The sequence below is a fragment of the Macrotis lagotis genome, chromosome 7 (assembly GCF_037893015.1).
Source record: "Macrotis lagotis isolate mMagLag1 chromosome 7, bilby.v1.9.chrom.fasta, whole genome shotgun sequence".
In the NCBI taxonomy this organism is placed as follows: domain Eukaryota; kingdom Metazoa; phylum Chordata; class Mammalia; order Peramelemorphia; family Peramelidae; genus Macrotis; species Macrotis lagotis.
Window position 1 is genome coordinate 137128197 of NC_133664.1, and position 144179 is coordinate 137272375.

General features: G+C 35.1%; 1 protein-coding gene, 1 long non-coding RNA gene, 1 other non-coding gene and 1 pseudogene across 3 annotated transcripts in view; 2 read left to right on the forward strand and 2 right to left on the reverse strand.

Annotated features, from left to right (window-relative positions):
• Positions 1-29177: 29177 nt before the first annotated feature.
• On the reverse strand, positions 29178-102672 carry LOC141493847 (uncharacterized). Its single transcript, XR_012470335.1, has 3 exons — positions 102581-102672; positions 31883-31965; positions 29178-30255 (listed from the first exon to the last, which is right to left on the reverse strand). It is a non-coding gene; the product is annotated as an uncharacterized LOC141493847 (long non-coding RNA).
• Positions 64684-65025, reverse strand: LOC141493846 (large ribosomal subunit protein eL30 pseudogene; annotated as a pseudogene).
• Positions 101432-101538, forward strand: LOC141494629 (U6 spliceosomal RNA). Its single transcript, XR_012470521.1, has one exon. It is a non-coding gene; the product is annotated as a U6 spliceosomal RNA (small nuclear RNA).
• A 21015-nt stretch (positions 102673-123687) lies between the features above and the next one.
• Positions 123688-144179, forward strand: part of LOC141494160 (cortactin-binding protein 2-like) — a 122121-nt gene continuing 101629 nt past the window's right edge. Inside the window, exons 1-2 of the mRNA XM_074195285.1 lie at positions 123688-123799; positions 141151-141258. Coding sequence (XP_074051386.1) covers positions 123719-123799; positions 141151-141258 — 189 coding nt within the window. The 5' untranslated portion in view covers positions 123688-123718. The remainder of the gene's footprint in view (positions 123800-141150; positions 141259-144179) is intronic.

Consider the following 144179-nt stretch of genomic DNA (forward strand, 5'->3'; position numbering starts at 1 on the left):
AAATTTGTAAAACTCAAAATAAATAAAATCTTTCTTAAAAAAAGGTCAAAAACAACAATACAAGTCTATTGAATTTTAGCAATAATGCTCACCTTTCTAGAGAGTAAGGGAAGAAAGAGAATGTTTATTTGCAAGTACAGTAGGAGACTACTTCATCTTGACTCAGGCCCAAATTTTAACTTAAAGTCTTGAGATCTTATTGCATCTATTGATTTTCATAGAGGTTAATACATATATCATTGGCATCTGTATCTGTTTAGTTTTCAGTATCTAGGAAAATTCATTTCAAATTATAATGATATCTTATCAATGTCTTCTGATTTGCTACAGAGTTCTTGGCACCATGGTGATAAATGGGATAATTGACTTGGATGACACATTCTACTGGATGAAATTGTAAGAAAAAATAGGGTTGCAAATATTAACTATAATTGCTATTCAGTTAAAAGTTTAGTGGTGGGGCAGTTAGGTGGCACAGTAGATAGAGAACTAGCCCTGGAGTCAGGAGTACCTGAGCTCAAATCTGACCTCAGACACTTAATAATTGCCTAGCTATGTGACCTTGGACAAGTCACCTAACCCCTTTGCCTTGCAAAAAACTAAAAAAAAATAATTTTAGTATTTCTACTCACATATATAGACTCTTGAACCTTCTATTCCTATGAATGTACGAACGACTAAGGTATTAATTAAGCACTTCTTATATGCAAAACACTGTCTAAATCTGTGCCAAAAGAAAACTAAAACAGATTCTGATCCCAAGGAGTTCACATTCTAAAAGGAGAAACAACATATGTGAAAGTAAGCTGAAAAGGTCTCATAGTCTTTAGGGGACAATGGCAAAACAGATGTGAATATTCCTTATTTAATGTCATTACTTATTGTTACCACCCCCAGAATCCTATTGGGTTCAGGGTCCTAGACTATCAGGGTATAAGGGGAAATGTAGTTAAGATAGTGATATGACTAGCCTGGCACATACTACTGCTTATTTCTTCCTCAGGAAGTCTTGCTGCCAGAGCCTGGCTGTCTTGCCTGCCCTGTGGGTGCTTGGCAGTTAGTCCAGATGATGACTGGGAGGACTGGACTGGAAGCCAGGATGATGGCTGGAGGGAGAAATCATTGCTGCTCCTATGACACTTTGCCTGTTGTTGGTATTTGGTCAATGGTAGTTATTGTGGGTAATAAGGAAGGGGGGGGGGCTTTTTTCTACAAAGATTTCTCCCTTCAAATATTTTCTACACAGGCATTGAAGTATTGAAGGAAAAGTACAGCATCATGTTGGACACGTAGATAATTAGATGAGTGTTCAATTAAAAGTGACTATTATGGATCATATAGCAATGTACTATGCATTAGGAAAGAAACTATATAGAAATATTTTTCCCACTTTAATTGTTTGGTTGTTTCACTGAATCATAGAATTCTAGTCAGAATAGAGAAACTGGGACACCTGGAATTTTCTCCACCCATCCTATTTTTTCTCTTTCTTTCTATTTATCCCTTCAATATGCAATAAATGCTTACCAAATGTCTATTAAATTCAAGATACTAGAAAAAGAATTAAGAGATAAACAATGTTTTTGTTTTTTCTTTCTCCTAATTTTTCCCTTTTGTTCTGATTCTCATTTACAACAAGATTAATGTGGAAATATGTTTAACCTGGTTACACATGTATAACCTATATCAGATTACTTGTAGTCATGGGGAAGTGTTAAGGAAGGGAGGAGGAAGAAAAAATGGAACTCAAAATATTGTAAAAATGAGTTAAAAATTATCTTTTCATGCAACTGGGAAAATAAAATACTATTAAGTGAGGAAAAAGAGATATGCAAAAATATATTAGATATATTCCTACCATATAATTTGAAATATTGAATACATTTTTAAAATAACAATACAGAGGAAATTATATTGATGTGAGAAAGGTGCTATTAGAATCAAAAGATGCTGATGAGTGAGGAGATGGGAAGGAAAGATTCAGAGAAGGTTTCCTTGGCCTGGACATCGAATAGATGATTGAATAGATGAAATTTCTACTTTCATGTATATTTTGTCATTTATAAAATCAAAATTAGCACATGTATACATATAGGTATATATATTTACACACACACACACACACACACACACACACACATAATCTAACTCTCTCATTTTTGTGATAAGGAAACAGAGTGCAGCCATTTAGTAGCAGAGTTGGGCCTAGAATCCAAGTGCCTGCTGTGCCTCAAATATTTCTTTATGTGAGAAATGTTGACACTAGCCAGGAGCTCTCCTCAGATGAATCTCATATAGACACATTGCAAGACTTCAAAGGATGCCAGTATTCCTACCATATTTAGGGTGACAAATCATGTATAAGCTCTAAAGACCAGCACAACTGCTAGAACACAAACTTTCTGTGAACTTTTATGGAACTTCAGAAGATATTTTTCTGCTTTTAGAGCTCATCATTGTCTCATTATTGACCTACCCTTCCATTCCCATTCATCTAGTTCCTCTGCTTAATATCTTGTGCTTGCTGTTTTGGTAAATTACCCTTATATTCTGAACAAATCTACAATAAACATTTTTGAACACTCAGCATATGCCAGAAATTGGCACTTTTCTAAGTGCTGAAGATAGAAATAGAAGCAAAAAAAAAACTAAGTCCTCATACTGATGGTGAAAGTCAGCACATAAAAGGAAGTGAAAATGGAGGAAGGGTATGTAAACATGAAGTTTGGAAAAGCAGGAGCAGGACCTAAGAGGAATAAAAGAAGGAACACACCTTGCTTGGGGGGGGGGTCCTTCCTTAAAATGAAGGTCCTCAGGGAAAGAAGAAAAACACCAATCAGAGGAAGGAGTTATATGTCCAAGTTAAGAGAAACCTCTTCTCTGTTCTTACTTTTTCCTTTTTTAAGGTAAGAGATACTTCATCCTTCTTCTCCCCCCTTCCCCAAGAACAGAGAATTAAGGGAAAATGGAAAAAATATAGTGATTTGTGCTCAAAGAGAGCAAGAAGAATAATGACTATATGGTATAATAGAGATTCCAATATCATTTTTAAAGTAAAAGGCAAGTTATGTTCATTAGAATGATCTATAAAAACACGAGAGAAATAAATTTTTTTAGAAACCCAGAGAAAAATCAACCAAAAAACTAGTTAAAATAATTATTTAGCAAAGTTGTAGAATATATAATAATTCCACATAAATCACCAGCATATATATGTATACATATATATATGTGTATACATATATATATGTATACATATATATATATATATATATAACCAACAATACTAGCAGGAAGAAATGGAAAGAGAAATTCCATTTAAAATAACTGCAAGGAGAATAAAATACTTGGGAGTCTATCTGCCAAGTTATACACAGGAACCATATGAGTCAATTTCAAAACATTTTTTCATATAAATAAAGATAATCTAAACAATCAGAGAAATATTAGTTGTTTATGGTAGTCTGAGTCAACATAATAAAAATGATAATAATAATTAAGTTAATTTACCATTTCCATGCCAATCAACTATCAAAGAATCATTTTAGAGCCAGAAAAAACAATAATAAAATTCATCTGGAAGAATAAAAGGTCAATAATAGTAAGAGAAGCAATTTTTTTAAAAAAACTGAAGATAGGATTTCAGTACCAGATTTCAAATTGTATTATAAATTGTTAACCAGGAAAACAATCTATTACTGGATAAGAAATTGAGTGACTGATAAATAGATTAGATTAGGCATACAGTATACAGAAGTGAATTACCTGGTGTTTGATAAACTCAAAGAACAAGCTATTGGGGTGAGAACTCATCTTTTAACAAAAACTTCTGGGAACACTAGAAAACAGTTTCATAGAAATTCAATATTGTGTAACATCTAGTCATTTGCTGTTTCCCTCTCCAGTTCAATCCTCATAGATGAGAAAACAGCAAACAGAATTAAATGACTTGCCTATTATCACACAACTAATAAGAGTCTGAGAGTCTGGATGTAAATTCAGGTCCTCCTCACTGCAGGACCAATGCTCTATTCACTATACTATCTCGCTGTTTTGAAGATAGAAGCAATAATAGAAAAACTTTCATCCTTCAGTTTTCATCCTAAAATACATGTTAATTAAATTAATTCATTTTGTATTTTCGAAGATCTATTTTCAATTAGTCCCCATTTTATCTTTTAGAAGCTCAGCATTTTACTGATTTAATTCAGAATCCATTTGATATTCCCTTATTAATTACAAATATATATTTGTTGATCTACTAGTTTCATCTAGTTGTGTTGCTAACTCGGCTAGCATAGTTGTTTTAGAAATATAATGCAATCTTCTGGGGGTTGATTCCACTGATTTACATACTGATCTGCATTAACCTGCATTTCATGCATGATCAGCCATTTCCCTGTCCTAATTGAAAACTAGCTAATTATCCTATTTATAATTAGTTCATTTGTTAAGAGTCTGTAATATAAGCATAAAAGATTTTCCACCCAGCAAGAAAGGTGGACATCTGATTTATACATATAATTTTAATACCTTCTCATCTGAGTAAGTCTCCTCTTAACTCGTGGCTTTGCAAGTTTGCATGCAATGGTATTGCTGTTAAATTCTAAATATATCCTATTAAATGACTTGTCTTCTAATTTTAAATGGGTATACAAATCTTTGCTTTTAAGTCAGGCCCTTCATTCTATGTGTCAATGTAGAAAAAAACGATTCCCTTGATCATACATCCCCAAGCTTCCCTACAGAGAAATATTTACATAAATTGAAATAACAATAAGTAATGTTGCATGGAATTCCCCCAGTTGAAAAAAGTAAATTATCTTTACAGAAATGTTACATGAAAATCTTCAGGACAAATATATAATGATTTAATATATTTTGAATATAGGAAGGGAGTCTTCATCAAACCACAAAACAAAACCTTTCATCCTTGACCTCAGATGAAATGGACCATTTCTGCTTCCTGTTTCACTTCTAAGGGCTGCCCTCCTATATTGTTGGGCTTGCTTTATTGGCATTTACTGAACACTCAGATTTGCTGAGGAATGTGCTAGGTAAACACTGGAATTTGGATAGGAAAAAGGAAGGGAATAGTAAAAAAAGAAATAGAATACATTGTCCTCTGAGATGGATCATAGTCATTTTATGATTGCAGTTCTAACAAGTAGAAGTCCAGTTTTCTGTATCTGATGGATCCTCAAGATCCTGAAGAAAAAGGATGACTCTAGCCAAGAGATTATTTTCTATACTAGATTTCAAGTGGTCTATAAACTCTGTTGGGAGGGAAAACCCTTATTTTTACTAACCTTTCATTCCCTTTGTAATTTTCTGTATTGATTTCATGGATTATTTATCTTATTTTTCTTATTTATTTATTCATTCATTTGTTTGTTCCCCTGATTGATGCAATAAAAGAATTATCATAACAAATATTCATAGACTTTACCAGATTTCCAAAAGGGTTCTTGACTCACAAAATAAGTTAAGAACCCTTGCCCTGACTAAAGACTGGAACTTCCCTCCCTCAACAATAACAATGATAGCTTTCTGTTGGGTCCTCTAATTCAGCCAGCATGGCTGAATCAGCTGAATGCAAAGGAGTTCACTTAGTGTAGTGAAGGGGAGGACAGACATAATTCCAGAATAAAGATGATGAAGTTTCAAGAAGTAGCTAGAGCTTGGAAAAAACCAAAACAATTACCTTACCATATCCTCTGAATTTTGATTTCTGAGTGGTTCCATGGTAATAGTGAAAAAAAGTGCTATATATATATATATATATATTTGGAGTCAGAATCTGAATTTAAATACTGTCTGTGATATTATTCACTGCCTATCTGACTTAGGGCAAGTGATTTCAGCCTCTCTGGGCCTCAGTTTTGATATCTGTAAAAGGATGGAGTTGAACTTGGTGACCTCTAATGTTTCTTTTAGTCCTCAGTTGATCATCCTGTGACCTTCCTTGGCTTTTAAACTCTGTAAGCAGCAACTCAATGATCTCTTTGGACATATACCAATGGTGTCATTAGATTTCAGTCTAGATTTCAGCTTGTCTTTCTGATTGTTTCTGCTCTTGTCTCTTCTCCAGCTAACCTCTTTGCCTCCCTGATAACATTGCCTTGAAGATTATTCTTTAATCTAGCTAAGGATTTTTCTTAATTATGTTCAACTATGAATTCTACTTTAGGCAGTGCATGATAAGGGACCACATATACAGAATTTGGAGTGACAAAGCATTTTCATGTATTAACTCACTTCATCCTCACTGCAGGCTATCCTGGTAGGGTATAGAGTGTATGCTAAAAGAAAGTTGAACTCAGAGTAACTAAAAAAAATTATCCCCAATTGATAAATGGTCAAATAATATCTACAGACAGTTTTCAAATAAAGAAATTAAAGCTATATATAATCATATAAAAATGCTACTAATCAGCACTGATTAGAGAAATGAAGATTAAAACAACAATGAGGTATCACCTCACACCTATCAGATTGGTCAAGATGAGAAAAGGGAAAATGATCAATGTTGGAGAGGTTGTAGGAGGATTGGGACATTGATGAACTGCTGGTGGAGTTGTGAAAGGATTCAACCTTTCTGGAGAACAATATGGAGCTATGCCCAAAGAGAAATAAAACTGTTAATACCCCTTGACCCAGTAATTCCAATTCTAGGTCTATATCTAGAAGAAATTATTAAAAAAATGGAAAAGTCCTACATGTTCCAAAATACTCAAAACAGCCCTTTTTTGTAGTAGCAAAGAATTGGATATTGAGGGGATGCCCATCAATTGTGGAATGGCTAAACAATTTATGGTATATGAATACTATGGAATAGCATCGTTCTATTAGAAACCATAAATGGTCAGACTCTAGAGAAGCATGTAATGAATTATGGGATCTGATGCTGATTGAAGGAAGTAGAACCAAGAGAACAATGTACACATCAACAACACTGTGAGATGAACACACTTGATGCAAGCTGCTCCTTTCAGCAATTCAGAGAGCTAGGACAACGTATTAGACCAGCTATGGACTATGTTATCCCCATCCAGAGGAAGAACAAAACAAAACAAAATACACAAAAAATAACCCTTCAAAATCTGATTAATACTTTATAAAAATTATCTTTTATAAAGAGTATCTCTTTCCCTTAATCCTTATTCCTTATACTGAAAATAACTAATCTGTAAACATGTTTATCAAAATATGTATGTATAATGTTAACCTGACTGTTCGACACTGAAGGGAGGGAGGTGGGAAGGGAGGGTGGAAGGAAATTTTGTAATTTAAAAATATGCATGCACATATGGATGAAAATAAATAAATACATTTTAAAAAAATTCATCCTAGGGTGGCTAGGTGGTGTAGTGGATAAAGCACAGGCCTTGGAGTCAGGAGTACCTGGGTTCAAATCTGGTCTCAGACACTTAATAATTACCTAGCTGTGTGGCCTTGGGCAAGCCACTTAACCCCATTTGCCTTGCAAAAACCTAAAAAAAAATTTCATCCTAGGGAACAAGTATATATGTTACAATATAATATAAAAAAGGAATTTTATATATATATATATATATATATATATATGTATATATATGTACATATATATATAGGTTCAATTCTATGAAGGAAAGGAAGTGGGAAAGGGAGAGTAAATGGGAGGATTGGCAGTATATCCATATATAATTAGTGTGACAAAAAAATTGGAGTGGGGGGTGGGGTTGAGGGGAAGTTATTGGATATTACTTCCATCAAAATTGGTTCAGAGTAGGTATAACATATTTGGTATAGAAATCTGTCTTAACCTAGGGGAAAGGAGGGCAAGGGGGAGGGGAAGGGAGAAAGGGGTAGGGGAAGTGATAGAAGGGAGGAAAGATTGTGGGGGGGGGCAGACCCAAAACACTTTTGAGAAGGGACAAGGTGATAGGAAAGAGAGAATAGAATAAATGGGGATGGGGCAATAAGATGGAGGAAAATAATAGTAATAGTAACCATGGGAAAAATATTTAAACAAGTTTCTCTGATAAAGATTTCATATCTGGGGGCGGCTAGGTGGCGCAATGGATAGAGCACTGGTCCTGGAGTCAGGAGTACCTGAATTCAAATCTGGCCTCAGACACATAATAATTACCGAACTGTGTGGCCTTGGGCAAGCCACTTAACCCCATTACCTTGCAAAAAAAACCCTAATAAAAAAATTTTTCATTTCTCAAGCATAGAATACTGAGTAAAATTTATTTAAAAAAAATAAGAGCCCTTCCCTAATTGATCGATTATCAAAAGTTAATGAGAATTTTTCAGAAGTTATCAGTGCTATCTATGATCATATTAAAAATGTGCTAACAATATTAATTGGAGAAATGCAAATTAGAATAATTCTGAGGTGTCTATTCTTATACCTTGTGGACTGGCTAACAGTACAGAAAGAGAAAATGAAAAATGTTGGCAGAAATATAGGGGAAATGAGACATTAATGCACTATTAGAGGATTTGTGAAATATGACCAAAGGAAAACATTACTACCCTGTAACTTAGTAATGCTATAACCAGATATATATTCTAGAAGAGATGAAAAACAGAAAAGAAAAGGTTCTATATGTATAAAGAGATATACACACACAAACACATATATATATATATATATATATAAACAGAAAAGAAAAAGTTCTATATGTGTATCTCCTTATGCATATAGAACCTTTTCTGTTTTTCATCTCTTCATATATATATATATATGTATATATATATATATGTATATGTGTGTGTGCATGTATGTAGCAACTCTTTTCTTGTAGCAAGGACATGGAAATTGAGGGGATTCCTATCAGTTTGGGGAATGGCTGAGAAAATTGTGATATGCAATTATAATGAAATACTACTGTTCTATAAGGAAATCATGAGCAGGCTGCTCTCAGTAAAACTTGGAAATATAAGAGCTGATGCAATAGGAAATACTATATACAAAGTAACAGCAGTATTGTAAGATTATGATTTATGAATGACTTGACTTTTCTCAGCAGACCTACGATCCAAGAGAACTCTGAAGGACTTATGATAGAGAATATTACCCAATCCCCAAAGAAAGAGATATGATGTCTGAATTCAGATTGAAGCATATTTTTTTCTTTATTTTTCTTGAGTTTCCTCTTTTTTTGGGGGGGTGAGGAGGGTATATTTAGTTTCACATAACTATTATGGTAATTTTTTGCATGACCACACTTTTTTAACCTTTCTCTATGAGGGGAAGTGGGGTGGGAAGAAGGGTGAGAATTCCAAACTCCAAGTTTTAGAAATGAGTGTTAAAATCTGTTTTTACATGTAACTTGGGGGAAATAAAAATAAAATAGAGTAAAATACAAAAAAATGTAAAAACTAAAAAACTAATGAATAGATAGACAGATGACTTTCTTGTGTTAGGCTGTGTTATTATTATCCCTCTTTTAAAATTCAATAATCTAAGACTCAGAGAAGTTAACCAACTGAATGAAAGAAATATTAGTAGTGGAGAGAGTCCTTGAAGTTTTCTTTTGCTCTACTAAGACAAATGCTTTTCATAACTAATAGCATTAAAGAGAATGCAATCTTATTAGGTTCTTTATCACTCCATTAGATAAGTAAAGCTATGATTTGGAGTGAAAAATGTTCAAAAGAATCCTTATGTAGCTTGCTTTTCCACACATGGACCATGTGTGCATTTCTTTTGCTTCATTATGCTTATTTGTTATAAGGGAAGAATTTGGGGAAATCAGGAGGGAAACTAGAGTTAATGATGTGAAAAGAAAGGGAAAAAATCAGTGAAACATTTAAAAATACATAGAAAAGAACAGAAGGGAGAAACAGAAATAGGATAGCTTTGGAAGTAATATATTGGATTCATTCTCTACTTTTATACAAGCTATATGTGAAAGATTCACTGTCTTATTTACAATCCCCTATGGAAATATTTAAAACAATAGCTATATAAATAGTCAATCATCAATATTCACAAATTCTGTATTTATAAATTCACTTATGCTAACATTTATTTATAACTCAGAAATAATGTTCCCAACGTTTTCATGATCATATGGCCAAGTTGGTGAAAAATTTGAGTCATTCAATGCACACTCCCAGCTGAGGTTGAACAAGGTGACATTCTGCCTTGTTTCAGTTCTCCTACTATAAACAAGGGTCTTTTTCATGGCCTATTTAGTGACATTTTTTCTCATTTTTGTGCCTTTTGTTATTAATTTTGCTGTTTAAATGGCTCCCAACTGTATTGCTTAAGTGCTGTCTAGTGTTCCTAAGGATAAGAAGGCTGTGATGTGTCTTATGGAGAAAATACATGTATTAACTAAGCTTTATTCAAACATGTTGTCTATGAGTTCAATGTTAATGAACAACACTATAGATCCAGAAAAAGGAAAAGGAAACTTGCTAGTTTGTACATGAGAATTATCAGGAAAGTGCTGAAGAGAAAGTGATCAGAGACTCCCAGGACTCTAATCCCAAATTTCCCCTAGGAATAATGGTGCAGTATTTTATAATTCAGTGTTGCAACAGTTTTAAAAAACATAACTACCACAAATGAAAAGGATATACCATGCCAGTAGAACAGTAAAGCACTTTACAACTAACATTCCATTTTATCCTCATAACAATTCTGAGAGGTAGAAGCTATTATTATCCTCATTTTACCTATCAGGAAACCAAGGCAGACAGAGATTAAAGTCTAGGCTTGATTTGAACTTCAAATCTTCCTAGGTCTAGGTCCATATTCTACTCATGTTTGCCAGTTTCAAAATAATAAAAAAGAGTTACTGCTTGTTTTTTCATATCTTTAATAAAGGATATGTACATTCTCATAAAGTATATAGAAATGAGAAAATATTTATGTAAGTAAATAGTTGCTAATCTTTTTCCATATTTTAAAATTTTCCATTCCATTCTACTATTCCAGGAATATTGTACCTTCAAAATCATGTCATCTGCAGCATAGATTTTCTCTGTATTTGTTATATATGGACTGTCTCATCTCCTTCACTTTATCTTTAAGTGTCATTTCTATTCCATAATATAGTTAGTTACAGAGATGTTTGCCTGCAGTAGTAGATTCACTGTCATCAGTGATGAAAATAAATGACTAGAGATGCTTGGTGATCTAATTCATTTCACAGAAAAATAATATTAGCTTGTATTTATAGAACTGATTTTGTGGGTTGTCTTCCTTTATAGTTTTATTTACAAATATTTAACAACTTTTTGTCTTCTTGTATGAGGGTGAAATCTACTACTGCTCTAGTTTCCCTCTCCCTCTAATTGCTGTTTCCCCATCTGCCCCTGGTCAACATATGGACCAAGTCTGAAGAGCTTTTTTCTCTCAGCACCATTTATCCCTTGAAGTCTTTGCTCTCTTCTCCACCTGTAATTCCTTGGCTTAATATTTCCATAGGCTGCAAGTTCTCTTGCTCAAACTCTGCAGGGTTGCAATCAGAACTAACACAAAGGACCATGCAATTACTTCCTGGCAATTTGCAAAAGGGGATACAAATTCTAGTTTGATTATCTGGCTTGTATTGATCTTAGAACAGCAGTTATCAGTATGCTTTCTACTGTTTATTTGTTGTTTTGTGAGGCATAATTTGTGAGACTTTTCTTCAATCATCTTTCCCTGTAATGTTCTGCAAATAACCTGGTATTCTAAATCACTGTTATACTTCTCTACCATGTTTCTCCACTCAGTAGGATCAAATGTTTTATGACTGATGTAGTTCAGGACTCTTTTTGTCATCATCTTTGCTTTTATCCATTTCTTAATTTTTTTTTGAAATTTTCTTAAATAGGTCAGGTTAGAGCGATTGGAATTGCACACGGTGTCCCTTATAAATCATTCTAACATTGTTAATTTTCATCTTTCTCCTTATCCATCAATGATCTGACTGCACATGGAGTTCATTCTAAATTTGCTTGAATAAAACTTCAATCAATATGCCTGATACTTCATTTACTAGATAAATACTAATTTGTAGCTTCTTGTTTATAAATGAATCAATTTCATTTTTTCTTCAGGTGTGGGGGGATATTATTTGCTGTTTCCCTCTTTCAGTCTTTTTATAATTGATTTCTAAGCATTAAAAAATATTAATGCTGAATGAAAGAACAGTATGTATAAAATTTAGGATTATTCTAGGATCAGTCTTTTTCTTACCTTAGTGTCTCAGAGTTGCTAACTGTTATCTTAGGAGTTTGGATGGGGAAAATATATGCCAATATATTTGTGCTCCTTTCTTAGTACTCTCCATTAATGCAAGTGGAGGAGAGACTAAAAGAGGTAAAAACAATCTCTGCTTTCCCATGGGATGCTGTAAATGGGCAAAGATTTAGTGCCAATATAAATTTCCATTCATGCATAACCATTTAATGGATAGCCCTGGGATCATTGCCCTGATTTTCTGAAAACTCTGCCTTCCCTTGCCCCAGTCATGGTCCCTTCTGTGGCTTTACATTCTTACTATGGGGAGTGGAGAAGGAACAAGTATTTATTAAGTGCTTGCTATGGGACAGACATTGTCACATCACTGTGGGTTATCATTGCATCTGAGAAGTTGCAACATCCTCTTATCTTCTTAAAGATAACATAAGGATGAGTTGTGATGGAAGGTATAACTAGAAGGCTTTAAGTAAAGAGGAGAAGACCTGTTCTGAACACTACCCTGAAGGGAAGATGTAAGGGACAAAGGAAACCCACAAAACAGACCTTATTCAACCCCAAAGTTTCCCTTTGGACACAGTAAGTATTTTCCTATGTTTGAAAGAAGAGACTCTGGCCTAAATGAGTGTAAATTTAATAATTAAAATAAAAACTTAATATATGGCTAAATAAAGAAATTTTGGTTTGTCTGGATCTCCTGGATACCCTTTAAATCATACTAACTAGGCAATGGCCATACATCGTTCCAGAAAACTAATGATGCTTCATATCTTAGGATAAATGATAGATTGAAGGCACAGAATAGAAAATAAATTTTTAGACAAGTAAAATGTAGGAATTTATTTTACTTGATTATGCATATTTGTAAACTTTTTTCTTTTAAATTAATAGAGAGTATGGAAAGGAGAGAAAATAAATGCTTGTCAATTGAAAAATAAACAAAAGTATGAAAATTTACACATCAGTAGTCACCATATCACCTAAACGTAAGGCTGAATCAATATATTGGGAGGAACAAGGGTGAGGGAAAAAAACCCAGATAATCCCATTGATTCCACTGCCATTTTTTCCTGACCTTTGAATTGGAGTTAAGACCTTATCCCCATCAAATTTTTGACTTTGGACCAGAAGGTGAATGGAAGTTATAGTTTTACTTCATAAAAGAAGGTAAATCAATCAACAAGACCTTCTTTAATTAAAGCTTCCCAGAGTATTCTATTTTATTCATTAAGACTCAGAACAACTATCAGCTCAATTCATATTATCTCATTTCAGCACATATAGTGAAGCACTAGATTAATTATCAGAATATGATGATTTATATCCTTTATTCTTGAAGAAAACCATGACATCAGGGAGGTGATGCCATTGACAAGCAAGTGAATTGGATTTGAGTGAGGGGGGTTCACTTCACTGTCTTCTCCAAAGCTATCTGGATCTAATGGCCAGATAAGTATGAATCAAGACAACTGGAGCTGCATGGCAATCAGGGTTAAGTAACTTGCCCAAGGTCACACAGCTAGTGAGTGTCTGAGGTCAAATTTGAACTCAGGCCCTTCTGTTTTCAGGGCCAGTGCTCTACGCACTAATCTATCAGAATATTAAAAACAAAATAAAAATAGAAACTGCCCTCTGAGAGGTACTATCTGGGGTTGGGGGTGGAAATGGGATTCAACATGTAATTCCCTACATATAAATAAGGAAAAAATGAGGAGGGAAAGCTTTTATTTGTGCCATAGGCCCCACTGACAGGCTGATAAAACCTATGAAGTCTTTCTCAAAATAATGTACTTAAATGTATAAACTAAAGTTAATAATTTGTCAAAGGAAATAATTGCATTAAAAAAGTTATTAAAATATTTTTAAATAAAAATAAATTACTAAACTTCTTATCTTATGCACATATCCAATATCATTTTGAAGTATATTCATTTTGTGCTTGTGTCATTAATCCCTCACTAGATTTTTGGTTTCAGCAGGGAAGAGAACTAACTTATTTAATATTTGAATGATTCCCTATAATCCAGCAGAGTCTTTTGCAAATAGTAGCTGCTTAATAGATGTTTGTTGAGGATGACACTAGTAAAGGATGAAAGCTCTCAAAAACCTCAGAGAAAAAAATAATAGAACCGAAGGACAAAACTTTTTCACTCCTGAAGTTTTTTTGCAGTGTCTCTGTGACAGATTCCAAGTCTAACCTGGATAAATTTTAACCCCATTGCAATGTGAACTCTTTTTAAACTTGACATTCTTTAGAACAGAGGTTATGGTTTTCCAGGCTAAAGAGCTCATGCCAGGCAGCTTGTTAATAAAGAGAAATGACCCTTAGTTATTTGACAGTATGTGACAAACCATTGGATTGTACCCAAGAACAGAAGGTCATATCAGCTGCATATTTTCCTTGTCTTGCTGGTTGCCTGTCTCTGAATAAAACCAAGTCAGGCCTCCTATTTCTAAAAAAAAAGAAAAAAAGAAAAACTATCAAAGTTGTTTGAAACTAGGTTACAGCTCACATTCTATTTTTTTCCTTCTGTGAAACCTATTTCTATAATTTGACCAACTAACCTAACAAAACCAGTGACAGCAATGACAAGGTTTAACCTTGAAAAAGTATGAAAAAGTTATTACTGGATATAATTGGTAAATGGTGTTGGTTTTCTGCCTTCAGATTTCCATATTTGACTTCTTATCTGCTGATCTTTAGTCACCCAAGTTTGCCACAACAACTGTTGTCTTTTTTGTCTATTTCCCCCCAGTGGACTTTATAAATAAGAGTCATCATGGTGTAGTAGATCTCAATATCAAGATAATGTCCAGAATTTGACACAACCTGATAAGTGTAAATCTGGGTAATTCGCTTAATCTTCCAGTGCTTTAGGTAACTGTCTAAGACTTTAAGTCACAAAGAAGATGTTGAACTGAATTAAGAGAATTAATTCCCTTACAAGGGAAGAATCCTACATCAATTAAATCAGAGATCCAGTCCCAGACCCTAAACTAAATCAGCTAACACTTTAATTTGTTCTTTTAATTGATAGTTGGATCCAAAGGAATGAAATCCAATGGCTTAGTTAAAATATAAATTGAAATAATCCATCTCAATCAATGGATTAGGCCATAGACTAATTGAACTTGGACTTTGAGCTATAAAACCAAATCTAGGCAAATAGTCTCAATTTTTTTTTTTGAAGTCTGAAGCAAACAAGTGGGAAGACTGTTGATAAAGTTTGGAATAATAGAATACTGTGGTGAATAGGATAGATAATTAGTAAAAGGAGAGCAAAAGACTAACTTACTGGAGAGAAGACACAATTTAGATTAGATAAAATAAATTTGTAATGGTTCCAGTTGACAGTTTTTTAATCCAACTCTGTTCAACAGTCTGTGAATAGAAATCAAGGAGATAAATAGTGGAAGTAATCCAAGGGTAAGGTTTAGTAAGTCATGAGAGATTCATTTACAAGAAGTAAAGGAATATAGACAGCTAGGTTGTACAATAGATAGAGTACTAGACCTAGAGTCAGGAAGAGTGAGTTCAAATCCAGCCTCAGACAAGTGGGCAAGTCATTTGACCATGTTGTCTCAGTTTCCTCATCTGTAAAATGAGCTGGAGAAAGAAATGGCAATCCATACCAGTAACTTTGCCAAGAAAACCCCAACAGAATTATAAAGAAGGAAACACCAGAACAATAAAAAGGAACACCAGAGAAGAGTAGCATTGATCTCCAAAATAGATTGATATTTGGAAGGGCAGAGAGTATAGCCAATGGAGAGGTGATGACTTGGGAAAGAGAGAGTTAATAGGGGCAGCTCAGTGGCACAGTAGATAGGGTATTGGTCCTGGAGTCAGGAAGATCTGAGTTCAAATCCCACCTTAGATACTTGATAATTACCTAACTGTGTGACCTTGGGCAAGTCCCTTAAGCCCATTGCCTTGCAAAAACTGAGAGAAAGAGAAAGAGAGAGAGTTAGAATTAGAGTTACTGTGAGATCAAAGAACAGAGTTAGTGGTCATTACAGCAAAGGGGGAAATGGAATGATAAAAGATTATGTTCAGATAAAGGAATTTCAAAATCCATGATCATGGAAATGGAACTGTTCTCCCTTTCCAAACTTGCCCTGGGCTTTTTTCCTTGATGCCTCTTTTCACTCCTCTCCATATAGAACTTTCTCCCCAATATCTCTGCCCTTTAAAACCATAGGCAGGCTTAAGCTCCTAGGAGAAATGCTTACTTTTCCAAAAAATCTTCTTCCATACTCTTAGTTGGAAATAATAATTTTTTAAACTTGATCTTCCCCTACTGTATTAGAGAAAACCATTTCCCAGTCACACTCCCAAATTCTTCCCTTCATTAGAGAGAAAAGGAAAATTATCAGATAGTTACATAGTTTAAGAGTAATTTTAGGAAGACAATCTCTCAATTCTTTTCCATGTAAACACATTCTTTTCATTCCTTCTGTTTAGTTTAGTTTATTCTCTCTCATCTCTCTGCATACCTCTCATGTATTCAGCTACAGAAGAAATAATTTTTTTTTCTTGATTAACCTATAGGTTGTGTCCATTTAACTAGTAGCTATTCTCTGCTTTAGTGAAGGCAATACATTTATCTACTTATCCATCTATCCATCTATTTATCTAATCTTAATTATTTCAGGTGTCATTTTATAATGTAAGGAGAAAGCAGACTGTCTCATGCATGAAGAAATGAAACAGTTTTCAACATTTCCTTTCCAATGTTTCTTGTGCCTTCATTTTTTAAATTTAATTTAATTTTAATCAAGCATTTTTGTTTTCTCCCTTTCAACCAATATCCCCCCCCAAAGGAGAGCAAAATTCTTGTAAAACTATGTATAGTCCATTAAAATAAATTTCTATGTTGAACATGTTCAAAACTATGTCTCATTCTATGTATTTAGTCCATCACTTTTCTGTCAGGAGGTAGGTAACATGTTTCCCCGTCAATGCTCTAGAAACATGATTGATCATTGTTTCAATAAGAGGTAGGTCTTTAAAATACTTTAAAATGCAAAATGTATTATAGTATATTCTCATGGTTCTGTACCTCTGTACCATTTCATACAAGTTTTCACAGCTTTGTCTGAAATGATCTCTCTCAAATACCTATAAGTTTGTTCAGCCATTCCCTAGTTGAAGTGTGCCACTTTATTTTTCCAGTTCTTTGCCACTATAAAAAGAGCTATTATAAATTTTTGTAAATATAGGAACTTCTTTTTTCTAGTATATATTCTTGAGACCTGTTGGATATTAAAGGTAATTTACATGTATCAAAAGCTAATTCTTGGGATGTATAATAGGGGTTAGAAAGACAACTGGAAAGTTGATTGTATATTTATCCCTAGCCTCAAAATTGCTCATCAGAAGGTGCTGAGTATGTAAGAGATATGGTACTGTACTCAGGTGAAAAAAGACATGAATAAAATTTAGCCATCTAACTCAGCTAGTAATTAGGACCAAGAACCTCCTGTTGAAAAGTGATAGGATGTGACCTACAGATACCTGAGCTATTTTTTATATGATTTATGGACTGCACTGTAAGATTGACTAATAACATCTAAACATGTGATCACTGGACCCATGGTATATTGACCTGGGTGATTCACCTTAAAAGAATAATGGCACTTTCCTGAAGCAGTAGTGAGGTCCCTGGCAGTAGCAGGTATCAGCAAATAACCACAATGAAGACAGAGATTCGACAGATGGTAACTCCAGAGACTACCACCAGCAGGACACTTAGCTTCCAATCCTATACAGGGGTATTTGTCAAGGGTAGAGCAACAACATTAAGAACAAGATCAAACCAAAGAGCTGGAGGAGACAGAGCCAATAAAGAATCAAGAAGGCATAATTATTTGCTGGAAAACAAAGGCACAATCATTTTCTGGGAAATAGAGCTATCAGGATTCATACAGGAGAATTTAATATTACATAACACTGAAGCTTGAAACTTCCTTCACTAAGAGATTGCTATGGAAGAAAATCATGTACCCTTCCTCAGGAACTTGTGAATCTGAGAGTTTGTACTCATCTGAATATGGAGGTTTGAAAATGATTCTCTTGCCTGACTTTTATTGACTTTGCAATTGGATTTATATTTCATTCCTAAGTAGGCACAGGACAAGGATACAAGCCTTATATTACCTATACAATGAACCAATAAACCATGGGAATTCCACAGTGGATGTTATTCCAGATAGCATTATTAATATTAGAAGATAACAGGGAAACAATGAAATCTTAAGGTAGCTAAGAACAGAGTGGATAGATATCTGGGCCTAGAATTAGACATTAAAATGCTCAAGTAATTATGTGACCTGGGCAAATCACTTAACCCTGTTTACCTCAGTTTCTCATCTGTAAAATAAGCTGAAGAAAGAAATGGCAAAGTACTCTAGTATCTTTGCCAAAAAAAACCCCAAAATTCCAAATGGAGTCATGAAGAGTCAGACATGACTAAGAATGACTCAACGAAGTATAATCTAATAGAAGGAATGCTTCTATAAATCAGATGACTTGGATTCTATTCCCTGCTCAACAATTATTTCTTTATGGGACCTGAAGAAAGCATATTAAGTTTTGTGTATCTCAGTTTCCCATCAATAAAATGAACTCAATAAAGTCTAGAAAGCCAGCATGACATTGTGGAAAGTGAGTCACTTCATAGTCAGGAAAACCTGAGTTCATGTCTTGACTCTAATGCCAAATGGCTATATGACTTTGGGCAAGTCACTGACCACAATGACTCTTTCAAATTCTAAGTTGATTCTTCACTAATATTCCCTGAAACTCTGAAACCAATGAAATCACAGATTTGGTCAAACAAACAAACAAAACACATACTTATAACTTATAGTGTTCATATGAGAACAAAAATGTATGAAATATAAATTTGGGAAATAATACAAACTTATTCAATTCTATTCTTGACAGCCCATTTCTAAGTAGTTCTAACACTTCCATATCAATCAATGAGAATTTAGAAATAACTTTTTTCATGCCAAGGACTAGACACAGGAAATACATAGGAAAAAACCATACTTATAGAGCTAGAAAGACTCTCAGAGATCATATAGTTCGTTCTACCCATCCATTGTTTTAGGGATAAAGAAACTGAGGCCCATGGAGGTTGAGTTTGATACATCATAGAGCTTGGACTTGAATGGAAATGTTTCACTACTATTTCTGTTCTGGAGGACGAAGCAAATTATCATTTTTCTGCCCACCCTCCTTGCTTCCCAAATGACTTTTTTTCTTATTAATGAGCCTAATGCAAGTCTGTCCTCTGGCATATGGGATTAGTGAATGAACCTCATCATAATTAGAACATAGCAATGGCCTTTAGCTTAAAAAATTTTAAGATGCCAATTATAATGATGTAGAATAAATTAGAACCTGACCCATTCTTGCTTAATTAACTCCCTACTTTTCTGCTAGTATTTCATCCTTCAAGTGTTTTTGAAAGGCAGAAATCCAGAAATTAAACAGTAGAATCCTCTGGTTCTCAGGAGAGATAAAATAGGATCAGCTGAACCTAAGAACTAATGAGAAAAGAAAAACTTCAGCACAAAATTTTCTCTGGAATTTGAAATAAAAATAAAAATAATCAAAAATTAGAGTGCTGATATTAGGATCTTAATATAAAGCCTGTAAAGATGGGTGGGGGTAATGAGGTTGAGTATTAATTGCATGCCTTGATACTGAGCTTTGTAACTTAAATACTCATTTTCTAAAATAGGGGGTAATGATAATAATAATAACTTTATTTATTGCCTTATGAGTGTTTTCCTTTTATTTTATTTTTATTGTGGTTTTTTTGCCTTAAGGTTTTACATATATATTATCTCATTTAAATCTCAAGTCAACCTTGTGAAATTGGTACTACAACCTTTGTTATCTCCATTTTACAAATGAGGAAATAATGTAAGAGGAGTTGAAGAGTTAAATGGCGTGTTCTTAATTCCAAGCCCTGTTAATCTTCCCCTCTGCCTGTTTGCCTTGCAAATTTGCACATTTAGGGCATTGCCCTCTTTGGGAATGCCTGAGCCCCAACTAAAATTTAACCCTCTCTAGTTACTGATATATTTATGTGTCCTATATACATTTCTATACCTTTATTAATACAAAAATCCTACATTCAAACCTGTTCTGATTTTAGAGTCATCTTGCTTTTGTCCTATTGGTGTACTCTGAAACTATGTCACCGAACAAATTGCAGAGAAAATAAAATGGCCCAGAGCTGACCTACTTCCTAGCTGCATGAATCTGTAAGATTAATTTAGTGCTCTCTTTTTCAAAGCACAAAATTCATTGATTTTCAAAAAGATCAATGTCGGTAGTGCTTACCCAAAACAACTCAATACAGTTCTTTCACAGTTCTATTGTGAAGAATTGAATTGTATACTCATTCAATTTTATATTCTCAATTAGCTTGATCAATTAGATCAATTAGCTCATTATGAGATGAAAGATATGCTGTTAAAATTAACAGAGCTGTACTGTAGATCTTCTAATTCCAAATGAGAAAGGGAAGAGCTAAAGATTCAGTTGGGATCTCAGAGCACTTTGTTAACCCTTTTACTCCTCATCCTTGTAATAAAGTGGAATTCCAGGTTACTTACTGGCTTCTAAGACAAAAACCTGTAAGGACAAGTTTCACAAAGAGGTAATTGGCACCACCAGTGAGACATCCAGCTAAATGACTTCTCTGCTTTGAAAGTACAGATAGAGAAATAAAACCTTATCTAGTACCAGAAACTAAAGGTCCAGGTGGGGAGTGAACCTTGTACTTGCATCAACAATTGTGGAATACCAGGCATCTGAAAGGGAGGAGTCACAAAATCACTCAATTGTAAAAGTTCAAGAGGCCTCAGAAGCCTCCCTGATTTCTTTTAAGTCCCAATTAAAATTCCTTCCATCTTTTACTAGACTTCCTCAAACCTTCTTAGTTCTACTGCCTCTCTTCTGGGAATTATCTTTTCTTCAGTCTCTCTGGTAGATGAACAATCTTAACTCCTGATTTGGACACTTCCATGGCCCCCACCACCACCACCATCATCATCCTGTGACTTCCACCATGACTCCAATTTACCATATTCACCAAATGAAAAAATTTTCTAATTATCACTGAATGACAGAGAAAATTTCCTTAGCATATTTTGTCTTTAACATCAACCCTGTGATGAGACCAATATCTACCAGGGTTCATCCCTCCTTTCTACATAGATTAGGCCAGGTTTTTGCCTATAGGATGACAAATCTAGGACTTGATTTGGCCTAGGATGAAGCAAGGCTCAAATTATGTCTCCCTTAACTAAGCTTCCTGATAGTCTCCATTGCTATTGACGTGGCTTCCTGAGGCTTTTATGTCCTCAGGACATAAAAAGGTCACCCCCCCAAAGTGTTTTTAGCCCTTCAGACTTGGGGGTTTCCCATCTGAATCAAAAACTCCATATAGAGTCCTCTTTGATAGGGTAAAGTAAGTCTACTTTTGTTAATTGTTCAATAACATATGAGTGTCTGATTTCATCCCAATATTAAACACAACCAATAGAATTCCAGTCTGACTCAGAGCCTCTACTCTTAAGACCCTCCCAGCATACCTCCCCTCCACCTTAAATAAAAAGAACCAAGTTTCCCTTTTAGAGCACTTTTCAATCCAAGTTTAAGTGCTTACCCCACACCTGCCATTACAGCTGTATCAAATCAAGATAGCAAGCATTTATTAAGTGCTAAGTGTAATGCTAAACCTGGGAATATAATCAGAAACAAAAAGAAAGATAGTCCCTGCCCTCAAAAAAAATTATACATTAACGGGAGAAGACAACACATAAAAAAGGATTTGGGGAGAGGATGCATCTGTTTGGGGGAAGAAAAAGAAATGGGAGAATTAGGATCAAAGATTGGGGAGAAGGAGAAATCAGACATAAGGGTTGCAGAGATGAAGAGATCTTCCAAGCAGAAGAGGCAAAAGAGAAGTATGTAAGAACCCCAGGACCAGTGAAAAATTAATACAAGGACATGACCCACAATGTCAATAATTTTATTAAGGATCAATTGTTTTATAGAGCACTGAGTTTGACCTGGGTAAGATGCAAAATTCTGATAAAGCACTGTTCTAGATCTAGACAAATAAGAATGATATACTATATTACATTGCCTCCCAAATTAAAGACTATTTAAATATTTATAGAAGTACATTGTACTTGCCCTTACTCCTCTCTCTCTCTCTTGCTCTCTCTCTCTTAAGAATTCATTGAAATTTTATTAACATACAAATCAAATATGAAATAAAAATAATTAAAATTGTATAGATACTTATAAATTATAAGATAACAATAACAAAAGTATTAATGTGTTGGATGGTCTTGTTTCTTGGTGTAAGACATTATCTTTGATAACACTGATACTAAATTCTTTTTCAACTATCTTCTTTCTTTCATTAATCTTCCCTTCCCATAATCTTCATACTACTTTCCACCTCAAATTAAGTAAATGAAATGAATAAATAAATCTCTCATTGCATATTTGTATACTTTGGCAAAACAAATTCTCACATTGTTCATGTCTGAAAATGTATACCTTTCTATGAATTTTCTCTGGCAGGCATATTTTATTCTCCTTCTTTTGGATTTAATTATCCTTATTTTGGTTAGGGTTCTAAGATCTTTCAAGGTTGTTTTCCTCTTTAATGTTATTACTTTATGGATTATTCTGATGATACCTTACATCAGTTCTTAAAAGTCTTCCAGTATCCTAGGAAACTACCTATTTCATCATGTCATATGGCATAATATTCTATTATATTGAGATACACATTTTATTTAGGTATTCCCCAAAAGGAGGATACTTCCTTAGTTTCCAGTTTTTAAGGACACTGAAAGAGGGGCTATAAATGTTTTTGAAAATATTGTTCCTTTTTTCCTTTCTTTGATTTCTTTGGGGTATAAGCTGATCAAAGAATATGCTCAATTAGCTTATTCTTAAAATTGATTTCAAGTATAGCTAGACCGTTCATTTATGATCCCATCAATAGTTCACTAATGTCACTCATTTTCCTGGAACCTCTCCAATATTTGTCATTTTTCTTTTTTCTCATCTTTGTCAATCTGGTAGGTTTACTTTAGTATGCACAATTATTAGTGATTCAGATAATTTTCTCATATGGTTGTTGATAGCATGGATATGGATTTATTACTTTGAAAACTGACTGCTATATTCCTTGACCACTTATCTATTAGGAAATTATTCTTAGTTATATGAATTTCAATCAGTTCTTTCCACATCTTTTGACAAAAGGTCTCTATCAGAGGAATTTGCTAAAAAGTATTTCTCTTATAATTCTCATTACATTAGATTTGTTAGTGCAAAAACTTTTTTTATCTTATGTGATGCTCTTAGTCACTTAAATCATTAACTCTTCTCTTATCCAAAGATTTGAAAGCTTATTAGAATCCTACTCCAATACTTCATCATAGTGTGAAGATGACCTTGAACTCTTGAAGTTTATACTAGTGGAATTCAAGCTCTGACTTGTCCTACCAAGCTGGAAAACTTTTGAGTAGAGTTTTGGAGATCAACTGATTCTATGTTTGTCATCTGAGAACCAATCTAGGTGTGATCAATGAACCTCATTTATCATAGGGTTAGCCCAGATGAAATTTTTTGTCATGTATGTCACAAAGACTATGATCTGAGGCAGTGATGGGAATATTCACATGGATGAAACCTAGAATCTTTGAACTATTTAAGTAAATATACTACTTTTGACACATCTCCAGAGGAAGGACCTTGTCAATTTGTATGAGGCTTCAAACTGACAGAGAATGAAGCAGCAAAATCTTTTTAATTAGCAGTGGTAAAATGTTGGGGGAAATAAGTCATCATTATGGTCCCTGGTCCCTTAGGTTCTGATAGGTTCAGTGTTCCCTCCAGTGATGGCCAGCATCTCTCCCTTATAATTGTCCAGTGAGTTCTTTTTATATATTCACAGCCCCCCCCACTTCAACATCCCCCATACTCTAACACATCACAAGCTCAAAGCTTTTGTGAAATGGCTGCAGTTTAATTCAATGGGTAGACTGGGTAGCTGCTGCCAGGCATTTTGATGAAACTCTTGCGAAAGGAAAAGGAAAAAAATAAAAAATCATGCAGAGTAACAAACAAAACTAATTTAAAAATCTTACTGTGCATGAAAGGAGAATTGTGATAAGTACAAAGAATGTCAACATCAAATGAATAATTTCTGCTTTAATAATAGCCCAAACTTAAATAGCCCTCAAAAAGATTTACAAAGCTTTTAACTTTTATTATGTCATCTGATTTCCAAAACAACAATCATATTGTGATAGGTATTTAATTCTCCAGTGGACCAAGACAAAGAGTGTTTAAGTGACTTGCAAGGTCACAGAGCTAATTAGTGTCTGAGGATGGATTTGAACTCAGGTCTTTCTGACTCCAGATCCAGCACTCTGTCTACTGAGTCATATAGCTTTCTCCACACCTAGCAGCCTGGAATCTGGTAGGTACTTAATAAATGCTTATTAACTGACTGATAGCTCAAAGACCTCCCTCCAGGAAAGGTGGACCATTATGCATCCTGAGACAGCCTCTTTGAATTTGGTTTTAGTCATTTATTCAACAAAGATTTCCCAAACTCCTAGTATGCATACTTCATCATACTTGAAGCTGGGATAAATAGTCTATTGAAGACAAATAGCTTTGGTTCATCAGACTCAGTCATTCAAATTATGTGGGAATACTTCCATTGCCACAGATTTGCACTGAATCTATTACTTCTCATCCTATGTAATTCCAGTCCATGTTCTTCCATAGATCTTCCACAGAGGCTAGATCTTAACTCAGATTTATGAAACATTAGCATCATTTCTTGTTAGCTGAGATCAAGAACCCAGAATGCAAATAATGCATGCAATTTCTCTGTTCCTCCTTTAGGGCTCAAGAGCAGTGGGGTCAAATTATCATTATCAACTTATTATCAAATAATTATCAAATTATTGTTGATTATATTAAATATTTCCCAATTAGGTTTTAATCTGATTCAGTTAAATGGTTAGCACTTGTGCTGTAGGAAAACCTGGGGAAGAAAAAGACTGAGGACTGCTCCTGTGCCTGAAGTTTCACCTTTTCATTCTGATGAATGAACGAACACGTATTTAATGTTTCCTATGTACCAAACACAAAGCTAAGCACTGGAATCATAAATAGAAGAGTAAAAAATTCAAGGAATTCGTATTCTACTGCAGTGGTGGTGTGGGAGCATTCAGCTTCAGGATAGTTAGAAAGAACCAATGTTCAGAGAGGATAACAGCAGGGCAGATCAAATCTCCTCTGTGCTTCACATAATCCCACATACATCATATGATTATGCTGCTTTCATATTTTTATTTTAGTCCAACTTGTAAAAACAAAGGCTGATGATTTAAAATCCCACTAGGCTAGAATGTTATGAGAACTAATTAATATTTGTAAAAAAGGTCTATAATAAAGGTGCCAGAGAAAGGCAAAGCACTGTCACATTCCTGGAAATAGTTATCCTGACATACTTTATTGCATAAAAAATAAATGTAAAATTTAACCCTCTTCATTGGAGTTATTTTAATCAACAAAGTGATAACTTATGTGATACCAAAATTTATTCATTTGGAAGATTTTCTTTCAGTTCTTCCAAACAAATGAGTTGATGGATAAGCAATCAGTAGTGAAAAGCCTAGGTAATAGAAACAGTCATGCTTTGAATTTTGATTCAATGAGAAAATAAAAGATGATGAAGTTCAACAAAATGGAATGAAATATTACATATCACCCATAAAAATAGTTAAATTTAAAATCCAAGATCTATACTCATAACCCTATCAAAACATGATTGGTTTAATGTTAATGATATTTCTTTCCTTAACTCTGTATGCATATAAAAATATGCTAGGTATTAATATAAAGTAGCAAATCTGTCTTTTAGATTAAAAAAAATCTGTACATTAAACTGAGTGTTGCCCTTCCGGTTGTTACTTATATTCACTCTAATAATACAATCACTCAAGACAATTTTGAGACTTTTCCTTTAAAATTTCCTTTATATCCCACCTCATATTAGGGGTCAAAAGTAAGGTAAAAAATATTATAAACTAATGATCACTTGCCTTATTCACCAGATGCTATTCCAAATGATTGCTTGTAAGAAAAAAATCACATCTAGCCTCAAAGGACAAAAATTTGCCATCACAAAGATTATTCAAAAGAATGTTTAAAGGACTGGTGCAAAGAGAATTCCAAAAGAGAAGTTACCAAAACATGAAATTAAAAGGACAACATATTTGAATATAGAAGATATTAAAAATGTAAAAATATATGAAGAATACATGCTTTCTTCAGTATTTGGAATTGTCTTTGAGAAGGCTCCCTCATCAACTCAAATGTCAATTGTCTATGACTACTTAGTAAATTGAGCCTTGTTTTTTGTTTTATTTTATTTTATTTTCCCTGGTTGCATGCAAAAACAAGATTCAGCATTCACTCTTAAAGTCTTGAGTTCTGAATTCTATCCCTTCCACCTCCCAGTTACCCTCATTGAGAAAGTGATTATTTGATATAGGTTAAAAATGTGTAGTCATGAAATACATTACTATTAAAAAAAAATTAGTCTTGTTGTAAAAGTAAACATAACCCCCCCAAAAAAGAAAGAAAAATCCTTGAAAAATGATTGAGACACATAGAGTTTTAGTGATTTAGCCAGTATTACAAAAGTAATGTTTCAGAGACAGGATTTGACAAATCATTCTGAACCTGAAAACAGAATTTTATTCACTACTTCATGCTGTTTGCTTAAAATAGTTACATTATTTTATACTTGTATCCTCAATATTCATGACACCCAATTTCTCCAATACCCTTACACAACAAAATATACTTGCTTTCTGATTTTTTTTTCAAAATTACTGTTTGTTATTACAGATCTTAATATGTTTTCTGATTTTTTAAGATTACATTACTAGGGGGCAGCTAGGTGGCACAGTGGATAGAGCACTAGTCCTGGAGGACCTGAGTTCAAATTCAGCCTCAGGCATTTAATAATTACCTGGCTGTGAGACTTCAGGCAAGTCACTTACCCCAATGCCCTGCCAAAAAAAAAAATTACATTATCATTTTATCCTGCTATTTATTGAACATCGTGATCTGATGGCTTAGAAAAATGACATCACTGGCAATTGAGAACATTTTTCCCACCTATAGTAGGAGAAACATTTCACAGTAAAACCCCAATTAACCAGAATCCTCAGGTTAACCGAAATGTATTAACAAACTGGCTTATTTTGTTAAATATAGTATAGTGGCTATGAAAATTTTATTCCTAGGGCTCTATTGGTGTCATAGGGGGATCATTATAGATTTAAAAATTATTAGCTTTCACTATACCAAGGAATTCCTGTTTTTGTCAATGTGAATATTTCTTTATATGAGTACAGATTTCTTAAGGTGAATAAAGAGTTTAACTCATTCAAATCTTTTTATTCTATGTGACTGTTGTCCATATATTTCCATATATCATTTGTTTATGATTTTCCCAACATGTCAGAGGTCTCACTCTGGATAGTTTTCATCACTCTATCAATAAGCATTTATTAAGCACCTCTTTATAATATTTGAACATAGAATACAACATAGATTTAAAGTTAGAAGATACATTAGGGATCATTACATTCAACTCCTCAGTTTACAGAAAAGGAAACTGAGGTACAGAAAGGTAAAGTAATTCACCCTGAGGTCACTCAGTTGCTAAAAGGCAGAGCTGAAATTCCACCAAAATTGAGAGTGAGAGAAAGAATGCATGAAAAGTAAGGGATAGGGGGAAAGGAAAAAGAGGAAAAAGAAAAAAGAAGAGGGAAGATGAAATGGGGGTTGGGGTAAAAGAGAGAATGTATCAACAATATATTTTGTTCCCAGAGTGAAAATAATTATGTCATAAGGAAAAATAGATCAATAACACAGCAGTAAAAATTAGAGAAGTTATTAATATATTAATGGAAGACCAGTTGAAAGATCAAATTAATGGTCAACTTATCTTTGAGGAATACTTTCCAAATTTTTAGAAGAAAATTGAAAATAGAAAATGATCAGATATGATAGAGGCATATATTTGCAATTTTTCTCAGTATGTTAGGGGGACTTCATATAGAAATTATGAAGAGAAAAAAATCAGAATTTCCAAACTATTTGGAACATGTTGTAATGACAGACTTAAAAGATTGATTTTTTTCATGACACACTTCAAGCAGACCAAATGTATGCCAGTAAATATGAGGGTGTATTCCTGAAGCTCTTTGCCTACTCACAATCTCCTTCTTGCTATATACAATCCTCTCTATAATTTGTGGTACCAATGAACTTGTTCTAAGAATCAAGTCATTTATTTCTATGGATCTACAACCTCAGAGAGTGGTTAAGCATCCCTTCCCCATCCTTTACCCCTACCAAGTCTGGTAATACTTGGGACTATAAAGGTTTCTTGTTCTCAGCTGATCATAGAAGGCAAAAGAAGTATGCAAAGAGATTGTTATCCCTTTTACACTGATTTGAAAAAATACCAGGGGAAGCTAGGGGGTGCAAATGGATAGAACACTGACCCTGGAGTCAGTAGGACCTGAGTTCAAATTTGCCTCAGACACTTAATACTTACTTAGCTGTGCCACTTAACCACAGTGTCTTGTAAAAATAAAAAAAATACTGTACATAATTTAGGAAGACCAAGTTCATATTTATGTATAACTACTGCTTATCTAAAGGCTCTGATCATGCAGTCTAAGTAAATACAATAAAATTCATCTTGAACAGGCTAGTCATTTAATAATGAATTCTTTGGCCATGAAAATCTATGAAACGCACTGTTTCATATTCTTTAGTGATTTTCCTATTTGCTCATGTAGTTTGTGGCATCCTAAGATGTTGGGCTAATAATGAGAACTCCACTATCAGCAATGATGAAAAGAGTTTATTTTAGAAATTCCACAGATCACACACTTTACTTTATACCATTTGTTGTTTTTCTGATTTCATCTTGAAATATTCATTATTGGTTTAATAATCAAGTCTAATACCATACTTTGGGAGATTCATTTTCTCCCTCATCTTTCTTTGCTGTTTCATTAGGAAATATTACTGACAATCTACTACTACTACTACTACATACAATTATGATGTTTTAGAAATAAATTGATATATGAAATGAACCTTGGTTTTTTTCTATTAACAAGGAGCTTATTTTTACTTATTGAAGCTATTTTGTGATCTTTAGACTTTTTTTGTTATAATAGTTGCTTTATTTCAGTAAAACTAATATGGAAAATGGTTCATATTAAAGTCCTTTACCATTTTTCATCACCAATACCTTTTTACTAGTTTAGATTGTTGCTATTACAATTACAAATAATATCTTCTCATATTTATCATTATATACTTTTAGGTATTGATTTTGGTTTTTATGATAACAAAACCGTGTTTTCATTGGATACAACAGCAGATTTTGAGACAACCCCCATATCAGTAGTCAGACATTTTTGTCAGGTAAGATATAATCTTCTCAATTTTGGAGATATGTTTGGTTTTTACTATTTTCTGACTCTTTTAAAAGTGTTTATAACAAATAATCAGAAAACTTTGGAGGAGTCTGTCAGCCTTTGGCTTCTTTTCCTTTTATGCTCATCTTTGCATTGAAATCCCTTTGAGACGGAACCAAGATGGCAGAGAAAAGGAAGAGACTCTTCTGAGTTCTCCCTCCAAACTCTTCCAACTACTTTTTCATAATGATTCCAAACAAATTCCAGAATAGAAGATTTTACAAATTAAGTGAAACAATTTTCCATCCCAAGATAACTTAGAAGGTTAGCAGGAAAAATCTGTTACATCAGGTGAGAGGTGTGCAGTTCAGCCCCACCAAGCTTCCAGGAACCTGAATCAGTGGAGCAGTGGTGGTTTCCAAACATCTCAGTCCACAGATTCCAAAGGTCACTTAGATCAGCAGAAAGGTCTGGTGCATCTGGGTGAGAATGAAACATAGTCCAGAACAAGGTTTAGTAATGCAGATTTGATCCCAACAAACTAGAATCAGGTCTTGGGAACCACTAAATCATTAGCAAGGAGTGTTCAGTCCACAGATAGTAAGGGGGTTGAATAACTGGTCAGAAGTAGATTCCAGGGTCTCTTTGCTAGCACCAAGGCAGGACTCTGTTGTTTTGTACATACTTGAATACAGGTCACAGTCTGGGGTTGCAGTCCCAGGGAGAGTAGGAACTATAGTATACCAAAGCTTGCTGATCCTAGGCAAGGATCAGGCAGGAAAGAATGCTTGTGGCCACTCACAGAATAGAGAATAAACCACGATAATAGTGAACACCTCTTCTTAGATCATACCATCTTGGAAGAACTGAAAACTTGTAGGTCACCAGTATATCTGAAAGAGCTGCAAAACCCCTAGAGGCTTGGAACAGTACACCCTCTGCCCTGGAAGCAGAGCCCTACTTTAATAAAGAGTTCCCTGCTTTAACAAAGAGTTTAAATCAATTTGTAGACTGGGAGAATGAGCATACATAAGAGAAAAAGTTCTGACCACCATCTATGGTAATAAGCAAGATCAAAAAAGCACATTTAGAAGAAGATAACAAAATCAAAGTTTGTACAACTAAAACTTCAAAGAAGGATTTGAATTATTCTCAGGTCATGGAAAAGCTCAAAAAGGATTTTGAAAATTAGTAAGATAGAAGAAAAATTGGGTAGAGAAATAAGAGTGTTGCAAGAAAAATCTTGAAAAAGGAGCCAAACCCTTGGTAAAGGAGACAAAAAATTATTGAAGAAAATAATACCTTAAAAACTAGACTAGGCAAAAAGAGATCTAAAAATCCAATGAGGAAAAGAATGACCCAAAAAAGTAGAATCAGGCAAATGGAAAAACAAGACACCAAAATTCACTGAAGAGAGAAACTCCTTAAAAAGTAGAAGTGTCCTACGCAGTGCAGCAGCAGTCCTTTTTCCCTCCACAGTGATCAGTTATGACCTATAACTCCCCAGCCACCATTTTGCAGGAACTCACAATTGGCGATGATCTTGGCACCACTTATTCCTGTTCTGAGAGTTTTTCAACATAGGAAAGTGGAGATCATTGCCAATGACCAAGTAAACAGGACCACCCAAATCCAGATTGCATTCACTGACACAGGACATTTAATCAGTGATGCTGCAAAGAATCAGGTTGTAATGAACCTCACCAACATGATTTTTGATACCAAACACCCAATTGGTCAAAGATTTGAGAATGCAGTTGTATAGTCATACATGGTACATTGGGCTTTCATTGTGGTGAATGATGCAGGCAGGTCTAAAGTTCAAGTTGAGTACAAAAGAGAGTTTTTACCCAGAAGAAGTATCCTCTAAGATGAAAGAAATTGGTGAAACTTACCTTAAGAAGACTTTCACAAATGCTGTGGTCACAGTACTAGCCTATTTCAACAAATCCCAATGTCAAGTCACCAAATATGCTGGAATCATCATTGTAATCCAAATGATCAATGAGTCAACTAATGATGCTATTGCTTATAGCTTGGACAAAAAGGTTGCTTCTGAGAGGAATGTATTGATCTTTGACCTTGGAGATAGTACTCCATACTTACCATTAAAGATGGCATCTTGCATAGTTGGGGACACCCACTTGGGCCAGAAGACTTCAACAACTGCATGGTCAACCATTTCATTGCTGAGTTCAATCAAAAGAACAAGAAAGATATCAGTGAGAATAAGAGGGCTGTTCACTAACTGCACACCGTATGTGAATATGCAAAGCATGCCCTCTCTTCCAGTACCCATACTAATATGGAGATTCTTCTATGAAGGTAGTGCTTCTATATATCAATCACCCAAGCTTGTTTCAAAGAGATGAATGACAATCTTTTCTGTGACACCCTGAACCCTGTGGAAAAGACATTAAGAGATGCTAAACTAGATAAATCACTCATGGTTGGTTACACTCCCCCCAAATCCCCCAAATCTAGAAGCTTTGGCAAGTCTTCTTCAATGACAAAGAGTTCAGCAAGCATATCAATCCTAATGAGGCTGTTGCCCATGGTGCAGCTGACCAGGCTGCCATTTTACCTGGAGATAAATCTGAAAATGTACAGGACTTATTGTTTTTGAATGTCACTCCTCTTTCCCTTGAAATTGAAGCTGCTGGTGAAGTGGTGAGAGTTTTAATCAAATGTAATACCACCATTCCCATCAAGCAGATACAAACCTTTACCACCTATTCAGACAACTAGCCTGGTATGTTTATACAGGTTTATGATGGTGAGAGAGCCATAGCAAGGGATAACAACCTGCTTGGGAAGTTTGAGCTCATAGGAATTCCTCCAGCACCAGGATGTACCTCACATTGAAATGGCATTTGTCATTAATGAAAATGGCATTCTAAACATTTCTACAGTGGATAAGAACACAAGTAATGAGAACAAGATCACCACTACCAATCACAAAGGTTGTCTGAACAAAGAAGACATTGAGTGTATGGTCCAGAGAAGAAGAGATACCAGGTATCTTCCAAGAATTCCCTTGAATATACTTTCAACCTGAGGCCTACCATAGAGGATGAAAAAATGCAAGGCAAAACTGGCAATAAAGACAAACAGAAGATCCTTGACAAATTTAATAAAATAAGTAACTAGGTGAATAAGAACCAGACTGCTGAGAATGAAGAATTTAAGCCTTGGCAGAAAGAATCGGAGCAGGTCTGCAAACCCATCATTACTAAATTGTACCAGAGTGCAGGGGGAATGCCAAGAGGCATGCAAAGAAGAATACCTGGTGGGTTCTCAAGGGGTGGAGCAACTCCATCTAGAGGCACTTCTTCTGGACCCACCACTGAAGAGGTTTAGTAAATGAACCAGAAGAAAGAACATTTCACAAAGCTTTCCAAAAATTGGATGAAAAAATTGTAGTCAAGGCTGGAGCAGTTTAAAAGTAACAACATCTAAGTTACTGTGCAAATCTGGGCATTTTGAATACTTGAATGTGTGCAGAGGAAGAGAAATAAAAACTTTGTACTTTATCAGTACTGTAAACAAGTGGAAATGCAATTCTCTGGAGAATAAAATCTATTTAAAAAATGGTACTATAAAAAAGAAAAGTAGAAGTGCCCAAATGGAAAAGGAGATAAAAAAGATCACTGAAGAAAATAGAATTAGAAAAAATTAGAATGGAGCAAAAGGAAACTAATGACTTCACAAGAAATCAAGAAACAATAAAACAAAATCAAAAGAATAAAAAAGTAGAAGACAATGTGAAATATCTCACTAGAAAAACAACTAACTTGGAAAATAGTTCAAGGAAAGATAATTTTAAATTCATTGTACTTCCTTAATGTCATCATCAAAAAAGAAAAAGAACTTAGACATAATTTTTCAAGAGATCACCTCTTAAAAGGAATTCCGAAATGAAAACTCCCAGAAATATTATAGTCAAATTCCAGAACTCCTGGGTCAAAGAGAAAATATTGTAAATAGCCAGAAAGAAATAATTCAAATATTGCATAACTACAATCAGGATAATAAAAGAATTAGCAGCTTTTACAATAAAGGATTCATAAGTCAAAGGAGCTTTGATTACAACCAAGAATCAACTATTCAGGAAAACTGAGCATAATCTTTCAGGGAAAAAAAGATGAACATTCAATGAAATAAGGGGCTTTCAAACTTTACCTGATGATAAGATCAGAAATGAACAGAAAATTTGATTTTCAAATACAAGATTCAAGAAAAACATGAAATAGTAAACAGGAAATGGAAATCATAAAAGATTTAATGATGTTCAATTGTTTATATTCCTTCCTGGAAGATAATACTAATAACTATTCTGAATATTCTCATTATTAGGGTATATATATATATATATATATATGTATGTATGTATATATATATATGTACATATATATGTATATATATATAGTCAACATATGTGCTCTCTGTATATATGTTGACTATGAAGGGATAATATCTAAGGACATAAAATTAAAGTGTGAGAGAGATGTGCTGGTAGAAAGGGAAACAGAAAGGATAAATGGGGTAAATTATTTCACAAAAAAAAGTGGTAAGAAAAATTCTTCTACAGTGGAGTAGAAGAGGGGGAGGTGAGGGGGAGTTACTTAATCTTTCTCTCATCAGAATTGTCTCAGAATGGAAATAACATCCACACTCAATTAGGTATAGAAATATATCTTAAAGGGATAAAAGAAAGAGTGGTGGTTGAAGAGAGAGCAAATTGAAGAAAGGGTTAGTCAGAAGAAAAGGGACAAGGGTAAAAGGAAAGAATAGAATAAATGGAATGAGGGAAATAGGATGAAGGAAATGCAGTTAACAAAAGTAACTGAAAAGAATTTGAAGCAAGTTTCTCTGATAAAAGCCTCATTTCTCAAACATATAGAGAGCTGAGTCAAATTTATATGAAAATAAGAGTCAATCTCCAATTGATAAACAACCAAGAAATATGGACAGTTTCAGAAGAGGTTATCAGCATCATATTTTAAAAGATGTTCTAACTTACTATTGATTGAAGAAATGCAAATGAAAGTGATTCCAAGGTACTACCTTATTGTATTGACTAATAGAAAAGGAAATAAATGTTGGAGGGATGAAGGCAAAATGAGACATCAATACAGTGTTGATGGAGTTTTGAACTGATTCAACCAGTCAGTAGAGTTATTTGGACCTTTGTTCAAAGTGGGATAATAATATACATACCCTTTGATCTAGCAATATCACTACTAGATCTGTATCCTAAAAGAGATAAGAAACCAAATATACAAGGATATTTGCAGCAATTTTTTTCTGATAGCATGAAATTGGAAGTTGAGGGGATGCTCATCAGTTGGGGAATGGCTAAACAAATTGTGGTGCATGATTATGCTGGAATACTATTCTGATATATGGAATGATGAGGGGAATGCTATTGGAAAAATCTGGAAAGACCTGAGCAGATGCAGTGAAATGTACTGTGTACAAAGTAATACACACACACACACACACACACACACACACACACACACACACGTATAAGGATATAGTAAATGACTTGTATTTTTCTCAAGGCAACTCTGAAGTACTGTCCAAAATATGGCCTATGGCAATACAATTTTATGCAACCCACCTATGGGTTTACTAAATGCTTTAGTAAATGAAGCTGAGCTACCAGAGCTCTCACTAAAATAGTAATTCAAAATATATTATCTATTATTTCAATAAAAACTTTTAAAAGTAAGGTTGGACAGTCATGACTTAAGATAAAGAATGCAATCCATCCCCAGAGAAAGAGCTGTTGATATCTGAATACAAATTGAAGCATACTTTTTTTTAACTTTATTATTCTTGGGGTTTCTTTTTTGGAGAGGGTATCTGTCTTCTTTGGAAATGTTTTGCATGACTAAACATCTATAGCCTATTTCAAGATTGCATACTTTTGCAAGGAGGGGGATTGTGGTTGGACTGGAGAAAGGGAGAGAATTTGGAACTCAAAACTTTAAAAACAAAAGCTAAAAATTGTTTTTACATATAAACCAGGGAAAATAAAATACTAAGCAAAAACAAGAAATTCTTTAGGATTAAGCTTATATTTGACTTGGTTTGTAAGATCTTGATGAGTTCTTTGTAGAACTTCCCTTCCTTTTTATCTTTGCAACTGGAATTGGCTCATAACCATCAATTACATTAATGATTGCTTTTTTTCTTATACTCATTAAGAACACTACAAAGGAAAATGGACAGTCATCTCATGAAATGAAGCCAAATATACCAACTCTTTTATTTGCTTCTTAAAGGAAAATCTGTGAGCCATCTTTTCACTAGGATATAATTGCCTTGTGTCTTTAAAGGTGTGGTTCAGTTTCCTAGTATTTTGTCTAAAGAATATATCACCTAGTAGACAACTTACTATTGATTTGTCTCTCTATACTTGGTTATGGTGAACATCATACAGCAGACTCAGGCTATCATCAGATCTACACTCAAAGTCTTTCCAGCTCAGTTAAGTTTGTAGGAGCTTATGCACTTTTGGCATAGTCTTCAGGAACTTGGAACCCTTCCAAGATGTGATTAGACATCAAAATAAAGCTTTTGTGAAGAAATGATTACCAGACTGTACAGATGAAGAAAGTGTAGAAAATTGATACGAGACTGAATCTAGTTCCTATATTTGAAATTTTGCTTTGTTCTTCTTTCTGCACACCCTAAACCAGGCAAATTATTGCCATGAAATTATTTTCCTGAAACTTTCCTTTTTTCCCTTAAAATGAAGCAACCTTTGATAAAAGAGCCTAGCATGTCTTTGTGTCAGCAAAACTACCTCAAGTTATCTCTTTAATGCCTATTAAAATACACATCTGGAAATAAAAAAGGGTTCTTTCTTCCTCCCAGATTCCCTCATTCTATTTGCCTTCTCTGAATGGTCTTCTCTATTGCATATTAATAGAAATAAAATAGATAGTTATCTTTAAAATGTACTCTACTGTCATAATGCCCAGCATATTCAGGGAATAAAATATGACAGTAGTAATAGTTGGCATCTATATAGCACCATAAGATCTGTAGTGTGCTTTACACACCTTATTACATTTAGGTTTCCTGACAACTCTGTGAGGTTGGTACTATACATGTTAGCATTCTCATTCTGCTGATGAGATAACTGAGAATAAGAAAAGTTAAGCCACTTACATATTCTATATCTCTTTTGCTTAGATTTAGTCCTCTTTCTGTCCTAATAGCCTTTACTTACTAGTTATTTTAATGTGAATTATCCTTTTTTTTCATTCTAGTGTTAATTGCTTTAAGTTGTTAACCAGCCTGCCCTATTATTTTATCCTGGCAGTAATAGAGAAAGAGGAAATTTGGAGTTGGGAACAATTTAAACTTGATATTAATATGTTTGTTAATTAGTAGTATTAGCTTTGGAAAAATATTGACTTGAGTTGACCCTGCTTTTTAATGAGTAGTATGAAATTTAAATTGAGGGGTAGAAATTCAGATATGTCCTTATTTACTTATGGAGACAACAATGACATTTATTAAGGGAGGCTCTTTTATACTTAAAATTATTATATTTGATAAAAGAAGTATAACTACAATTCTAATTTGTGAGGTTGTTATTTATTTGCTATCACAGTAAAGAAGAAAAGTAGACTGATCAGTGGAGCAGGAAGGCAGCACCTGCTGCCAATAGCCCTAATTAGGTATTAACTAATCTCTCCTGCATTCAGAAATTGCCAACAGAGACTACATAAAAAGAGAAAATTTCAGAGACTCTGAATTGGTATTCTTAAACTGGTCTCTATACTGTGATTATAAAAGTTGATCGAGTTGGAAGGAAGACAAGGGACTCTTGATTACAGGGCATCAAATTCTGTTGAGTCTAGTCACTTGGATGACTTTACATTTGTGTTCATATTTATTTTCCCCTATATTTGTTACATATTTGTGTATGGTTTTCCCCTGGGAAAGCAATGTACATTAGGTAACGTCAAGTTGCTTTAGGTCTTAAGAGAGTATATCAAAGGGTACCATAATAATCAGTAATAGTTCATCCTTGATCTCATCTGGGCCTTCACTGAAATATGGTGTTCCTTTTACTCCTGTTTAATTGATTTATTGTTCCAGTTCTCACAGAAACAGTTCAAAACCTTTTTATCAAACCTTTCAAGTTTCCCCTTCTCCCATCTAAAGAACTCACCTCTTACTTACTATAACAATAGAGATCATTAGCAGTGAACCTCCTCTTCTTTTATTGAAGAACCCTATGACCCATCCCTCATTCTGCCTTCTTCATATCTTGATGATGTAGTTCTCACTGATAACAACCCCTTCTTGTGTGCCCTTGATCCCATCTCTTCAGCAGATTTTTCTCTCAACCAACCTCCCTACCTTGCCCATCTTTTACTATGTATTCATTTCTTCTGCTTCCTGTAATCATCAACCAATAAACATTTATTAAGTATCTACCATGTGCCAGGGACTATGCTAAGTAATGGAGATCCAAAAAGAGGCAAAAGACTGCATTCAAGTTTCTGTATGTACAGGATAAATTCAAAATAATAAAGGGAAGGTATTAGAATTAAGAGGGGATATGGAAAGCTTTCTGTAGAAGCTAGGATTATAGTTGGAGCTTAAAAGAAATCAAGGAGGTCACTGAGAGGAGACAGAGTGTACCAATTACTGGGTCAGCCAGAGAGAATACCTGAAAGTGAGAGAATATCTTGTTCATAGAACAACCAGAAGGTTCAAAACTCCCCCATACTTGAAAAATAAAAACAAAACCAAAAAACTTTCAATAGGTCCCACAAATCCCCCCAAGCTATAATCCCATATCACTCCTTTCTCAATTAAATTGCTATTTAAAAAGTTATCTATACTTATTTCCTCCGATTCTTTACCTTTCACTCAATTCTCTGTACTTGCAACAGTAGCTTCTTACCTTACATTGAACTGAAAAAATGTTTTCACTAGTTTCCAAGGATAACTAAATTGCCAAATCTTAGTCTCAATCCTCATCTTTTTTTTCCATACCATTTCTATATCATTTGATACTGTTGAATGCCCTTCTCCTGGATATTCCTTCTTCTCTAGGATGTTGTGATACTCTCTCCTGGTTTCCCTCCTTACTATTCCACTATTCTCCTCCTCAGTCCCCTTTGATGGCTCATCCTCTATATCAATGGTCCCTCATTATGAATGTACTCCTAGGCTGTGTCCTGTGTCCTGGGCTCTCTTCTTCTCCTTTTCTATGCTGTGTCTCTTTGTGAACTCATCAGTTCACTTGGGCTTAATTATCATTTTATATCATTTTATATGGAGATAATAAGGGTCACAGAACTTTAGAGTTGAAGAAGACCTGACAGGCCAACTAGCATAACCCAAAAAGGAATAAGACTCCTACAGATCCCTGAAAAGTGCTTATCTAGATTTTCACTGAATACCTATGAGAAGAGTCTAATATATCCCTGCGTCAGTGCTTTTTACCTTTGGAATAATTCCAGTTGCTAGAAAGCCTTTTCCCCATATCAAAATGAAATCAGCCTCTGTAGTTCTACCCTTTCTCCTAATTCTTCTCTCTAAGGTCTCACAGTCATGAGGTATGGTCAATAGAGTGTTGGACTCGGAGTCAGGAAGATCTGAGCACAGATACAGTCTCAGACACTTCATTTAGCTCTGCATCCCTACTGGATATATATATATATATATATATATATATATATATATATATATATATATATATGTGTGTGTGTGTGTGTGTATATAGGCAAAGACTGATGATTGGTGCCAGGAATAGAGTGTGGGGCCTACAGTTAAGAAGACTTTTATTCAAATATTGGTCTCAAATGCTTACTAGATGTATGACCCTGGACAAGTCACTTAACTGCCATCTGCTTCAATTTCCTTATCTATAAAAAAGGGGGAAATAGTCACCTATCTCCCAAATATTGTTGTGAGTATAAATTTTTGTAAAGCATTTTACAACTCATAAAATACCACATAAATTGTAGCTATTATTATTATTATAGATTATTATATTGAAAACAACTAAAGATTATATATGTAGCTCCATTGACTCCATTTCACATCATCAAATGACATATTATATTGATCTACATGTACCATTGACATATCAAACTCAGCTTGCACAGGAAAATTTTTTTCTAAAACTTACCTATTTTTCCTAAGGATAAAAACACCATCTTTTCAGACTCTAAAGTTTGTAACCTCAGCATTATCCTTGACTCCTCATGGGATAGCTAAGCAGGTAGAGTACTAGCCCTGGAAAGGAGAATGAGTTCAAATGTGATCTCAGATACTTTTTTTTAGATTTTTGCAAGGCAAATGGGGTTAAGTGGTTTGCCCAGGGCCACACAGTTAGGTAATTATTAAGTGTCTGAGGCTGGATTTGAACTCAGGTACTCCTGACTCCAGGGCCAGTGCTCTATCTACTGCATCACCTAGCTGCCCCTGATCTCAGATACTTATTAACTGTGTGATTCTAGACATGTCACTTAACCTCAATTTCCTCAACTGTAAAAATGGATATAATAATAGCACCTTCCTCCTGAGGTTGTTTTGCCTGGTACATAGTAGGGACATAAATACTAGCTGTCATCATTTTTATTTTTATCAATATTGTTATTATTAATTGCTTCTTAGTCTCCTTGTTGCCTTAAGCCCTTCTCCACTCTGGTCCACCTTTCATATATATGTCAAAATACTTATTTTTTAAATTTCTGATTTGATCATGTCACTCTCCTACTAAATAAATTCCAGTGATGTCCTCTTTTCTTTAAGATAAACTATCCTCTCTAGTCCTTGACTATTAAATCCCCTGCACAAGCTATTTATCTATCCTAATTATATATTACTTCTCTTACCATATTCAGTAGTCTAGGCAGATTAACCTTCTTAATGTTCCTTTCACACAGTATTCCTATCCTGTGCTTTTATATTGGTCGACCCTAATAGTTGCAGTACTTTTTTTCCTCCTTCCCATAGTTTCCAAGTTTCCTTCAAGAGGCACCTCAAATAACATGATCTTCCCAATAAGTGCCTTTCTTCCTTGTATTACTACACACACTATGTTTGTACATGTTATTTTTCTGAATAGAGCATAAGCTCTTTAAGGGAAGGAGATGTTCTACTTTGTCTTTGTATCTCTAACTCCTAGCACAATGACTAACAAGTGTTTGTCAGAGGTAATGGAATTCTATTAGTCACAACTTCAAAAGACAACTATGGTATTTGAGGTAGAGCAGTTTATCCTGTATATAACATATATACATATATACATTATTTGGATGAGAATATATATATAACATATATATATACATTTTTGCATATTGTCTTTCTAATTAGAATGTGAGTTCCTTAAGGGAAGATATTTGTTTTGCTTTTCTTTATCTCCCTAAAACTTAGTACTATGCTCATCTTGACCTGACTTAAGTTGACCTCAAAAAGATCTGGGTTCAAATTCTGTCTCAGACATATCCTGACACCAGGCAAGTTACTTAACCATTCAGTGCCCTAGGCAACTCTCTAAGATAACAAGTTACAAAGAATATGTATATATATATAATATATATGCATATATATTATATATATTATATATATATATACACACACACATACATAAACAGGATATATATATATATATATATATATATATATAAACAGCATTCATGACAAACATGTCAAATATGACACAAGATATAGTGGCTAGAGTGAAGGCAGAAGGACCTGAGTTCAAAAATGACCTCAGACAGTTATTAGCTGTATCAGCTTGGACAAGTCACTTAACCCTCATTTCCTGATATTCAGGGCCTTCTCTAGTCATTCATTTCTGGCCACTAGACCCAGATGGGTCCGGAGGAGAAAGTGAAGCTGATGATTTAACAGATTATCCCCTCACTTAAATCCAATTCTAGTGCTTGTCATGGCATCATCTCCCTGATGTCATGGTCTCTGAGAATGAAGACAAAAATCATCATCATCAAGTACCAGGATTACAAATTATAAAAGGTAAATTGTCCCTGCTCTTAAAGACAACACTCTAATTGGGATCAGGGAGAGAAAATACATAAAAGGAAGTTCAGCTTCAGGGCAAATGGAAAGGTCTGTAAATACTAAGGGTGCTTCATCAAAGGAGATGGCAAGGCTCAGAGAACATTAGGCTACTTAATTAGATAAGATGACCATGTTGGGGCACTGCAAGGTAAGGCAAACAGGAAGACCTGTTGATCTTTCATCTTATAAGAAGAAATGGAGTTGGAAACTTCTATTTTATTGAAACCCTGTGAGTAGTCAAGCAAGGGGGAAAGCAGAGGTAGGACACCCTCAAGGATTTTTCCCCCTTAACCTGGTTATCCCAAATTACCTCTGGGCTAGCCCCAGGAAAGCAGATGAGAGAGGAAAACCTTCAGTAAGATGTGGTAGGGTACCTCAGTGGTAGCAGCTTTTCCAGATGCCCAGTGAAATTATAGATCTAGTCCTTATCTTTATCCTTCTGAATTAGATATAATACATGAGCCATAGTGTTTGAAGGCTACTGAGAAAGTCAATGAATTATTATAAACAAATCAACTTTGTCCTTAGTCCTAATATAATCACCTATCACAGCAGCTGGCACAATTTCTGTTCCATGTCTGGATCTGAAACAGACCCAGGATGTCACATCAATACCAATCCTTCTTTCCAGGAAGAATTTTGAAAAATAACCATCATTGGCAAGGTCCTGCAGTCCTCAGGGTGTGTTACTTATACAAAACTGCGTGCAATTCATTCTGTCATTGTCTTTTCTCATCCAAATAATCAGTGAGGTCATGTTCAGCAAATTGATATTGATCTCCAACAGTTTGCTTTTGATTCAAACATTCTACACATTCATTTTAAGTGAGGAAAATGACATTCTCTGGTTTGACATTAAGCTGCATGTATCACTGCTGCATGCTTCCCATTATTTTTCAACAAAGGAACAAAAACAAGTATAAATGGAAAGGTTGATTTAAAAAATCTGGCTATTAAATGACATTCTCATCCTCATCAGCCTGCCATGCTGAACCACATCAGTGATGGTTGAATCAGTAAGCATATATATATATATATATATATATATATATATATATATATATACAGTGTGATCTAAGATCAGGAACATCCAAGAGCACATTTTGCCCTGACATACACAAAGCAAAGATCCTTCTTTTTACCATTTGTGCCCTTGCTTACCCCTTTCAATCAACTACTTCAATCACTGGATCACTGGATTTGAGCAAGGCTTCCCCTCATACTTTATATATCAACTTTTCCAACAATCTATACAACATTACCATTCCTAAAAGTGTGAAACCATTATACCATAATTCTAGTCATTAACCCTGTGACTTTGCAGCAGATTATATATATGACACACTTTGAACTTTATTCTTCATTATTGACTCCATCAGTTGCTTAAATCTAGACAGTCAAAACAATAAATCATATCTTGATTTATAGACTTTGTTGATTTCTAAGATATAAATGATGACACTGAAAATTTAACAATCAGTTCTCCAGACTGTATGAGCTGACCCCAGCACACTCCCATATGTATTCTCTTTTCCCATTATACTGTCAGCTCTTTAAGAGAAGCTACTGCCTTTTTTTAAATATGTAGCCTCCATGAATAACACAGTGCCCGGCAGACAAAATAAATACTTAGTAATGCTTTTGCATTCATTAATTTATCCCACTGGCTGTCTACCCTCACACCTACACATCCCTCCTCAGTTCCTCTGATTTCCTGCAAGATTGAGGTCAAATTCTATCTTCTTCGGGATGCCTTTCTATTCACTAGTGGTTTCACTAAGATTACTTCCAGGTGCATGTGTCTTTGTGTCTCTTTGTTTCTTTCTGTGTCTTTCTCTCAAAATTGTCCGTCTGTCTCTAGCTATCTCTATATTTCTATCTATCATCAACCTTCATGAGTTTGGCCTTACTAAAGAATTAAACTAACATGTGTTAACCTCCAGAGTGTGTCTTAAAAAGGAACAAATGGAATCAGACTAACATGTGTTAGCCCCCAGTTTGGTCTTAAGAAAGAACAAACAGAATCAGGTTAACATACGCTCTTATTAGTTTCTCTAAGCTTGTGTTATGCATGCGTGGGGCCCAATTGGAAAACAGACTCCCAGTAGGATTTTGGGGAAACATTTATACAATTGCACAATCAGAAGGAAAGATATAATAAAACTGTTTCAAGGGTTGTCCATTAAGGGAGTAGAACTCAATTCTGGATGTGCTTAATGTCACTTTTGTTAGAGACCCAGAATTAGATATCAAAAATTCCATTATGTTAGGAGGAGTGCTCCCTCCTAAATCAGGACCTTTGATAAGAATGTTAAAGATCTCCAAAAAGCATGGGGAATCTTCCCCCCTTAGGATCATAGTCCCATCCTGTAACTGTTGATATAGTGGGGAGATTCATATTTGTTACAAGTGAACTAAATCCATCATTTTAGATGAGTGTGATACTATCAATCTATCTATCTGAAGATTTATAGTTAGTTGCATGATTTAAATGTGAATTCTTTTGGGGCAGAGACTGGCTTTGCCTTGCTAAAACAGTGACTTGATTCTAGTAGGCACAGTTTAGATGCTTGTTGACTTAACTCCATCTTTGTATCATATTTCCATAAATTTGTGATCTTTTTACTATGGATACCTTTCTTCATAGAAGCAGATTATCGTCCTTTCATCCCTGATCACCATACATGCTTCTCACCTACTTCCTCCCATAAATCTTTACTACAATAGGAGATGAAAGAGATGAGGGAAGATCATTAAATGTGCTCTTAAAGAAATATAGGGTATATATCAGGTATGCTTTGATTTTTCCTGTTACTAGTCAATCTATTTTGATGAAATCCTTGATGCTTCTTCTATTGCTGCATTTTTTTATTTGTAAGGCTCTGCAGTCTTCCCAGACTTGATGCGAACCAATCCACTTCCCTCTGAGCAATCCTAAATTTTAATTTTTTAGAGAGGTTGCTCAGGGGATACAATGCTGGTTCAGAATCAGGAAGATCAATGTGCAAATGTTTTCTCAGACACTTACTAGCAATATGTCCCTAAACAAATAATTTAACCTTTCTCAGCCTCAGCTCTCCATTACTCCCAGCCATCATATATATGTATATATATATATATATATACATATCTCCAAAACAATCTGAAAACATCTCCCATTACAGATATAGGAAATATGGAAATATGGCAAGGAAAAAGGAGGAGTAATTTTAGTCTTTTGATTCAAAATAAAATAGTCTTTGAGAACAAAGGAGAACAACAAAAAACAAAAAAGATTGGTATTAAGACCCATTTTCTTTGGAACTCTGCTCTAATCTTATAAAATAATTCTCTTGCTTATTCTCTATGCTTAGGGAAAACCTAGGCATAAATTATATAAGACAACTTTCCTAGAATAACTAAAGGTGACAACAATTAGCCAAAGTGATAAAATGATCCTTTGGAATAAGCCCTCAGAATCAAATACTTATATAATGCATAGTTTAGGGAACAGTTGACAATGGGCATAACAACCAATATAGAATTTGTACTGTCCATCCTCCTATCAATTTAGTCTCTTAAAAGGTTGGTCTTATGGCACATTTCTTGAATTTGATGTGGAAATCTTTACAGTCTCTCTACTTTGATTTGAATCATTCAAGAACCCCAACAACCATATGTTTGAGAAAGTTCTGTCCTTTCCCCAAATGTAATGTTCTCTTAAAATAAAAAAAAAAAAGAAAATACCTTGTTATTTCCAGCACCGCATTTTGAAAACAATCTCTTGTGGGAGGATTATCATTGGAATGGAAGAAGGGAAACCATCCACCTTATGTAAAATTGTTATATCCAGTGTCATAGCCATGAAATATTTTTAACAGGAGCTTCAAATAAAGTAGACCTTTATAGACTTGGAAAAAAAGGCAAGTCAACAGCTTCCCTTGAATTGTATTTCAGGATCAAAGGCAGTCCTTGAATATTTAATTTCTCTTTTTTGCAATTCTTAAGGCTCAAGAATATAATTAGTGCTCCTGAGCCAAGCAACCAAACAACTTCCTTTCCAAAGATAGGCAGGCTAAACAGAGAGGAAAAATAACTCTTTGGCTTAAGTGTCTCTAAACTCCCAGAAAGAAAAGAATTGAGGAATTTAGATTTGTAAAATCAAAGTAACTACGGTTGAATCTTTATGTTCAGTTGCCCAAAATTGAATGTGACCTGAGATTTTATCATTATGTGAAGATCTTGGTAGTAGAGTTTACCCAAGTGATGCTCCATTACTACAAAGTCCATTTGACAGTTACCTATGTTCACATAAGAGATCTGGAAGGTCTGTATTCAAAGTACAGAGAGGGAATTGTCATAAGTTTCTTTGAGCTAATTAAAGATATATGCAGATAAATAAATATAATTATACATTTCTATGAATAGCCAGCAAATTCATGAACCTTAGTAAAATAGGTTGGCTTTGGTTATGACCAAATATGAGATGGAGAAATTATGAAATGCAAAATAGATAATTTTGATTACCTTAAAAAGATTTTACACATATAAAACCAAAGCAATCAAGTTTAGGAAAAAAAAGCAAAAAACTGGAAAACAATTTTTATTGGTCAACTTTTCTGATAAAGGACTTTTTTCTGAAATATATAGATAATTGAGTCAAATTCATAAGAATGCAAACAATTCCCCAATATGAACAGGTTTCAAATGAAGAAATTAAAGCTATCCATAGCCATGAATAATTGCTCTCAATCAGTATTGAATAAAGAAATGCAAATCAAAATGATTCCGAAGCATTGTTTCACACCTATAGATTAGCTAATATGACAAAAAAGGAAAATGATCAATGTTGGAGAAGATATGGGAAACTGGGACACTAATGCACAGCTGGTGGAATTGTGAAGTGATTCAATTATTCCAGAGAGGAATTTGAAAATGTGCCCAAAGGGGGAAAAAAATGTGTATCCCCTTTGATCCAGCAATACTATTCCTAGATCTGTGTCCCAAAGAGATCATAAAAAAGGCAGAAAGATACATATGTACAAAACTATTAATAGCAGTTTTTTTTGTAATGGAAAAGAATTGGAAATTGAGGGGATACTCACCAATTGGGAATGCATAAATTAACTGTGGTATATGAATGTGATGGAATACTATTGTTCTCTAAGAAATTTTGTGCTGGTGGATTTCAGAAAGTAAAGACTTACATGAACTGATGTTGAGTGAAGTGAGTGGAACCAGGAGAACATTGTACACAATAAAAGCAGTTTTATGTGATGATCAACTATGGTAGACTTAGGTCTTCTCAGCTTTACAATGATCAAAGACAATTGTAAAAGAATGGACAGTTGTAAAAAAAATTGGGAATGCAAAAGAGAAAGAGTTATGGGTCTGAATGCAGAACAAAGCATGCTATTTTCACTTTTTAAAACTTTGTTTTGTGGTTTTTGTCTTTCTCATGCTTTTTTCCCCTTTTGAGATTCTTCTATCTTTGAAACTATGATTGACATGATTGAATGTGGATAATTTATATCAGATTGCTTGCTGTCATGGGGAGGAGGGGTGAAATGGAAATTGTGCAACTCAAAATCTTACAAAAGGTAAATATTGAATTTTTGCCAAATAGTAGAATAAAATTTATTTTTTAAATTGATTGTTTTAGAATAATAGAGCAGTGTAACTTGACTGGCAAATTAACTTTAAACATTTTGATCATTGTCTTTGTCCCTAAATTAATTTTAATTTAGGATGCTTTTACCTATCTTCAAACTCTCCCCAAAATATTCATTGTACATAATTTATTAATACTCAGAGATATATCTAACAAGTTACTGGGGTTTTGCCCTCAGAAAATTTAGAGGCTACTAAAAGCACTCTGCCCTCCTTTCTCCATCCCAACCTCTGGCAATAGCTATGGCTGGTCTTCTAGGTTTTAACCAATTAGAACTCACAATTTTCTATCAAATCTGAATCATTTTGGCAATATACTGATCCCATGCCTAGTATTCCTTTTTCATAAAGTCTAACACCTAGTTTGTCTTCTTTTTAACAATTTCTGTTTTTTGTACTAGAGTACTTCAATATTTATATTTATGCTCCCTTAAACTCGTTAATCTCCCAATTCCTCAGTCTCCTGAAATATGACCTTTTCTTTTGCTCTACCTCATACATACATATAAATGAGCACACACTGGATCCCTCGATTAGCCAGACAGATCATAATTTTCTATAGTCCACCTTTCCTTATATCTCATTCCTCTTGAACTTGTCAACCCTCATCAAGAACTCTAATCTCTCCACTACCTTAGTACTTTCTCTATTACCCCTGCTCTGACTTACCTTTCCTTCCTTTTTAATCTCAATGCAAAATTTAGCCATTTGAACTCACATTGTCCTGTTTTGAAATCTCTGTCCTCTTGTCCTATTATTACTCATCTTTGGCCAAATCTCATTCTTGGACTTGTGCCCTCTGTAACCCACAGGCTGCTAACCAGAACAGGAGGAAATTTTGTAGTCATTTTGGTTGCATATGTTATAAATTCATGTTCTCCAATTTCAACAGGGTTCTCCTTGCAGAAAGGTAGTCCTTTTATGTATCCTTGATTGATTTTCTAACTTACTCCTCACATAAACTATTTCAAATTTTCTTCTCTACTTGAAGAAGGAGGAGGAGGAACTTCCATACCTTTTCCTCCTTTCTCTCAGAGTAGAACTTTGCCTCTTATTTAACTATGTGAGGACATTTATTATGAGCTTCTCTAATTTCCATCTCAAAACCCCATATTATTTCTCTCTCTCTCTCTCTCTCTCTCTCTCTCTCTCTCTCTCTCTCTCTCTCTCTCTCTCTCTCCTCCATTCCTCATCTCCCTTCCCCCTCTCCTCCCCTCTCCTCCCCTTCTCTCTCTCTCTCTGTCATTCTGTTATTCCCCCACCAACAAAAATGTCTGCCTCCTCCCATTATCTTTAGTAGATTGAAATTTTAATAGTTGCTCCATCTAATAATAATAACTAGTATAATATAACTAGTATAAAAACTAGTATTTGTATACCTTTAAGATTTTCAAAGCTCATCTCATTTATCCTCATAATTATTAATCCCATTTTACAGATGAGGAAACTGGGGCTAAGAAAGAATAAGTGTCTTGACCAGTAACACACTGGTCAAGACAGTGTAAGTATCTGGAGCGAGAGTGGAACTCAGAACTTCCATATTCCCAAGTTCAATATTTCATCTATCATGCCACTCACTTACCTACCATTTTCTTCCCTACTTCCTTCAAACATGTCCAAGTCTCCCTCATTTAAAAAACAAATCTTTGGTAGACCATATCATTCCCTCAAGCAATTATTTTTTTCAACTCTCAACCAACTCCTTGAAAAATCTACCTTTATTTCCTATCTATGCATTTCTCATTACTTTGCAAACTAGTTTCTAACTTCATCACTCACTTAAAATTGCTCTCTTCAAAATCATTATTGTTAATGATATTGAAGATTCTAATGGCATTTTCTCATCCCACATCCTTCTTAATGAATCTACTGCAGTTTACACTGTTGGTACATCTCTAGTTCTCTCTTTATCTGACTTCTCCACCTTCTTTGCTGGCTCACTCTCTCTAAAATGTCCCCTATCTGTGTCATTAGGACTCAGGGTTCTGCCTTCAGCCCTCTTCTTTCTCAATCAGCTCCTCTGGATTTAACTAAGATTTCTATGCAAATGACTTCCAGATTTAAAGAATCCAACCTAGATTATTCCAACAGCCTTCTCAAATCTAAATGCTCTCTTTGCCTCATATTTCTCACCAATTCTGTTCATCCTACACACAGCAAAGTAATTTTCCTTAAACACAGATCTGACCATGCAACTATTCAGTTATCTCCCCTGGCTTCCTATTGCCCTGCTAGATAAAATAAAAATTCTACTGTTTAGTTTCTAAAGCCCTTTATAACTATACAGTAACTTTTCTTTTCAACCTGACTGGATATTCCTCCCCTTCCCACACTCTATGATTCAGCCAAATGGATTTTTTTTTATTTCCCACATACCTCTTTTTCAAGCCTCTGCACTAGCCATTCCCTAAGCCAAGAAAATACTACCCTTTGAATTCTTCTTTACAATCTCTACCTTCTCCCTGTTTACTTTCAATAAGCAGTTTAAGCACCACCTTTTGTATGACATTTCCAAATGCTATTGCCTAGCTTCCCAAACTACTTTATAGTAGTTCGTTTATACATTGTTATTTGGTCCTTAGTTCTCAAAGAGTATGACCTCAGGAAGATGATGCCACAATATACTTGTGAATTAGATTTTGAGTGAATGGATACTGTGTCCAGTGGCCAGATATGAATTAGGAAAACTGGAGATGGCCCTGGATGCAGGGATGAGTGACTTGCTCAAGGTCACACAGCTAGTAAGTGGCAAATGTATGAGGTTGAATTTGAACTCAGTTCCTCCTGACTCCAAGATTGATGTTATGTCCACTGTATCACCTAACTACCCTCTAATATTTTACACATAACTACTTAATGTATTTTGCACAGCACCTCAAATTATAAGTGCTATATAAATGTTAGCTATTATTAACTTTATAGTTATGTTATTTATACACACACACACACACACACACACGTGTGTGTGCTTGTGTGTGTGTGTATGCTTACTGTCTCTGCTGTTAGAATGCAATTTCTTTGGGAGTAGCTACTATTTCATCTTTTCATTTATATTCCTGGTACCTAGTACTATTGTTGTTCAATTGAACCAGACTCTACTTGACCCAATGGATTTTTTTTGATGGTCTAATGAATTTAATTCCGTTCAGATAACTTCCATTGTATTTCCCCTCCAAACTAGACCATGTATTTCTTCAATATATTTTTAAGTATGATTTTGGTTTATTTATTTTATATTATTACAATAATTTTGTTATAAGAGTAAACATAACCCCCCAGAAGACGAGAAACCTCAAAAATAGTGAGAGAGGAAAAAAAAGTACTTCAGTCTGTGTTCAGATTCCAATGGGTCTGTCTCTGGGATGGGTTGCATCTTTATCATAAGTCCACCAGTGAAGTTGCTTCAATATTTTTTCCCACAGTTGCTATTACTAGCTGTATTTCCTCCACTCTATTCCTCCCCACTCTCATTTATTCCATTCACCATCTCCTTTCATCTTGGCCCTGTCCAAAAGTGTGTTGTATCTGAGTACCCCTCCCACAATTTTCCCTCTCTTCTATCACCTATTCCCCCCCTCCCCTCTCCCCATTTCCCCCCATCCCATCCCTTTCTTCTCATTTTTCTCTAGGGAAAGATAGATTTCTATACCCTATTAAGTGTGTATGTTATTTCCTCTCTGAGCCATTTCTAATGAGAATGAAGGTTCACTCATTCCCCCTTGCCTTCCCCATTCCACTCCATTGAAAAAGCTTTATCTTGACTCTTATATGAAATTCCTTAGCCCCTTCTTCCTCTCCTTTCCCTTTCTCCCAGTACTTTCCTTTATCACCCACTGACTCCATCTTTTTACTATATTATACCATTATATTCCACTCCTTCCTATGCCCTGTCTATATATGCTCCAACAGCTTTTATAAATGAGAAAATTCATATGAGTTATCAGTATCTTCTTAATAAATTCTTATTGTAGTTATTCGTATTGTTCAAAGGAATATTTTCTCCCATTTCAGAAGTGCAGAAACTTCCTGGTGTCCAAAAAAACCTTCCCTATCCCAAATGATATCCCCCAATTTACTCCTGGAATCAAAAATGGCAAGACACAAGACAGTTTGTCCTCAGTATCTTTAGATAGAATTCAATAATTTAAATTCAGATCATCAATTCTCACTTTTACTCTTGACCTAATCTGAGTTTATTCATCTTTCCACTTTCTCTCACTCTATCCCCCTTCCTTTGAACTCATGGGAAAGCTATACAGAGGCTAAGAATACAAAATAAAATGGAGGAGGAAAAGGACAAATATTTGAATAATTCAAATCTCAAACAAAACAAAACAATCTTAATTATATGGATATCTTGGTGAAAACCATTCAGGGTCTGAATTGTTTCAATAGCCTTGGTTATGTTTTTGCTTATTTATTTATTTTTATTCTGTTCTATCTATGTATTGTATTAAATTTTTGTTATAATTTGAAATTTATATATGCATATATAATATATTTATTATTATATATTGTTTTATTTGTTTTATTTATTTTGTGCATTAAATATAGTCTCTGTAATCAGGTAGAAATTCAAATTTTGGGTTCTCAGTATTGTTCAGGACTTCTGTTCTCTGTCTCTTGAATTTCTGTGTATGTCACTAGGAAAGCACAGGTTCCTGTGATTTGTCCTTTATTTCTAAGTTGCTGGGGCTGGGTTTTCATTATCTTTCTTATTGCTCCTTATATTTTCCATTTTTAGTTTCAGTGAATGCCTCATCTTCCAGATGTTAAAATTCCTTATTTGAATCATTCCTCTGTAGAAAACTCTTTTATTACTCCATCTTCTCCATAACCTGCTACTTGTGTTTTATAGCTGTCAGGGCATAGGAGTCACATTGGAAGTACTGATTTGTGTTGGATTCCATTTCTGTCGACTCTAGTCGCTGTTTTCCATCTGGCACTTAATAGCAAATGTGCCTATGAGAGACAGATGGCTGCCTTCTTTCCTGCCCCCACCCCTGTAAATGGCATTTGGGGGAAGCTTTCTGCTCAAGGTCTAAGTCTTAAAAACAGCTTCCATTTATGAGCAGTGTTGACTAATAGACCTTTCCATTATTTCTACTTTGATTCCTGAGTTCCTGGGTATGTCTATGTTTGAAAAGTCTTAATTTTATACCATGGATCTATTTTCGTATTTTACATTCTGCATACTGGCATTACAATTTGTATTTGGCAATTGCTTAGGCTTAGAATAAAAACAGTCTACAACTGGAAGAAGCAGCTTGGTGTTATAGGAGAAATATCTCCTCTTTGAGTTGATGAAGTAGGTTACTGTTGCCAAATAAACCTAGCACAACACAGAAATTGTAGATGTAAAAAACCTAAGTTTTATTTTGTTAAGCACAGGTTCAAGAGGTAGAAAAATAACTGTGAACAAAAAATTAGGATTCTTAAGAGACTTTTTATAGGCAAAATTACATCAGAGAGACAGAGAAGTCATTTTTGACATATAGTAATCTAGTACCTCCTCAGACTAGAAAAATTGAACAAACTTAGCTTAAAATAATCATATTCTCATATATACCCCAAGAAAACAAACTAGTTAAGCAGACTCTATAGGTAAGTAAAATCAAGTTACAGGTTGAACTGCATTTAGAAGGTTCACAATGGACTGATAAAGAGATTTACATGTGATAAAGATAACACCTCAAAGCCAAGGGAATCCTTCCACAAATAGTTAAATCATTTTGGGAAACTCAGACTTCCCTTTGATGTCTTATCAGTGAAATGTCAAAAATCTTCCCTTAATACTAACATTCCATGAATCAATTTTTAGCCAGGTGAAGTTACTATTAACAGAAAACAGGCTTCAGTTAGTCAAAATGTTCCAAGAGAAATGATATAATAAAACTCAATGAAAGGAAAATTTTTAAATTCCCATCATACTGATATAATGTAAAGAATCCAGATTTGGAAATAGAAGACCTAAGTTAAAATCCTATTCCTGTTATTTAACTAGCTGAGTGAATTAGGGAGATCTCAGATTCCTCATATGTAAAATGAGCAGGTTGAATACCTCTACTAGGTCTGCATCCCAAAGAGATCATAAAAAAGGGAAAAGGACTCACACGAAAATATTTATAGCAGATCTTTTCATGGTAGCAAAGCATTTGGAAATTGAGTGGATGTCAATCAACTAGGGAATGATTGAACAAATTGTACTATATGAATATGAGATGGAATAATAATAATAATAATGTTTGTCCTTCATTTCTGAAAAAAGACCACGACATCAGGGAAGTGATGCCATGACAAATTCATGAACTGGATTTGAGTGAGGGGATGCTGTGCTAAGTCACCAACCTCACTTTCTCCTTTAGAGCCATCTGGGTCCAGTGGCCATATATGAATCAGGATGACTGGAGACAGTCCTGGATGGGAGCCAATCAAGTTTAAGTGATTATCCCAAGGTCACACAGTTAGTAAGAATCAAATTTTTGAGGCTGAATTCAAACTCCTTGTCCTCCCGACTCCTAACTCAGTGCTCTATCCACTGCACTACCTAGCTGCCCAATGTGATGGAATACTATTGTTCTGTAAGAAAGCATGTGAAGGTAGATTTTAGAAAAACCTGGATGACTTACATGAACTGATTCTGGGTGAAGTGAGCAGAATCAGGACATTGTGCATGTTACCAGAACAACTAATGAACTAATGACAGACTTGATTCTTTTCAAGAATATAGTGATCAAGGACACTTGGAATGACTTGGGATGGAAAATGCCATCCTCATCTAAAGAAAGAACTTCATATATCTGAATGTCCAAAGCATACTATTTTCACTTTTTTTAATTTGTTTTTTATTTTTCCTTTCTCAAGATTTTTTTTCCCTTTTATCTTGATTCTTCTTTCACAACATGAATGATATGAAAATTTGCTTAACATTATAGTAAAGATATAAACAAAAAAAGAACTACCAAAGAAATAATGAAATGAGCAGTTCAAACTCAATCGATCAATAAAAATTTATTAAGTGTCTACTATATACTAGGTTCTGGGCATGTGCAAAGAGGCAAAAGATGTCCCTCTCCTCAGGGAGCTTTATTGAACTTCCTATCTTTAAATTTGTAATTCTGTGATTTATACATATTGACATATGTACCTTTAGGACATTAAACTGAAAAATATGAAAACAATAAAGAAACAAAAAAATTCAAATATAGGCATTGAGGTCATGTTTGTGAAAGGGCATTATATCGAGTCATGGGTTCAGGTTGAAAAATATACTTCTTTCAACTCATTGAAGCATATCTCTAGGGCTATATTGCACAGGAAAGGTCCTAAAAAACAAACAGATACCATATCTCCCATTTAGAATTAAGACAGCCTCCATAGAACTCCACAGAATAAAGATTGATCTGCCAAAGGAGGGGGAGTGGAGGAGGAATGGGATATATGCAATGTTTTTGAGTGACTTCAATGGTTGAATATGGTAAAGGAGGAATTTTTTGGTTCAGACTACAGTGGGTCAAGGGAGCTCACAACATTTAAATGTACATGTTGCCTCCTGGTCCAGGACACATTGAGTTTAAATTCATTTGAATTTTTCATTGATTGACATAATTTTTAAAAACTTGGTTTGTTCAATAAAGTTATTCAAAATAGCTTCTATAAATGCTCGGCCCTATGTTTGGTTTGCTGTGAGCTAGCTAAGAGAAGACATTTAGTCACCTTGTGGGAAGTGCTTCTAAAGAAAAGTAAAAGATAATTAGAATCTGCCTTAGAGTGTCACAGTAACTGGTATACAGGAGGTACTTAATGCATGCTTTTTTGATTAATTGATCCTTTCTGAATCTTCTGAGTAAATAGAGAAGAAAGTTTAAGAAACTCTTTTCCCTTTGTATTTAGATGGTCTGTGAAGTAGAACTTCAGAGTTGCTTTAATTTGTATTTCTTTATTAGTAATTTGGAGCATTTTTTCACTCTCTCTTATACCATGTCTTGCCATGACTGATTCATCTTTTCTGTCATACATTTATTTGAGGATGACTTTTGCATCACTACTTGCTCTCAGTTCATCATTGATAATATGATGCAGTCTACTTATCCTCATGTCTCCCATCACTTTTTGGTTCATTCTCAAATTTGATTCTTCAGGGAGTGAGATGACCCATGAGTTGAAGTCATATATCATCACTGAAAGGATATTGATTACTTTTTAAAAGGTCTGACTTAGTTGGATGAAGTTTTATTTTACCTCTCGAAGTTCTCTTTCAACAAGGCACTTTATGTTTGTATAATTAAGATGTGATATCTTTTTTAATCTGATTTAAGCTTTAGTAAAAACTTATAACTGAACTAAATATTAATGGTATCAGCATAGACCATTTTCAGAGATGTTTGACACAAAGATGTTCCCTTTCCCCCAAATTGACTACTTTTCTTCTTATTCTAGTTATAATAGCTTTGCCTATGGCAAAGAAAGTGTCTTTTAACATTAGCCATCTCAAACAAAAAAAACATCAATTATATTTCACTTGAATTGTTATTTCTTAATTTATCTTTAATTATATCATTGTAATCACTCAGTATGAATTCTTTAGGTTCCGTTTCATTAATTGCCATTAGTTAACAGAAACCTTCATGTTTGGTCTTACCGATACTATTTCATCATTGGCCTATACCACAGTCTTTTCAGTCATTTCTCCAACAGTCAATTACAATTTGTTTCTGACTTTTCCTATATAAAGACTAAGTGTTTGATGACTATGCTTCCTGGATTTTTCATTGTGGTAATCACTTTATATCAATTAAAATTCATACAGCCAATGACAATGTCTTTTCCTTTATTCATTTCCTATCAATTGTTTGTTTGAATAAGTCAGTTTAGAGCTATTGAAAATGTATACCATAGGGCGGCTAGGTGGCGTAGTGGATAAAGCACTGGCCCTGGAGTCAGGAGTACTTGGGTTCAAATCCAGTCTCAGATACTTAATAATTACCTAGCTGTGTGGCCTTGGGCAAGCCACTTAACCCCATTTGCCTTGCAAAATCCTAAAAAAAAAGAAATTGAGAGAATCCACTGATTTCCTCCTGAGATACCAAAAAAAACTCAAACCCACGAATATTATAGCCAAATTCCAGAACTCCCAAATCAAAGAGAAAATATTACAAGCAGCCAAAAGGAAACAATTCAAATATCATGAAGCTACACTCAAGATTTCACAGGACTTAGCAGCATCCCATTAAGGACTCATAGGGCTTGTAATATAATATTCTAGAAGGCAAAAGAACTTGGAATACAACCGAGAATCAACTATCCAGCAAAACTATCATCCTTTTCCAGAGGAAAATATGGACTTCCAATGAAACAGGGCAATTTAAAATGTTCCTGTTGAAATGGGCAGGGCTGAACAAAAAGTTTGATCTTCAAGTATAGGATTTAGGTGAAGCATACAGAAGGGGGGACGAGAAGGGTAAATTATGAGGGACTTAATGATGATGAACTGTGTATTTTCCTGCATGGGAAAATGATACTGATAATATTCATATGAACCTTCTTATTTATTAGAGCAGTTAGAAGGAGCATATGTAGACAAGGCACAGGAGAGAGCTGAATTTGAAGGTATAATGTATTGTAAAAATGTAGTCAATGGGTGAAAAGGAAATGTACTGGGAGAAAGAGAAAGGAGAGATAGACTAGGCTAAGATATTTCATGTAAAAGAGTCAAGAAACAGCTTTTCAATTATATGGAAGGGGGAAGTTGAGGGGGAATTAGGGAGCCTTCATTCTCATTGGAAATGGTTCAGAGAGGAACCAACACACATACTTAATGTGGTATAGAAATCAAGAAGAAAAAAATTAGAAAGGGGATGGGAGAAAGGGGATAGGGTAAGGGGAGGGGGGATATAGGTAACAGAGGAGAGAGTAGGTCATGGGAGAGGGTAGTCAGATACAACACATTTTATTTTTTATTTTTGCAAGATGATGGGATTGGATTGCCTCTCAGGGACCATGGGATTTGATGGTTGCTGGGTCTCTGAGGTGGGATATGTTGAAGCACACAGCAGCATAGTCTTAACAAAATCCAATAACTTGAGGAAGGATTCACTTTGTAATAAACAAACAACCTACTAAGAAAAAAAGAAAACAATTAGGCAAAAATCAGGTTTAGATAAATACTTCATATCATACACCAAGTTGAGTTTCAAATGGATTCATGTACTAGCTATAAAAGGTTATATTATAAATAGGTAAGAGGAACAATGAAAGACTTATCTTTCAGGTGTATGGAGTGAAGAAGACTTAAAGATTAGAAAAATAATTGAGAGAATTGCATAAATATGGAGAATTTTCATTAAAAAGACTTTGTACAAAAATTCTAATATATTCAAAATGGAAATTAGTCATTAGACCAAATTTTTTTAACTTGGAAATAATTTTTAATTTACATTTTATTTATTTACACATTACTAAAATAGTCTTGTTGTAAGAGTGAACATAATACCCCCTCCCCCCACAAAAATAAGAAACTCATGAGAAATAAAGTGAAAGAGAGAAAAAATGTGCTTCAGTCTGTGTCAGCTCTGTCTCTGGGGTGGTTCACATTCTTTTCCATAAGTCCATCAGAACTCTATTTTTTTTTAAAACCAGTACCAAATCACCTTGATGATTATTGCTTTGTAGTACTATTTGGAATCTGATTTTGATAGATCTCTTTTCTTCCCATAATTTTTCATGATTGTCTTTGAGATTCTTGATTTTTTGTTCTTCTTTATGAATTTTATTATTTTTTTAAGTCTATTAAATATTTATTTAGTAGTTTCATTGGTATAACACTAAATAAATTAATTTAAGCAATATTGTAAGGTATAGTATTATATGTTATTGACTCCACCTATCCATGTACAATTAGTGTTTCTCTAATTATTTAGATATGGTTTTATTTTTGGAAAGAGTTTTTAATAGTTGCATTCATATGATTCCTAGGTAAATCTTTGATCCACTCCCAAATGTTTCATGGCTTCTATAATTATTTTGGGCATACATAATTTCTCTTTCTAGCTCTTCTTGCCTAATGAGTCTCTTCTTGAAGTTATATCCATCATATGTACATTTGAAATTTATGAGAAGTCTACATACCCTTGGATTTTTTCAATCAGTCAATAAGTATTCATTAAGCACGTGCTCTGTGGTGAGTCACAAAGGAAAGCCAAAAATAGACCCTTTGTGTCAAAGAGCTCAGAGTGTAATCAGAGATATAACATGCAAACAACTATGTACAAATAACTTGTTCATAATAAATTAGGGGAAGTTGCAGAGGAAATATGTTGAAATGAGTAAGGAGAGGGTCCTAGACTTCAGGGAAAAGACCCAATCAGAAGATGGAGTGTCTTGTTCTAGGAAGAGTGAGGAAACCAGTGATACTGGAATCCCAAAGTATTTGGGAGTAAGGTATAAGATGACTGGAAAGACATGAAGGGTTTGGGTTTATGAAGCCTAATGTGGGATTTTGTATTTGATCTAAAAGATAATAGGAAGCCATTGGAAGTTACTGAACAGGTCAACATGTTCAGGCCTGTATTTTAAAATCAGTTTAATTAACTAAATGCAAAATGAATAGTAGTAGAGAGAGATAAGAGAGATCAGTCAGCAAATTATTTCAATAGTAATAGCATAAGGTGATGAGGACCTGTACCAGGACATTTATGAATCACAAAATATTAACTAAGGGATGTGAATCACGAAACAAATAAGTTTGCTCCCAAGGGGAAAAACTCTAAGAGAAAAAAAAAACCTGAATGATATATTTAGAACTTCCTGGTGTATGGTTCATTACCATACTGGGAACATACTGTTGCCTACTGAAGTAGGCAAAGAGCAAAGAACAACCCGTTTTTTTTTCTTTCTTCTGCATTTAGAGAATTCATATGTTCTCTCTCTCTCTCTCTCTCTCTCTCTCTCTCTCTCTCTCTCTCTCTGTCTCTGTCACACACACACATACACACACAGACACTCCTTTTCTGTCATCTAGTTCTGTCTTGTCTCTTTACATTGAGATCAGGGCTTTGTTTTGCTTTTTTATTGCTAGTTAAACATACCTCTTGTAAGAGTACAATATTTTTCTTTAAATAAACTTAGCAAAAATGCAAACCAAATTTGCTTAATCTAGTTTAGGTAAAAGTGATTAAATAGTGTTACCAGGAAGCCCTGAGGAGAACAACTTCATTTTCTTTCTAACTGAAACACATTTCTTAGAGAGTTCTGGTAAGATGATTGGACATTCCAGGTAGTCATTTGTGCATCATACATTTAAAAGTGCTCCAAGATGTCTAAACATTATTATAAGTGTGCAAACTATTCTGCTTACAACCTTGTGACTTCCACCCTCTCCTCCCATAATGTTTAAAACTCACGTTATAATTAAGCTACAGAAGAACAAGAGGAAAGAGAATCTGCCTGACAAATATACTTGGAAAATCTCATTACTATTCACCATAAAAACAGAACTTTAAGCTTAACTTGTGAAATCCCTATTTGTGTCACTTGATGAGTCATCTGCTAAACTAGTATAAATTAATGTAATTTAGATTATCAGCACTTGGACAAAAAGCTTAAATCCACCTTAAAGAATTTCATTTTAAAACATTCAGAAGATAGATTATTTATCCTTTTGTGTTTTGTATAAGTAGCCCTCATTTGAGGGTGAAGGATAAAAGCATTTTTATAGTGCCTACTATATACCAGGCACTCTACTAGATAATTTACAAATATTTCATTTGATTCTCATTGGAATCCTGGAAGGAAAGCATTATTATTATTATTAATATTATTATTGTTATTATTATTATACCCATTTTATAGTTGAAAAAAACTGAGGTGGGTGGATATAAAGTGACTTATCAAGTATACAATGCCAAACTTGAACTCAGGTCCTTCTGATTCCAGACCCAGCTTTATCCATTACATAGCAGTTTCTAAAGAGCCTATTTTTAAGATGCCAAATTTGTGAATCTTTAAATATCCATTTTAAAGAGCAAGGCTGTATATATTAGGCACTAGGAAAGTTGGACAAAAATGAAATGACATAGCCATGTGCTATGTCATTGAATATAAGCTAATAACACCATAAGAATACCTCAAATGTACTGAACAGTAGGCTTTAATCAAGTTGTAATAAATAATAATTCTCATGGTTATAGAGAGGGCTTTAGTTGGCTAAGATTGGAATTGGAACTGTAAATGTGTTTAAATCCTGTCTTAGAAACTTACTAACACTAGGCAAGATATTTAACCTGTCTCAGTCTAAGTCTTATTATTTAGAATCTTTTTAAAAGCCAATTTTATATTTATAAATATTTCAATTCATATAGTTTTGAGATTCATCTTGATAGATAGATTCCTAAGTATATTAAAGTATCTGTAGCTGCTTTGAAGATATATAAATTTCTCTTTCTAGCTCTTCTGGTGGGTCATTCTTTTCTTGAAAAAAACAAAAACAAAGGGTTGACCAACATAATAGAGAGAAGCCTGAAACTTCCCTAAGCTCCCCTGAGCTTCCCACAGAAAACATTATCCAAGTCTCTAAATGAATTCTGTAGTGACAGAACCGACAACAGAGCTGAGTGAAGAATATTCCAGTCTCACTAGGGTCAAAGGGGAACATGCTCAGCGTGGGCAATTGAGCCTAGTGAAGGGATCAGAGAACAGTGGTGGGTGGGGTGCAGAGGAGGTCAGTGGAGACTCTCAGTCACAGCAAAGATCTGTTAGGGTTCAATAGTCCAATGGCACAGTACACCAACTAGGAGGGCTCCAACACAGATGCCTCAGACAATCTGTGAAACAAGTGTGAGTGGACTGAATGACCCCAGCCACAGTAAGCAAGCCTCCAGCAGTCTCTAAGGGGGCAGTGGTCCCTTCCCCAACACAAGAAGCTTGGTACAGAATCTCTTTGGCCCAGGAGCAGAGTTCAAAATGAGTAAGAAAAGCCAGAGAAGAGTTGGAATGATAGAGAGTTAGTATGGAGATAAGTAATATCACAACATCTCTGAAGAGGATGGCAGAAATGTGAAACCCCAGAGGGGAATATGAATTGGTTTTCAATCAAAAAGACCTCTTAGAATTACTCAAAAAGGATTTTATGAATCAAGTAGAAAAATTGGTAAAAGAAATGGAAGAGAAATTCAATATCTTGCAAAAGAAAGTACAAAAATTGACTAAAGAAAACAACTCCTTTACAAATACAATTGGGAGAAATCCAGTAAATGTCCTTCAATTGGGGAATGGTTTAGCAAACTGTGGTATATGTATGTCATGGAATACTATTGTTCTATTAGAAATCAGAAGGGACAGGATTTCAGAGAAACCTGGAGGGATTTGCACGAACTGATGCTGAGTGAGATGAGCAGAACCAGAAAAACATCGTGCACCCTAACAGCAACATGGGAGTGATGTTCAACCTTGAAGGACTTGCTCATTCCATCAGCGCAACAATTGGGAACAATTTTTGGCTGTCTGCAGAGTACCATCTGTATCCAGATAAGGAGCTGTGGAGTTTGAACAAAGTACAAGGACTATTCCCTTTAATTCGGAAAAAAAAAACCAGATGTCTTATGGTTTGATCTGGTTACCTCTGAGAATTCTGTTCTCTTTAAGGATATGATTTCTCTCTCATCACACCCAATTTGGATCGAGGTACAACATGGAAACAAAGTAAAGATTGACGGACTGCTATCTGTGGGATGGGGGTGGGGGGGAGGGAAGCAAGATTGGGGGAAAACTGGAAAACTCAAATAATATCTTTAATTAAAATTAAAAAAAAATACAATTGGGACACAGTGAATAGAACTGGCCCTGGAGTCAGGAAGATCTGAGTTCAGATCCGGCTTCAGACACTTAATAATACCAAGATGTGTGACCTTGAGCAAGTTACTAAACACCAATACCTTGCAAAAACAATAAATAAATAAAAATATGATTTGGTAAATGGATAAAGAAAGCAACACTTCAAAACATAGAATTGGACAAAAGCAAAAAAAACTTCAAAAATACAATTGGGCAAATGGAAAAAAGAAGGCAACTCTTTATTAAATAGAATTGGGCAAAGAGGAAAAGGAAAACATCTTTAAAAATACAATTTGCCAATTGGAAAAAGAGATACAAAAACTAATGGAAGAAAATAATTCCTTGAAAGATATAATTGGACAGATGGAAGCTAATGACTCTATGAAACATTAAGAGTCAGTAAATCAAAATCAAAAAAAAAGAAGAAAATATAAAATACTTCCTTGGAAAAACAACTGACTTGGAAAATAGATCCAGGACAGATAATTTAGGAATTATTGAAGAAAAAATTATTAGACAAACTGAAATCCATGATTTAAAAAATAGCCAGGATGACATCTTTCAAGAAATCATCAAGGAAAACTGCCCTGCTATCCAAGAATCATAGCATAAAATGGTCAATGAAAGAATCCACCAATCACCAATAGGCTCTTTGGGATAGGGATCCCAAAATGAAAACTAATCAAATTCCAGAATTATCAAGTCAAGGATAAAAATACTACAGACAGCCAGAAAGAAACAATTCCAATACCAAGGAGCCACAGTCAAGATTGTATATAATGGCAGCATCAACATTAAAATTCTGAATGGTCTGAAAAATGATAATATGGAGGGCTAAGAAACTTGGATTACAACCAAGAATCAACTACCTAGGAAAATTGAGTATATTTTTTCTGGGGAAAAGATGGACGTTTAATAAGATAAGGGACTTTCAAATATTCGTAATGAAAGCTACATATTATGAACAAAGCACAGCAGCAAGGGTTAGAAAGTGAAATTTCATTTAAAGTAACAATAGCTAACATAAAATACTTCAGAGACTAGCTACTAAGACAAAACTAGAAACAATATGAAAACAATTAAAAAATACCTTTGACAGAAATAAAATCAGATCTCAAAAATTGGGAAATTTTCAGTTGTTCATGGGTAGGCTGAACTTATATAAAAAATAACAATTCTACCTAAATTGAATTACTTATTCAGTGCCAAACCAATCAAACTACCAAAAATTATTATATAGAGCTAGAAATAATAGTAACAAAATTCATCTAGAAGAACAAAAAAAAAATCATGGTAATTAAAGAAAAAATGCAAAGGAAGATGGCCTAACCTACCAGATCTAAAATTATATTATAATGTAACAGTCATCAAAATTATTTAATACTGGCTAAGAAACAGAGAGGTGGAGCAGGGAAATATATTAGGTACAAAAGAAATAGTAGTAAAAACAATAGTAATCTACTTTTTGTTAAACCAAAAGACTCCAGTGTCTAGGCTAAGAACTCACTCATTGACAAAAAATTCAGGGAAAACTGGAAAATAGTATGACAGAAACTAGGCATAGACCAACCTCTCACTCCCTATACCAAGATATGGGATCAGAAATAGGATCAAAATGGGATCAGAAATTAGTTATAAAGGGTGATTCCATAAGCCACTTAGAACAAGGAATAGCTTAACTGTCAGATGGAACTGAAAGGAGTTTAATGACCAAACAAGAAATAGAGAGCATTATAAAATATAAAATGAATGATTTTGATTACATGAAATTAAAAAGTTTATACAAAAGTAAAGCCAAGGCAACCAAGATTAAAAGGAATGCAGTTTAAAAAAAAGGAATTTTTACAGTTAGTGTTTCTGATAAAGGATTCATTTCTAAAATATTTAGAGAACTGAATCAAATTTTAAAGAATCCTCAATTGATAAATGCTCAAAGGACATGACAGGATGTTTTCAGATGAAGAAACTAAAGTTATCTGGAAAAAATGTTCTCAATTATTATTGATTAAAGAAATCCAAATTAAAAAATTCTCAAGTGCTATCTCATACCTATCAGATTGACTAATATAACAAAAAAGAAAAAATAATCAATGTTGGAAGAAATATAGGAAACCTTGGACACTAATGTATTGTTGATGTATTTGTTAATTGATCCTACCATGCTAAAGAATAATTTGCAACTATGCCCAAAGGGCAATCAAACTGCACATACCCCTTGATTCAGCAATACCATTACTTGATCTGTGTCCCAGAGATCATAAAAAGAGGAAAAGACTCATATGCACAAAAAATATATAACAGATCTCTCTTTTATTTTAAACTATCTCTGGTCAGTTTATTAAAGAATAATTTTGTACAGTTTACTTTTCACTGGTCTGTTCTCGTATGCTTCTAATGATATCAGAATCACTTGAATCAGTGATAGCCAGTATACATATTCTGTAGGACTTCCCACATACTGTACCCAATCCAATGTTGTTGCCACTGTAGTGATGTATGTCAGTTTTGGCCAACATTACATAATATTCAATCTCTGATTTCCTCAAGGCCAGACAGTTGTTGGTTAAGATTTGACTTTGCCTTGTCTGATCATTTTCAGGATCTGTTTGTGTGCCTAGCACATATTTGCTGCTTTTCATCACCAGTTGGAGCCTCGAGATGATGGGCTCCAACAGCTTTTTCATCTTCTTTGTGGCCAACATCTTCCTGCCTGCAGTGCAGAAAGACCCTCAGCCAGAGACCTGCTGCCAAGATGGCAGGGAAGCAAGAAAGGTAGCAAGTCTCTTTATAGTGGTAAAGAATTGGAAATTGAGGGAATGTGCATCAGTTGGAGAACAGCTGAACAAAATGTAGCATAAGAATGTGATGGAGTACAATTGTTCTGCCAGAAATCAAAAGGAATGGGACTTCAGAAAAGCCTTAAAAGACTTACATGAACTGATGCTGAGTGAAATGAGCAGAACTGGAGCATTGTACATAATAATAGCAACAATTTGTGATGATCAACTAATTGACTTAGTTCTTTTCAGTTATACAATAATCAAAGATAATTCTGAAGTTATGATAGAAAATACCATCCACAACCCAAGAAAGAACCAAATGCAGACCAAAACATACTATTTTCCATTTTAAAAGTTGCTTTATGTTTTATGTTATTTCCCTTTCATGGTTTTTTATTCCTTTTGTTATAATTCTTCTTTCCAACATATCTAATCTGGCAATATGTTAAATGTAGTAATAAATACATAGCCAATTACACATCACTCACTATCGAGAGAATGGGAGAGGGGGGAGAGGGAGGGATTCAAGAGGGAAGTAAGTTCCAAAATCTTACCAAAAATGAATGTTGAAAACTATATTTGCAGGTAGCTGGAAAAATGGACTAGGATAGTCCTTGGGAGCCACTGAATCAGCAGCAACAGTTGCTTCCAGAGCTCTCAGTCCACAGATAATAAGGAGATCAGAAGGAGATTACAAGGATTTCTTTGCTATCACTGAGGCAGGACTCTTGCTTTGTCCAAACTTGGATCTGGGTCGCAGTCCTGAGTCACAGTCCCAGGAAAAGGAGAAGCACAATGTATATTGTTCATATAAGGGAGCTGGGGATCCTCCTCACAGTCCCAGGGCAGAAAGTCGCACTTGTGGTCACCCACAGAATAAAGAATAGTAAAAACCTGTCACTGGATCATAAGGTCTTGAAAGAATTGAAAACTTGGAGGTCTCTAGAAGTGTCTCTGAAAACAGCTTCAAAAAACCCCAAAAAGCTTGGGACTGTGCAACTTCCACCCTGGAAGCAGAGCCCTATCTTAACAAAGAGTTAAAATCAAGTCATAGGCTGGGGAAATGAGCAAACAACAGAAAGGAAAAAATCTTATCATAGATAGGAACTATGGGGATAAGGGATATCAAAATACACACTCAGAAGAAAACAAAGTTAAAACTTCTACATGCAAAACCTCCAAAAAAATGACTTGTCTCAGGGCATGGAAGAGCTCAAGAAGGATTTTGAAAATCAAGTAAGGGAGGTAGAGGAAAAATTGGGAAAAGAAATGAGAGTGATGTGGAAAAATCATGAAAACCGAGTCAGCAGCTTCATAAAAGAGACACAAAAATACTGAAGAAAATAGCATCTTTAAAACTAGACTGGGCCAAATGGAAAAGGAGATATCTTAAAAATCAGAATTGGCAAAATGAAAACAAATAGATACCAAACTCACTGAAGAAAATAATTCCTTAAAATATAAAACTGAGCAAAAAGGAAACTGATGACTTTGTGAGAAATCAAGAATAAAAAAAAGAATGTAAAACTATAAGAAAATATGAAAGGTTTCTTTGGAAAAACAACTGACCTGGAAAATAAATCCAAGAGAGATAATTTAAAAATTATTGTACTACCTGAAAGCCATGATGAAAAAAAGACACCATTTTTTTCAAGAAATTCTCCACCAAAACTGCCCTGATATTCTAGAAGCTGAGGGTAAAATAGAAATTGAAGGAATCCACTGATCATCTCCTGAAAGAGACCCCACAATGAAAATTGCCATGAATATTATAACCAAATGGTAGAGTCCTAAATCAAGGAGAATATATGTGAAACAGTCAAAAACAGTCAACTATCATGACCACAATCAGGATAACACAAGATTTAGCAGCTTCTTTATTGAGGCATCATAGGAACTGAAATATGATATTCTAGAAGACAAAAGAATTGAATTATAACCAAGAACAAGTTACCAGCAAAACTGAACATACTCTTTCAGGGGGAAAAAATCAACATTCCTAATGACATGACTAGAACTGAACAGAAAATTTGATCTTCCAAATATGAGACTCAAGTGAAGTATAAAGAGGTAACCAGGATATGCAAATCATAAAGACTTAAAGGTTTTGAATTGCTTATATTCCTGCATGGGAAGATGACAATAATAACTCATATGAACTTTCTCATTCATTAGGGCAATTATAAGAAATATATATATATATATATATATATATATATATATATATAGAGAGAGAGAGAGAGAGAGAGAGAGCAGTACACAGATGGAAGTTGAATATGAAGAGATAATATATTTAAAAGATGGAGTTAAGGGGTGAGAGAGTTATATACTAGGAGACAGGAAAATGGAGATAGAATAAGGTAAATTATTTCACATAATAAAGTAAGAAAAGGCTTTTGTAGTGGAATGAGAGAGGGGGAGTTAAAGGGGAGTGAGTAAGTCTTACATTCATTGAAAATGATTCACAGATCATGAAAACAGGTAAAAACATCACTTGTACAAAAATATTCATAGAAGCCCTTTTTTGTGGTGACAAAGAATTGGAAATTGAATGAATGCCCATCAGTTGTAGAATGGATGAACAAATGGTGGTATATGTATGTTATGGAACACTATTGTTTGTTTAGAAACCAGGAGGGGTGAGAATTCAGAGAAGCCTGGAAAGATTTGCATGAATTGATGCTGAGCGAGATAAGTAGAAATAGAAGAACATTGTATACCCTAACAGCAACATGGGGGTGATGATCAACTTTAATGGATTTGCTCAATCAGGGACAATTTTATGTTATCTGTGATGGAGAATACCATCTGTATTCAAAGAAAGAATTGTGGAGATTAAACAAAGACCAAAAACTATTACCTTTAATTTTTTTTAAAAAAAAGAGGTATCTTATGAAATTTTGATACCTCTTATATTTTATTTTTACATAAGGATATAATTTCTCTCTCAACATATTCAATTTTATCAATGTATACCATGGAAACAATGGAAAAACTATCAGACTGCCTTCTGTAGGGGGGTGGGGGGGAGGGAAACAAGATTAGGGGGAAAATTGTAAAATTCAAAAAACAATAAAAAAAAATTTTAAAAAAGAAAAGAAAATGACTCAGAGAGGAAATAAGCACTCAACTGGGTGTAGAAATCTATCTTATCCTAAAGGAAAGTAAAAGGGGAAGGAAATGAGAAAAAGGTGGGAGAGCTGATGATAAGAAGGTAGGAAAGATTATGGGAGGAAATAGATGCAAAATACTTTTGAGGATGAATAGGGTGAGAGAGATTATAATAATTAGGCTGGGGTGAATAGGATGGAGGAAAGTACAGTTGGTAATAGTAACTGTGGGAAAATATTGTAACATATTTCTCTAATAAATATCTCATTTCTCAGTATAGAGAAATAAATCAAATTTATAAAAAATAAGAGCCATTCCCCAACTGATAAATGATCAAAAGATATGAACAGTCTTCAGATAAGTTTATCAGTGCTATTTTTAGACATATTGAAACAAACTGTCCTAACTCACTATTGATTAGATAAACACAAATTAGAGTAATTCTGAGTTATTGCCTTATTCCTATTGGATTAGCTAATAATAAAGAGAAAATGACATGTTGAAGGTGATATGGGGAAGATGAGACATTAATGCACTGCTGAAGAAGTTGCAAAATGATTCAATAATTCTGGAGAGCAAATTGAAACTATGCCCAAAGGGCCTATCCATGCCTATTCTTTGACCTAGCAATATCACTATCAGATCTATATTCCAGAAAAGGAAGGGAAATGACCCATATGTATAAGAATATTTAGAGCAGCTCTTTTCTAGTGGCAAGGAACTGGAAATTGAGGGGTTACCCATCAGTTGGGGAATAACTAAACAAAATATGATATGTGATTATGATGGAATGCTATTCTGCTATAAGAAATGATGAACAAGATGCTCTCAGTAAAACCTAAAAAGATTTACAAGAGAAGATGCAATGGCAAATGTACTACATAACAGCAATATTGTAGTGTGATTAGCTATGAATGACAGCTTTTCTCAGCAAGGCTGTAACCCAAGACAACTCTGAAGGACTTATGATAAAGAATACTATCCATCTTCAAAGACAGAATTGATGATGTCTGAAAACAGATTAATGCATACTTATTTTTTTTACTTTAATTTTCTTGAGGTTTATCTTTTTTGGAAGGAGGTGAGTTATTTATTTTTTAAATCATGACTATGTATTTTTAATCTATATCATGATGTTTACTTGCTTTCTCAAGCAAGGGGAAGTATGGTGGGAAGAAGGAAGAGATTCAGACCTCAGTTTTTAAAATGAATGTTAAAACTTGTTTTTATATATAACCAGGGGAAAATAAAATAAAAAATAAAAAGCAATTCAAAAAATCAATTTCTACCTATTCACCAGTATTCCATTGATGCTGGTATCTGATTCTCTGTAAATTAAGGATAATTGTAGCACCTACCTCAGAAGTTTGTGGTGAGGATAAAGTGAAATAATAAATATAAAATGCTCTATAAACTTTAAAGTACAATAACAATGCTAGTTATTAATATTAATAAGTTAAGAATCAGGGAGAATTGGGTTAAATCTTGCCTCAAAATCTTGCTTGTATGATCCCAGGCACTTAACCTCTCTCAACTTTAGTTTCCTCATTTGCAAAATGGATATGATATCTTTTTTTATCACTGTTGTGAGGATCAAATGAGATGAGACATATAAAATGCTTTGTAAACATTTAAACTCCATATGAAATGTTATTTGTTATTAACCTCGTTTGTTACCTTATAACCTGCATTTTACATTGATAGGAGTTCCCATACTCACAAAATCACAGATCCTTGACATTTTGACATATTATACTTCACCACCTTGGCCATTCCTCTTCCCCACCTCTATACCTGTCACTAGACCTCAGAAAGGAGTTTAATATAAGAAGACAGAGAAAAGAAGGACCAGGTGAAGAAATGTGAGTAATAGAATTAATTTGAAGAATTAGTATACCATTTTTCCTTCTTACCTGCCCTCCTTCAAATTTTGCTACTCAAAATTGCTTCCCTTAGAAAGTAAGAGACAAAAGATACTTTTTTAATTCAAGTTGTTCCACAACTGAAGGGTTGTCTATTTACTTTTGAGTAAAAAGGAATCTGTGGAATATGCAGATGTTCTGATAATTCTAGGGACTTGATTTTAATCTTGCATAGGGGAAAGGGTCATGAATTCATCCCTGTGCATCTGCACACATATGCAATAAACAATTTTATAAGCTGTGGGAAGCATATTTATGTCTGACAGAAAAATGAGATCTTGCTGAAAAAAATACATTGCTGTGAAAGAGTCATTTCCCTTTATTTCCTCATAGGTAATAAAATCATGGATTTGTTGGGTTTTTTTTTTTTGAAAACAGAGACCAGCCAGCCTCTCTGAGCACAGATATCAGTTCGTAGCTCACTTGTATGTGATGATTTTTATCTTCACCTTGAGACTCCTTAGATGGAAATTTAGATATGCTCTTCAAGCTGTGTCTACATGCATACACATACCTAATTTGACAGAAACTGTTTCTACACAGAACCACATTTTTATTATCAGACTCCCTGGGGAAAAAAAAATCCTCTAGGATCTTAAAAACACTGAAAGAGAAAAGGATGCTTTAATGGGTATTTGATGAAATAGAATCTATATTTTTGAGTGCCTTCTATCTCCTAATACATTAAAAAGCAATACTGAGAGTAGCTATATGACCTCAAACAAATATCTCTCCTGACTGCATACTTTATACTATATCTTTATATAAACTTTAATTGACTTCATATACCATCACATGTGATCTATCTTGGATGCTGGTAGAAGGGTGGAATCTTTACCCTAGGGACAGGACAGAGCATGGAGGGTATGTAATTGGCACTAGTGGAGAAGATATCAGCATAAGTGTTTTATAGATCACTGAAATGCTAAAGTTAGTAGTAGGGAAAATTAAATTTTTTAAAGAATTTAATTCTATAAAATCATTTTGGTTTCTTCCAAGAGGATAGTGAATGTGATTTTAAATAAAATATTAAAAGAATATAAGATTGGGGCAGCTGGGTGGCACAGTGAATAGAATATTGGCCCTGGAGTCAGAAGAACCTGAGTTCAAATCTGGCCTCAGACACTGCATTACCTAATCATGTGACCTTGGGCAAGTCACTTAATCCCATTGCCATTGCCTTGCAAAAACCTAAAAAAAAGATATAACATTAGTCAGGCATCAGTATTTGCTTTTTTCTAGTCATGTAATATATCTCTCATTTTCCAAGATTTTTTTGAAAAAATATAATGATAGTGACCTATTTTAATCTTGTCAATATATGAACAACTATCTTTAAAGACAGAGCTACTGAATCTTAGACAAAGTGATAAATGGAAGATGCACAGATTCTGAAGACTAACCAGATAATCAACTTGTCTATTCTTTTCCTCCCACTCCCCAGGAATGTGCTATGAAGAAGGTATATTGTCAGACCAGTTTAGAGCTAGACTGAGGATTTAAAGGGACAGAGAGCTTTCTTCAAGAAAGTCAAAACCGAATCCAGGATTCACAGAACATGACATTCCAGGGTAAAAATACTGTTATCCTGGTTTCATTCCATTTAACATTTTGTTTTATGCTTTATGCTTTTTTCCACCCTTTCTTGGGTTTTTGTACCCTTTTGTTTTGATTTTTATTTCACAGCATGACTTATATAGAATAATGTATATCATTAGATTACATCCTGTAAAGTGGAGGGTAGGGAAGAGAGGGAACGAAAAATGTGACTCTCAAAATCTTACCCAAAAATTGGATGTTGAAAACCATTTTTGCAAATAGTTGAAATAATAAATATTAATTTTAAAAATGAAAAGGGTAAGCAACAATAGTGGTAAATTAAAACGGAAACAGAGAAGAAACCAGAGAGGACAGTCAACATTAGAAGCAAGACTAATAAGAATGAAATGGCCATGGAGCCCAGGGAAATCCATTTATATAAGTTATGGTAAGCTTTAACAAACATTCTTTAGGTTGGTTTTTAAGCAACAAACATTTGTTAATAGCCTACTCTGGGAAGAACTCTATGAGGCACTAAAGACATAAATGACATAGTCCTTGCCCTTAGGGTGCTTACTTTCTTTTGGAGACCCTATTATATATATATATATAGATAGATAGATAGATAGATAGATAGATAGATAGATAGATAGATAGATAGATACACACAGAGAGAATGTTGGAAGCAAAAAGGATCCAGAAAAAAATATTTTGGGAATGTTTGAGGAGTGAAAGACCTTTGCTGGTATGAGGAATCAGGGAATGTTACATGGTCAAGAGATGGTTCCTGAAAAGAAAGTAAATAAGGGGTGGCTAGGTGGTGCAGTGGATAGAGCACCAGCCCTAGAATCAAGAGTACCTGAGTTCAAATCCGGTCTCAAACACTTAATAATTACCTAATTGTGTGGCCTTGGGCAAGCCACTTAACTCCATTGCCTTGCAAAAACCTTAAAAAAAGTAAATATTCTGAAAAGGAGAGGTGCATAAGGAACTTATACTAAAGACCGCCAACTTATTGTAAATGCATAGAGGTAGGAAAGGACATTTTATTCTAACTCTACTAGAGCACAAATAATTTAAAAGTTAAAGGGAATCCTGACTTTACTTTTCATCTTTTCCTATGTCAAACTAATATATTTGTCTAAATTTATTGTCTAAATTTATTTTTTCTCATCTTAACAACTAATGGCAAATGGACTACTGTTGTTTAACTATGTTATTGTACATTCATTTCTGTATTGCCTTTCTTTAGTGACCCCACCTGGAGTTTTTGGTGGTAAAATATACTGGAGAAATTTGCCATTTTCTTTTCCAGCTCATTTTACAGATAAGGAAATTGAAGTATACAAGATTAAATGACTTACCTAGAGTCACACAGATAGTTTGGATTTGAACTCAGGTCTTCTTGACTCTAGATACAGTGCTCTCTATTCACTGTGCCATCTAACTACTTTAAATATTTAAATATAGCCAGTATTTATTTTCTGTTGCAATTCCTTTCGCAAATCAATAAGAGAACAATGAATCCTCTTTGTTTCTATCTTCCTCAAAGTTATTATAGTTTAATCCTATTCTGTGTAATAGAATTTGAAAAATTGATGTACATCTTTCTTGAAATCAAACAATCTCCAAAAAGATTTTAAAAAACTCCTTTAGCTACCATTTTCTCTTTTTTTTTTTTTTTTGGTTTACTGGGTAAGTTCATGTAGCACACCAAAGAACTGACAGGATCCATCCTACCTGACAATATTGCTCACTATAGATGGAAAAAAAAATCTTCCATTACAAAAGTGAAGAAAGCAATTTTTTCAAAGGAAATATGGTTTATTTTGTGCTCTCCATATTAGGTTAATCCTACTTTTTTCTATTAAATTCAAAAGCAACATCATTTATGAAGAGGTACAAAAGCAAAAGAAATTCATGTCCCAGGTTTCCTCCTGTAATCTAGGCTTCATCTTTCCATTCTGTTCATTTAGAGGACAAAGTGAATAAATAATTCCAGGCTGTAGGGAGAAGCAGCTAAAATGGTAATTGACATTTCTTCAACCTATGAGCACAAATGTGAATTGTTCACATCTGCTTTCCTGAAAGCATGGGCATAAAAACAAAACAGGGAAAAATAATATGATGAAAGACATTAGCCATCCTTTCAGAACATTCATTGCTCCTACTATAAATCATATCACTAAGATGTTTTCATTTCTGCATGGTCTGATGATTTGAACATGTGGGAAAATTACTCTAATTAACGAGATACTTCAAAGAAAGTTACTATAATAATAGAAAAAAGTTATTCTCCCCAGTAGGTCATACCATTCAATGTTATCTCATGGATTCAGCACACAAAAAGCACAGAATAAAACAATATTCAATTAAGGATATGGGGATCATTTTAATTCTCATTAAAGGTCACTGAAGCAATCCCATCATATACAATAGCAGCATTTCTTGCTTACTTGATCATCAAGACCTATTTTTCCTCTTCCATCCATTTCCTCCATTCTGGTAAGCAGGACACCAGTATTTATCGAGTGGGCAAATGCGTGTGCTTTGTTTCATATACAATAATGTCATCCTAGTTCCTAGAATTGTTCTAATTTTTTCTAAAAGAACTAATATGTACCTTTTAGTTTGTACAGCTTGGCACAGCATGGTAAGAAACATCTCCATGTTATCTCTCTTTTTAAAAATTGTCTTTGTTTGAGGCACTTGACTTCAAAAGCCAAGTGGTGTAACATAATTACTTTCAGTTGATGAGATATACTGAAGTGGTCTCAATAGCTGCTTGATAACATTTCTCAATAAAAATATGTATTAGACACAAGGTTTTTCTAGGACAAGGGAAGGAAGAAAGGAAAAGAAAGATTAAGAACATTTGAAAATTAAATTATAGTATATCAACCCACTAAATCATCATAACATAAGACATATCTCAAAGTTAGTATTTTATTGGTATGCCATCTTTGGGAGGTACAAATAGATTGTTAGAGAATTAAATAATTATCTCAGATCATTAAGTTGTTAGGCACAAACCTGCCCTTTACAATTAGACATGATTTTCAGACTGAACAATGAGATAAACCCAGCCTCACTGTTAACTAATTCACTGCCATCCTCTTCCATTGAAAATGGTTTGCTGGGGCCGCTAGGTTGCACAGTGGATAGAACACCGGCCCTGGAGGCAGGAGTACCTGAGTTCAAATCCCACCGCAGATACTTAACAATTATCTAGCTGTGTGGCCTTGGGCAAGCCACTTAACCCCTTTGCCTTGCAAAATGTAAAAAAAAGAAAATAGGTTTTCTAAGTATCTTTATGTTACACAAGTCCATCCAGTGACTTCATTCCTTTCAATTCCACAAGCATGTTTTAGGTTCCTGCTCTGTATAAAGCATTGTGTACATTGCCAGGTCTATAATAATAATAAAACAAATAAAATAAACTAGCCCCTGCCCTTAGAGTTCCTCATCCAAATGAGGGAAATTTGGAGGGGGAGGATCCTAACAACTAGAGAGATTAGGAAAGAATGATTGGTGTCTATATGAGTCTTAAAGGAATCTAAGTAGCCTAACAAGACAAGTAGAAAAAGGAGCAATATAACATGACAACGGCTTGGTAGACAGGAAGGCAAGACATAAAATATTGTGCATATCTCTTTGTTTCTCTGTTTCTCTATCTCCCTGTCTCTGTCTCACTCTATCTCTGTTTCTGTTTCTCTTTTTTTCCCTCCCTCTCTCTCTCCCCCTCCCTCCCTCTTTCTTACCAGTTTCTGAGTTTCAGCTCTTCAGTTCTCCCTGTCACTTATCTCATATCTAGTCTGCTAGACCAGAAAGCCTTTTTCTCTGATAAGAGCAAGTTGGCAGTTCTTTAGTCATAACCAGAGGCTACAAACCAACCTCTCAGCAAACAAAAGCCAAGCACAGTACAAGATTAATTACTTTGTTTTTAACCCTTGTGTCTAGGTATGAGATTAGGATCCTTTTAATCCTTAAAAAAAAACCCATCTAATTTAGAGTTATAAATTCCCAAGAGCCTATCTGAGATCTAGAACAAAAGGAAGGGAAAGGAGACCAAATCATCCCATAGAATGAAAAGTCCTTAAAGGCAGGAAGTATCTAATTTTCTTATTTGTATCACCTGGGTTAGCACAGAGGCTAGAGTGCCTGACTTGGAGTCAGGTTAACTATCTTCACAAGTTCAAACCTGGCTTCAGACACTAAATTAGCTATGTGACCCTGGGAAAGTCACTTGATCCCATTTACCTTGGTTTCCTCATCTATAAAATGAGCTGGAGAAGAAAATGACAAAGTTCTCTGTATCTTTGCCAAGAAGACTCCAAATGAGGTCATAAAGAGTCAGACGTGACTGAACAAAATAACAATACTACCTAGAAAAATATGTGGGATATTGTAGGCATTGTAATAGTTTGATCTGAACTCATATAAATCTATGAGTAGCAAAGCCCCCTAGGTTTGGCATCATGTTTTAGTTAGGTAAAAATTCTTGTTCATCTCTCTAAGCCAGTTTATGTTAAAGTTTAGTTTTGAATGGGCCAAAATGGCTCTTCCAAGTTGAGGATACATGTAGCCATCTGAAGAGAGACACATGAATCTGAAAACGGACTGCTTCCCATGAATAGAGAACAGGGCAAGCAGACCACAGTTAGGTCAATCTATTCATTTTGGCTGTCTTCACCATGGATACTTATGACCACAGCCAAACCAAATAGATGAGGATTCCCCACTTCACTTAAGATCACTGAAATGAATGGCTTCATTGTGGTCTGTTGATTTCTTGTCCATAGATGGCTTTCATTTTTCTGGTTGTTTTTGAATCAGCAATTTGCCTAATAATGCAAAGCCATTAGATAGTAGCCTAAATAAGACCCAAATCAAGAAAGATTTACTTAATACAATTTTGCCTGGAAATGGTTGGTGAGACTGAGAAAAGGAATTATGTTTTATTGGACTTTGAAGAACCTTTGAGGATCAGAAAGGGGAAAAGGAGGAGTCCAGGATTTTTATTTTATATTAAATATCTCCATTCTAAAGTATAACTCTTTGGCCCTATATAAATTAGAAAGAATTCTGATTATCCATAAATTGAGACATTGAGATTACAATATATGTATAGTTCAGCATTCTAAAACTAAGATATTTACATTTGGACAGCTTTTTAAAAGGCAGCTTCCCTGAGGGACTTTCATTGTGCTTGCTCTGTGGTTCACCATGCCATTATGGTGTTTCACTGTGAATGCTACAAGGAGAATTTTTCTTTTCTTTCTTTCTTCCTTTATTCATTAAAAGAATTCTCTTTGGAGGGAATTTAAGGATTTTATTGTAACTTTCACAGCAGTCAGTTGTTCTTTGCTGGTAACCTTTTTGGTTCATACACAGGGTGCAGCACGAAGGTGGGAGTTTCTATGAGAATGTACAGGAGAAAAAAATAACATGCCTAATGCTTTCAACATCAGTACATTTTATTGCTGTCAGCTTTTTTATGACAATGTACTATCACAGGTTTGAAGGATGAGATGGAGTGGAAGAGAAAAGTAAAGTGAAGGGGTGATCAAATATTATCAGTACCACCATGTGATACTGACACATTTTCACATTTCACACTTCAGCTTTGACCTGCACACATCACATCCAGATAAAATGGGGCTCTGTGGGATGACTGAATCACATGGAGATAAAAAAGACACACAGATAAAGGTACTATGTCAGAATGTATGTATGTAATCTAGATAGACAATTTGGAAATTGGACAGAAACACAATGGGAAAATTTTCAAAGACATGATTGGGAAGTATCAATACTATCATCCAAGAAACTGACAAATCTGATTAACAGTTTTATTCTAAGCAACTGAGAAGTTGTTTAGGAAGAAACTCAATTTGTCTGTGTTTAACATATTTCTATGTAGATATCCAATTTTGTAAATAATTGGACCTCTCTAATGAGAATGCCTAACCACACAAAACTAAATTCTCAGTGTAGCTACCTTACTGGGCATGTTGCCCATATATGGGGCCAGGAATTCAATTAATGCTTAAGAATTTTTAGGAAACTGGTTTATGCTGGTTCAAGTTCCCATTTCATATCATCACCCAGATAAACAATGAATAAAATCATCATTATACCTTGAGGAAGGAAGGAAGGAAGGAAGGAAGGAAGGAAGGAAGGAAGGAAGGAAGGAAGGAAGGAAGGAAGGAAGGAAGGAAGGAAGGAAGGAAGGAATGGAAGGAATGGAAGAAGCCCACATCTTTATACATTTAGCCCTGATTTCTCTTGTACACTAGTCCCAATTCATCACATTCCTATTGGATATTTCAAACTGATTATCCCACAGGCATTTGAAACTTAACATATCCAAGACAGAACTCATTATCTTTTACTTCCAAACCCATCCATATTCCAAATTTCCCACCATTCTTCCAGTAATCTAGGGTCATAACCTCACTGTCATCCTAATTCCTCACCTACCATTACTTCAATCATACTGTCATAATCAATCAATTGAAAATATGTTCAATTTTACCTCTCCAACATCTTGTACATTTTTTCTCTATTCATATCATACCATCCTAACAAGTTCTATTCACCTTGATGACAGATAATTATAATAGTCTTTTGATAACTCTCCTTTTCACTCTTTAATCAATCTCATTCTGCTGATAACATGACTTTCCTTTAAAGCACAAATCTAACTATGTCATTCTCTTGCTCAAGAATTTCAATTGATTTCTTCTGTATGATCTCTATGATCAAATATACACCTTCCTTAATTGGCATTTGAAGTAACTTTTCACAGACTGGTTCAAATTTCCTTTCCCTGACTTTGTACACAGTATTTGCCTTCACATCCTATGTGGTCCATTGCTCTTTCTCAAACTTGAAGTCACCCTTCTTCAAGACACTGCTGCCTTTCAAACTCTACTTTACATCAGAACTCAGTTTAAAAGCCATCAACTACATACACTCCTGAATACCCAGCTATTAGGGTCTCTCCCCAAAATTATTCTGTATTTACTATACTTTTGCTTGCAAATATAGACATGTTGTATCCCCTGATAGAATGTAAGCTTCTGGATGGAAGAGAGGGTTTTTGTTTTTGACTCCTCCATCATGGTATTCATAGTATTTTTATATAGTGATTGCTTAATAAATGATTATCAATTAAAGTAAGGGAGGAAAAAAGAAAGGAAAGTCTGTGATCTAGAACTCCAAATGTCATAATTATATACAATCTCTTTGGTCAGCTATTCATCATTATAATTTTCCCTCACATAATTATTTATTGTTTCTGTTTGTTCTTTCACTCATTTTTAGAATTTCATAATTAAGTCACCATTTGAATCTGTGTATTTTATTTATAGTCTCTGACTAATAACTATTTTTATTTGGATTATGATGTGTGAAGTATATATATTTACTATTTCTTCCTTTTTTACATTTGCCTGTAATATTTCTATGTCTTAATATATGATCAATTTTTGTAAAAGTTCTTAGTTCCAAGACATATGTATATTCTTTTGCAGTCTCATTTAGAAGATGACATAAATCTTTTAACTCTATGTTCCTCAGCAATTTGTTCAGTTCTGTATTTTCCCTTTTTCTCATCTCTCTGTTAGACATAATCTAAAACTGGAAGAATCTGTAGTCTCCTGTCACTATTGTGTTCCCATCTAAGTCTTCTTGTAGCTTAATTAAAGTTACCTCCATGAATTTTAATGCTAACACACTGAGAACATATAAGTTCTTGTCTATGGTTCAGCATAATATAGTTTCATTGTTTATCTTTTTTAGTGTTTACTGAACAGTCATCTTTTTTCATTTATGTTTAAGCTCCCATTTGTAGGATAGGTCACCCTGGACTGCATTCTGAACTTTGTTACTTTTCAAAACACATTATACCATTTCCTCCTTTGATTTCTGGTGGGTGAAGAATAATCTTGTGTTTTTTAATTTCCCTTTAGTTTATATTTGAAGGTCTTACTCTTAATAAATTGTAGAATTTGTTTCTAAATTCAAATGTTAAATTTAGCCACTATGAGTCTTGCAGTTTAGAGTCTTGAATTTTTTTTCCTTCCTGGAGATAAATCTATGAATGCCTTCAACTGGTTTTTCACTTTCTGTGTTCAGAAGTTCTGGTCAGTTCTCTTGTATTATTTTTTGTGCTGGAATATTAAGGGTTTTTGTCTTGTTATATTCTTCTGGTCCTTAAGGATCCCCCTTAAGTTGGTTCTATGTATCCTGACTTCAAGTCAGTATGTTCTGCTTGAATAATGAGCATATTTTCTTTTTTTTAATTTATTTTTATTTAAGGCAATGGGGGGTAAGTGACTTGCCCAAGGTCACACAGCTAGGCAATTATTAGGTATCTGAGACCAAATTTGAACTCGGGTCCTCCTGACTCCAGGGCCAGTACTCTATCCATTGGGCCACCTAGCTGCCCTATATTTTCTTTAAATGTTATTGGATAGATGGGTTTTTTTGGGGGGGTTGTTATTTCTCTTTTTCTAAACTGTCTTTATTTCTCTGTACTTGTATTCTCAATCTTTGATTCTATATTTTGTTTCAGGATTTCAATTTTTCTATTCTGTTCTCTTTTTCTTTTCTTTTCTTTCTTTATTATTTTATAGGCCATAAATTCTGCTTTCCTTATTCTTATTTCATTTTTAAATCACTCAAAAATCACATTATGCTTTTATGTTCTCCTCAAATTAAACATTTTCTCCAAATTATTAAGTATTATATAATTTTCTTTGCTCTTAAATATTTACTTATAGATGTCTGATCTTTTTTACTATATTTGGAAGACATTTTTTTCTTTTTTGCTGATTTATATGCTTATGTTTAAAGTCTCTGAGTTTTCTTCTTCCCAAGATCTTTGGTAATCTCAGACTATTCCCTATCTCCCTTATTGCTCATTTTATTACCCCATTCCCTTCTGATTTTCAGATTTCCCTAGGGACTGCATCTCAATGTATCTTAATCTCTTCCCATACTGGATAATTTGCAGTTCACCCACCTAAGTCTCTAACCTGGGTGACTTATGAGGGGACAGAACTGACTCCAGATGGATGCTGAGCTCTTTCCCTTAGGTTTATTGAAGTGCCACATAATTCCCCCTGTCCAGTATCCTGTCCCATTCCCTCTGTTCTCTGGCAGTTCAGAGAATTGTCACACTGGTGTTTTTAAGCTGGTTTCCGTCTTTTGGACCTCCAGGACTCTGTGAGGAAGAGGAAAAAAGAGGATATGGATGCTGAACTCTATTTCAAGTTTAGAGACATAGTCTGCTTCTTACTCTCTATTCCTCATTCTCCTACATATATTGTTTGCAACACAGGATGTTTTCATGGCACTCACTGACTATTGTAGTCCCAGAAAACTTTCACAGCTTAGAGCTTAGATCTCTGTGGCAATAGAAAGAGGATAGGTGTAAAGAGACCAGAGTATGGAGTATTTTTTTTATAAGTCCACTGTTTGGATCCTTGGGTTAGCCAATGTAGTCTTGCCTCTGGTACTATGATGAACAATAGAGGATGGGGGTAATAAGTAAGCTAAAAGTAGCAATCAACTAATAGTTTTAGGTTTTTTTTAACCTTTTATGTTCAGTCAACATCTGACTGATGTTATTTTTGGAGCATAATTTCTGTTTTGAAGAGATTTGAGAAATCATTTGGACTAGAAAAAAGTCTAGTCCTCCATTTTGTTGGTCACATGTGGACAGCTGTTCATATCCATTTTTCTTTTTTGGCTGCCTCTATCTTCAATGAACAGGTAGGTTAAGGGAAATCAAGCCCATTTCTTGTGACACTAAGGTCTTTAACTTCTTGCTTAGTAGACTCTGTTTTCTATCTTCCCTCTAACAGTATCATTAATCACCCATGTGAATCACTAAAAGTATATAATGGTCAATAGATCAGACAATTTTGGGAAGGCTCTTCATCATGTCTCAGATGAACATCCTTGTAAGACACTGCATTTCCCTATTTCTCAAGTCAAGTGGACAAGTGACCACACCCCATTGTCATCACTATGCTTTTGCACTGGCTGTTGCCCTCAAAAGAAGTTGTTATCTACTAAAAATTTTTCTTTGTTCTATCCATTACTGCATAGCTTAACACATTGGTGATGAATGAGGTAAAAAGATCTAGAAAAGCTACATGTTTGGGTCACATTAAATAAGATGGATTGTAATAGAAATAAGTGTTAGGTTCAAAAATAAGACCTTAATATTTTATCACAGTGAATATAAGTCAACTGTATGATATTGGTCAAAAATATAAAGTCACCTTTGTTGATAGAAGCAAAGTATTCAAGAAAAAGTTAGAACAGGGTAAAAATATCACTTATATCCTATCTGATTAGACCATATTCAACATATTCTTTCCTACCCAATCAATCAACTAGTAGCATTTATTTTGTACCTATGATATACCAAGGCACTGCATTAGTGGCTCAAGATATATGGACAAATTAAAAAATGCTTTAAGGTTTGTGAAGTGCTTTAAAAATATTTCATTTATCTTCATAACAATCCTGGGAAATAGGTGCTATTATCTCCATTTTATAGATGAGGAAACTGAGACAAGGGAAGTTCAATGACTTGGCCGAGAAAACTCAGCTAGTATGTGTTTTGGGCAAGATTTTATCAAGGTCTTGTGTCTCTAAGCCTTATACTCTATCTACCATGCACCTAAGCTAGGAGGACATTACCAAAAATGAGTGCATCTAGATGTTAAAGGTGTGAGAAGACTAGAAAAGATACCATATAAAATTGAAGAAACTGCTTAGAATGAAGATAGCTAGCTTCAAGTATTTGAAGAGCAGCTCTCTTGTAAAAGAGTAGGCTTGTTCTGTTGATCTTTCTTTAACACAAGACAAAAAGTAATGGATGGAATGTAGCAGCGGGGAAGGTTTCAGTACACCATACACACAAATACTTTCTTTTTTAAAATTTTTTAAAAAATTTATTTAAGGCAATGGGGTTAAGTAGCTTGCCCAAGGTCACACAGCTAGGCAATTATCAAGTGTCTGAGGCCAGATTTGAACTCAGGTACTCTGTACTCCTGACTCCAGGACATGTGCTCTATCTACTGCCCCACCTAGCTGCTCCTTACAAAAGCTTTCTAATGCTTAGAGTAATCTCAGGACAGAATGGGCTGTCTCAGAAAGCAGGGGACAGCTCAGTCGGAGGCTAGCTGACCACTTGCCAGAAATGGGGCAGATGGAATACCTGGTCAGATACAAGCTGAAATCGTTTTCTTCTGTACCTTCTAAATCAAATTCTGCTTGTCACTTGTTAACTGATGGTCCTGGTCATAATTTTCTTTGCCAAACAAGAAGCTACTTCTTTCTCAGAGGGTTCAGGTCTATCTTCTAAGAAGAAATTCAGACCTAGAGGTTCCAAAGTTTCAGGGGTCTTTTTTTTCAGTTTCTTGTTGCAGTCTTAGATCATAGGTTCCTAGATCTAGATCTAGAAAGAGCCTAAAAAGTCATTTAGATCACCCTTTCATTTTTTCAGATAACAATACTACTGTGGACCAGACCATTTCAAAGACTTTCCCCAAATCACAAAGGGAATAAGTGGTAGAACAGGGATTAGAATTTAGACCCCAAGCGTCCAAATTTAGAATTCTTTGCCCTATATCATATTGCCTAAGCTCCCAACACAGGAAGAGATTGCTTCTTTCAATTCTTTTTCTCTTTCCCCTTGAAGCAATTTCCCCTCCATTCTTTCCAGGAAGACTATTCTCCTTGATAAAGTGGAAAGCAGAGAAGCATTCCCCCTTGACTCTCTTAGCAAAACCAGCTTCATTTTTTGTACATCTAGTGGTTATTTGGCATTGGAAGGAAAGCAAATATAGCTTAATTTCCATGGGTCAATGGAAAATTCCTTTTGGCCTCCATACATTCCTCTGTCACCTTTGTTAATAGTTCTTGTTCCTAACCATACTAAGTGCTTTTTTGCCTTGCTGGCAGTTGGTGGAGGTGGTTAGGTGTCCTGAAAAAGACTTTACCTGCATTAAGGTTTCACCAGTTATTTTTTTCCTCCTGGTATAACTATTTGGAAGGCGGTAAATAGAAAACTGAGAAGTACTGATGGACTGACCCAGACAAATTGTCTAATTTTTCATGCCCCCAAGCAACTTTCTGAGACAGTAGTATAAATTACAGAACATTTACCAAAAATCTACTCTGGTAGAAGCTTCTTTCTCTAAGATCTGCCTAATAAAATCAGAGGTCTGATCACTACCTCTACTCCTTTACTGCCTGCCCTAATCTGCCAAAAAAAAAAATACTACTTGCTGAGTCTTCAAGTGTTCTGTCTGCAAATCTTCAAGTTTCTTCAAACAGCACTTGTACTTAGCTGTGGGTTTGGGAGGTCTTATGTAAAAATCTAGCTTTCAGAAACATTCCTCATCCCTTCTTTGCTCTTTTCTCCATTCACCACTAATCAATCTTCAGAATCTATCCTCTCACATTTTGCACCTGCTCTTCCCAGACTTGCTTCCTAGCAAGAAATTTCTCCTTACTGATCCAGTGTAAATTAGAATTTCATTAGTTTAGTGCTCCTGACAAGTTTTCTTAGATTCTGGTTGCTCCCTAGGCCATTTTTGTCTACCTTCTTTGCTCCCCTTCCTTCATCTCCCTTATTCACAATATTTTTCTAATTCATATCCCTTCCTACCAAATCCCACCCCCATGACCCAGTAACTTAAACTGTGAGCCTGGCTTCTTTCAAGAGTCTTATTCAATGATTAAATGCCTTGGGCTGCCAAGTTCTACCAACAGTGGAAAATTAATCTTTTGAACAGTTTCTAACAATATTTAAGTATTAGAACTCTAAAAAACCAAGTTTAATGACCCTGTGCTGCCACAGCATCAAATGATAGAATGCTTTAAGCTATAGCTAGAGATGGAGAAGGGGAGGTGCTATTCTTATTTACTACAAGTAACTTCTTGGGAGTTTAAGGCCTAAATCAATGTATTGGAAGGGAGTTAGGAGAGAGGAATCAATACAAAATACCACCCACTTGGTATTCTGATGATATCACCAGATTATTGTTTATAACTATCTAAGAAACATTTCTCTTTTTCAACCAGTCAACTGTTCACATGAGTGCCAGACTATTATTTACTGGACAATGCCCATATTTCTTCTTCATTCTTATCAAGATTTCTGTTCAGTTGTTTTCAGTCATGTTCAATTTTTCATAACTCCATTTGGGATTTTCTTGGCAAAGATACCAGAGTGGTTTTCCTTTTCCTTCTCTAGCTAATTTTAAAGATGTGGAAACTGACGCAAACAGTTAAAACAACTTGTCAGGATCACACAGAGTGTTGAGGTCAGATTTGAACTCAAGAAGAGGAGTCTCCCTGACTTCAAGATCTGCACTCTATCCACTGGACCTCTTAGTTGTCTTCTTTTAATGGATCTTTACTCCCTAATAAGGAAAATTCATACACTATAGCCTTGCCTACTCTTTAAGATCTTTCAAAATACCAACTGATTATTAAGAAGATGAGGATCCTATAGACTATTAGACTATATTCGATTGGGAAAGTTCCACCCATAGTCCTTCTTCATCATTGTTGGTGATGAGGGGAAGGGGATGTTTCATTGCAGTACCATTAGTGCATTTAGGAGTGCCATAAAGACTATGTACAATGGAGTAAGAATGAATAAGATCAGTCTTCATGCTTTCAAAAGAGACTAACTGTTAAAGCACTGCAGAATAATCAAGGAATATGTTATAAGTACCAAAATAAGAACACAGTGTGAGGAATGAGAAGAGTATTTGCTTGATTTGGAAGAATTCTGGAGAACCTGGGAATCAGGTGATTAGTGTTGTGAGGCCTTAACTTTTTGTCTCATCCCTTTGAGTTAGAATTTGGGTGCACAGAGGATAACCCCATTTTCTGTGTTGGTCTCATGAAATCTAGAGAGAAAAATAATTTTTTAAATGTGGGAAAGAGTGGTGATTATACTATAATACCAAACCCCATCTAGTATTGCTTATCTGAATTGTATCAGCTGAGCTTGCTCCCCCAGTTCCCTTCCCTTGAGGGGAAAGTGGGGGTGGAAAGTCACATTGAGCAACTATAAACACCTACAGTCTAGCCTTATCTCATATTGCTCTTATATTTCATGACCTAATCATATTAAATTACTTACTGTTCCCTAAACCCTTCCACTCCCTAAACTTTCCTAAATCTGGTTCTTTGATCACTATCATCCTTAGAGTGATCTTCCCCAAGCCCTCCCACCAATTAAAATAATGCCTGCTTCCCCTTGATGATTTTCTAATCTCCTCCAGCCTGTCAATAAATAGCTTCTTTTCTGCCTTCAATATAATATTTTATCTTCACCTTTGATCCAGTTAGCAAATATTATCATATGTTATTTTATGTTGTAGTCATCTGTGCATATCTTATATTCTCTAATTAGAGACTAAGGAGAGATTTCTTAAAAGCTCCATGAAGGCAAGGGTCCTCTCCTATCCAAAGTATATCTCCTAGAGAACCAATATACTTCATGCTTACTGAGTATTTAATAAATGTTTATTGAATTTATTGTAATGAAAGGCAATCCTGTCTTATTCTGGATGTCACTTATCACCGGCAGGGAGGGCACTAAAATCAGTAAGCTATAAGCTTATTATAGATCCAAAAGATCCATAGAACTTACTTAGCCCAGTCCCTGTAATATAGTTAGCTTTTAATAAATGCTTGTGAATTGATTGGATGTAATTTTCACTAATTACTGTCTTGCTGCTGTTCAGACATTTTTCAGTTGTGTCCAACTCTTCATCATCCCATTTGAGGTTTTCTTGGTAAAGATACTGGAGTGGTTTATCATTTCCTTCTCCAGCTCATTTTACAAATAAGGAACTAGATTAGGAGAACAGATTGATATAAGATTTAAGTGACTTGCCTGGGGTCACACAGTTAGGAACTATCTGAGGTTGAATTCAGGTCTTCCTGATTTCAATCTCCCTTATTCTATCCACTGCACCAGCTAGCTACCCCAACCATTATCTTTTTAACACCAATTGGAATAATAGCTCATTTCTAGAATGCTTGGTCTTTCCCTTACAAGCACCTGAAATAGGTAAGCACACTATTATTTTTCATATAAGGGAAGCAAGACTCATAAGGGTTAAATGAATTGACTGCATTTCTAGTAAACAGTAGAGTTCATACTTGAACTTCTAATTCTAATAGTCTTCTAATTCTAAGACCTATACTTAGCATATTGCCCATTACATAGTAGGCACTTGCTAATGTTTATTGAATGACTGACAACTTCTAGTAGATTATGCTACTTCTCCATTTTTAAATGCATGAACAATTAAGAAAGGCTTGTGTGTGCTAACATACTTATTATCGTAAGTCCGGAAGTAGGTGGGATGTAAATTATAACTAAACAAATTATTAATGAGTAAAGCTGCTGACTGTTCTTGTTGTTAGAACTGGTTAAAGTATCAGAACAGCCTAAGGTATGTTAAAGACATACCTTACTTTACACATAAAATGGTGCTGAAAAGTATTATGTAAAGCATTATTTCCTCTAAACTGAATTACGTTTTCATTATTTTTGGGAACTCTACTAAAAGAATTTAAGTAAATCTTTTTATATAGAGGATAACCTTCACCATTTCTCAACCTTTGCCACCACCTCAATCCCCATTGATCTAATGTTCTAACCCTATCCCTGTATCTAATGACTTCTACTTTCAGATTGCCACCACCACCATCATCAACATCTCTCTTTCACATAAATATATGTAAAATATGAATATACATATGATTATAATATATATAATTTATAGGTTTTCTTCCCTAATAAAATGTTCTTTCACTGAGGCAAGGACAATTTTTTGCATCCACAAGATTTGTCCATATATAGTAAGTGCTTTAGAAAGGTTTGCTAATTGACTGGTCAATTTAGTGTGTGTTTTCATAGATCATATTTTCTTGAAGTAAAGCACACCTGTATTGAGGATAGTTCAGTGGGACCTGACCATCCCACAAGTTATATATGATGATAATTTCAGGTCAGTCACAGATCTAGGTATCCTTGGCACAAAAGGCTTTTCTGAGAAAGAGCTGAAGCCCCACATGATTATGGTGAAATCTTTAGAATACTACTTTTGAGCATAGTTTAAGAAATACCATGAAAATTATATATCAAGAGGTTAGATGCCCACCAAGCACTACTTGGAAAAATTGAATTATTCATTCCACACAGGAATCTAGTCTACAAAGGCCCTCAACAGACTCTAATCTATTTCTGTCTTTTGCTTTTCCTCACATTAGGTCAGAAAGCTGCTGAAAGCATAAATGTTCTTACTCTTGTCAACCTTAGCATTCTCTAGCTTCTCTGACAAAAGCCACTGAAATCTGTTATTAAGGGATAATCTTATAATTTTCAGAATGAGTTAGAGCAGAAAGCACATACTGTTTCTCTTTGATATCTAGTAGGTTACAGCAGGTTAATTCTCTTCCCATTGTTCTGATCCTATAGTTTCCCTGTCCAAAAAAAATGTTAAGTCACAAGCCATAAACCTAGTTTCTTTTCTGCTGCAAGGGCAGGATGCCTCATACTTCTAGTAGAGAGGCAGTTAGTTAATTATAAAATTCAGATATGTGTTTTTTTGTGCCAGATCTTTAAAGCATAAGTGATTTATTTCTTTTCAAACATTTCCATTTTATTATTAAAAATTACAAATATATTAATGTGCAAAAGAAAAAGATATTTCAAAAAGCAACACAGCATAGTGGATAGGGCACTGGTCTTGAAGTGAGGAAGACCAATTGTGCCCTAGATACTTAGTAGTTTATGAATCCAGGCAAGTAACTTAATCCCTCTCTTCCTCAATTTCCAAGTAACAAAATAAGCATGTAGGGCTCCATGGCCTCTTAGTTTCCTCCCGAGTCTGAATTGATGATCTTATGATCATATAAGAGACAAGACCTTCAGGCAGCTAAGTGGCTCAGTAGATACAGTTGGCTGGAAGTTCAAATTCTGTCTTATACTCTTATTAGCTGTGTTCCTTTAACAAGTCATTTAACTTCACCCAACATCAGTTTCCAAATCTGTAAAATAGGGATAAAAATAGCACCTATTTTACGTGGTTATTTTAAAGAACAAATAAGTTTAACATATAAATGATTTTTCAAACTTAAGCACTAGATAAATGCTAGCTATTCTGTTACATATAATTTGGTTTCCTAAGTGTCTATTAAATTTAACAAAGAAATAACAAAATTGCCTTTTTTGTGTCCTCTTCTGAACCTTTGTTTTCCTCCTTGTATTTTTAATGCTTTCCTCAGTGTTCTTTTATTTCTTTTTTTTAAACCCTGTCACTACCCATTAACTCGCCCAAACCTCAATAAAAGCCTTCCCACATAACAACTAATTATACCCGTCAGAGCAAATCAACACCTTGGCTAGGTATGGAAAACATATGTCTCATTTGGCATTTCTAGTCCATCATCTCTTTGCCAAGGAACAGTAGGTTTTCTCATTATTAATCTTCTGAAGTCATGATTGGCCACTGTATTGATCAGAGTTCTGAAAATCTTTCAAAATTGCTTTCCTCTATATTCTTGTAGTCACACTATGAGTTGTTATGGTTCTGGTTCATTGTGATTCCAATCATGTAAGATCTTTCAAGTTTCCCTGAATTCTTCCATTTCTTAAGGCAAAATAATATTTCACTGAGTTCATAAGCTACAACTTCTTCAAATTCCTAAATCCTGGGTATCTTTTGTTTCCATAAAAGTACATAATTAAAAAAAAGAAAGTTTTATAAAAGAAATAAGCTATCTACATTTAGCAATCATGGTGCTGCATTTACTAATTAACTGACAGCAAGAAAAGTCATCTTTCCTTTTCTTTACTATAAAAAAGTACTGCTATCAATATTATTGTTTAAATGAGTTATTTCTCTATGCAATAAGCCTATTAAGTGTCAGTATGGTAGAAGGTAGCATTGTGATAACATTGTCATATTGTCTATATCTATGGAATGCATTTTGCTTAAGGTCATATTTTGGCCAGCGCCATCAACATGGTATCTTATTACCATTTGCAGTTGTTATCAAAACACTAAAAATTCTTTCACTTTTAGAGAGATATTCCTATTCAAGTAAGGGCAGCTAATACTAAGGTGTCAGTAGTAAGTAACTGGTTGTTGTTTTTGTGGTGTTCATTTGTTTTGGTCATGTCTTATTCTTCATGACCTCATTTTGAATTTTCTTGGAGTGGTTTACCATTATCTCCTCCAGCTTATGGAGGAGGAACTGGGGATGAGGAATTTAGGCAAATAGGGTTAAATGACTTGCTCAGGATTATTCAGTCAAACTGACCTCAGATCTTCCTGACTCCAGGTCAAAAGTGGATTCATTTAAATCATACGTATTTTATTTAAACCAACTCATGCATGATTTTCAGGAGGATCTTACATTTCTAAAAAAGGGATTGCTATATGCTGTATATACTGATCCAAACTTCTTATCCTAGAAGTTTCTAAAATTTTAGATAATTTTTAAAAGTCTAACACTTATAAAAATTTGTTCCTAAATTGGAAGGAAACAAGATAGAAAATAAACAATTATGAAGTTTTAAAACTTTAGAAACAGAGTTTCTAAACTCTGTTATAAATCAGAGAATGGTAAAGAGAGTATCATTTCATTGAATAACTGTTTAAGACAAGATAGGAATTTGATTAAAAACATAAAAAGTTTCTCATGTCAAGAGATTTTTTTTCATTCCTTTTTAACTTGCTGTTGTTACTATTGAGTTGTTTCATTTTTGATTGACTCTTTGTGATCCTATTTGAGACTTTCTTGGCAAAGCTACTGAAGTGGTTTGATATTTCCTTCTCCTGCCCATTTTACAGATGAGAAACTGAGGCGAACAATGTTAAATGACTTCTCATGGTCATCTTATCTAGTATCTTGAGTTTGTATTTAAACTCATGAAAATGAGCCTGTTTTATTTCAAACTCAGTGTTTTATCCACTATACCACCTAGCTGCCAATCTAATAGATGTTATTGAAGACCTCACAGTCACTGCTTATTACAAGTTGTTTAAATTACAATTGTAGGTCTAGTATGATGGGCTGTTCCACATTTTCAGAGTGGGTCAAGTAAACCCTCTCTCTTGAAATTACTTTTGATTGATTTACATGTACTTTGTATCTATTTACATTTGGATATGTACCCCTCAAATAGAATATAAGCTCCTTGAGGTAAGGGACTATTTTGCATTTGTCTACCTACCCTTTATCCCCAAGTCAAACACAGCATATACAAGACAAGAATAAGGATTACATCTATGATTTCATTAGTTTAAGGAACTCTTACATGAGGAAGACTCTACCAACATTAGAAAACATTATCTCTGCAACATTTTGTCTTAGGAGTTGCCTAGATCCTTGAGAGACTCAGTTACTAGCTCAGATAACATACACACAAGTCAGGAAGTGTCCAAGGAATGATATGAACCCAAGGTTTACTCATTTTGAAGTCGACTTTTTGCCCAATATAATATACAGGATAGACATTTGTTGAATTAAATTGTATTCTTTGGTTAAAGCAGTGTTGGAATACTGTACAGTAACTGGGGGAAGCAACTATCAAATAGATAAATCAATAACTATGAGGATTTTGAAGTGCCCTCACCCTTTCAAGTGTAGGATCATCAGTCTTCTTAACAGTATCCCATACATGAATGTTTATAAGGCATGACTCTCAAGTGTTGAAACTGATTTCCATGTTTGTGTTTATAGAAGCAGGGTTTGACCTCATACTTCTTATACTAGGACCCATAAAAATAAAGTAATAATAGTCTATGTAACCCTCTCATATATAGAAATTATTTCAAAACTAAATTTTTCAATGAAATGTAGCACACTAGAACCTTCTCATAGAATAATCAGGAAGTATTTATTGAGTACTCACTATTTGCCTAGCTCTACATTATATCCTACAGTTAGCCAGTAAATATTTATTAAGCATTGATTATGAACTCGGTACTATTTTGAATGCTGGAGATGCATCAAGGAACAGACAGCATATGAATAAGTGCAGATACTTAACAGATCCTTCCTAGATTAGGAGGGAATAGAAAAATGCTTCTGGATCTGGGACTTTATTATTACATTACAGCCATCTGTATTTTATTATATTATGTGACCCATGTCCATGTCTTAACATAAATTATCCAAAGGGGCTCCACTCCACATGCTGGTAACATACCCCCTAGAGCTCTTGATTCTGCAGCTCCCTACATTATCTCTAATTCTTGCCACATTATAAGCCCTTCTTCCCTTTACAAAATCATATGTTTCTCTAATGATATCTTTTATGTTTCCTCCCAAAAAAAATTTTTGGTTGGTGATATGTTGCTGTCTATTCATAGACACCATGGACCATACAATTGCCCAGAAGATGACCCATCATTTTAATTCTTCAGTGTCTGTATTTCACAATACACAGTCATAAATTTTCATTGTTTCAAAGGGCAGATTGAATTTAGGAGGATCACTATTTGGTTTCCCAAATGCAATACAACCCATTTCCCTACTCTTGTTCATTTCTAGATCTGGTTTATTATTCATCCATGCCATCAAATTCACATAAATTGGAAGATCTGGGATATTTAAAAGATATATATGACACAGTCCTTGCCCTCAAGAAGCATATATTCTATTTGAGGAGAACATGCTAGGTCATTATTTGAGAACAATTAAATATTAAGCTATATATGGGACTGGTTATAAGTATAAAATATTGGACAAGGAAATGGCAAACCATTCCATTATCTTTACCAAGAAAACCCCATGGACAGTATAAATCACAACAACAACAATACAAGTATAACAAGAATTCAGAGAAGGGCAATATCACTGAGGTATTTGAGGTTTTAAAGAGAAGATGGGACCTGAACTGAACTTTGAAGAATAGATAAAGAGGGAGGAGGGGGAGAGGTGACATTCTGAAAATAAAGAACAACATGAAGAAAATCATGCAATTGAGCTTAGTTTAGGGAACAGAATAAACATTTCTATAGTATCTACTATGTGCCAGGCACCTTCTTTTTTACAAATATCATCTCATTTGTGTTTAGTGGGATAAGAAATAAGAAGATGAGTCTGATAAAAGTAGAGAAAATATGCTTGGATATGGCCTTTTGTAGACCCCATAATGCTCCATAAAATGTATAGATAGGATAAATTCCCATTACAGTGAGATTTGAAAAATGGATAGGAAATTTGTACTTGACACATTAGATAATAGGGGAAATTGATTGTTCTTTACCAGAAAAATTGTATCAAAACTGCTGTTTTAGGAATATGGTTCTGACAGCAATAGGTTTGAGGATTTGAAGAAGGAAGAAACTGATAGCAAGAAAAGAGAATTATATACTATTGGGTTAGTTTTATATGCAACATAGAATTAATTCAGAAGCAACATGAAATAATCAAGAACCAGCTTTGAAGTAGGTATACCAGACTTCAGATTCCACCTCTGAGGCAAAATATATGTTTTCCATGGTCAAGTCACAAACTCCCAATATTGTAGACCAGTGAGGGGAAGCTAGGTGGCACAGTGGATAGAGCCCTGGCCCTGGAGTCAGGTATACCTGAGTTCAAACCTGGCCTCAGATACTTAATAATTACCTAGTTGTGTGACCTTGGGCAAGCCACTTAACCCTATTGCCTTGCAATAACCTAAATAAATAAACAAACAAACAAATAAATAAATAAATGAGTGAATGAATGAATGAATGAATAAATAAATAAATAAAATTCAAATAGAAAACGGGAGCTACTAAAACATGTATAAGGATCCTGTGGGCACAAATTGACTTAGAAAACTATATATTATTGTATTTTTATTTTTGTTTGTATTTATTAAATATTTCCCAATTACCTTTTAATCTGGTTCTGGAAGTACTTAGGATGCTGTGGGTCATATGTGGCATATTTGATACCTCTGCTCTAGCCAATTCTCTAAGATTATAAGTTTCAAAGAAAATGTCAATCTTTGGAGGCAGAGGATCTTTCAGATACAGGCCCTATCTATATCTCATATAGATAATAATATTGAATTTCACTCATAGAGAATAGTTAACTATGTAATCAGTTGTCAGACTCAAGCAATTATGCATGATCTTTAAGACATGATATATATATATATATATATATTAGAATGTTTAAATGGACCTATTTCTGCATTAATAACAATGTTCCTTAAACCAAGATAGGTAAACAATCTATCTTGGTTTTCTATACTGTGCAATTCCAGCTGATATCCCCCCAAAAATCTCATATAGAAACAGTCAATATGCTAAAAGGTGTCCTCTAGGGCTTAGAGTTCAGGGAAGAGTAACTCTGGTATGAGGACTTAGTGAACACTTTTCGGGGCTGTTCATCCACTTTTGGTATCCACCTGAGGCTCCAATAAGCTGTAGCATGAAAAATGATCATACTCTGGCAAAACTTTTGGCAGACAGGCTAAATCAGGTTGAGGATGATCAACAGGCCTCAAACACATCAGTGAGTTGGGGGAAGTCTACCCTAATCATATGAAGACCTCCTCCAGTGAAATGAGTAAGTGAGAACAATTTGCTCCAATGGCCATGAAGGTGACCGAAGCAGGTGTATGGAGTACTTAGAACAAGGTCAGACAGAGAAGACACCAAGATTATCCACTTTATCCCAGGCCATAATCAATCATCTTGATTTTTGTCTTTTCTATTGAACTTTGAAGTCTTTGGAGTTGACAGCTTTGCAATTCAGCCTCACTTAAATCCAATTCATGTGCAAGTCAACACATCACCCTTGTGATATCATTAGTCCTCTTAGAAAATGCAGGATGAACAACAACCATTCTGTGGATTCTACTGCAATATTTAGGTTTTCTATTTGCTATTTTTTATCCTGCCATATATATATGTACTGTGATTTGGGAAATTCCTTGATTTCCCTAATACTCCATTTCCCCATCTAGATGACCCCTAATTTTCTAATCTAGTTCTAAATCTAAACTCCTGGGATGATCCTCTTCCCATTCAAATCTATGTCCAGTTTGTTACTCTTTCCTCCACAATCAAGACAATTTTAAATTGTAAGCAATTTGAGAGCAGTGACTATCTTTGCCTTTCTCTGTATTACCAATACACAAAATAGTCCCTGGTACATGGATAGTACTTAATGAAAGCTTGCTGACTGACACATACATTCTTTTTTCTTGTTTTATCCTATGTGAATTATTTGGTCTATATTTTTTAATATTTGTCCATGTCATTGAAAAGGTTTCATAGTATTTTTGGGGATCGATGCAAACAGGAGAATGTCATCTGCAAATAGGTACAAGTGAAGTACCTCCTAGAAAATCCCTCTTCCCCTTGATTTGGTATATACTATCCTCCATGACAGTAATATAAACCTTAGGTGAGCAGGTGTTATTATTTCATATTGCTTATGGTAAGGATAATCATAGCATCATTGAACAGAATCATCAGTGATTATGTCATGGAATCTTAAATGATCTTAATTACATGGAAGATGCTTTGCTGGAGAAGAGTCTTTAAAGATTCATTTCCCTTTACTAAATAATTGTTTTTAATAAATTAAATCAATTAGAATTTCCTAGCATCTATCATTTTCCAGACAAATCAAGAAACAATAAAATGCAACGAGTTTCCATACCTTAGTCATGTGAAAAAGTGGCCAATGTAAGAATGCATTGAAAAGTCTTCCTTTTGAGACAAGATTCTTACAGAAATTATGTTAAGTTCAATTCACTAAGCATTCTTTGAGTGCCTACTATGTTCTAGTCATTGTGCTAAGAACTGGTGATAAAAATAAAAATAAAGGAAGACAAGACTTACATGCAAAAAAGTTAATTTAATGGAGGAAGACAAAACACAAAAGGAAACTTGAAAGGGTGAGGGAGGGGACATAATGGGGTACCTGATTCAGGGAAATCTTGCCTTGGAATTCAAACCAGGCAGAGCTGCAGACAAAAAAATGGAGAATGAGTTGAAGAGTTCAGACCCTACTCTCTATAAAGCAAAGCTCTGGAATTAATGTGGTTCTTCATCTTCTGTCCTTCCATTTAGAAGGGAGAGAAGACTAAGGGAGTTGGGAAGGTGTTAAATATCCAATGCTGGATTAACAGCATTTCTGAGTTTTCAAGTGATCAGTTTATTCTGGGAGTAGAATCTTATTTTGTGACATTCAAACAAAACATATCTAGAAATGAAAAGTGGAATTTCATTTCACATTTACTTGTTTTATTTCACATCTTCAGTTTCCTCCCTGAGAAAAAAAAATGGGACAGGAGGTTGTACCAGAAGATCTCTAAGGTCCCATCTGGCCCTAAATCTGTGATCCTAATTAATTTCATTTTTGTTATGTTGTTCAATGCTTGTCACATTCATCATTTTCCTATGCTCTTTTTTGAAGAAAGTAATCATAGTAGACAAGCATGACATATCTGAATACAAGGTTTTGACCATTCATTTCTTAACTTTAAATATATTTTCCAGCATAATTTTTATACTATTAGCACTTTTCTCACATTAGCACTGACATAATTGAATATCAAGTACATATTGGTTGGACTTAGAGCATTTTCTTGGCTCTTTATGGAAGTTAGTCACTTCATCTTCCCCAATAATTTGCTGCTATAAATTGCAAATTTCTCCATGGGAGTCTTTTTGCTTACTTGTATCATCATTATTGTAAACTGAGATAATCACATACCCCATGCAATTAGGCCTTTGTGTCTTTGGGCACATGATGATATGAATTCCACCAATCCTTTTTTTTTCCACCTCTCCTAGAAAAATCATTCCATTTAGGTACAAATTCATCATAGTTTCAAATTTCATTTTAAGTGAGAATGTCAAAATTGAGGTTTCTTCATATCTATAGTGCAGGGATTTTTAAACTTCTTTTGTAGAATGGACTCCTTTGACACATCAATGAAGTCTATGGACCCCTTTTCAGAATAATTGTCTTAAAGGCACAAAAAAAAATACATTGCATTACAAAGGAACCAATTACAGTGAAATACAGTTATCAAACCCTTAATAATTAAACAAGCTTACAAACCCCCTGAAATATAAATGTAGAACTCTTAGACTCCACATGGACCCCACATTAAGGACCCCTGCTCTAGTGTTGTATGAATTCATTGGTCACTGGATACAAATGTCACATTTGGAATAACAGATAATTGCCACTTTTCAATAATGGAATATCTGTGTAGTTTTTAGTGTTCACTCTTTCATTTTCTGGCACTCTACCATCATCATTGTGGAATTTGAAGGGATTGCACAGGACCAAAGATCATTTTGGTTTTTTGGTTTGGTTTTGGTGTCATGGATGCTCATGTCCATAGAATCCATTCTCTAATGGCCTACTCTGGACTTAACTAGACCAATCTTTAAACAAACTTATATAGTCTGAAACCATACAGCTCATATAATGTTTCCAGGATGATTGAACCTGCCAGGACTCACCTCTACACATGATTAGACATCAGAAGAAGATTTTTAAGAGATAAATATGTTATTTTTGATCCTTATTGAGTCAAATATTTAAAATAATCTCTTCTCTTAATTTTTAGGCTCTTATAAATAAAATGAATTCTGTCTAAATTTAATAGTATTTTAGGACTGCTAGGTGGCATAATGGATAGTGCACCAACCCTGGAGTCAGAAGGACCTGAGTTCAAATATGACCTCAGACACTTAATAATTATTATTTGTGTGACCCTGGGCAAGTCACTTAACGCCATTTCCTTGCAAAAACTAAAAAATGAAAAAAATTTAATAGCATTTAAAAATTAGGGATTTAATAAATTAAGAATTCATTCAAATACATTCAATTTGTGGAAATTTTATGTTTTGATGTATTGAAATTCAAGTGTATTCTGAATTGTCTTTTTTCCTAATAACATAGGTCACTTTAGGCTTTCATATTTTAGTTAAATATGCATTATACTTAAAAGTAATGAAACTACATTTCATAAAAAAATTATTCTCTAACACAAATTCCATACATACTAAATCAAACTGGACTTTCTAATCATATTTAGAATTATTGGTACCTTCTATGATGTCTTTCCTAAGAATTCAAATTTCAAACAAATAACCCAATCAGAGCCTTATAGCATTACTCTGAGGGATGGAATTTCAGCTACTAGACATGGTTAATAACTTCCTATCCTTCCATACTCTTTCTTCATTTGGATCTAGTGAGGCTAGTCTCTTTATACTGCTTCCACAAATCTCCTAGATATCCTTCCACAATCTCCTGTTCCCTAAGCAAGGATGGGGAGAGGGGGATCAGTTCTGTCCTAGGTGTCTTCTCTTTATCTCTTTATATCAACTATCATTTCCATGTAGATTCTTACCACATTTACACACTTGGTCCTGATATCACTCTTGCTCTCCAGTCTTCTACTGCCAAATACATGCTTAGTTTCTATGAGCTTTGTATAATATATGCATTTGCATACATGTATCTCCCAATGGACTCTAAAGTCCTTAAAGGCAAGGATTATGTTGTTTTTGTCTTTGTGTCCCCAGTGCTTAGCACAGAGCTTAGGGAACTGAATATTGAACTGTTCTTTACTTCTTATATAAATTCCCATGTACTTATGTCCTATTTCCCCAGCTAGATTGTAAATTATTTCATGGCAGAGATTACATCTTCTACTTTTTATCACTACCTAAAGCATTTAGTATAGAATAGGTAGGTAGCAAAGTAGATAGAGCATTGGGTTTGGAATCAGGAAGACTGCTCTTCAGGAGTTCAAATGTAGCCTCAGACATTTATTAGCTTGGTGACTCTGGGCAAATCACTTAACCCTGTTGGCCCCAATTTTTTATCTGTAAAATGGACTAGAAAAGGAAGTGAACCACTCCAGAATCTTTGCCAAGAAAATCCGAAATGGAATCATTGTCAACAACAAAGTACCTATAATAGTTCTTTTAATACAAAAAAATTCAATAAATATTTATTCATGGATTGTTTATTCATAAGACAGAAGAAGTAGGTAAGATTAGATAGTTTTAGAATAGGAAGAGACCTTGATTTTATCAGGTCAAAATTTCTTATTTTATAAATGTCCTTTGAGAGTTTGAGTGACCTTCCCGAAGTCAGACTAGTGGAAAAGCTAAAATTTAACTCACAATTTCCTGTCTACTTGTTCAATGTTGTACTATACAATACTATACTACATAACTGTGGTTATGTATCACATGGCTTAAATCAAATGGCCTGCTTTTCAATCCTATATAACCAAAAGTAAATCATTTAATTTCTATTTCAATTTTCCTCCTTGAAACTAAGGTTGTAATATAATAGAACCAGAATGATTTCCTACACTAATGTTTCATTGCGCCATTGATTTTATTATGCAGGATTTTTGAACATTTTAACATCAAAGCAGAAAGTTTACAATGCCTAGTTTGGCATTCAAGGACCAGCTTAATCAAGTATATCATGAGAAGACTGATCAGCAGGTGATATTTGTGTGTGTGTGTGTGTGTGTGTATTTGGTTGGGTATTTTGTTTTTGTGGTGGAGTTAGTTGTTGTGGTTGTTATTATTATTATTATTATTATTGTTATTATTTACTTTTTAGGGTTTTTTGCAAGGCAGTGGGGTTAAGTGGCTTGCCCAAGGCCACACAGCTAGGCTATTATTAAGTGTCTGAGGCAGGATTTGAACTCAGGTACTCCTGACTCCAGGGCTGGTTCTCTATCCACTGAGAAAAGGACTGCATTAAAAGATTACCATTTAAAAGAAAAGATATTTTCATACCAGTAATTGGGTCAGAAATCAAATTACAATAGAGGTAGCTATGTGGCTTAGCAGTTAGAAGAGTGGACTTGGAATCAGGAAGACTTTAAGTTCATATCCATTATCAGATATTTATTTGCCATAATCCATTAAAGAAGGAAATGTCAAACCACTCCTGTATCTTTGCCAAGAAAGTCCCATGTGAGGCCACAAAGAGTCAAATATAACTGAACAAGAACAACAAAAACCGAATTGCAAAGATTTGGAAAGTGCATTGAGCTGGAGAAGTATAATAGTGATTATATAATAATGATAATAATAATAGCTGTGATAATAATTAATTAACATCCATATAGTACTTATTATAAGCCATGTACTACATGTACTAAGAGCTTCACAATTATTACCTCATTTGTTCTTCGTAATAACTTTGGAAGTAGGTGCTCTTATTAATCCCATTTTACAAATGAGGAAAGTGAGGCAAACAGAAAGTTAAATGACTTACCCAAGTTCACATAGCTACTAAGTAATCTGACTCCAAGTTCAACAATCTATCTACTGCATCACTTAACTGCTTCAATGAGTTCAAGGAGAAATGAACATAGTGAACTTTTTCTAGGATAGGAGTGTGAAAAGAAAGAGGAATATAAAGGAATAGTTTGAGGTAATATCAGGGTCAAATGAAGACTTTACAAGGATGGTGGTATTTTTTTGGCAACAGGAAAGGAATCAGTGGATGTAAAGAAATTGAAGCTTGAAGAAATTGAAGGGGCAAGCTCCTGGAGAAGGAGAGAGTATGAGATCAGATACAAATGGGTCAGATAAGGACTCGTCAAAAAAAAGAGCCATCTCATTATTAGAGACTGGATGAAAGTGGAAAATAAGTGCATGGGATGTCAAAGGATTTTGAGATTTAGAAATAGGTAGAGAAAGGGTCAAAATCTATAGATAGTTTTCAAAGAAAAACTCTAAACTATATTGTATATTATAACCAACAATCATGAAAAATTTCTTCAAATAACTAAGAGAAATGTAAATTAAAGTGACTTTGAGATTCTGTCTCATACCTATCAGACTATCAAAAATGGCAAAAGAATAAAATGACAAATATTGGATGGACTATGGGAAAAGTTTTTTACTAATGCATTGTTGTTGAAACTATGAATTGGTCTAGATATTCAGTTAATCTACTTGTAACTTGACTCAGCTATATCATTACTAAACCTATAACCCAAAGAGATCAAAGAAAAAGGAAAAGGCCCTATATATATAAAAATGTTTATAGCAATTCTTTTGATAGTCAAAAAGGAAACCAAAGGGGTGCTCAAATGGCTCAAAAAATTGTAGTATATAAATGTAACAATACTTTTGTGCCATAATGAAATGATGAAATGGAGAATTTCAGAGGAAATTAGAAGACCTCTATGAACTGATACAGAGAGAAAAGAGATGATTTAGAAGAGTTTTATATATCATAGGGAAAAAAACCTTTGAAGAATTTTAATCTCTGAACAGTGCAAGGATAAGATTAAAGTCCAAAAAAGATGAATCTTGTCCCTCACCTTCTGGCAGAGATATTATGAATTTTTTTTAGGTTTTTGCAAGGCAAATGGGGTTAAGTGGCTTGCCCAAGGCTACACAGCTAGGTAATTATTAAGTATCTGAGGTCAGATTTGAACTCAGATACTCCTGACTCCAGGGCTGGTGCTCTATCCACTGTGCCACCTAGCCACCCCTAAATCTTACTTCTGTAACTCCTTACTGTATGATGTTGTTACCTTAACTTCTTTTGACCTCGGTTTCCTAATCAGTAAAATGATTTTACCTCTAAAAATATGAGTGATAGACTCTGGAGCTTATTCATTGAAAAAAAAAGTAATATAAAAATTAACCTTTTAAAATTACTTTGTAGTGTTCACTTCGGCAGCACATTTACTAAAATTGGAACAATTCAGAGAAGATTAACATGGCCCCTGCACAAGGATGACACACAAATTCATGAAACTTACTTTGTAAACCTTAAGATGTTAAAAAAATTTTATAATTTTGCAAAAATTATTTTGAATTGTATAGGACTTTTACTATAATTGGACTTACATCTAAGAAATACCATGAGACAAAATGAACAATTATCAAATTAATTATATAGACAATACTATAAAATTGATAAGAATAAGCGGTTGTTATGGACTTCATTAGGTTAAGAAATTATCAAAAGTAAGAATTTGATTTGCCTTTTGGAAAATGAATAGAACTTAAACTCCAAATAAAGGAGTAAAGAATGGTGATAAGGAGCAGGAAATAGAGAAGGCATTATGTTCAAATTCTCAGCCTCTCTTCAGCTTTTTCTTCTGCATAAAAATAAAGGAAAAGCATGTACTGGGGAAAAAACAAGCTGAAAGCAATTACTTGTAATATATTATTCTGTTTTCCTCATCAATTTTTGACCACCCAGTCCTCTAACTGCCATTGCTCAGAAGAGAACTGATAATAAAAAATAATCTTGGAATGAAGCCCTAAAAATGAACATTAATGAGGTTTTTCCCCCACAGAAGCATATGGTATTAATGCAAAAACATTTTTAATAACTGAAAATGTGTGCTTCAATATTAAGGCAATTAGTTGCATTGCAAGAGAAATTAAGGTAGAAAAGTTAATGCAGTCAGTATTTATTGTACTTTGATAGACATATTGCATTTGGTTCATAAATCAATTCCACTGACAATAGGCTTTCTTTATACATTTATTTTTCCATTCAGATAGTAAAAAATGCTAACCTTTTATTATTTGTACAGTTTTATTAATACAAAGGAGAAGAAACAAAGACAATTAGGTAAGAAAAACTGAAAAAGTAATCTCACAGAGAAAAGATACTCTTCCAGAATGAAAGTGGTCACAGTGTACAGTTTTTCACCCTCTAATGTATATGTGATAGATCTGAGAACTTTAAAATAGAAAGATAGAAAACCCTGATACCTAGAAATATTTGGTGGCTATGGGACAATTATAAATCGCCTATTTGTGGTACAACTGTAAGAAATGTAGGTTTTGTTTTCTTACCATAGGAGCTCCAGTTAAAGAATAATAGAGTTTATGCTCATTCCATCAGTGCAACAATCGGGAACAATTTTGAGCTGTCTGCAAAGGAGAGTGCCATTTGTATCCAGATAAAGCACCATGGAGTTTGAACAAAGTTCAAGGTCTATTCCCTTTAATTTAGAAAAAAAGCCCCAGATATCTTATTGTCTGATCTTGTTAACTCTTAGACTTCTTGTCTCTTCCTTAAGGATATGATTTCTCTTTCATCACACTCAATTTGGATCAATGTACAAGGAAACAAAGTAAAGACTGACAGATTGCTTTCCATGGGGGGAGGGGAAGTAAGCTTGGGGGGGATTGTAAGCCTCAAATAATATCTTTAATTAAAAAAATAAAAAAAGAATAATAAAGTTTAGTAAAACTATCACAGAGGAATAAGACCAGACTTATCCATGAGTCTGATAAACCTCAAATCTGGGTTCAAGAAGCAACTTCAGATCTGGTTCACAAGACTATAGAGCAAACCCTGGCAACTGCCTATTTGAAGGTAAAGTTTTCTTTCTAGGAAGAGATAATTGCAGGAAAGGCTTTGGTGTTTGACAAAGTTTATTGGGGGGGGGGGATCAATCTTTGCCTTTCTCTGCTCTGTGATATACTGCTCTGTGAGAGATTATGGCTCTGGAGTTTTCGTGTTGATTTGTAGATTGGTTTTGCTAAACTAACTTTTATTTTTAAATCTTTTTTAAGAAGGGAAATTTTAATAAACAAGAGCAGGGGGAATATTTGGAAATTAATAATGCAAAAACAAAAAGTATAACACAAATAAATAAAGTCAAAAGTTAGCTTCTACTCCTCCTTCCCCTCAAATGTTTAGGGATTTAATATAATTTTTAAGCTGTCATCGCTAAACAGAAACACTTGTCTATAGGGAATCTCTTTTTGCCTTATACTCCATATTATATCTCTAACAAAACAGAAAGCAAACATTTTTGAGCATGTCTTTTTATTTTACGCTTTTCTTTATATTAATAATTAGAGGTTCTTCATACAATATTATCTTTGCTAAATTTTTCATGATTTTTTTTATCAATCAATTCCCCTCAGATTCCCTTTCATCTACTTGGCACATTCTTATATGAGTTACTTCCATGCTGTCCTTTATGTCACACAACACCCCCATTATAATATAAGTTTCTTGAGGGAAGATGTTAATTTTGTCCTTTTTTTTAAGCCACTGAGTCTAGCATACAATAAATGCTCACTAAATGCTTGTTTCATGACTTAACTGACTAATGTCTCCATCTGTTGGTGTCTCCCCTCCCAAAAATACTTTGCTGTGGTGTCACAAAAGTCAGTGCAATTCTAAGCATTAGTAGTTTTATCTTTAAGCTAAAATTTTTATGACACCTGCATTTAACTATTTTGTGTTTACATATATATTCATATCTTCCACATTAGAATGTAAGTTCCTTATTAGGAGGTATTTTTTAATTCTTTGTATTTAAGACATATAAGACCAAGTACAGTTCTTGGCTCATATTTCACATTTATCAAACCATGTTAATTGATGGATTGAGTACCTGCATCAATGAAGTCATAGATTCAATGAAGCAATGGAATAGTAATAAAATAAATATAAATCTGAACAAGAGTGTCTATGGACTTTCACTTCTTCATTCTTCTCTGAGTCTGAAGATTTACTCTCCAGATTTAGATCAGTTGACTTGGACAAATATCCAGATTTCTTTTTCCACCATAACCCTTTTACCCTGGAAGATCACACCTCCTCTCCAGCCACTTCCTCTGATTGGTCAGTTCCTCCAGGAAAATGTTTTCAGGTCATCATGCTCACTCTTCGGCTCCTCTCTGGACTCCTCTCCTGACTCTCCAAACTCCTTTCTCTACTATTAGAGATCCCTCAATCCCATTACATTTTGGCTTTCCAATTAGAATATAAGTTTCTAGAGGGATTGGTTTTATTTTTTTCTTGTATTTGTACCCAAAATGCTTAGAATATAGTAAATACTTAATAAATTACATCAACTTGATTTGCAGAAAAATGTGAATTACTGAAATTGCATGTCTTAATAATTTCTCACCCTTAACCAAGATAAAGAACTAATAAGTCTTTGATGAAGGCAACCCTTAGCAAATATTGGGAGGATTACAAGGTTTTTAGTTCCTTTGACTGTTGATGATTCTTTGATATTTAGAGACCCTTAATATAAGAACCTCATAACCTTCCCTCCTTAGGAATGCTACACTCTAAACTTTATTAGCTGTAGTTGTTCAACTCAGTGGCAGGCTATGACCAGAGCAAGTGAACTCAGAAATCCTTTCCCATTAATCCTATTCTGTCCTTCTCCCTTATTAATGACTTATGGTTTTGTGCTTGAATTTCAATTCCTTACATTCTTTTCAATATTGTTAATTAACTTAATTAACTTGTTAATCAACTCTCTATCAACCTAAAAATACAAATATCTCTGTTTCTCTAAACAGATAGTGTTATTTTTTAATTGTTTCATGGTTTGGAATATTAACTTTTTCCTGCTCCTCTCCCTTAGGATAGACTCCAGCCTCTTTTACCAACTCCCACTAATATACCCTGCAGGTAATTGAGGGGAGCTCTGTTCACTGCTCATCAGCTGTCATCTATAGCCCTTGTCCTGCCCCTAGATGAAGCTTAGAGTTGGCCTCGTTTTCTACTCTAGCAATCTGTTGGGTAACAATGATAGATTAAACTAATAAAGATGAAATAACTTAAAAAATGGCAATTAAAGAACTGAAGCAACTAACCCTTGGTTATGCATCTAAGTAGTATAATAGAGGTGGGATTCAAAGCCCATATCTGTAGTTTCTGAATCCTTGAAGGCCTTTAAGATCTATATTCTTCTATGCCAGGTTGCCTCTCAATTTTATAACATAAACAGGTCTTCAAACTCTTGAGTTTGAAACTAATCATGTGAGTTTTAGACATCAGGTTAGGCCAGTGGTAGTAATATTTTGGAGCAGAGGTCCTCTTAAAATCTTTTCATTTTATTTCTGTTACATCCAGGATAAGATTATCACTGTAGCTTTACTCAGTTCAGTACACACTAGAAATAGAAAATGGGATTGAAACCAACTGAAACATTTTCTAAATTTAACATTTCTAGAGAACTTATCAACAAAAGAAACTCACATGCACAAATTCATGATATATAATAGAAGAGAAAGCTCTTCTCAAATATGTATCTATACAAACATATATGTATATGTATATGTATATGTGTTTACATTGTATATAAATATATATTCACACATATCTCACTCAATCCTCACAATTTTTCTTTCTATGCATATTTGTGTGTATGTTTATAGTTCTGTGTATGTGTTTAAAGGTTCTATGTATATATATGTATGTATGTACACTTATATGTGTTATATAACACACTTATGTATATATTATAATTCCTCTCCTGTACTTTTAACCTAAGAGGGGCATCTCTGAGTGAAAGAGAGATCAGAATCTAAAATGTGTATTGGATACAAGTTCCAAAATATCAGGACCCAAATTAAGTGAACAACTCTAGTCAAGAGATAAGTATACCTGAAGATTTGCTTATTAGGAATCACTTATCCCTATTCCCAGAGTCGTGATTTGCATGAGGCTGACCAGACAGAATCACTCTCAGTCTCTACCTATTTTGCAAATGTCTCAAACTCTCCTGTCCAGAGATTCCCAAGCTTTCTTTATGGACTTTCACTTGCTATACAAAAAGACTTATTTTGAGAAACTTCTAACCCCTCCCACCTTTAGCTTGATCATTCCCTCTGCTTTAGTAGCCTAAATAAATCCTGATCCCAGCCCCCTCCACAGGTTCTCCAGCACTTGCTCTGAGAGCACAAGCTCCTCTGGTTAAAGACCTCTTTTTTGCTATATTGGCTGTTTTTCTTGAATTCAGGTTGACAGTAGCAATGTGTTCTACCTGCTAACCTCAGCTGAATAATCCATAGAATCCTAGAATTTGAAGAGAACTCAAGGTCTTTTGTGCTTTGGTTCTGATTTATGTTCATTTCAATTCGCATTTGCTATTACTGGGTGATATAAGGTCACTTAGAGGAGGCCAGGGTCTGACATATACATACAATGTCTATCATATTGAAGGCTTTATTGAATTTAGCCTTGTACTGAATTGCTGACATGAATTTTGCAGATGGAAGCAGTCGATAGAGTCCTGCTCTTTGTAGGAGTCTGGGATGTTTGGGGAAATGAGCTTCCTCAATTTTTCATTGAATTGAGTAAGAGATTTCTTATCTAATAGAGTAGAGTTATGTTTATCCACCAGTTAAGCAATTAGAAAGGTAGCATATAAGGGGTGGCTAGGTGGTGCAGTGGATAGAGCACCAGCCCTGGAGTCCAAATTTGACCTCAGACACTTAATAATTATCTAGCTGTGTGGCCTTGGGCAAGTCACTTAACCCCATTGCCTTGCAAAAAACTAAAAAATAAAGATAATATATAAGCCATTCCCAGTGTTGTTCTTATAATTAATGTGGGATGCCACTAGTTAAAATTTTACTTTCACTGGGGATAGAGAAATATTCTATGAATATAGTGGAAGGAAATTCAAATTTTCAATTTGTTTCAACAATCTATTGTTTGTGTTATGGCTTTTACATATCCCCAGTAAAGCTTTTTCGTGACTTGACTTAGCATATAAAGAGTCAAAATAAGAGTGAGGAAGACCTGGTCTGGGAAAAATTTTTAGCATTCTCCATCTTCTCTCAAGATGGTCAGTATGAAGTTTTGCCCATAATTCACATGTCTAGTTATTTGATTTTCTTGCTTCAGGGTCTTCAGGATTTCATCTACACTCTTGATTTTAGGAAATCCACTGAAAACTCATCCCTAGATCAAAAGAAATGTAGTAAATTGGGAAACAATCTTGACGACTAATGATTCTGACAAAGGACTCATTTCTAAAATATACAGAGAACTAAGTTATATTTTTAAAACAAAAAGCCATTCCCCAATTGATAAATGGTCAAAGGATATGCAAAGGCAATTTACAGATGAGGAGATCAAAGCAATCCATAGCCAGATGAAAAATTGCTCTAAATCATTCATTATTAGAGAAATGCAAATTAAAGCTTCTCTGAGGTACCACCTCACACCTCTCAGATTGGCCAATATGACCAGAAAGGATAATGATCATTGCTGAAAGGGTTGTGGGAAATCTGGGACGTTATTACACTGTTGGTGGAGCTGTGAATTCATTCAACCTTTCTGGAGAGCTATTTGGAACTCCGCCCAAAGGGCAACAAAAATGTGCATACCCTTTGACCCAGCAATAACACTACTGGGTCTATAAATACCCTGAAGAGATGATGAAAAAGGGTAAAAACATCACTTGTACAAAAATATTTATAGCAGCCCTGTTTGTGGTGGCAAAGAATTGGAAATCCAGTAAATGTCCTTCAATTGGGGAATGGCTTAGCAAACTGTGGTATATGTATGTCATGGAACACTATTGTTCTATTAGAAACCAGGAGGGACAGGATTTCAGGGAAGCCTGGAGGGATTTGCATGTACTGATGCTGAGTGAGATGAACAGAACCAGGAAAACACTGTACATCCTAACAGCAACATGGGGGCGATGATCAACCTTAATGGACTCGCGCATTCCATCAGTGCAACAATCTGGAACAGTTTTGGGCTGTCTGCAAAGGAGAGCACCATCTGTATCCAGATAAGGAGCTGTGGAGTTTGAACAAAGTTTAAGGTCTATTCACTTTAATTTAGGAAAAAAAAACAGATATCTTATTGTCTGATCTTGTTACTTCTTAGACTTCTTGTCTCTTCTTTAAGGATATGATTTCTCTCTCATCACACCCAATTTGGATCAATGTACAACATGGAAACAAAGTAAAGACTGACAGATTGCTTTCCATGGGGGGTGTGGGGGGAGGGAAGTAAGATTAGGGGGAAAATTGTAAAACTCAAATAATATCTTTAATAAAAAAAAATAAAGAAAAAAGAAAAAATTTAAAAATTAAAAAAAAAAGAGAGAACTCATTCCCTAGGGTCCCCCTTCCTTCTTCTCACTATGGTCCTTGGAAATGAATTGTCTTGATCATTGTGAGAGATTATTCTGATTCTAAGGTACCTCTGGTTGCCAGTAAGGAAACACTTCCCCTCATAGTTTTTCTTTCTAGAAGCCAGAAATAAATGTCAGCCATTGTTGATTATTGATCATTAACTAAAATAACTGACAAATTTAAGGAAGATATGGTGATTTTAAAAAATCTGATAATCTTCATGATCTATTCAGTGTATATCTGTTTCAAAAACAGAATATAAAATATATACAAAGTAATTTCAAGAAACCAGAATAACTTGGGAAGGTTGAAATATGGAACAGTTGTATGTAGGTAGTGATATTTAGGTTGAGCTTTGAAGAAAGATAGGAATTTGAAGAAGCTGAAATAAAGTAAGTCTGATGGATTTCTCCTTCCTGAAAGTTATGAATGGCATTAGAAAACAAGGCATGGGATGTTACTTTCTCCAATCAGTTGCTAGTATCAATGCTTTCCTCAATCATGTCAGCTCCCCACACTAATTTCAGCACCTACCTGACTCAAACTGGTATTAGTTTTCCTCAGTTCCTCAAATTGTAGCTTCTTATTGACTTTCTTGCCTAAAACCAGGTCCTACTCATATATAACCCATTTCTTACTTAGACTGAGAAACTTAAAAATCTAGACTAAAGAAACCAAAATGCTCTTTAAAAAGAACAACTAATCTTTACTTTTAAAATAGAAACTTTTCAAGGGACTCCTTTTAACCAAATTCCTCCTCTTATATTGATATATAGAGCAACTTTTTAACCTTATATTATTGATTAAAAAGTATTTTTCCCCCTAATTTTTTAATAAAGAGCCAATAATGGAGTTTAAAGACTAGTCATTGTAAGTGAATCTTTTTAAAATTTAAATTATTTTTCTCCCTTGACTGTATCAACCAGAACCCCAGGGACTCATACTGTGGTCTGAGCTATGGAAAATAATTTGCCAGAAGAGTCAGAAGGGAAAAAAGTGTCTAGCTGATTTTTTTCCCATTTGCAGTCTAATGGAGTATGGGCAGAAGTCAGGACTAATAAGGGTGTGAATGAGAAAAATAAAAAATCTACCTGATCCAGACAAGAACTGCATCCTCCCACCACCAAGCAAAAGTACCATAAAATAGTTAAAGCAGAATAGTAGAAGATACCTTGAATCGAAAAGGATGTCATAGATGTGCATTGAATCACAAAAGTGATCAAGTCACAAGAGACATTTTCTTCCTTCCATACCATACCTCTAAGGAAGTAATGTGAAAAGTGAATGGAAAATAGAAAAAGGAAGTGGGCAGTATGGGATTAGTTGATGGATCCATTCACCGGAAATTCCAGAGATTTGGAAAACTATCTTCATCTTTATAGGGCAACCCTCCAATGAGAGAGCTACTGGCCAACATTATGATATACCTGAGCATATACAGCACACCACATATTTGAGCCCATGCACTTGATCAAATAAACATAATTTTTTTTTTAGGTTTTTGTAAGGCAAATGGGGTTAAGTGGCTTGCCCAAGGCCACACAGCTAGGTAATTATTAAGTGTCTGAGACCGGATTTGAACCCAGGTACTCCTGACTCCAAGGCTGGTGCTTTATCTGCTACGCCACCTAGCCACCCCAAACATAAAATTTTTAAAAAATAAATAAAAAGCTAATCCCTTGGTAGCTTTTGGAGGGGAGCAGGCACTACTCTCTGAGGAGAGGGATTAAGAAAGAAGTTAAACTCAAGAGGAAAACTCGTGAGTTAAGCTCAAGAGGAAAACTCTTTTTATCTGAGAGCTAGAGGAAAGATGTCTTCAGTTCCATAGGGTGAGGTATTCTATGTTAGCCTTTCATGCACAAAGATGGACCTATTATGAGTACTAGGCAGTAAGGACCTTTGATGAGTTTTGCAAAATGTTCTTTGTTGAATCTTCATAACTCTGTATTTGTGAATGATTTTAATTCTAGCTTGTCATTTTGGGTTAGTACAAGATCTGTGCCATATGGACCTTATTTTCAAAAAGGTTTGAAAGTTTGAGTTTTCACGGGACCTCAAGAGACCTGTTCTGAACTGAGAATAAGAACTACTTTAAAACATCTTCCAGTTAAATTGCTGAGTACAGGACATTACAACAAGGGTGGGGTAGATAAGAATGTAATGAAGGGTGGAAGGAATGAGAATACTTGAAGCACGCACAGATATTTTCCTGCCTTGTTCTGTCTAAGTGGTCATGTGAAAAGTTGGGAGTGGGAGTGGAGGTAAGAAGGAGGGGAGGGGAGGGGATTGTTTCCAGCTATGCATGACTGAAGATCTGGTGCTGGGTGGTGATGAAACTTTCTAATTGACCAAGAAACTGGAATTTCTGATGCTCAATTGCTTCTGAACCTGAACTCAGTTCGCATACAAAGGGGATAGCTTTAAGATCTCTAAATTTCTTCCCTTTCTTGTGGTAAGTGAGGCAAGAACTTCTATATACCAAATGGGTAAATAGTAGCAAATTGCATTACCCTACTCATGAATTCAGGACCAAACAGCACCTTGTTTCTTTTGTATTTATTATTCTCTGATCTAAGACAACTAATCATCCAGAGACAGAATTGTCTAGTAGCAACCTTGCATGGTAAAGAGATCCATCAGCACCAAAAGAATCCTACTGTTAACGAGATTAGGTAATAGAGTATACCAGAGGCAATAGGAGAGATCATGGAGTGATGATGGATGATGAAGAAGGAGGTTATGAAAAGTTGGTTAGAAGAGGATAAGGGAAACTTCAGGAAGTTCAGGGAAACTTTAAAAGGATTCTGTGAAAAGACAAAAGAATTTCCTGTGTCAAGTCAGGAGGTAGTCATTTGTTGTATGTTCTTTTATCTATGTCCCTCCATACCATTATGCTTTAAATTTAAGCCCATTCTTTCCAGGGACCTTGTGTCTATAGTTTGGGAGAGAGAATAATGTTTTATAGCTACTTTTATTGGTACAATTCAATAAATACCTTTTCTAAAAGTTTATTGTTCAACCAATTTTGATTGATAATGAGGGCTTAGAAGTTACAGTGTTAGAAGGTAAAAACTCTTAAGGGTATCTGTACAACCCTGAGGATAGTTATACTTAACCAATAGTTATACTTAACCATTCTCTGAGAATCCATCTGGCCAATGCCAGTGGGAGTTGGGAAACTATTGAAAGTAGAATGTCAAAGTGGTCGGGCTAAAATAAAAAATGGCAAACTTTGGCTTCCATTTTCAGCACTGTTATAGAAACAGATTCTCTAAGATTAAGGTCTAATAACTTTTAACACTGATAGAAAGAGGACTAAAATTGAACTAATATCAGGAACAAGAACTTGCGGAAAGAGGTCAAATATTAGAGAAAAGGGAACAAAGAAAAATTGACCTAGTTCTCTGTTGTTAGGACATTGGATGAAGATTAAGGCTTAAAAACTGGAGAGATTTGTAAATTTTACCCAGTTTCATTGTTATCTCTCCCAGGTCTCACCCTGCCCTGCCATGTTTCCCATAGAGGATACTCTAAAGTACATTTCCTTTTAAATAGGAGTTTAAAAGAAATGGATTTTCAAGATAAATTTGATAGTCATTCAGAAAGCATCTAGCTGCTGCTGATGAGTTTTAGGCATCAGACCAAAATGACCTGCAACCTCAGATACTTAAAGAAATGGAAGATATAATAACTGAGTCACTGTCAGCACTTTTTCAAGATTAAAGAGGGGCAAAGTGGGTCCCTGTGAGGAAAATTATGTACAATCCCATTCTGGCCTTGAAGTGAAGTCAGTAAAACATAGGTTTGAACTCCACCTTAGGTACTTCTCCACCAGGGAAGTCACCTGATTACTCTGAGATTCAGTTTCCTCATCTGTAAAAATAGGAGTGTAGTTACTCAGTGAGTTCTAAGGTCCATTCTAATCCTGTTTCCTATTAAGTCAGGTCATGGGGTGATAATAGTTTTGGAAAAGACAGTGAGAAGGATGTCTTTGCACACATTCCCTTCATTATAATAAGTATAATGTGCAAGTCATGCCAGCATATATATGATGACATGGTCCTCTTCAATTACAAAGGACAACTACTATATCTGTGATCCTGGTCCTGGTGTTGGGGAAAGGACCTGGGATATGGATTATCTATGATCTCTGTAGTGAGTTGTGCTTACTGAGATCTCTTGATCATCATCTTGCAGTTCCTTGCTCCTCTTTGAGTGGAAGTGGTGGAGTTGCTATAGAAGCTTTGTGGAAGTAGCTATTACTTAAACCTTGAGATTGATGCCTTGAGATAAGCACAGGGACTAAAGAGAAAGGATGTTTATTATTTTGATGAAATGAACATGGTATTTTGTTAGTTTGAGATTTGGAAAACACATGAAGGCAAATGTTCTTGCAGTTCAAACCAGAATCTCAAATAATACAAGCTGCTCAAAAGAAGGTACTACCCTCATTACACAGGAAGTTAGACTGGAATTTGGTATTCTAATTGAGGAGAATTTGAGAGACCAGGAATTGTGGATTTGTAAACAGGCAAAATGACAGCCTTGGGAGAGTCTCTGTGGTATCATTGAACAGGCCAGGGTTACATACTCACTAAATAACATGGAAGCCAAATTCCTAGGAAACATGCTTTTTGTCTTTTACAAATTCATCTTTCCCCAAGTTTTTCTTATAGAGAGTAGCATAGGAGCCAAAGTGTTAATTTTTAAAGTGCTTCTCAGAAGTGGATGTCTTTTTCATGAGAGAAGGGTCAACTAGAAGGAACTGGATGTCTACTTGAAACCAAAAGACCCAACACGGGTTAGAAAAAAAATGTTTTACTGGATATCAGTTAGACAGAAATGTCCTCAGCACAAACCCTCTAAAAGTACCTGTATAAACTCTGGGCAGGTCACTTAATTTCTTTTATTTTTCTTATCTGAAAACTGAAGGGGTGAGAATTGGTGACCTCTACATTCCCTTCCAGTTCTATATCTAGGATCCTAAGTTAGCAAAAGTTTATAGAGTTTAATCAACTCTACCAATCCTCTCCTCCCTCTGGAACTGGAGGTCTGGTGGCTACTTCTCAGAGTTTCAGGGGACTTTGAAATGTCTAGCTCATAAGGCCCTCCCCCAAAATCCCATGATTACTGGTCAATTAATTAAATTATACTTAATTGACTTTGAAAAAGGGGTTATTTATTAAGGAAGAATAGGTGGTACAAACCCCTTCCCCCAAACTCTGGGACTTATTCTTCTACCAGTACATACAGAGTCTAGGAAAAAAATGGGGATCAAACTTAGAGTCCAGTTGTAGCAAAAGCAACTGAGAAACCCTGAAGCTCTTTTCTCCTCTTTTTGAGGAACTCATGAAGCTCTCATTAGGAATAGCTGGGCTCCCTCTAGTCTTGAAATTCACTTTCTTCAGTGTATTCATTTGTCTGCTACATTGAGAGTCAAATCTATAGATAATTGGTGCTGTTCCAAAGATATCACTGTTACCAGGGATGAAGTCCCAAATCTCCTGAACAAAGTCCTCTTTTTATCAAAATAGGGAAGGGAAGATTGAATCTTCTTTCCCCTCTGTCTTGTGTTTCCTATGAAAGGTTTGGTAGGAATTTCTCTCCCCTTCCTTGCCCCTAGAATCACCAAAGTTCTGACATGGACAGCTATTTTCTACAAAATCCATTGAATGAGTTTCTTCAGTCAGTCAGTCCTAAAAGAACCCCTATACAATTTGATTTCCATCTCATCCAATGACTTCCAAGGACTTTTCACATATAGTATGATATCCCTAATTGATTAATTAATTGTTTCAATCTAGATCTTTCTTTCTTTCTTGATAAAGGTACCAGAGCTGGAAAATTTTGTTAGTTACTTTAAGTGGGGATAAATGATCCATTGATTCATTCTCTTTTATTCCTTTATCTTTACACTGTAATTTGACAAGCTATGTGTAGCATCAAGAAATAAACATAGTACTGATAAATAAGTCAACTTCCTAACTTTGTCTCAAAAAAAGAAATGGAACTGAGGAATTTAGAAGGACAAATATTATTCTAATTTAAGAAGAAAAAAGAGGGACTCTGAAAACTATAGACCAGTGAGTTTGACCTGGATTGGAGGGGAAAATTCTAAAGCACATCATTAAAGGCATGATTAGTGAACATCTAGAAAGAAAGTGGTAATCACAAAGAGCCAGCATGGCTTCATCAAAAATAGATCATGCCATAATAACCTCATTTCCTTTTTTCAATAGAGTTGTCATACTGATTGTGGGATTGCTTTGTAACTCACCCAGATTTTAGCAAAGTGCTTAACTATGTTTTATTTTCTATTCTATTCTTGTGGAAAAGATGGAAGATGTGATCTAGAAAATCATATTGCTAGATTTGACATTATTAGAACAAATGAACTCAAAAAATAGTTCAGTGTCAGTCTAAGAAATCTCCAGTAGAGTTCCTTAGGGATATGTGCTTTTGTTTTTTAAAAAAATGGATAAAACCATGAATAGAAGTATCAAATCTGCAGATGACATAAATATGGAAGAAATTACTAACATTGGATTAAAAATAATCTATAGGTGGTAAACACTAAATAAATGCATATTGATTAATTGAATTAAATGTGATAGAGTTAAATGAAATAGAATGATACTAAAGTCTTACACTTAGTTTCAAAAAATCAGTTTATTTTAGGGACAGAATGAGGAAGCTATGGCTATACAATAATTCATCTAAAAAGTATCTGGAGCATCTGCATATTCAATATGAGTCAGCAATGTAATAAGGCAGCTACAAAAGCTATTAACAACCTTATTTTCATTAAGAAAGACCTGGTGTCCAGCCAGAGCAAGGAAGATGAGAGCTCAAGTTCCATTGTACTATTCCTTAGTCAAATCACATCTGATTTATTGAGGTAATCCTGGGTTCCACTTATTAGGAAAGATGTTGCTAAACTAGAGAATGTCCAAAAGAGAGCAATCTGAATAGTGAACTCTTTAGATCATCCCATATGAGGATCAGTTGAAGGAACGGGAGAAGAGAAGACATATTTGGGAGAGGAAGGTGACAGTAAAGGTTGAAATTAGAAGACTTTGATTTAGGAACAATCAAGGTACTTGGTTCAACCACCCCAAGAAGACAACTATCAGTCTAAGGCACCTCTCATGGGTGTTATTGCTATAGATTCCTATTTGATTACCTTGCCTTAAGTCTCTCCCTATTCCAGCCCATCCTCCATATCACTGCCAAAATGATCTTACTAAAGTTCAAGTCTCACAATGTCTCTTTCTCCCTACTCAAACTCAAGAGTCTTTCTATTCCTTTAAGGATCAAATATGAACTCCTTTGTATGGCATTTGCTGGTCTACTCCTGCATTTCCAATCTTGTTATTTATCACTTTCCTGCATGCAGGTTACAGTCCATCCAAAGGGAATGTTTACTTTTGTCCCTAGTTCTTCTCATAGTGCCTAACCTAGCATAGGCACTTAGTAAATGTTTATTGGTTGATTGATTGTTTGAAGGCAGAGGTTATTAGGGAAGTGTCCTGACTTTCCCTTTCACTAAGTCCAGGCCTGTGGCACTATAATTAGGAAGGGGATAGCTAGGCTAATAATGATGACTGATGGTAGCTATGATTCTTGCTGGTAGCTCCCCTATGGGGGGGGGGGGGCAGAGTGTGATCTCAACACAAAATCATTTGAACAAAAAGTTATATGTCTTCAGTCATGCTGGAGTATCTAAAGGGAGACTGTTTAACATTAACAATAGAATTAATTTGCCACAAATATTTTGACAGTAATTATTCCTCAGTAAGTGATTTGACCTTGCGCAGAATGAAAAAGACATCACAGATTGCCTTCCCCCCAGCCTTTTTCTATTTTCTAATCCTAAAAAATGAAATTAATCCTTCAAGGCTACTCAAATTTTTATTTTGCAGAATTCTTGAATGTAGAAAATGGGCAAAAAAACTTGAGAAGATGAGAGTAAAATGTATATCTAACTGGCAAATTGAGTCATGTAATGTGCTGCCTATGATATTTTAGAATATTTGATGCAAGGATCAGCATTTCCAGTTGATATTAAATGGTTGCAGTTTTTTAAATTGACACAAAAATGGTTCAGCCCGTGTAAAAGAATTTTTCACAGGTGAAGTTTGGTGTTATGTAAAATGATAATGAATGGGCTCAAGTATAACAGAAGCATGCCAGGCTTTGGGAGGTTGTTTCTGATATATTGTTATGGCTGGTGTTGGGCTGGTTGATACTGATACATTAACTTTATTTCACAATTTTAGACTGAAGGGAAACACATTTATGGTCAATTTTCTTTCAGGTGCAACAGAAATACATCCTCAGTGAGACAATCTTAAAGGCTATCTGCTTGGACATTGAGATTGAAGAACCGAATTCTGGTTTTCCTCATTAACTAATTCTTCAAACATTACACTTCCTTTGTAATTGAAAAAATATATATCCTCTAACCTGGAAGGCAAAATCTTGGTATCTCTGAATTTTTTTAAAAATGTGAACTATCTCATCAGGGAGGAGGAATGTCTTATCTTATGTCTTGACTATTTATATAGTTTTAAAACTTTCTAAGGAAAAAAAAAAGGCTGTAATTAATGCCTAATGGTATAAACATCATTGCTTTGGTAGTTGCCTAGCAACTAACATATTGCAGATTTGTTAGATTGCTAAAGAGACCCAAATAAATGAAGAGATTTAGATTATTTTCAAATTCAGGTAGATGAGAGACAGTTCAGGGCTAGACTACTGTGTTAAATTTTTATATTTTTTTTAATTCAAGAATGCACTTATCTCACATTAAAATAAATATCCCTTGTGGTCTATTGCTTTTAAACTACTTAAATAGAGAAAACCAAAAAGCACTAGAATACAATCAGAAATACACATGATGACATTGAACAAACCAATGTATTCAAGACTATAGGGAAGATTTTTCTTCTAATAAAATTCTAGAAATGTTTTTAGGTCATATAAAATTGAAGGTAGGGCTTTTGAGCAGTGAGTCTAGGCATTCCCAAATTAGGCAATTCTCCAATGATTCTCCAGTGTGTTATAGCTTTGATTGTATAACAAGGCTGAAGGGGCCAGAACATTTGGGTCACCAGATGGGGCAGGGCCACATGCTCTGATCCCTCTACCCCTGTCACAATTGTATTGAAGATTTTCTGTGTGTTTTTTTTTAATTTTTGCAAGGCAATGGGGTTAAGTGACTTGCCCAAGGGTCACACAGTTAGGTAATTATTGATTGAGACTGGATTTGAACTGAAGTCCTCCTGACTCCCAGTGCCCTATATTGCAGATTTTCAACATGGAAAGTTTCTCTGCTAGGAATGGCCACACCCATCCATAGTATTGGTGAAGATGATAAAAAAAAAGATGAAAATAGGCAATACTGGAGGGGTTGTGAAAACACTGGTATAATAGTATATTTTTGTTGGAAATGTGAATTAATATGATTATTTTGGAAAACAATTTGAAATTATACAAATAAGAGGGTTAAAATGTCCATATCCCATTATTTAGAAATTCTGTACCTAAACATATACCCAAATGAGGTCACAGACAAAAAGAAAAAGAATTAGAAACAAAGTAGGTACTCACTGATTTGGGAAAGGTTAAAAAAATTATGGTAGATAAATGTAATAAGATATCACTAAGCTAAAAGAAAAGACATGAGGATTACAGAGAAGTTTGGAAAGATTTAGATGTCCTGGTGCACAGTAAAAGAAAGTCAGAAAAGCACATTTTTATATTTTATATTGTCATATTTTATTAAACACAATGATTAAAGAACTAAAATGGAGTAGGGGAAACTACTACAAAACAGTATAAAAATGATAAAGAACAAGTTTGATCCCAAAGAAGAGCTAAGAGAAGAAATCCCACTATATTAATATGTTCAGTATTTTGAATGTATTGACTGGTTTTGTCAATTTTTTCACTTCTTCTTTTGAAAAAATTATTTTGTTATGCAATATGACTTTCTGTGAGAGAGGGGAAGAAGACAAATACATAGGAAATTAAGGTAATTTTTTTAAAAGCTATCAAAAATATATTGAAAGGGAAAAAAAGGAATGGGCTGAAAGCTGAAAGCAGTTCTATGACTATATCACATAGAACAGTAAGTTCTTCTTGTCCATCATTTTGATAATTGAACAAGAAGTCTACTCTCAGGCATTTGTATCATTAAAAAGGACCAGTAAGTGATAATAATAGATTATCCTAAAGTCACTTATAAATGATCCTGTCTTCCAGTATAAGCTGGAAATTTACTTTTCTAACTATGCTTTGCTCAAGCTAATATTGGAAGCATTTTGTATTCTCTGTGCGTTGTCCAAATGATATTTGCCATGAAAGACTTCTCCCAAACTTACCATAGCAATGGTAAATGAGACAGAATTTACAAATTTACTAGGTAATAGTTATCAATCGTCTAAATTGCCTGTGGATAACCATATGGATAGCTAACTGTTATAGAATTATGGATATGTCATAAAAATGAAAGTGGGGAAGGAATTTTTTCCCACAAGTAGAAATGTGTGTATGTATAAATATATGTCTTTTAATTTCCAATGCTTTGGCTTTTGCTCTTATAAGGCTCAGGACTCAGATGCACTCTTTTTTAAGTGTTCATGAGAAAATACATGTAACTATATCATGTAAGATACCAGGGAACAGAGAGGAATGACAATAATCCGATACTTTCTAAATTTTATTACTAAAGCCTCAATGATATAGCCAGAGGTGATTTGATAAATATAACTTCATCCTCTGACAAGCACAAAGTTTGAGTGAAAAAATGTTTTGCTCTATACAGCTAATAATCCTCCTCTCCCCCAATTTAGTATAGCAGAAACCACATAATGATTGCAGTCTTCTCTTTATAGGGAAGAAAACTACTTTAAGAACAGCTGAGATTCTTTATCTCAGTATAGGATACTGGGCATCCTAATGATTTCATTTTATGGAACTATCTGGGCTATTTAGCTCATTTATTTGGAGAATAATGTCAATTAAACCAAAGTGATGGGTTCAGGGAAAAAGAAAAAAAATTGATCCTCAGTAACAGAATGAATTCCTGACTCTGGTTTGTGATCTCATAGTTCACAAGGAGGACTGGCTCAAAAGAAACTCCCTACTACAAAAACAAATCCAAATACATACAAGAGAGACTAGTTGGTTCTTCAATATGATAGAATTCATTATCTTTCCATCTTAATGTTAAGCATCATTGATTTAAAAATAAGATTCATTCTTATTCATTGCCTTCTCCTCCCCCTCCATCTTTTCCCTGCTATCTTTCCAAACTTGCCAATGGAAAATTTACTTCCTTAGTATTGGGATGAGTTTTCTATTTAAGTATTTAATGAAGCTTCAGGAGATTTAATTTACAGAACCAGGCAGTAGCTGCTGTTTTTGGTACTGTTCTACCTCATAATAATGGAAGTTGTGCTTTGTGCAAAGACTTTCTGAGAAAGGGTTAATTTCCAGTCTCCACACAAGCTGATTCTCAGAAGAGAGTTTAAACTAGCTAGTGTCCTACTGGTGATACTGCACTGACTAGGCCATTTTAGTAGTAAGGGAGTTAACTCATAGTAGTCTGGCTCCTGGGTGAACAGAACAAAATCTTTGCAAAATACTCTAAATCTCAAGAACAGGAAGGTTAAAACAGAACCAAAAAAAAAGCTGTCAATTACAGGATACAAGTGGGATTTTAGAAATGAAATTACTTTCTTCTGATCGAGTTAAACCTCTTGAATAATCATTCTGAGGATAATTCTGTTTTTATAGCCTTAGAACTGAAGAGTCTGATTCATGACAGTGAGCATTTTTGGGGTCACCAATGAACCCTCAAACATCTAGTGTCAGTAACAATAACACAAATTGCTCAGGTGCTATTTCCTGAAGAAACCATGTTATAATATTAGATTATTTCTAGCTCTTAACTCCTCATTGAAGGTTTTTCATTTCAGTAGTGAGATAGTTAACTCTGGGTTGTAATCCAACTGCAATACAAGAAAATTCACTGCTCTGTCTTGCAAGAAAATGTTTCTTGAAAACAAGAATCTTCTTTCATTTCTCTTAATCCCAAATTCTTCAGGATAAAACTTTTACTTATTAGGTATTGCTGTATTTTCAAGAGTTAGGATTCTAGGGGAAGGCATCAGTTTCAGAGGAAGTTTATTTTTGTTTTTTATTTTTTTAGGAATAGAGATGGTAAATCCAAAGAGTTAAAAGGAAGTTCCTGTCTATGCCTCAAAGAAAATAACTTGTATTTATTTAAGAATTAATTAAGGCCCAATCTTTGAGCTGAAAAAGTATCTAGACCATTTGACTGATCATGAGACCTGAAATTTTGTTTGAGAATCTTCTAGAAGGTTGTAATTAAAGAGTTAACATTTCTTAGGCAGTGAATCAACTCCAGTTCAAGATCCTACAGGAGAAATTTTCCCTGCCCTGTTTCATGTCAGAGTTGGGCCTAAATTGTAAATTGAGTGATTAGGGTGTGAAGAACCAATAATTAGAAGTCCCAATAAAGATATGTACCTGTCTAAAATAGGAACATTGGTCCCAGTTAGTCAGAGTCCAGGGTTGGAAATTATAATCTAATGATCTCTTAAAATTTCTATTTTCCCCCAAGAAACCAATAAATACGCTTTCATTGCTACTTTACTGAAACACAGCTTGGATGCTTGGATTTGATTTCATGCTTTCAACACATTTTTAGGATATCTAGAAATTCTGGAAGGGTTTGTACCATATGGTCCTGATAAAGGGATAGATTTGCACAACATGGTAGTTGGCAGGAAAGGGCATGAACTGAATCAGGTGTAGGTGGGGGCAAAGGAGTATGGGACAAATTCTAATAATATGCAAGATCCCTTGTGAATTATATAGGAAAAAAGTGGGGAGGTTTTTTAGTCTTTTTAAATACAAATACTTTTCCCCTCTTGGTTGTATTTCAGACTACAAGTTTAATTATCTCAGGGTTTTCTTGGGGCTACTCATTTAGTGATTAGAAGATCAAGACAAGCTCCTGGCACAAGATTGGTCCTTGATAAATGTGCTAGTTGATTGGTTGACTGGAATATTTTAAAAAGTACCCTATAATCCCCAGGGAAAATCAATAGGAACATGGTCTTAGAGGGGCTAAATCTCTTAATTTTCTAGATAAAGAATTTGAGGGCTAGAGAGTTTGTGATTTATCCAAGTCAATCAGCTAGTAATAAGCAGAACTGGGATTAGAATCTAAATTTTCTGACTCTAGATTTAATGCTCTTCTCACAATATCATAGTTCCTCTAAACAATGTTAAAACTGTGAGGTGTGGGGGGGGCTAGGTGGCACAGAGGATAGAGCTCCCACCCTGGAGTCAGGAGAACCTGAGTTCAAATTTGACTTCAGACACTTATTACCTAGCTGTGTGACCTTGGGCAAGTCACTTAATCCCATTACCTTGCAAAAACAAAACAAAAATAAATGAAAAAGAAGTAAGGTAGACCGGGGTCTTGTTCCCATAAGAGGACTCTTTGGTTAGGGCTAAAATCATCCTCATAAAAAAGCCCCAACACATACAACACTGTAAGTATAAAAAGCTAATTATCTTATTTTATATTCACCATACACTAATGGTCACATCTTAGGTAGTATTATCCCCATTTTACACTTGGGTAAGTAGAGGTCAAATAACTAGCAAGCAATAGTGTAGTAGTGAGACAGAACCAGAAACTGGATGTTTTTGATACATCCCACTGCAGAATGTTAGAAATGGAAAAGACTTTAAAAGTCATTTTTCAGAGGAGAAAAGCGATCCAGGGAAATATTTGTCCAAGGACAACCTCGAGTTCAGTTTGGAGCATGGATCTCCTGGCTCTCAGGCCAGTGTACTTTCTGATGCCGGCTCCAAAATCTAAGTGATTATGATACAATCAAGAATGGAGCGGTGCAGCGGATAGAGCACCGGCCCTGGAGTCAGGAGGACCTGAGTTCAAATTCAACCTCAGTAACTTAATAATTACCTAGATGTGTGGCCTTGGGCAAGCCACTTCCCCATTGCCTTGCAAAAAGAAAAGAATGAAGTGGCTAGTTAACCTAGGGGGAAGTCCTCTGGATTTAAAGTCTAAGGACCGTAATTCAAATTCTTAGTCACTTACTATCTGTGTGACCTTGAACAAGTCGCAGCATCTTTGGGCCCTAGTTCTTCATTTGCAAAAGGACACTAAAAATAGGAGACGAAGAGAGGAAAAAAAAAGTCTAAGGACCATAATTCCAATTCTTAGTCCCTTACTATCTGTGTGACCTTGGACAAGTCGCTGCATCCTAGTTCTTCATCTGCAAAACGATACTTAGAATAGGAGACCAAGAGAAGAAAAATGAACTCTTCGGTTTCGAACAGGTAGTTATTTGGAGAAGGAGGGGGGAAGAGACGATCATTTGAGAAATTTTTGTCAGAAGGATGAAAGGAAATTTCTGAAGCTGGATACAATCTTTTGTGTCATTGTTAGCTGGGAAAGGGAGGACGTGGGTTTTGACCTCGCTCGGAGCCAAGCCTGGGTTTTTACACTGGTTGCGTCGCTGCCGCCGGGGGCGCGCGGCCAGGGCTCGGGTTCCCCCCTCTGCCTAGAGGACAGGCTCCTCGGGCCCCGGAGCCCCGCTTCTCTGCAGTCTCCTTGTAGGAGAGAGACAGGAGTGCTTCGGCACAACCGGGGAGGCGGGGGCCGATCAAGGTCACCCCTCGGCAGACAGCCTTCCCGTGGAGCCGGGGAGGAGGGGGCGCGCGGCCGCAGAGCTTGGGGCGCCCCGGGCCCCTCCCCGGCCCCGGGGCGCCGCCTGGGCCGGGCCCCGGCGCGCGGCGGGTTAAAGCTCGGCGGCGGGGGCGGGCCGGGGAGAGGAGGGGTGCGCTGCGGGCCGGGGGGCGGCGCCGGGGAGCCCAGCAGAGCCGCGCGCCCCACTCGGAGGAGCCGGCTCTGCGGCGCGCAGGGGGTTAAGCGTCTCCGGGCCCAGGAGGGGCTGAGCCGGGGAGCTGCAGCTCGGAGCTCGCCTTCGGATCCGCTACAGCAGGAAGATGGCGACGGACGGGGCGAGCCGCGAGCCCGACCTCTCCCGCGGCCCGGAGGACCCGGCGGGAGCCCCGGCGGCGGCGGCGGTAACCGAGCTCCGGGGCGCGCGGGCGGGGGCGCGGGGCGCTGCGACCCTCCTCCCTGCCGGGGACCCCGGCCCCCACGCCACACCCCTGCGTCCCCATCCTCCCTGCCGCTGGGAAGCCCCCCGACCCCTCCTGCGGTCCTCCGCGCTCCAGCCGCCCGCTCAGCCTGCTCCCCCGTCCCGCCCTGTCTGCGCGCTCGCCCCCCTCTCCTCCCCTTCCCCAAGCCTTCCCCCTCGCCCGGGTCCCCGCCGGTTTGGCCGAGGGGGACCTGACCCCCTATTGTTTGCGTCTCTGCCGAGCGCGTGTCCGTGTGTGTTTGTATGTGTGTGTGCATGCAGTGTGTGTGTGTGTGCATGCAATGTGTGTGTGTGTGTGTGTGTGTGTGTGTGTGTGTGTGTGTGTGTGTGTGTGACAGAGAGCGAGCGAGCCTCGGAGGTGTCACCCAGCCAGGGACCTCAGATCTCCGGGGATGGGGTATAGGACAGGTGTGCAGCCGCCTATTGTCTGCGGGAGGATGCTCGGCGATGCCTCTGGGGAAAGTCGCCACCGCGAGCCTTAGGTGGGCTAGAGACCCCTTTAAAGCCAGGCTCCGCACTCCTCTCTGCTCCCACACCCTTTAGGGTTCTGCCGTCTTAAAGCTGAGGATAGGGGGAAGGGAGAAATGGAGACAGACCGGTTCAGGACGACGTTTAGACATTAAATCGCCTGGAAGAATTTTTTCCTATCCGCTCGCTGCTTCCTCCTCTGCCTGTATCTTTTTTTACTTGGTGGGTGGAAATCAGAGCAAGTGACAAGCCCCGGCTGTTGAATAGAGCTAAACTCCAAATAATGCTTGCAAAGTGTTTTCAATATTTGAGGAAATAATCTGATTGTGTAGAGCAGCAAGGAAGTTGTGCTTTTTTTTTTTAATAAAAAAATAATAATAAAAGAACGACTCTGCCTGCCTGCCCTTGGCCCCTCTCTTACTTAGCTTAGTTATTTCCATTGGTGGGGTTCTGATGAACTGAATTTTATCAACTCTTCTGTCTTGTACCGTTCGCTCACTCAGCCTTCTTGATTCCAACTGCCGAACTGAGCTTACATTCAGTCAGAAACAGGGGACAGGACTGAGAGGAAACAGCTCAGATCTTTTCAACTTTGTCTAGCTAGCCTGCTTAATATTATTTCACTCCCTTTAGTACCTTCCCAGCGATGCAAAGAGGGAAGAAGGAAGGGATAGCAGGGACCGGGAAGGAAGGTCGTGCATGCTTGGAGGTAACAAGGACTGAAAGGAGAAACACACAAGAGAAGTAAGCATTTGGGAGAGAAGTAGGCGAGCTATTGATTTCCACTTTGGAAATTGCTAGTTTCTTTGGTCTCCAGTTTTTTAGAAGAATCCCTTTATCGTCATTGGAAACTTTTAAAAAAGACAATAAGATTGCAAATGAAAATGTCCAATTTTATGATGTGGAAAATCAGTAGCCCCATGTGAAATACAATCGAGTCTGCCATTAAGCTAAAAAGCAATTATGTGTTACTGAAAATGACCAGGAATTATCCTAGTGTGGTGATGGATAAGGTGAGTAGTGAAGGTGAAAAAGATTTTTTTTTCTTTCAAAAGATAAAAAAAAAAAAGATTTAGTTTGTAGATCGCACTGCATACCTAGAATGGATTTCTTTGTTATGACCTTCAGGACTTTAATAACCTACTGAAAGTAAAACAAAATATAAACACTTGATTTATGAACTCCAATTTATCTGATTTATGTATTTGTTTAGGCCATATATCCAGATGGGATGGTTAGGTTGATTTTTTTTATGATGTTATTGTTAGTTCTTTTTGTTATTGTTTAATAATTCATAAAATCCCAGAAGTCAGGTTTGTGTTTGTGAGTGCAATTAGTTTGAAGTTTCATCTTGAGACTAACCAGAGAAAATCTTAAACTGCTTTTTGTTTCCAGAGATTCCTTTAGACTAAATCTATTTTGATGAAGTTAATTTTTTAGCATTTTATAACTTATCTTTTAAAGTAACCCCTTTGTTATTTTAATAGCTGGGAAAGCTTTTTTTTTCCTTTAAAAATTTTTTTTAAGTTTTATTTACCCATTGTGTCAGCCACTCTCCATTGTAAATTTAGTTGATGCCCTGAAGGCTAATTTTAAATTAAAGTAAGAGAAGCTGGAGAGGTGATATTTTCACACAAATACAATTTATCACCCAGTGTTTAAAAAGCAAGAGATATTTTCACACTCCTACATATTCTGGCTGATTGACTCCTTCCTGCTACGTTTTAAATTCTGTATATTTTGGAAAATATGACTTTTTATATCTTTTTAAAAAAATATAATTTCATTTTATTTCATATTGAGTGTGTATTTTTTTGCTAATGAGGATTTAAATGATCCTTAAAATCAAAGTAGGTGATTTTTTTGGAAGTTTGTGAGGGTTTTTTCTGAAAGTTGATCTATTTGGATGGTTGCCTGGAAACAAGTTGAATTTATAGTTTTTCAGTTTAATATGATTTCCAGGAGAGTGTTTTTAATTCAGGTTGTGAAAGTTTTGTTTAGCTATTTAAATCCTAAAGGCATAGCCAGTGCAGTGAAAGGGATGGTAACAATTAAGACAGCCAGCACTCTTGATGGTATCGTATCAATTATCAAGAGCTGTCAACCATTTCAGGAGTACAGCAATGTTTTCAATTCTTTAGTCAAATATTGTGTCTCTGGGAATTCTTATTATCATTCCACTGTGTAAGTAACTCCTAATGTATAGAATAGCATGGTGGGGGGGGGGGAATGCTTTCAAAAATTGTCATTAAAATTTTGAGTAGTGGGGGAGACAGAAATCATTCTGGGTTTTCCAGATGCAGGATTCAGAATGTATACAAAAAGATTTAGTGTATATTCTTTGTTGTCATAGCAATAATGCCAGGGAAAAACTTAAGCAATGATTTTGTTTAAAAAAAAGTGCTAAAATATCACTGAATGACATATACCTGCAGTGACTGTATTAATATATAAAAAAGTTGTCATATTTTACAAATTTTCCTGATTTCTTGCAGGTAAGTCTTTGGGTAGAGCCAGCAATGAAAAGAAGTTTTACTGAAATGAAAATTATTGCTATGCCATTTTCTTTCAAAATACAACAAAAATGAAATTATCAAGTAGCTTTATGTGATGGGTGTCTTGTCTTATTATCTTTTTTTTTCAAAGGAACAACAAAGATTTCCTGGATGTGAAATTACTGACTTACATTATTACCCAAAGATGGGAAAGGTTTTAGTTTTTTTTTTTTAAGTTTGACATTTTTCTTTAATAATCATTGTTGACACTTCTGTACCATTTTTAAACTTCAAGTGCTCTGTAGGAAGCATTATCCTCTTTACAGTCAATAAACATTTAAGACACTGTACTAAGAGCAGTCCCTGATCTTAGGTTGTTCATAATTCAATTTGAATTAAGCAGCAAAGAGAAGGTATGAAAATTAAGGAGAACACCTAGGTTTTCTTTAGAAAATGGGATCTTTGTTGGGACTTGTAGAAAGCCAAGAGATAAAAGAAGAAAGCCTACCAGGCATGGAAATAGTGAAAATAACCTAGAATAAGATATGCTAGAGAAATGCTCAGTTGACATAATCATATCTTTTATTGCTTGAAGGGATCTTAGAAATAATTTTATAGGCTAGGAAACTGATGCTCTAAGTATCTTATTTGATCAGTCATACAATTAGTGGAAAATTAGGGATGTTATAAGTATCCTCAAGTTGGATAACTTAAACACAAATTAGAATTTCTTACTCTGTAACCTTTATCAGCTTAATAGAATGGCAGTAGGTAGGCAGCATGGTACAGTGAAATGATGACTGAATTTTAGAGGTTTTCTTATCTCTGAGACATATTTGCTGTGTGTGTGTGTGTGTGAGATCTTAGGCAAGTCACTTAATGTCTTTAGGCCAGTATCTTCCCTGTAAAATAAGGATATTGGACCAGATGAGCTGAAATTGTCTTCACCACTCTAAATCTATGATCCTCTGAAGACTTTAAACAATAGAACTTCAGTCTGGCATGGAAAATTTGTTACATAAGTAGTATCTTTAGCATATCCTCATGGCTTTATGGTCTCTTATGAGTAATTCCTCCACTGGTGGGATGGTAGTCCATCAATTCTTTCTTAATCCTGTGTGATTTTTGTCCATAACCTCTCATAAATTCTCCATAGAAAATTTAGCATCTTACTCTTGATTTTTAACATTTCATGAATACTAGACTACCACTTAGGCTTACCATGTGTTATCATCCATCTTTATACTTGACTGACCCACCCTTTCCAATACCTGTATTGCCCTGATTAGGTCTTGATTACTCTTTGATGTCCTCAAGTAATCTCTGGTTCCTTCAGCCAACTTAAAAACACATTCATTCCTCCATTACCTTTTATATCACTCTGCATTTTGATTCTTCAGCTGTCCTTGATCTGAAGCTATCTAGTACTATGGGGGGAAATAACAGTTATTTAAAAAAAATGAGTTTTTAATGTCAGGGGAAATCTTAGATCTTTGAAAGTGCTGCTTAATTTTTCAAATATATCTCAGGCCATTCTCATCCATATATTGTGTACTAGGACTGGCTCATTGCTGAGCCCTGGTGCTTGTCTAATATATTCATGGGCTAACAAAATGGGCTGTCCTCATCTGGACAACATATATTCTAAATCAACTTGTCTTTTCTTGTGTAAAAGCTTATCTTTTTTGAACGTTCATAGACTTCATTGTGGAGGGGAGCTGTAGTATTCTGAGATGATGCACTATCATCTGCAAACTATCATGGAGATGACTTTGTCATCTAGAGGAAATATTTTCTTTATTTGAACCCTCCATGACAAGAGTGTAAACTTTGGTGAGCATAAAAGGTGTGGTATACTACCTCCCTCATCTCTGGTTTGTTTAACATTGTTAGCAAAGCATCACTGAGTAAAATTATCACTGTTATTGCAACTATCAAGGCTTCCTGTATCATCTTAAGCTATGCATGAAGGATACCTTGTTGAACTGGAGCCTATAAGGCTATATTTTGCCCTATCAAATCAAATACTTTCTTTGATCAGAAGATAATAAATACTTTTTGTGTTCTCTGTACCTGCCAGGCTGGTTAGTGATTGGAACCATGTGTTCTGCTCCACAGAATGATTTGCAAAAGCCTATCCCCTTCTCATGCTTTAAACAAAGATATCCTCTCTATAAACATAGAACATTCTCATAAAGATTTTAGAGACATCAGAATGTAGTAAGCCTAACTGCCAGTTTTACCAACATCTCTTCAGTCACCTTTCCTCTTCCTCCTGATATTAATTTTTAAATTGCTAATTCTCTCTCCCCCTTCTGTAATGTTTTCCCCTGAATTATTTGTTGCTTTTTTGTACCTTAAATCAGAGGTGTCAGACCTTCAACCCACTGGCCACAAGTGCCCCAAAACTCCAAATGGAGCCAAACCAGATTAAAATGCAATAGAAAAATACTTAACAAAGTAAGCAAAAGTGCAATACAACATCAATAATGTTAATTTGTGGTTTTTTAAGTCATTATGTTGCCCAACAGGATCCCTTTTCATTTGAGTTTGACTCTTATTTCCTTAAACTGTCATAGAACTGGAATAACATGTCACCTTGAATAGCTCTGGAATCCAAGTATTTTCTAGCTTCAGTGGTTTTGGGGATTTTTTTGCTTTCATTTATGCTTAAAATTTCCTCAGAAAAAGTGATAAATACAGTCAATGTATATGCACAGGTAATTTGGTATAGTATGTAGAGACCTGACAGTATAGTCAAGGAGATCTGGGTTCAAGTCCTCCTGACACATATTGACTGTACTATCCTGGGCATGTTATTAAATCTCTCAATGCCCACAGTCAACCCTCCAACTATGAATTGCAGGGTAGGCACTGAACTACATTGGTCTAAAAAAATTCTTCATTGGGAATCTCCTATATCAATGTAATCATAGATCTGGTTTTATATATATATATATATATATATATATATATATATATATATATATATATTATACATAATATACATATATATATTGATAAAGCTGTGGAATCTTGGATTTAGTCCTACTAATGGTAAGTTCATTTTTTTTTTTTTTTTAGTTTTTGCAAGGCAAGGGGGTTAAGTGGCTTGCCTAAGGCCACACAGCTAGGTAATTATTAAGTGTCTGAGGCTGGATTTGAACTCAGGTACTCCTGACTCCAGGGCTGGTGCTCTATCCACTGAGCCACCTAGCTGCCCCACTTGGTCAGTTCATTTTTTACAGTTAATATGGCTTACAGTCCTAAAATCTTATCAGCTATTTGAAAAGTACACACTGATATACATAATGATGTAATGGATGCATATTGGATGAGTTGAGTTATTAAGTTAATTAGTTTAACTTTGTGCATTTATGTGTCTGTTAAGATTAAAGGAAACATTGACCTGTGAGTTAACAAATGATTGGCAGTGACTCATTATACTAATTCTATGAACATCATCATTGAATCTTTCCCCAGGTTATTCTCTTATCAATATTTAAAACTTTCCTTTTCCCATGATTGACTTTATTTCTTCCCTTTTTTACTCTGACTTCTGCTTCCTTTTTCATTTTCATTTATGTAACTACCAATTTCCCCCTTTGGTTCTTTTATTAAGAACTAGAATTGATGTATGGAAATGACAATTCTTCCTTTTCACCCTCTTCCCCCATTGACTACCAAATCTGTATTCTCCTTTCAGTCTGGGTAGGCCTTTTGATTCCTCATGATGGTCAATGAGGTATTGAGAGTTAGGAAAAATACAGATAACAAGAGATAAAGAGAAGGCAGAAATGATTGGTTTGAATCAGTCAAGAGACACTGACATCCAGTAGAAAGATCTGACTGAATTGACTCTGAATTCAGAAGACCTGGATTCAAATAATACCTCTGATGCTTACTACCTGTAGAGGTCACTTAACTTCCTTGTCTCCCCTGTGTAATGAGGGAGGTTGAAATAGTAGGTTGGCTTATGAGGTTCCTTTCAGTTATAGCTAGATCTCTGATCTTATGCTAATCCACAGTGAGGCAAATGCACTCAAAGAAAATTTGAATAATGCTTTCCTTCATATCCTTCCTTGTTTCTTTCTTATCACAAATACTGGTTTAGAGGCTGAATTTCTCTATCTGAATACCTTAAACAAGGCTGATATAACACTAAATTTCCAGTATTTGTTTGTCCTTTTTGGAAATGGACAGCAGCAGAAAGAAGATAACTTTGGTATTGCTAAAGATTGTAAAATTACAATAAGTAGCCAAAAGCAATTTATCATTCAAGGAGTATATCTACTCTGCTTGTGGTACTGGAGGTATGAGGAAAACAGGTGTCTTAATACTAGCCACTCTGCTGTCCTCATTGTGACCATGACCAGACTGTTGATGTTGGTTAAAAAAAAAACCATACACACAAATATTGAAAACCATCTTGTGTAATGTGATTTTCAGTATTTAGCCTTTTAATTCTTTATTTGCTCACACTGAATGTATTAAATGTTTGCATCCATTCAATAGGCTAAGTGCCAGTTAAAATGTTATGTCCAACAAATGCAACACAGCCGAGTTAATATTGCTGTGGGGACTAGATGTTTGTTTCTTGAGTGCCTTTGTTTTGAAATTTTAATGTTGTATTTAAACAACAACAGAATTAGAGGATCAGAGTTCCAGCTGAAAGCGCATCATTTAATCTCCCTGTATCTCAGGTTACTCTTTTGAATATTAGTTTTGGGATTTGCCATCTCAAGCTGGATCTTGGAGAGAATATTTATAAGTGCAATTTGAGCTCTTTAAAAAAACATTTATTTCATCTGACTGCTGACTCCTGAAGGTTATTTCAAACAAAGACCCTCTGCAGGGCTCTTGTAACATTGAAAGACAAAAAATAGAAATAGGAAACATTGCTTTGTATTATCTGAAATGCCCTTTTCTAAAAGCATGATGAGCTTATAGAGAAAGGAGGAAGTAGCCCTGGTTATATATTTAAGACTGCCTCCATCATTTGTTTGTTCTCTGGTTTTATTTTAGTTTTCTTTTAGTTAAATTTAATTAGATCCAGTTGCAGCTTCTGGTTGCTTTTTATTTCCCAATCTTGTATTGATTACATACAATGTGCTGCTTTGCTATTTTAAATATATGTGCAAATCATTTCTGTGCATGTGTATGTCTGTGTATGTGGTATTTATATATGTGTTTGTATTTCATCAGAGAAGGAAGGTTCTCAAAATCAAAACAGAGCTAAAATGGGCAAACTTAAAATGTTCAGAGCCATTCATTTTTAACCTTTTCATTCTTAACACAGTAAATTTATACTGATTATATTAAATCCTAATCAAGGCACAGTTGTCTTCAGTTCATAGTAATAGAGGCTGACCACTTAGTTGCTTCTAAGAATGATCTATGAAACCATAAGTGTGCCTTTGAAGTATATGAAGACTGCCATACTGTTCTCTCTGTTTTTTATTGACCCTTGCTTATACTAAAGTCGATAGACAAATTAAACTCTACTTCCTACAAAGAAAGCAATAGCATAGTTTTCAAAGATCTAAGTAACAATCTGTAAACCCTGAAGACCTAGGTCCTAATTCAGCCCTTGACCTTGTCTACATATTGGCTAATGACTAAATCATGTAGTCTCCATGTGATCAGTTTTCTTAAACTTAAAAATGAGAGGACAGAAATATTAACCAATGAAGCAATGTTAATGTGAAGAATTGTGTGATCTGAAAGTATCTTAAAAAGATATAGCATTTTAGAAATAAATAATTAATGTAGTCCCTCCCCCCCCATTTTTTTTGAAAGATTGACTCTACTCAAGCATTGACGTTGGATATGGTGTAACTTTGTGGCTTGCAGAAGATGTATATTTGATCTCTGATGGAAAGATGAATTTTAGTATTTCTTCTTATTCAAAGTATTCAAAATGTGATCTTTGCCCACAAATTTCAAAAGACTCATTATTGCTTTCTTCTCTTTGTCCCATTAGTTCTTATTAGTACATATCCTTAGATTAAAAACATTGAATCATCCAGAAAAAAAAAAGATATTTTTAAAAGGCATTTCTAAATATTTCAATTATTATTAGCACCATGCAATCACAAATCATAGAATCTTATAGCTAGAAGGAAGGAACCTTAGTGATCATTCACATTTTATAGTTGACAAAATTGAGCCATAGAAATTAAAGTGATTTGTTAAAGGTTTCATAGTTTTAAGTGACAAAACCAGAATTCAAGGTCTTCTGTCTACAAAATTAGTATTCTTCCAATATTCCATATTTTTTACCCAATAATAGGCAAGTATTATGTATAAGCATTATGAATCCAAGTATTATGTACTAAGATGAAAAGACAGTTCTATAGAAAATGATTTAAATAAATTTCCTAGGCCTTTCTGACCAATATTTTAAGCAGATAATTATATATCTGTAATCCAGTGATCTATTTGGGATAGTAGCCTCAAGGAATGTTCTAGAGATCAGCTGCCACTCAAATTCTCTTGTGTATTGCTTTTCTATTACTGGGAGTGGGGAGGGGGAATCCATATTTTAAAATAGGTACCAGGCTGTATGTCACTGTTAGACATTTGTAAAAATATTCTACTACATGCATGAATTTCTGATCATGTGAAAAAAAAATTGGATGCTGGTGATCTAGCTGAACCCTTCGTCATTTTACAGATAAAGACATTTAGACTTAAAGTGGGTTTTACATACCTAACACAACTAGCCAATGGCCAGTCTGGTACTAGAACCCATGTCTCCTAACTTCCCATCCGTTGTTCTTTCTACTACAACATGATGTTTCTGGGTGTTAACTTTAATGAAGAACTAATTGGGTTCTAAATTGATTATTGGAAAATTTATAGTTGTGGTATCTAGAAAGATGCAGGCCATTCTTTGCTTTGAAGTACAATCCTGTTTTTTGGTTTCTGTTCATACCACTAGTATTTTATCTTGGCAGTAGACCTAAGAGGTGATCCTAATACTCTATTGCCTCAACTTTGGATGAAGTTGGTCTGCTCAGTTGGCTGATTTCACTCTTGCCCTCCTATGCCTAATAGAATGCTTCCCAAAGCAAAGAGGTATTTGTGGTTTGGGATGAAGAACCCTGACTGTAATCAGTGTATCTGGCTTCAGATCTTATCTCTGAGGCTCACTGCCTTTGTGACCTTGAACAAATCAGTCACTCAAGGAAGATTTATTAAATTATTCCAATGTGCCAGACCTTCTGCTAAGTTCTGGGGATACAAGAAAGGCAAAAGACAGTCCCTACCCTCCTGGACCTCTCTTTCTAAAGGGGGATATTATGAACAACTATGTACAGAAATCTGTAAGTAGGATAAATAGGAAATGATCAACAGAGGGAAAGTACCAGGGTTAAGAGATTTGAGGAAACGCTTCCTATGGAAGGGAGTTCTAAGCTGGGGAGCAGCTATGTATAGTGGATAGAGCACTAGCCTTGGACACAGGAGGACAGGAACTGGAATCTAACCTCAGACACTTGACTCTTATTAGCTGTGTGACCTTTTGCATCCAGGGCCATCTCCTGTTGTCCTAATAACTATCTAGCCTCTGAACCCAGATGGTTCTGGAGGAGAAAGTGAGGCTATTGTCTTAGCACAGCATCCCCTTACTCAAATCTAATTCATATGTTTGTCATGGGATCATCTCCCTTATGTCATGGTCTTGAAGAACAAAGGGCAAAAAACCCCAAAACATTATTATTATTATTATTATTGGTTTTAAACTGGCATTTGAAAGAAGACTGGGAAGCTAGGAACAAAATGGATTGTCTCTGTAACAGCAAAAGGACCTTTGTCACTGAGTTTTAGAGTGTGTGGGGTGGGGTGTAATGTGTAAGAGGATTAGAAAGGTGGGTGGGGTGAGAGGAAGGGCTTTGACCATTTAGGCTTCCTGGAGTTTCATTTCCTCAGAGGTAAAATGAAGGGATTAGACTATGGGGTTCCTTAGGTCATTGCAATCTCCAAGACCTATGATCCTCTCATCCTCTGACATTATATGGCTATTACCTTTGCATCTGCAGGCTCAGTTAGTCCTTTACTTGTGCCTGGGAGGTGTCAACTCAGCTGTTGTAGAAATTAATGCACTTAGTTCAGTAATATTTTTCGTCAATATGCTCTTGACATGTGCCTATCCAGAGAAAGAGAAAATGGAGATTATTTTTTCCTTCTCAAATGATCCTGAAAACAGAACTATACTGAATGGGATTCTGTGGATTTAATGAACTGCCTTTTCTTAAGTGCTGTGTTCTATGGGAACACTGTATTCTCTGCTTCCTCCTCCAGAGGCAAGCCTCCAGAGTACCTTTAGCTTACACACAGGCTTTATAACTAAGTGATAAAATAAAAAGCCTCTCTACCTTCCACCCTCCCCATTCCCCATCCCCCCCCCCCCGAGTATTTTTCTTGGTAGATGTCACAGGCCAGGAAATAGAAGTATAGAGTTGAAACATGTGAGTGCTTTTCAGGCCTCTGTAGAATTGAGAAGTAATTTTTTTTTCCAATTGAAAAGAAGTGGAAGAATCAAGCACCATCTATAAAGTTTATTCTTTAAAACTTTCCATTGACATTACTTAATATTTCAGTAAGCCTCTTTTTTTCTATCACAATCACTTTCCAATGATCTCCTCCTTTCCATATCACCCCCTACCTCCTATGAAATAAATAAATACAGTTTAGCAAAACAAATGACTGAAAAACTATGCTTCATTCTACCCATATAATTCACTATGTCTTTGCCAGGAGGTGGGAGTCATGCTTTACCATCAGTCTGCCTAAGTCAGAACTGGGCATTGTCTTCATCAGAGTTGTGAGGTATTTGAGTATGATTTTTTTTTACAAAGAATGTGATCATCAAATAAATTATCTTCTTTCTGCTGATCAGTACTGTTTTGAATGATTTAGTGAGCACTCTTTAAATTAAATTCAGCAGGTCCAATTAAGTTCCTATATGCCAGGTTCTATGCTAGGTGTTAGAGTAACAAAAACAAAGATAAAACAGTCCCTGCTCTTTAAAAAAAAAAGAGTATTTTGTTGGTAAGAAATGTGGAATTATTAGCTGTGCTAGCAGCTGAAGGGGCCCAGATGGGGCACAACTAAGGAAGGAGACTGGCTTCTGCTCTATCTCTGATGGAAGCTAGGGATCCTATGATTTCCAGGTGATGAGAGAATACATTTCAGATTTGTGACACAACCAGTACAAAGGAATAGTGATAGAAGATGGAATGAAGTGAATGGGGAACAGCAAATTTTTCAATTTGGTTAGATCTTAACATCCTTGAAAGAAAGTAAGAGTTGGAAAAGTCATTTGGAAGCAGATTGGAAAGGACTTTAAAAGCCAAAGTGGTTTGTTTTTGACCTTGGAGACCATAGAAGAAGCCCTGAGGGGAGGGGGAAATGACATGGTCAGACTTTGTTTGAAAAATATAGATTTGGCTTCTGTGTGAGAGAATTGGAAAGGGTAGAGATTGGATGCAGAGGGACCAATTAGGAAGTTGAGTGGTGAGTGTCTGACCTAGTTCTGGCACAAATGGTGAGCAGGGAATAGATAAGTCATGAAATCCTAGACTTAGAATTGAAAAGGACCTCAGAGGCCATTGATGTCAACCCCTTCATTTTAGGGATGAGTAAACTTGGTAAATAATTGTGAGAGACAGATTTTGAACCCAGGTCTTCCTTAATCCAAGCCTGGTCCTTTTCAGACATTAGTCAAGAGTGAATTTGAGATGTCTTGCAAGGGTGTTCAGTTGGATATGTCCAATGGCCAGCTAGTTATACAGGAAAGGAGTTCAGGGTGGGGGTATGAACTGGAGAGATAGTTTTTTGGGGAATAATCTGCAAAGAGACAATCATTAAAAACATGGCAGTTGATGAGCTCTTCTAGGGAGGGGATAAGGAGGTCCAGAGCAGAGTCCTGGGGAATACATTACGGGGATGTAAAAGTGGCATAGGAATGATCCAGGAAAGGAGAGTGAGAAGCAGTCAGATAGAATAGTATAACCACTGGAGGGCCATGTCATGAAAAATCTGAAAAGAGTTTATCTAGGAGGAGAGGATAGTAGATGCTCCTGAGAGGTCTGAAAGAGTAATCACCATGAAAAAGTCAGTTGCTGAAAAAAAGTCTTTTATTATAAACCAACCAACAAACATTTCAGTATATGTAAAGAAAAGCAGCTTGGAAGAGAATTGTGTAAGATGTTGTGAACTATTGCAATTAATAGATCATTGATACTGTAGAGAGCAGTTTAGTGAGTGATAAGGTGAGAAGCCAGATTGCAAATGGTTGTAAAGCTTAAATAGCTTTTTCTAGATCTTTGCTGAAGAGAGACAAGATAAAATGATAGCTTAAGAGAATCGTAGAATCAAGTAAAGGGTTTTGTTTTGTTTTTTTAAGATGGGGAAATAGGGATGATATATAATTTTCCCCTCTAAATTATAGACAACAATATACAATAACTCTTGTCATATGTCTCTTCCTACATAAAGAAAATTCTTTTGACAATACCTTGGGCAAATGATGTTAGACAGCTTTTCTCATCATCCTAAGATGCAGAAAATTTTCATTTTTATTTGAACTTTTCTTTGTTCTTTCCTGAATGTCTTAATATTTTTTCTTGAGGAAAACAAAAAATAATATATAATTTGAAAATTAAAATTGCAAAAGAAAACTCCCAGATTTAATAGTAACAGTAAAAGCAAATTATAACCAATTTCTTTTTCTTTATAACCTCAAAGTTTATTTATTTGGCAGTTCTGTTCTTATAAAAGTATCAGTGTGACAGTGAATGGAGGACTGACCTCAGTATCTTGAAGACTTGATTTTAAATGTGACTTCCTATATACACTGAGTTTGTGACACTGAACAAGGTACTTATCCCTCTTGGAATTAACTCTCAAGTAATAAATAAGACTAAATTTTTAAGTCTTGTCAGTTTTACATCCACAGCTTCTCTCACATATTTCCTCATAGCCATAGCCCAGACTTTCATCACTTTTCACTGGCCTATCTCAATAGTCTCCTCATTGTAATTCTTGCCTCAGATCCCTTCTTCAAGTGACCTTCCAAAGCTGCCAAAGGAATTTTCCTAAACAGTAGGTCTAATATTTCTCTACTCAGTGACTCAGTGGCTCCCTGCTACCTTTTCCTTTCAAGGACATGATCATTGATTGGTAGAGGATATTTCTTTGCCTTACCTTCACCATTACTGAGAAAACCCATGTCCAGAGGAAAATATTAAAGTAATATTCTTGCTGGCTGATTGTGGTGTAGAGAGTAGGATACTGGGCCTAGAGTCAGGAAAACTGGAGTTCAAATTTTTCTTACTGTGTGACCCTGGGCAAAACACTGAACTTCTGTTTGCCTTCATTTCCTCAAATATAAAATAAAAATAATAGCACCTACCTCATAAGGTTGTTGTCAGAATCAAATGAGATAATGTTTGTAAAAGTACTTAACACAGTGTCTGACATATTGTAGGTGCTATATATAATTATTCCTCTCTTTTCTTCCCTTCCAGTTTAGTCAAAATTCCTTGAATTTATATGTAGAATGCCTTGAAAATTTAGGGTTTTTTTATGAATGTGATTTAATATATTGATTGCACTCCTATAGGAGTAGGAATAAAGAGTTTTAAAAAATTTATACCTAGGGGCAGCTAGGTGGCATAGTGGATAAAGCACCGGCCTTGGAGTCAGGAGTACCTGGGTTCAAATCCGGTCTCAGACACTTAATAATTACCTAGCTGTGTGGCCTTGGGCAAGCCACTTAACCCCATTTGCCTTGCAAAAACCTTAAAAAAAAAAGGGGACTAAGTTGTGAAGGGCTTTAAAAACCAAACACTCCCCCCCACCCCAGTGGATATATTAGTCTTCTCAGGCCCCTCTATTAACCCTCCAATTTCTAATCTGGAATGCTTAGTAATGGAGTCCTCATACTCAGGAATTCAACTTAATTCAAAAATTTATACCTTATTTAATATTGCATACTTTATTCTAATATGAACATGTCCTTGAAAGGACAAGAACTAGGTTTATTTTGAGATATATGTAATATATATCACTTTGTTTATAGGCATTGGACTTGTATTATGTGTGAATTTGTGTTGTGTCAAGATTTATTAAACCAGGATCCTATTAATGTTCCATCTTCTTGATAAGAAACTACATACAGAGACATGTTTTTATTGCCCTTGATCACATAATGAGATAACATAAACCGGTCAGATGCCTTCATCTCCAATATAAATCAGAATTCTTGTAGTACGTTATACTATTTGTCATCCCTTAATTCAATAGACATTTATTAAGGACCCATTATGCTAGGTGCTCCAGATACAAAGGTTCTGCCCTCAAAATAGTCCCTGCCCCCAAAGAGCTTATATTCTTCTGGGAGATATATCATATAAACAAACAAATAAAGCCAGTGTATATTCAAAGTAAGGCAAAATAGTCTCTAGAGAGAATGCAAATAATTAGGGAGATCAGAAAAGACCTTGGCTAGGAGGTGGCCCCTGGAAGTCTATAAGGCTGAGATAAGGAGGAATGTTTACTATTGTGTACATAGAGCAGCTAGTAGTAGGCTAGAGAAGTCAATGTAATGGTAAGATGGAACATTTTGTTTATGAAGCTTTGGGAAATAATGAACTCAAATCTTTAAAAGAAGTTGGAGCAACATTGCTTAATTATATCTAGACAGATATGGATCTAAATAACAGCTGCTTCCCTCCGCTCAATGGAAACAAGTATCTGTCTTTTATTACGGTCAATATGTTGAAGTTATTGAACCAGGGTCAAAAGATTTCCAAAGAAATGGATTTTCATGAAATACATCCTATCTTTACCTGTCAGAAACACGTATTCTCCCGATTTCAGCTGTTTTCTCATATTTAGGGCAAGGCTCTAAGGTAGATCTGGAAATAGATCATCACAAAGACTACACATTCTTTTTGTTTTTGTCAACAGTACTTATTTTCCTCTTTTCATTTCTCCAAATGATCTAAGAGCAAATAAAAAAATGACTCAAATTTACTTAAATATTAGCAATAATTAGCTTCCCCTTTAAGATTAGTAGCCTCTGTTCCTCTCTCTTGCCTTAAATATTATCTTCCTGCAAAGTGCAATGAGTGAGATTGGAGTCAGAAGACTGGTTGCAAATCCTGCCCCTGTTTCCTGTTACTGTCTGTGACTTTGGCTAAGTCCCATAACCTCTCTATGACTTGTCAGTACAGACTCATAGGGTATTTGGTTCATCCTTTACAGTCCTATATTTATGATATTATGATGGGACTATAGTTTCATGTATAGATGGTAAGAAGGGTCCAGAAAGATACAAAGGTTACATGAACAGTCACTTGTGGGCTAGTCCACCATAGCATAATGCTATGTTTTAGAGCAGTGGGTCAGTTGCTGGTTGATAGAAACACTATCTTGGAAACTTACTAGCTCTCTTTATTCCTGTTTTTAAAAATCTTATGTAAGAGCATAAATGGAATGAATTTGATGACCTGAAAGATGGCTCCTGTAAAGAAGATATATGAACTCTTCCAGTTAGTCTAGGCAGTGGGATATATTGTATTACTAGGTGGCAGGTTCTGTTCAAATCATAGATGATCTTGAGGGTCTTTCATATTGAGTTCATCCTAGAAATCAAACTGGATGCTTCTTGGAATGAAATGTGCCTGCTCACCATATTTTCTGCCTACTCTACCTCCATCTTCTAAGCAAAGAGAAATGACAAGTCACTTAGTCTTTAAGAGATTTATTTTCTTCATTTGCAAAAATGGGGTTAATAAGGCTTGCAAATTTTGCTTCAGGGTTGTTGTGAGGAAATGACTTTGTAAGCCTTAATTAAAGTGATGTGAGAATGTGAATTACTATAGTTAGACCCAGTGGACTTGAGTGCTAGCCTGGGCTTTGGGACCCTTGAATGTGTCTGAGTGGTGGATTGTATGCTGATATCATCCAAATAATTCCATTTGGAAAATATTGTCCATATGCTGGGGCAGCTCCTTGGAGGGAGAACTTTTGATGATGGTTGATGGATTTAAAGGCAGAGATGGAGTTTGGCTGCTAGCCATTCCATTTCCACCTTCCATTCCTGAAGGATGAGGACTACCCAGCTGCCACTGGGCAAATATCCAAATGCCTGGTGGGATAGTCCAGCCTTAGATGTGCCAAACAATTGAATAAAATTTGCCAGGCTATTTTTATTACATTTGGAGAATGGAAATGTTGAGCTGAGCTACATATTTCTTTTAAAAAGTGGTGTTTTCAACACTTTATTTCTCCTTTGCAGAAAAAAGAATTTGATGTGGACACACTCAGTAAACCAGAGTTGCGAATGCTTCTCAGTGTAATGGAAGGAGAACTGGAAGCTAGAGACCTGGTCATAGAGGCCTTGAGGGTAAGTTGCTTTTTCAGATTTCATTTGCCTTGTTAAAATCAAGGTATAATTTATCCTTCTACCAAGGAGTAGCCTCCAAAGTTATTCAATTTTTATTTGTTCAAATAGTTCCTAGTGTCATATTCCTTCTATAATGGGGGGGGGCGTTGGCAGGAGGAGGTTGGTAAAAACTTTCATTGATAGTTTTTGTTTTTTACATCACATTCTTAATAAATATATCCCACCTCTATCTTACCCAGTGAGCCTCTTCTTGTAGCAAAGATTTTTTTAATCCAGCAAAACCAACCAACACATTGACTTTAACAGCAACTTAATTATTCCCTTCCTATTGTCTTTCAAGTCTTCAGTGAAAGGAACATGGTACATTGTTTTCATCTCTCCTTTGGCTAAGATTGGTCATTATTATTATTTCCATTTACAATATTGTTGTTGTATATGTCATTTTTTTGTTTGCCTTCTATCACTATATCAGTTTATACAAATTTTTCTGTGTTTCTCAGAATTTTATACTTGTTGATTTTTATTATGGCACAAGAATATTCCATTACATTCCTGTACTAGAAATTATTTATCCATTCCCAAATCAATGGTCTTCACTTTATTCCTAGTTCTGTACCATAGAAATTGTCAGTGAATATTTTAAGAAAATCTATATTTGTTTCTATCTTTGACCACCTTGAAATTTTATTCCTAGCAATAGCATTGTTCAGGCAAAGGACATGGATATTTTATATATTTGGGGAGATAATTTGAGGGAAAAAGGAAATAACTCCTAAGATCAATTCCCCTAACTTGTATGATCCTGGCAGAATGAGTCCTGAAAGCCCCTGCTAGACTTGATAAAGGCCTGAAGAGGAAGAAAAGTTGGCTCAGTCAGTTTAGATGATTGATAGCTCAGCTTCATTAATATAGTAGTCACCTTGATAGTCACCTTCATTAATGACCCCTGTTACTTATTCTTATATTCTTATAAGCATATAGTAAGTTTTCAGATAGTGCTTTATTATCATTTTGTGACATATCCAAGCAGACAGAATGCTGCTTGATAATTCTTCATTTTCAGGGAATTAGTTCCTTTTAATTGGCTACCCTATACATGGAACTTTCTTTCCTTTTTCTCCTCTGCCTCCTGGCTTCCTGGATTTCTTCATTTCAGCTAAAATCCCACCTTCTGCATGTAGCTTTAATGCTTTCCCTCTGAGATTATCTCTAATTTACACTCTACAGACCTATTTATTTGTATATAGTCACTTCACTCAGCCCCACTCCCATCAACATCACACAAATTGTGAGTGCCTGGAGATCAGGGACTGATATTTTTTCTTTTCTTTGTATTTAAATTAGCACTTAGTATATTGCTTGGCACACAATAAGCCCTTCTAAATACTTCTTGTCTTGAATTTTATTCCTTTCATGACTTAATATGTAAAAGTAAATTAGGAGGGCGGCGCGCGGTGGTGTAGAGGATAAAACACGGGCCCTGGAGTCAGGAGTACCTGGGTTCAAATCCGGTCTCAAGACACTTAATAATTACCTAGCTGTGTGGCCTTGGGCAAACCACTTAACCCCATTTGCCTTACAAAAAAACCTAAAAAAAAAAAGTAAATTAGTAGATAGTATGTGTTGCAAGCTAAAAGTTTCTTCTCTAAGAGGCATGGAATTCTGAAAAAAGTTGGTACTTTCTGAAATTGGTTATAGAAAAATCTTGCTCAGAATTGTGAAAAAGAACAGTGTTTGTAGGAATCCTTCAGTTCAAAGAAGGAAGATAAGATACTTCAGGGAAGAGGGAATGTACTCAGGGAAGTGATATATGAATCCAAAATTACCAGGATTTTTTAAATGACAGGTCTTGTTGAGCACTTAAATTGTTGACATGCACACTGTGGTATTCATTTAGAGATATATTTACAGGAATGCTTAATATGGTCACAGAGTAGACTGATGACCAACCAAATAACTTTCATATATTAGATTAGAGAAGAGACAAATGCATAGTTTTCTATTGAAGCTGATTGAGTCATTTGTTTTAACCAAACAAAAGTAGAATAATCTATCTGTAGCATAGTCTTTTCACTATCATTTTCACTGTTATCCCAGGAGATGCTGTCTGCTTGATAACTCCTTGTGATAATTTGTTTCTACACTTGGCATTACAAATCTTGAAGGAACTAAAAGGGATCTGTGTATTCATACATTTTGTGAGCAACTGCATCTAAATTTTGGTAAACTTTAAAGAGCATATCTGTGAATATCTCCTTTTTCACAGTATAATGTGAGCTCTTTAAGGGCAAGAACTGTCTGCTTTAGTAGTAGTATCCTTGTCAAAATGTCTCACACTTACTACTAATAAATTCTTGTTGATTGATTTATAAAGCAAATGCTTATTTAAGATGAAATGATTATAGAGCTTGGAGGAACACTAGAGTCATTCAGATCTAACATTATTTAAAAGCAGGTGGGATCTTTTATCATATCAATATTTGGGAAAACATAATGATTACAAAATATTCAATTTCATAATTCAAAAGCTTTGTTTTTCATTAGCAGTCAATTCCTTACCACTGAGGAGTTTTTGGGAGTGAGCAAAAAAAAATACTTGCTCTGTCATTTTAAAGGCCTTTTTTTCATAGGTAAAGAATGACATTTAGAGAGTAAATGATGTCTCTGGAAAAAGAAAAAAATGATGCTAACCTTCATTCTTCTTTAGCATTTTGAGGACATAAGTAAAATCTCAAAAGTAAGAATTGAAATGTCCTGGTTTATAGTCACCAACAAATTCTATTAACTAGTTGTTTTTATCTGATAAGTATTGAAAAGGGTTACCCATTTTAAAAATCCCAAATAAATTATTTTTAAATGCACAAAGGATTCTGTACTTTTGAAAATAATTATATTGTCACTTGTCAAAATTTTAAACTATT